The 128,756-nt window shown below is 44.5% G+C and overlaps 34 protein-coding genes across 34 annotated transcripts; 19 read left to right on the forward strand and 15 right to left on the reverse strand.

Moving 5' to 3' along the window:
- Window positions 1-1,688: 1,688 nt before the first annotated feature.
- AOL_s00004g1 (uncharacterized protein) lies at window positions 1,689-3,449 on the reverse strand (the record flags this gene model as incomplete). The annotated part of the gene is made up of 1 exon (XM_011118651.1): window positions 1,689-3,449. One exon carries the CDS (start codon window positions 3,447-3,449, stop codon window positions 1,689-1,691), a length of 1,761 nt encoding a protein of 586 aa, XP_011116953.1.
- A 467-nt stretch (window positions 3,450-3,916) lies between these two features.
- On the forward strand, window positions 3,917-4,789 carry AOL_s00004g2 (uncharacterized protein; the record flags this gene model as incomplete). Its single annotated transcript, XM_011118652.1, has 1 exon — window positions 3,917-4,789. The coding sequence occupies one exon, from the start codon at window positions 3,917-3,919 to the stop codon at window positions 4,787-4,789; it is 873 nt and encodes a 290-aa protein (XP_011116954.1).
- Window positions 4,790-5,481: 692 nt separating this feature from the next.
- Window positions 5,482-6,220, reverse strand: AOL_s00004g3 (uncharacterized protein; the record flags this gene model as incomplete). The annotated part of the gene is made up of 2 exons (XM_011118653.1): window positions 5,482-6,006; window positions 6,065-6,220. 2 exons carry the CDS (start codon window positions 6,218-6,220, stop codon window positions 5,482-5,484), a joined length of 681 nt encoding a protein of 226 aa, XP_011116955.1.
- Window positions 6,221-7,742: 1,522 nt separating this feature from the next.
- On the forward strand, window positions 7,743-9,668 carry AOL_s00004g4 (uncharacterized protein; the record flags this gene model as incomplete). Its single annotated transcript, XM_011118654.1, has 2 exons — window positions 7,743-7,900; window positions 7,964-9,668. The coding sequence occupies 2 exons, from the start codon at window positions 7,743-7,745 to the stop codon at window positions 9,666-9,668; spliced, it is 1,863 nt and encodes a 620-aa protein (XP_011116956.1).
- A 791-nt stretch (window positions 9,669-10,459) lies between these two features.
- On the forward strand, window positions 10,460-12,390 carry AOL_s00004g5 (uncharacterized protein; the record flags this gene model as incomplete). Its single annotated transcript, XM_011118655.1, has 6 exons — window positions 10,460-10,556; window positions 10,634-11,086; window positions 11,149-11,229; window positions 11,328-12,084; window positions 12,201-12,246; window positions 12,328-12,390. The coding sequence occupies 6 exons, from the start codon at window positions 10,460-10,462 to the stop codon at window positions 12,388-12,390; spliced, it is 1,497 nt and encodes a 498-aa protein (XP_011116957.1).
- An 886-nt stretch (window positions 12,391-13,276) lies between these two features.
- On the reverse strand, window positions 13,277-13,741 carry AOL_s00004g6 (uncharacterized protein; the record flags this gene model as incomplete). The annotated part of the gene is made up of 1 exon (XM_011118656.1): window positions 13,277-13,741. The coding sequence occupies one exon, from the start codon at window positions 13,739-13,741 to the stop codon at window positions 13,277-13,279; it is 465 nt and encodes a 154-aa protein (XP_011116958.1).
- Window positions 13,742-14,825: 1,084 nt separating this feature from the next.
- On the forward strand, window positions 14,826-16,853 carry AOL_s00004g7 (uncharacterized protein; the record flags this gene model as incomplete). Its single annotated transcript, XM_011118657.1, has 1 exon — window positions 14,826-16,853. One exon carries the CDS (start codon window positions 14,826-14,828, stop codon window positions 16,851-16,853), a length of 2,028 nt encoding a protein of 675 aa, XP_011116959.1.
- Window positions 16,854-17,950: 1,097 nt separating this feature from the next.
- On the reverse strand, window positions 17,951-19,881 carry AOL_s00004g8 (uncharacterized protein; the record flags this gene model as incomplete). The annotated part of the gene is made up of 4 exons (XM_011118658.1): window positions 17,951-18,891; window positions 18,951-19,082; window positions 19,151-19,676; window positions 19,744-19,881. The coding sequence occupies 4 exons, from the start codon at window positions 19,879-19,881 to the stop codon at window positions 17,951-17,953; spliced, it is 1,737 nt and encodes a 578-aa protein (XP_011116960.1).
- A 1,225-nt stretch (window positions 19,882-21,106) lies between these two features.
- On the forward strand, window positions 21,107-23,405 carry AOL_s00004g9 (uncharacterized protein; the record flags this gene model as incomplete). Its single annotated transcript, XM_011118659.1, has 5 exons — window positions 21,107-21,235; window positions 21,306-21,837; window positions 21,955-22,180; window positions 22,241-22,698; window positions 22,774-23,405. 5 exons carry the CDS (start codon window positions 21,107-21,109, stop codon window positions 23,403-23,405), a joined length of 1,977 nt encoding a protein of 658 aa, XP_011116961.1.
- Window positions 23,406-24,525: 1,120 nt separating this feature from the next.
- Window positions 24,526-25,931, reverse strand: AOL_s00004g10 (uncharacterized protein; the record flags this gene model as incomplete). The annotated part of the gene is made up of 3 exons (XM_011118660.1): window positions 24,526-25,009; window positions 25,096-25,759; window positions 25,838-25,931. The coding sequence occupies 3 exons, from the start codon at window positions 25,929-25,931 to the stop codon at window positions 24,526-24,528; spliced, it is 1,242 nt and encodes a 413-aa protein (XP_011116962.1).
- Window positions 25,932-30,502: 4,571 nt separating this feature from the next.
- On the forward strand, window positions 30,503-32,349 carry AOL_s00004g11 (uncharacterized protein; the record flags this gene model as incomplete). The annotated part of the gene is made up of 4 exons (XM_011118661.1): window positions 30,503-30,704; window positions 30,760-31,076; window positions 31,147-31,298; window positions 31,374-32,349. 4 exons carry the CDS (start codon window positions 30,503-30,505, stop codon window positions 32,347-32,349), a joined length of 1,647 nt encoding a protein of 548 aa, XP_011116963.1.
- A 255-nt stretch (window positions 32,350-32,604) lies between these two features.
- Window positions 32,605-33,973, reverse strand: AOL_s00004g12 (uncharacterized protein; the record flags this gene model as incomplete). Its single annotated transcript, XM_011118662.1, has 4 exons — window positions 32,605-33,013; window positions 33,081-33,293; window positions 33,361-33,442; window positions 33,520-33,973. 4 exons carry the CDS (start codon window positions 33,971-33,973, stop codon window positions 32,605-32,607), a joined length of 1,158 nt encoding a protein of 385 aa, XP_011116964.1.
- A 1,179-nt stretch (window positions 33,974-35,152) lies between these two features.
- Window positions 35,153-43,085, reverse strand: AOL_s00004g13 (uncharacterized protein; the record flags this gene model as incomplete). Its single annotated transcript, XM_011118663.1, has 19 exons — window positions 35,153-36,022; window positions 36,086-36,388; window positions 36,469-36,573; window positions 36,638-36,762; window positions 36,824-37,114; window positions 37,173-37,281; window positions 37,349-37,428; window positions 37,507-37,888; window positions 37,989-38,559; window positions 38,630-38,825; window positions 38,882-39,101; window positions 39,169-39,267; window positions 39,332-39,475; window positions 39,533-39,957; window positions 40,032-40,199; window positions 40,294-40,802; window positions 40,860-41,182; window positions 41,262-41,410; window positions 41,489-43,085. The coding sequence occupies 19 exons, from the start codon at window positions 43,083-43,085 to the stop codon at window positions 35,153-35,155; spliced, it is 6,666 nt and encodes a 2,221-aa protein (XP_011116965.1).
- Window positions 43,086-44,231: 1,146 nt separating this feature from the next.
- Window positions 44,232-45,374, reverse strand: AOL_s00004g14 (uncharacterized protein; the record flags this gene model as incomplete). Its single annotated transcript, XM_011118664.1, has 4 exons — window positions 44,232-44,450; window positions 44,504-44,687; window positions 44,743-44,881; window positions 45,020-45,374. 4 exons carry the CDS (start codon window positions 45,372-45,374, stop codon window positions 44,232-44,234), a joined length of 897 nt encoding a protein of 298 aa, XP_011116966.1.
- Window positions 45,375-46,632: 1,258 nt separating this feature from the next.
- Window positions 46,633-47,445, reverse strand: AOL_s00004g15 (uncharacterized protein; the record flags this gene model as incomplete). Its single annotated transcript, XM_011118665.1, has 4 exons — window positions 46,633-46,733; window positions 46,814-46,941; window positions 47,011-47,172; window positions 47,246-47,445. 4 exons carry the CDS (start codon window positions 47,443-47,445, stop codon window positions 46,633-46,635), a joined length of 591 nt encoding a protein of 196 aa, XP_011116967.1.
- Window positions 47,446-49,478: 2,033 nt separating this feature from the next.
- AOL_s00004g16 (uncharacterized protein) lies at window positions 49,479-55,252 on the forward strand (the record flags this gene model as incomplete). The annotated part of the gene is made up of 11 exons (XM_011118666.1): window positions 49,479-49,549; window positions 49,753-49,808; window positions 49,911-50,119; window positions 50,193-50,304; window positions 50,369-50,448; window positions 50,536-51,114; window positions 51,209-51,309; window positions 53,286-53,957; window positions 54,016-54,292; window positions 54,358-54,795; window positions 54,845-55,252. 11 exons carry the CDS (start codon window positions 49,479-49,481, stop codon window positions 55,250-55,252), a joined length of 3,003 nt encoding a protein of 1,000 aa, XP_011116968.1.
- Window positions 55,253-56,405: 1,153 nt separating this feature from the next.
- On the forward strand, window positions 56,406-57,543 carry AOL_s00004g17 (uncharacterized protein; the record flags this gene model as incomplete). The annotated part of the gene is made up of 2 exons (XM_011118667.1): window positions 56,406-56,948; window positions 57,148-57,543. The coding sequence occupies 2 exons, from the start codon at window positions 56,406-56,408 to the stop codon at window positions 57,541-57,543; spliced, it is 939 nt and encodes a 312-aa protein (XP_011116969.1).
- Window positions 57,544-58,938: 1,395 nt separating this feature from the next.
- Window positions 58,939-60,891, forward strand: AOL_s00004g18 (uncharacterized protein; the record flags this gene model as incomplete). Its single annotated transcript, XM_011118668.1, has 3 exons — window positions 58,939-59,048; window positions 59,118-59,178; window positions 59,245-60,891. 3 exons carry the CDS (start codon window positions 58,939-58,941, stop codon window positions 60,889-60,891), a joined length of 1,818 nt encoding a protein of 605 aa, XP_011116970.1.
- A 1,661-nt stretch (window positions 60,892-62,552) lies between these two features.
- Window positions 62,553-63,335, forward strand: AOL_s00004g19 (uncharacterized protein; the record flags this gene model as incomplete). Its single annotated transcript, XM_011118669.1, has 4 exons — window positions 62,553-62,660; window positions 62,710-62,750; window positions 62,854-63,020; window positions 63,088-63,335. The coding sequence occupies 4 exons, from the start codon at window positions 62,553-62,555 to the stop codon at window positions 63,333-63,335; spliced, it is 564 nt and encodes a 187-aa protein (XP_011116971.1).
- Window positions 63,336-63,550: 215 nt separating this feature from the next.
- On the forward strand, window positions 63,551-64,355 carry AOL_s00004g20 (uncharacterized protein; the record flags this gene model as incomplete). Its single annotated transcript, XM_011118670.1, has 3 exons — window positions 63,551-63,917; window positions 63,983-64,104; window positions 64,188-64,355. 3 exons carry the CDS (start codon window positions 63,551-63,553, stop codon window positions 64,353-64,355), a joined length of 657 nt encoding a protein of 218 aa, XP_011116972.1.
- A 2,002-nt stretch (window positions 64,356-66,357) lies between these two features.
- On the forward strand, window positions 66,358-67,509 carry AOL_s00004g21 (uncharacterized protein; the record flags this gene model as incomplete). Its single annotated transcript, XM_011118671.1, has 2 exons — window positions 66,358-67,368; window positions 67,426-67,509. The coding sequence occupies 2 exons, from the start codon at window positions 66,358-66,360 to the stop codon at window positions 67,507-67,509; spliced, it is 1,095 nt and encodes a 364-aa protein (XP_011116973.1).
- A 1,663-nt stretch (window positions 67,510-69,172) lies between these two features.
- Window positions 69,173-70,932, reverse strand: AOL_s00004g22 (uncharacterized protein; the record flags this gene model as incomplete). Its single annotated transcript, XM_011118672.1, has 5 exons — window positions 69,173-69,381; window positions 69,443-69,915; window positions 69,968-70,352; window positions 70,410-70,446; window positions 70,516-70,932. 5 exons carry the CDS (start codon window positions 70,930-70,932, stop codon window positions 69,173-69,175), a joined length of 1,521 nt encoding a protein of 506 aa, XP_011116974.1.
- A 1,927-nt stretch (window positions 70,933-72,859) lies between these two features.
- On the forward strand, window positions 72,860-74,972 carry AOL_s00004g23 (uncharacterized protein; the record flags this gene model as incomplete). Its single annotated transcript, XM_011118673.1, has 3 exons — window positions 72,860-73,036; window positions 73,135-73,529; window positions 73,610-74,972. 3 exons carry the CDS (start codon window positions 72,860-72,862, stop codon window positions 74,970-74,972), a joined length of 1,935 nt encoding a protein of 644 aa, XP_011116975.1.
- Window positions 74,973-76,943: 1,971 nt separating this feature from the next.
- Window positions 76,944-79,775, forward strand: AOL_s00004g24 (uncharacterized protein; the record flags this gene model as incomplete). Its single annotated transcript, XM_011118674.1, has 1 exon — window positions 76,944-79,775. The coding sequence occupies one exon, from the start codon at window positions 76,944-76,946 to the stop codon at window positions 79,773-79,775; it is 2,832 nt and encodes a 943-aa protein (XP_011116976.1).
- A 1,394-nt stretch (window positions 79,776-81,169) lies between these two features.
- On the forward strand, window positions 81,170-81,906 carry AOL_s00004g25 (uncharacterized protein; the record flags this gene model as incomplete). Its single annotated transcript, XM_011118675.1, has 2 exons — window positions 81,170-81,549; window positions 81,648-81,906. 2 exons carry the CDS (start codon window positions 81,170-81,172, stop codon window positions 81,904-81,906), a joined length of 639 nt encoding a protein of 212 aa, XP_011116977.1.
- Window positions 81,907-82,517: 611 nt separating this feature from the next.
- On the reverse strand, window positions 82,518-83,765 carry AOL_s00004g26 (uncharacterized protein; the record flags this gene model as incomplete). Its single annotated transcript, XM_011118676.1, has 2 exons — window positions 82,518-83,304; window positions 83,383-83,765. The coding sequence occupies 2 exons, from the start codon at window positions 83,763-83,765 to the stop codon at window positions 82,518-82,520; spliced, it is 1,170 nt and encodes a 389-aa protein (XP_011116978.1).
- A 1,031-nt stretch (window positions 83,766-84,796) lies between these two features.
- On the reverse strand, window positions 84,797-87,966 carry AOL_s00004g27 (uncharacterized protein; the record flags this gene model as incomplete). The annotated part of the gene is made up of 2 exons (XM_011118677.1): window positions 84,797-85,480; window positions 85,549-87,966. 2 exons carry the CDS (start codon window positions 87,964-87,966, stop codon window positions 84,797-84,799), a joined length of 3,102 nt encoding a protein of 1,033 aa, XP_011116979.1.
- Window positions 87,967-91,169: 3,203 nt separating this feature from the next.
- On the forward strand, window positions 91,170-95,943 carry AOL_s00004g28 (uncharacterized protein; the record flags this gene model as incomplete). The annotated part of the gene is made up of 10 exons (XM_011118678.1): window positions 91,170-91,469; window positions 91,555-91,627; window positions 91,717-91,836; window positions 91,916-92,019; window positions 92,116-92,286; window positions 92,359-92,430; window positions 92,504-92,557; window positions 92,646-93,977; window positions 94,083-95,243; window positions 95,299-95,943. The coding sequence occupies 10 exons, from the start codon at window positions 91,170-91,172 to the stop codon at window positions 95,941-95,943; spliced, it is 4,032 nt and encodes a 1,343-aa protein (XP_011116980.1).
- Window positions 95,944-99,417: 3,474 nt separating this feature from the next.
- On the forward strand, window positions 99,418-100,410 carry AOL_s00004g29 (uncharacterized protein; the record flags this gene model as incomplete). The annotated part of the gene is made up of 1 exon (XM_011118679.1): window positions 99,418-100,410. One exon carries the CDS (start codon window positions 99,418-99,420, stop codon window positions 100,408-100,410), a length of 993 nt encoding a protein of 330 aa, XP_011116981.1.
- Window positions 100,411-100,774: 364 nt separating this feature from the next.
- AOL_s00004g30 (uncharacterized protein) lies at window positions 100,775-103,374 on the reverse strand (the record flags this gene model as incomplete). The annotated part of the gene is made up of 3 exons (XM_011118680.1): window positions 100,775-101,648; window positions 101,706-102,772; window positions 102,832-103,374. The coding sequence occupies 3 exons, from the start codon at window positions 103,372-103,374 to the stop codon at window positions 100,775-100,777; spliced, it is 2,484 nt and encodes an 827-aa protein (XP_011116982.1).
- A 1,989-nt stretch (window positions 103,375-105,363) lies between these two features.
- On the reverse strand, window positions 105,364-106,516 carry AOL_s00004g31 (uncharacterized protein; the record flags this gene model as incomplete). Its single annotated transcript, XM_011118681.1, has 2 exons — window positions 105,364-106,417; window positions 106,485-106,516. 2 exons carry the CDS (start codon window positions 106,514-106,516, stop codon window positions 105,364-105,366), a joined length of 1,086 nt encoding a protein of 361 aa, XP_011116983.1.
- A 6,938-nt stretch (window positions 106,517-113,454) lies between these two features.
- Window positions 113,455-116,213, forward strand: AOL_s00004g32 (uncharacterized protein; the record flags this gene model as incomplete). Its single annotated transcript, XM_011118682.1, has 2 exons — window positions 113,455-113,802; window positions 113,892-116,213. The coding sequence occupies 2 exons, from the start codon at window positions 113,455-113,457 to the stop codon at window positions 116,211-116,213; spliced, it is 2,670 nt and encodes an 889-aa protein (XP_011116984.1).
- Window positions 116,214-117,022: 809 nt separating this feature from the next.
- On the reverse strand, window positions 117,023-118,043 carry AOL_s00004g33 (uncharacterized protein; the record flags this gene model as incomplete). The annotated part of the gene is made up of 2 exons (XM_011118683.1): window positions 117,023-117,319; window positions 117,393-118,043. The coding sequence occupies 2 exons, from the start codon at window positions 118,041-118,043 to the stop codon at window positions 117,023-117,025; spliced, it is 948 nt and encodes a 315-aa protein (XP_011116985.1).
- A 6,686-nt stretch (window positions 118,044-124,729) lies between these two features.
- AOL_s00004g34 (uncharacterized protein) lies at window positions 124,730-127,670 on the forward strand (the record flags this gene model as incomplete). Its single annotated transcript, XM_011118684.1, has 4 exons — window positions 124,730-124,969; window positions 125,154-125,378; window positions 125,450-126,063; window positions 126,140-127,670. The coding sequence occupies 4 exons, from the start codon at window positions 124,730-124,732 to the stop codon at window positions 127,668-127,670; spliced, it is 2,610 nt and encodes an 869-aa protein (XP_011116986.1).
- Between the last annotated feature and the right edge of the window lie 1,086 nt (window positions 127,671-128,756).

Raw genomic sequence — 128,756 nt, forward strand, 5'->3', positions numbered from 1 at the left:
AAATATATTATATATATTAAAATAATTATAAAATTTCAATATAAACAATATAATATTTATAATTTTATTAGAAAATATATTTTTAAAAATTTTTATAAATATTTATTTTTGTTTATTTTTTTAGTTTTATTATATTAACTTATTTTTAATTACTTTTTTAAATATTGCAAATAATTAATTCTAAATTCTTATATTTAATAATATATTAATTTATATAGTCTATTTTATTACCAATTAAATCCAAATTTCTTCTAAATTTAATATTATTTGTCTAATTATTGAATAAACTTTTTTTAATTTAATTAATAATAATTTTATAATTTAAAATAATAAAATTAAAATTTTATTATTATTTTAAATAATTTTATTTTTTTTGCTAATAGGTCTTAAAATATTAACATTATTATTAACTATATTATACTAATTTTACTTTATGTTACAAATAATTTTATTATTGAATTTAATAATATATTACTTATTAGTATAATTTAAAAAGTCTTTTTTTTATTTTAAAAAATAACAATTTAATTTATTAATATAATATAAAAAATTAATATATTATGAGTTTATATTATGATATTAAAAACTTTAATAACTAATATTATATTTTATAATTATAAAAGTAATAATAATAATAATAATAATAAAAATAAAGAAAATAAAAAAAATAAAAAATAAAATAAAAATAAAGATAAAAATAAAAATAAAAATAATAAGAATAAAGCACATTAAGTATATTATTATAATTATAAAAGATAAGTTTATCGAAAGTAATGTTGTTATGCTAAATAGTGTTTTTTTGTGTTTAATTTTTTTTTTTTTTGTAGTTATATTTTTTTTGTGATTTTTCGAAATTTGAAATTATTGTAATATAATAGAATAATACTATTTTAAAATGTATATTATTGGATATTATTATGTAGAAAATATAAGAAAATTAAAGGTTTAGTAATGATTTTTGATGGGATGTTTGATTCTGAAAACTGCGGCAAAACTAGGTGTGCGCGTAAACTAGGTGGAATACGTTATACATAATATATTTATAATTATAATTTTAACAAAGATACTTTTTAATATTTTGAGAATAATATTTTTTATAAAAATAATAATGACATATGTATTTAATAATTATTTTAAAATACAATTGAGGTGGTAATGATTCTTCGTTATTAAATAATTTAAAAAGAATAAAAATATTAAAAAAACCTACTTTTTAAAGTATTTCTTTAAAAATTTTTCGTTTTTAAAATAAAACAAAATATTTATGATATTAACTACAATATTTATTAATATTTATCAATATATAAATTTATTAATAATCAATACAAAATAAAACTTTCCATTAAATTATATATAAAAATTCATCAATAATAATAATAAATTCAAAAGTTAAAATAACCATATTAATTAAAAAATAAAGTAGAAAATAAATTATAATTTAAATTTTATATTACAAACAAAACAAACAAAAATCTTTTTATATAGATTACTACTTCTGATTTAACTTCAAAATTAAGGTTAAAATTGAAAATTACTATTTTAAAAAATTTAAACAAGTAAAATCAGTAACCAAAATCAATGTCCTTTTTTATGCCAAGACCACAACTCGCTTATATGGCGTTGAGCGAAATGGGTGTCCCATTTCGCCAACTCATACCTCGTAGAATTCAACACGTCCAAGTAGATACTTAGGCACGAGTTGTTATTCCAGCCCGTAAGACCGTGTCTTGCAAACTTGTAGTAGTTATATATGCGTACATTAATGGCTCACGGAAATGTAACAGGCGGCACATACAAGACGAAGTAATGATAGTATCTGCTGACAATCTTGCCTTTTCCAGTTTTTCCGATATGATCGCCAACTCCTCAGTATCTCCGCGAGCTTGCAAACACTCGACCAAACCGTGTAATGCCCATATATTATCCCGATGCTGCGAGCAACGCTGTAGCTTTCCGCAAATTCCTAGATCCTCGCGATAGACCTGCTCAGCTTCTGTGGTATGGCCCTGTTCGAGCAACAATGCACCCAGCGCATGGCGTGGGGGGTGCATCCAAGCCCAAGGTTCGCAATAGTTCAAGTTTTCATCAATTTCGACGGCTTTACGCAAATGCGCGAATGCTTCATCATAATCACCTTTACGGTATGCAATTTCACCGTCAAGCATTAGTTCGGCAATGGCAAGGATGTCCATGGCGGTATTGTTGAGCAGGCGGCGTCCTGGCGGAACCCGGCTACGTGTTTCGTGGAACAGGATACGCTCTCGCTCCGCCTCTGAAGTCTTCTTCAAGGCAGCATAAGCTACACCTCTTGCGTAATGATGCATTACTGTGCTGACTAGAAAGAGGTGCGGGTCATCGGGAGCTGGCGTGTCGATGATATCCTTCCACTTCCCGAACCGCACTGGCATATGTATTGCCATAGCGTAATAACCCTCGGCCCGCATAACCATTTCCGGACGGTCAGGGACTGTGAGAATATCGCGACTGACGATTCTCTTCATCTTTTCTGCCGCGGCCCTGGCAGGCTCATATTGCCCAAGAAACATACAAGTATACATCATCAGATGGATATGGTGACAGCGTGCGGTGACGTAGAAATTCACGGATCCGGCCCACTGGGAATACATATCGTCGGCCTTGATGGCTGCCTCGCTAGCCAGCTTGGCCTTCTCGTACTCACCGCAGAGAAGGTAAATATGGCCGGGCATATGGTTCATATGCCCAGCATCTGGGCATAGTGTTCTTAGCCTGTCTGCGGACTGCATCGCGCGTTCTGGCATGTGGGACATTTCGAGCAAATGAATATGAAGATGAATAATGGCCGGATGTGGAGTAGTGCCAGCCCTCTCTGCGTCGTCAATTGATTTCTCACAAATTTCCAAAGCTTCGATCGTATCTGCGCCGGCCGCGACCTCTCCGGTCTTCATATCCCAGAGACGACGTGGTGTGCGGGTGATCAGGGCTTCGACAAAGAGAGCTGCCACGTCCAGGTTTTCCGGGAAGTCCTTGTGCACCTCTCGCATCGCTTTCATATAATTGATCTCGCAGCGATCGTAGTCAGCCGGTAGGGCGGGTGGCTGTAATTCGAAACGCTTGGCTAGTGCTGCGATGAGGCGGTTCTCAGTTGGTGTCGCGCGAGCGGCAAGCGCGTTTGCCTGCGCGAGGTGTGAGTGGGCGAGGGCGACCGCCATTGCCGCTTCCAGCTCACCCATTTCACACCAAAGGAGATTGTAGAATGGTCCTGACGCATAAGCGATGCCCCAGTGCGCCATGACACATTTGGGGTCAGCCTCGAGTGCATTTTGGAAACACACCATTCCCTCTTCATGGTTGAAGCCAAAGCACCAGTTGAGGCCATGATTGAACCACTGTTGTGCTTCCTCTGATCCCGTGGAAATTTCTCGGGTATAGTCCCCAAGGTTGAAAGGGTAGTTATTGCTTCCGGCCATAATGCCTTTGATGAAAATAGAAATGATATGACTGAAGCAGAGGAAGTGCCCCTAATATATACACGAAGATGGCTTCTGATCTATGGTCTCTTTGCCTTGTTTATGAGCAATTGACTTTATTCCTAGATCTAGACATTAGCGTTTGATCGTTCTTCGTAATCCTCAAGAGTTGGCCTCCATTCTTAAGTTTATGATATCACGATTGGGTAATATGATTGTAATTGCTTTGAATTCCGCGATAGAAATACCTTCGTATGCCAGGGCTAATACTGACGTCAAGGTAGCATTCCTTATGTCAAAATTTTATATCCCCATTTAGGATTAATTACGTCTACGAAGCGGATTTGCTCCAGACGCTTGGCCAAACTCCTTACTTAATGCCCCATCCTCGCACGATTGGTATCAACTTCTCATCCTTCTCACTATATCAAAATTTTTGAAGCTTTTACCTACACATGCAACCCAGTATGGCTCAACTTTATAGCAACCACCTCACGGCCGCGGCAGCGATCGGCGACCTTGCCGAAATCCGATATCTCATCGACCAGGGTGCTGAGATCAGCGCACGGGGAGATGACGAAGTTACTCCGCTGATAGGCGCAGCCATGGCAGGCAACGGAGACGTAGTAACATTACTACTGGACGAAGGTGCCAATGTCAGGATTCGGGACGTACACGGCCAAACGGTTATTAAGTTAGCTCTCGACCATGGTCAGAGTCATATCGCGCAAGCTTTAGCTGACCGTTATCCCGACATGGTCATCACGGACCCACGACTGCCCAAAGGAGAAGCCTGGCTACGTGCGCAGTTTCGCTCCATCACAGATCATGTAAAAGACGACTCAAGCAAGCCTAATACTGCTTTGGTGGAGCGATTGATTAGCGGCAACCTCGGGCCAGTCGAAAACCGGAATGCCTCCGATGTTTATTGGGAGCATATTGGCTTATGCCTTATTGGAAACCGGCCGCTTGACATCGAGCGGAACTATTCCAAAACATTGCGACAGTGCCGCATGGGTACTTTCAATCGATTTTTCGAAGGTCACAACGGCATTCGACAATCAATAGAACTGCTGCACAGCAAGCTACCAACAACGCAGTATGACATAGTCGAGACTGTGGTCAGGCAGACCAACATAACGGATGGTTGGGTGACGGAGCGTTGGGGCTATTACGACCCGGAAAATCAAATTCAGGTCACCGACGGTATCGATACCTTCCTTATCGAAAATAGCAAGATTGTGGTTAAGTGGGCGAACTACACCGTCGAAGACAAATTGGACGACCCTCAGTCCGTATATGAGAAAATTGGGTTCAGACCCTCGTCCCATGATAGTTAAATTTATTGTCGTTGACAAATGCAACATTAGAGGAAGGAAAAATTGCGTTCTAGCTTGTCAAATTGTATAATGATATTCCCCAAAGAGATCCTGAAATCCGAATATATCTTATGAGTATTATTTATTTCTTCCAAAATGTTCTAGCGCGTCATTGTCGGATGTTGAACAACCTTATTTAATATTATAGGTGGAGACAACTGTTCGGAAAAGAGATTGGTTTCTATAGTGTTAAATCTTCCCTGAAATAGCGTTTCCTACTCAGCTACAATAATAATGTCGCTTCTGGGTATCGCCCAGATTCAATGTTTCAATGTTTAAAAACGAAAATATATACAGATATATTGGCTGAAGATAGATCTAAATACCTTTGTGTTTAATTGTGAGGGCTTTTTTATTGGTCTGAGAATTTGGTAAATTAGTTACATTGGAAACTGCGTTAGGGTGTGGGTATTATATATAGGCCAGCTTATGGACAAGTTCATAGGTTAGTTTACGGAGTCTGCGGGTTAAAATATGACCTAAAGTTAGTAGGTATATGATTTAAATATTCAAATATTCTAGCCCATTATTAAATACTTAATTTATAACAGTCAGTACTAATTCCACCTGATTCATATTTCAGATTCATTCAATCGCTATACAAGAATATTTTCAATATATCTCACAACATCTAGCATGCCCCAGCTACGTAATTAAAATTTCTCTGTCATCCACCATTTCAACTCTGCCGAGCCATTCTGAACCAAATCTCCATCGCAATCAGCGCTGCCCCACGATCGGACTCTCCAGACACCATTGTATGAGCGTTTGTACTTCGCCAAGGAATCTCTGATTAGGTCGTAGATGTCTGAATTGCCAATTCGCACCTGCCAAGCGTTGTGGTATACGCCAAAGAGGCATTGCGTCGTGCCAGATTTCCGACTGCTGAGGAGGGCGCGGTATTTGCCCGGTGTGATAGACTTCCAGCCAATGGCCCAGTAGCCTTTGTTGGTTCGTGCCCATTCTTGGATAGCCATGCATCGACCGGTTGTAGGTGCATGAGGGCCAGTGTCACCGACGAAAGAGCTGTGACGACACTTGTCCTGATTGGTGGACCTCTTCTTCCACTTGGGGGCGTAACGACCGATATTTTCAGGCTTAGTTTGGCGCTTCTCGAGATCAGTTTCATCATCGTCTTCGTCTTCGTCTTCGCCATCGAGGAATCCAGCATCAACCCACTAAAAGGTGTTAGTTTGCGTGATGATGATATATAAGAACGCGGTTAACATGACTTACAATCTCATAGGTATTACCGTCAGAAGCTGTGAAGTTCTGCGGGATCAAATGGGAGGAATCAATAGACACTGGTGCATCATCGGTATTTGGGGAGGGAATCGCAAGAACTCCTGTCATAACGACAGAGGTCGCGATGAGAGTGGTAAAAAAGCGCATCTTGCCCAACTATGAATACTGCACTAGAAGAGGAAGAAGAACTAGAAGAAACTTTGATGCTTTCCAATTAACAGACTCCCTTCATGAAAATGGCGATTGTGCTGGCTTATATACCCATATCCCGTACATCGAGTTGGAGTTCATACTGCAGAATATCAGTCCACTCTCAGTGCCCCTGGGCGATTGGACTAGGTATACGATAGCAGCGGCTCTTAAAGCAATTTTGTATACGAGCTTTGGCCATGGATCATCGATCGACGGCAGAAGCTAACGACTATAAAATAGGCTTAAATCGCAAAAATTTGCAGCTCGGCCTCGTATTCCTCTCTAGGCAGAATTTCACAAGCGCCAAGGACGGCTCTTTTTGATCTTGTATACTCTGGGCGGAACTTGGCTATATATTATACCTTGAAGCACCTATTGCTGCTTATATAGCTTATGATCGTATAGTTGTGTTGTATTTTATGCGAGGTCAACGATTAGAATCGCAGCGGTCGCATCTGGCCGGCAGAGCGGAGGGTCGTTGCAACGTTGGAGCTATTTTTCAGGTCCGTAGGACATATCCTGACCACATCAGCTCCATTCAGAGATAATACATCGCGGTAGATGGTCGGATTGTGTCAATGTGGGCCCGGTTTGCAGTAGTACGTTGAGACCACGAGCATATTAATGTCTACCTGCGTGTTAAAGTTAGGCCAAGAATCGGCTACCATGTATTCTGACAACTGCAACCCGGTATGCATGGGCTTTGTAGACTAGCCTTATTTGGTCGTTTTCGAGTGCGGAGTCGCCGAGTTATCCTTTATTTATAACATCTAAAGATTTGAATGTCTTGAGGTGGACATGGCATGGGGGTTTTGAAGCGCTGCATCAATATTGCAATTCCCTCGATCGTTTTACGAGAATCGAATCACAGTCGCAATACATCGTGAATCCCGTCCTAAATTTGTTAGCCTTGACTTCAACATCAAATCAGTCCTTTGATTGATGCAAATTATTGAAAATATTATAAATGAATATTTTCGTGGTGTGAAATATACAGTGTATACCACGAAATTATCGCTCAGACCGAGCTAAGACTAAGACAATTGGATTGTTCCGCATTGTTAGCTATTGGTCCCACACAAGAATGGTGAAAATCCGACCTCACCTGGTATTTCCAACACATCGCCGAAACCGTCCAACTAGACTAGCACATAAAACATTCTCTTCGAATTCAGTCTAACCAGACGTCCCGCTTTAGCTAATTATACAAGAACTATACTACAGTTGTGACTAAAATAAATTAATAGTACAGTGTGATGTCATCGAGGATCATGAACCCCGCCCCTCATCCCTCAAACTGGCTCTACCATCCACCGTAATATATGGCTGAGTTGAATGATAGAAAAAGCAGGACGATGCCACCGGCCACCCACGGGCTCATGACCACACCTATTTGCACTACTCCGCTTTTCCCAGGTTGCTCATCACTCTACTTGACAGTTGCATCCTCGAAAGTTAACGATAAGTATCAACCGACATGGACGAATCGGATTATGAAATAGTTGACGTTGAGACTGGGTCAGGCGATGAAGTCTTGGAGAGCCTTAATCTCCCGACAACCAAAAACAAAAATAGGCCTCATGTGGCTTGGCAAGGGAACGAAAATAATCTCATCGGTATAGTGGATATGGGAAGGTTAGTCCGTACCACAGTAGTTGTACAATCGTATAGTGTGCTAATACTACTGACTCTTTGTAGTAATGGAATCCGTTTCTCAGTCACAGATTTATCCGCTCCTCGGGCGCGAATTCTTCCAACCGTTCTGGTTTACAGATCCGGGATATCTCTCTACAGCTCCCAATTTGATCCGGATTCTGGAGACCAGATTCCAATTCCGGATCACATAATTGAAGCAGTCTGTGCCCTTCTCAATCGGTTCCTCATAGTATGCCGGGAAGTTGGCGTCGACAAAAAGAACATCCACGTTGTTGCAACAGAGGCAACACGCGCCGCCCTTAACACAGCACAGTTCTTGAAGGCAGTCAAGGAAGCTACAGGCTTGGACATTGAGTTGTTACCTAAACATGAGGAAGGCGAAATCGGGGCCTTGGGTATCGCGAGCGGCTTTTGGAATATGGAAGGCCTTGTCATGGACTTGGGAGGTGGTAGTACACAACTCACGTGGATGGTGAGCCAGGGCGGTAACATCAGAATAAGTCCGCGTGGAAGTTTCAGTTTCCCTTATGGTGCAGCAGCACTTACGAAAAGGCTCCATGACTTACGCAAACATAAGAGTGTGGATGAAGGGGATGAGGCTGTTAAAATGTTTCGAAAGGAAATGATCGAGAACTTCCGTTCCGCCTATGGCAATTTACAAATCCCGGAAATATTGGTGGAAAGGGCACAAAGAGAAGGAGGTTTCAACATCTACTTGTCAGGAGGCGGATTCCGGGGGTGGGGTTATTTGCTCCTGTATCTCAATCAAACTCATGGCAGGCATTACCCCATATCGATCATCAACGGGTACACCGCCGGGAGCGATCAATTCAAAGACACTCAAACCCTTAAGTCTGTCGCTCACGCAGCCAAAAACATTTTCCGAGTCTCAGATCGTCGAAGGGCCCAAGTCCCGGCTGTAGCATTCTTGATAAATGTACTTGCTGAGGCTATTCCTCATGGGATTAAGGAAGCACATTTCTGTCAGGGAGGGGTCCGTGAGGGTTATTTATTTAAGCAATTGCCTCCATCTATCAGGTCACAGTCACCTCTGGAAGTCGCCACTAGTACCTTTGCGCCTTGTTCACATGAGCAGATCCAAACTCTACTCAAATTTGCGATCCCAGCCCCTTCAAGGAATCAAACGAGAAAGTTCCCCGAACAATTCTGCGAACACGTCATCAACTCATTTGTAAACGTCATATATGCCCATATGTTCATGTCGAAAGAGACAGCTAGCGCGACGGCTCTCTACTCAACTAGCGTAGGATTGATGTCTGCGGCGCACGGAGTGTCACATCAAGACCGTGCTCGACTTGCATTAATGCTCGAGTCGAGGTATAGAGGCGAACTTCCTCCTCGGGAATTAGAGTTCCGCGATTCGCTACGGAATTTGATTACTCCTGAGGAAGTTTGGTGGGCGGGTTACCTGGGAAGAGTTGGATACTTAATCACACGATTATATCCAGCTGGGGAAATTAATGAGGCTAAGCCAAGGGTGGTCTTTTCAGCAGACTGGTCATCGGCTTTGGGCAAAACTAAGGATAAGAACGGGTTGGTGCTCACCATATCGATTCAGAAGAAGAAGGATGACCCGGCAAAACTGAAACAGGCTCTCAAGGAGCATGTTAACATTATTCAAAATGTTGGGAAGAAAAAGAATTGGACCGGCGATGATCCATGGGGAATGAAAGTGAAGGTGGATATTATCGAAGAAGGAATCTTGCAAAATGATTTTGTTGATTGATCGACGAAGCCTAATATCTGTATATAATCATCCCGCTTTACGACTATGCAACTGTGATTTTGACATTGGCGCGCGGTGGATATCATGGATTACAATAGGCTGACACCCGCTTTCGATGCGCATGTACATATGTATCAATGTATCGAAGTATTTTATCGATATTAATGTAAGCAAGACTGATGTTTGAGTAACATTTCGATCAAATTTAAATACAAAATATAATATTTTAACAATTTTAACAAGGCCCCAGCAGCCATATGTATCACAAGCAAAATAGTCAAGTTCAGCTTACAGATGATTGCCTGACTGAAAGGAAGGGTCTTATAGTCCTCCGCTTTTCCCAGCAAATTTTGCTGGGTGGGAGGTCCAAAGTCCCATACAAAAAAATGTGTTGTTTTTTCTCAGCAACATTGGCGTTCTCGGCGCTTGTTCTCTCGAATCCAGGCTTTTTACGAAGTATTTCAGTCGGTTTGCAACAGATCGTCCTGTGTTGTCGACAACACATAATATAACCGGAGTCCGCGGATTCTCTTGTGACGTCACGACGCAGAATGTTTTGTGTAACCGGCGGCGATACATTTTATTTTTTCCCGACAGAACCCGAATGGACCGGCATCCCGAATATTAGATACCCTCTCAATCTGGAACCGGACTGGCCCGACATTCGGAACAACCTTCCTTATTTTTATTTATTTTTTTATTTTTAGTTAATTGAATTGGTGGCCTTTTTTCAAAATACATTCTCCTGTATATTGTATATATTGTATTGATCTATACATGTATTTCTGCAAATGAGGGGAATAACGACCACCAACGCCGTCAGAACAATCCGATCGCGATCGCTTCATCATGCGAGGATCCCGCGACCGCTTCTCGCCCACGATCCAAGTACTTTACCTACACTCCACCACATTTCGATTTCTCACCATAAGCTATATAAGCATTCACTAATAGCACCCTTACAGCCAAGGAGCGAGTTGTCATTTTAGGATCGGGATGGGCAGGGTTTACAATTTCACGGCATCTGGACAAGAAGAAATTCCAAACAGTTGTTGTTTCCCCCCGATCTTATTTCGTATTTACACCCTTACTGGCGTCTACTGCTGTCGGAACTTTGGAATTTCGAAATACGCTCGAACCAGTCAGGGGGCGCAATGCCGGGGTCGAATACATACAAGGGTGGGCTGACGATGTCAGCTTCGATCGCAAAACCCTGACGATAGAGGCGCTGACCAGCCAGCCGGGAAGTGGGTCCCACGCGGACAAAGCTGGCGCTTCTGGTCAGGGTGAGTTGTTCGATATCAAATACGATAAATTGATCGTGGCTGTCGGCTGTTATAGCCAGACGTTTGGTACTAAAGGCGTCAGAGAAAATGCTCTCTTCCTGAAAGATGTCGGCGATGCAAGAAGAATTAGGAGTAGGATTCTTGAATGTTAGTTTACAATCTGCCTAGTTCGCCGCTTCTGCTGATGTTATTAGGCTTTGAAACGGCTTCGTTGCCCACAACTTCGGAAGAGCTAAGAAAGAATATTCTCAATTTCGCGATCGTTGGTGGTGGGCGTAAGTCTCGCAAACAGCACATCTACAAAATGTGTTGGCCCTTTGACAGGCTCCGACTACTTAGTAGGTAATTAACGTTATAACTGCTTCACGAATAGCCACTGGAGTCGAATTCGCTGCGGAGCTATTTGACCTATGCCATGAAGATCTTAGTCGACTGTATCCAACTTTGATACCGTATGTCAAGATTTCAATTTACGATGTCGCCCCAAAAATTCTCCCAATGTTCGACGCGAAGCTCGCAACATACGCATTGAATCTTTTCAAAAGAGATGGCATCAAAATTAAGACGGAGCACCACATCCAAGAGTTACGACCGGGCCTACCTGGCCCCCCGGGCGAAAATTTAAATACTGCTGGATGTTTTACCCTTACGACTCATCAAGAAGGCGATATTGGAGTGGGAATGTGTGTCTGGTCCACTGGCTTGATGATGAACCCTTTCGTTCAGAAGGCCTTGGACTCCGTCCACATATATCCGGAATCCTCAGCGATACCCAATCTGCCTGAAAATGCGCCAGATCTTCCGTCATCTCTCAAATGGTCTCTCAAGCGCCACTCTAAAACAGGTGGTTTAATGGTCGATGATCGCTTTCGAGTACAGCTCGTCGAGTCGAACTCAGCAACCGAAGCCACGGTAGTGGATGTCTTTGCTGTCGGAGACGTATCCGTCATGGAAAATTCACCTCTTCCTGCAACTGCTCAAGTCGCCAATCAAGAAGCTCGGTGGCTTGCAGAACACTTAAATACTGGAGATATTAACTCCCACCGTTTCTCTTTCCGGAACCTCGGAGTCATGACATACTTGGGCGGTATGAGAGCAATAATGCAAACAGGTGAACGTGAGATTAAAGGGTATGTTGGCGGCTTTTATTTGTCCTACTCAAATCAATTCCCTTCCCTATTTTGAATGAGAAAAGGAAGTTTCCTTCTCCTTCGTACAGTATATTCTGACCGAGAGTACTCGACAGGCGGACAGCATGGCTCATCTGGAGAGGAGCTTATCTCACGAAAACTGTGAGTTGGAGGAACAAACTTTTGATACCAATATATTGGGCAGTAAACTGGGTTTTCGGGAGGGATATATCGCGATTCTAGTCGAGTTGCCGACCGGAGGGTCGTTCAGACTCCTATGGTGTGAATGGAAGTTCGAGGAAGTGAAGTCCATCCTCACATGCCAAACTATCTGTTCAAGACCGGTAGTATAATAATTACAAATACTTCAATTGCGTATTCTTAGAAGACATCTTCCGCGTAGCGTGTGGAAATTTGATGTCTTTCAATGGTGAGAAACATATTATGTACAATAGATAGACCAAATTCATCTCTACAATGTTAACTATATTCTGTGAACAAGTTACCAAGATAATCTTCAATTTATTACGCATTACCTAACTTTGTATGAAGGACTAAAGAACCAGTCTTCGTAATATATAGTGGCGGTTCAGATTGCTCCCATCTCTATTTTAAGCCATCCGCACTGATCGTATGCCCTATCATAACCTTGATGATATGATATCATAAGTATTAAAAAGGGGCCGCTAATCAAAGTGCTGACAAAGATCAAGCCTGTTTTAATATCGAAAATTAGCAGTAGTAGGTGTACCTTAGTAAAGTGTCATAGCGCGCGTTTCTAATTAGATGTCCGAGTCGATATTTCCACCTTATGATGACCGTGGTGTCTCGGATTTGCCTCTAGAATATCTTACGAGTCCGTGACTTCTAAGTTCTCGATATGCGAGTTACATCACTTGCTGGATAGGGGGCGGATAGCGTGTAGTTGTAAAAATAGATATTAGGGTCGATATTTCGCCTTACGATGTAGACGTACGTGCTCCTCTTTTGCAATCCAAAATGAACCTGTACATCTTTCTATCACCTGAGACTCTATTGTAAATACGTTTTAGGCCTTGCAATTTGAGACTTGTATTCAATCGGAAAACGATTCGTCGTCATGTGACGTTGCTACAGACTGATGGGATTCGATCATATGATCACCAAATTCAAAGAGTTGTTGCTGGAAAAATGCACCCTCCTTTAACCCAGCTTACGGGAGTAGAGGCCAGAATCCCCGCAGTCTCCGACCGACCCGTCTAAATTCTTCTTGATTTAGATTGTGACGGGAGGAAACCTCGTTGAGTTTGTGATCTTTGCTGGGGTTAACCACTTCGCGCACTAAGTTATATTGAGGAGCTTTGCAAAGAACGGCCGCCATGCGATAGAACCCCCAACGGGAACTGTACTTTGCCAGCATGTAGGCGTAGACGGGGAAATGCTGAATAGTGAAAGGAGGTAGCTTGTGGACAGGGAATCCATCGTACCTCGCTCGGCTGATAGCAAAAAGAACGTCTGAAGTCTCGCTGAGTTTGTGCAGCTTACTTTTTGCGATACGGCGTTCTTGCAGTTCCTCGCGGATTCGGTCCCGATACCAGGATGGAGGAGACTGTTGCGCCAAACTAAGCACCCTAAACCACGGCTTTAAGATAGTGTCTAGATCTACCTTGAGGCGCATATCTATAGAATGTTTGTCTCGATAGCTTGAGGTTTATTCTGGAAGTCGCTTTCTGGTGTTTGCACTTGAGGTTGTATCACCAGGGAGATTATTCCAGAAAGAGGAAGCTCGAGCTGCAGCGCTGATATGGTCGGTGATCGGTAATGGCGTCAAGTCGGTTTTGAATTTTAAGTAATAGATGCGGTTGGAGTTATGACATGGATAGCACCTGGTATCGTAACTTTGTGTTCGTTATCATGATCTGGAAGTTTGTGGTAACTTGAGTGACACTGGCTGGTACTACTACGTCGACCACCTGTAAAAAAGGACAACCCAAACTTCAGGCACATTTAAGTCGCAGCTGATTGGCACATCCTTACTTCAGGCACGATATGCATGGTACTGCAAGCAAAGACCCATTTGTATCTACGGCTAGGTTGGTAGAGAGACCACAGATCGATAGAACTAGCATAATTCCCAGCAAGCTCTTAATATTCCTATATTCTGATTTATACTCAAAATCCCACCCTCTACGCTTTATCAGGTCGAAATTCACTACCATCGTTTTCAGTTTGGGGCATTTTCTACTCGGTCAAGATTCGAATCTCTTAATCCAAAGCCTAAGTATATGATACACGGAATCTGGTATTTCTCCCAAGATACAAACTGTTCAGACGTGTGACTACAAATCCAGGCATTTTATTCGTCAAAACTAAGCAGGGCGCTCCTACGTGTGAGAGTGCAAAAAAATTACCACTGCGAAAGCCTTTCCACTGAAATTTCTCTGAGCTTTTTATACACTAGGCATTTTTTACGACTTGTTCCTTACGCCAGAATCGTTCGAGGGGACCGGTAGGTCATTTCTAAATCAACGGATTGTTCATCTGCGAGAATCACATATAAATAAAAGTTGACCAACTGATGTTTACCCTATCAAGAATCAACAAGCAGACTCTCGACCTCAGCTTTTCAACTTTATCACATCATCTTCCAATCCGCTCAGATAGTGGATAGCAAAGTCAACGGCTACGAAGGAACCGTCTGTAAAGCCCCAAGACTATTTGAAGGATTCTAGATAGCCCACCACTCTAAAGACAAGCTTGCCATGACGGACCGCGGAGCTAGAGAGAATGGAAAGCCTACGATCATCGGAATATACGGTATACCCGGATCTGGAAAGTCATTCCTCTTAAAGCAACTCGAGAGAGAGCTTGGATCTCAGGATTTTGAGTTTTACGAGGGTTCGGAGGTGATTGCAAGTCTCGTCCCCGGAGGCCTCGATACCTTTAAGAAGATGCCCGAGCTACAAAAAGAACACTGGCGTCAACTTGCTATCGATAAAATTGGGAAGACGTGTGGTAGCAGCGGACGTGTTGGTATCGTTGCTGGACATTTTATGTTCTGGACTGAAGGAGAAGGAAAAGGGCGACCCGTTTATACAGACAACGATTTGAGGACCTTTTCCCACATAATATATCTAGATACCCCAGCAGATCTGACTTTCCAACAGCGGGCCAACGATAAAGGGCGCAGCCGTCCCCTTTGTTCCTTGGAACATTTACAAGATTGGAAAACGGAAGAAAAGATGCAACTACGCAGTCTCTGCTATCAACATGGAATTTTGTTTTCCATAGTCACGCCTACCTCGATGATGCTCAACAGAATACTGACCCTATTGCGTGATTTTGTGCAGCATAGCGAAGAGTTCAACTTATCTAGCGCTGAGCACCAATTAGACGAGCTGGTCATTACTAGCCCGGCAAAGCTACACACCATGTTAGTCTTGGATGCCGATCGAACAATGAGCTCAGAGGATAGCGGAAGGCTATTTTGGGACCTTCTTTCGAACGACCCACAAACGACGGATAAAGATTACCACTTGAAGACGTTGTTCAGCAGCCCCCTCGGCTATTCCTATACAGCATTTCGTCAAGCGACCCTACTCTATGAAGATTTCGCAGATGATTCAAAATTTGCAAAGCTTTGTGATGAGACTGCTGTGGCGATAGCTATGTATCCAGAGTTTGTGGCACTACTCCGACAGATTGCTGAGCATGATCACGTCGGTGCAGTGGTCATCACCTGCGGGCTCCGTCGAGTCTGGGAGACGATTCTGGACAGAGAGGGCCTCTCCGGAAAGATCAAAGTAATTGGTGGGGGCCGTACAGTTGACGGGATCGTCGTTACTGCTGCAGTTAAAGCCGCAATGGTTTCCCGTCTCAAGTACTACCACAACGTCCGCGTTTTAGCGTTTGGTGATAGCGTCTTAGATCTGCCGATGTTGTGCCAGGCAGACGAGGCGATTGTTGTGGTCGGTGACACCAAGACTAGAAGTAAGATTATGGACGGTGCGCTATTAGACGCCATCGAAAACGGAGGTCTGTCGGCTAGACAAGTTCTTCTTCCCAGCAATGTCTCAGCTCGGCTTAACACTACCATTCTACCCGCCCTCCAATTAACCAACCCCGGTTTCATCAACTCTGTTATACAGCAACGAAGCCGGGGCCTTCCAAGAATCTTTCATGCCACGAAAAGGAATGCAGCTAAGCAACTGATGACTCCCATGCGAGACGCTAGAGTCTCTGGTCCAGCCCTTCGGGAGGCCCATCGCCGCGCCGGATGGTACTTAGCAACAGAGTTTCTAACAGACTTTATCGGAGTGGAGGAGTATTCCATCCCTCATGTCCAAGGAAACGAAACGACTGGCTACCGACTCCGAAACGAGAAGTCAACTTTGATTGTGGCGTTAATGCGAGGCGGGGAACCGATGGCGCTTGGAGTCAACGATGCTTTCCCTTCCGCCATGTTTCTTCATGCAAAAAGTCCAGAGGATGTTAAATTGGTGCATGTATCACAAAAAAAGACGATCATACTTGTCGATTCGGTGATTAACAGTGGTAAAACTGTGGTTGATTTTGTTCGGCACATCCGCGATATAAATTCTTCGATTCAGATTACGGTAGTGGCCGGGGTCGTTCAGGCCCAATCTATCTCCGAGGGAAGCCTAGCCCAAGAAATCGATTCACGCCCAAATTTGGGTATTGTCGCTCTAAGGTTGTCTCAGAATAAGTTTACAGGCCGTGGCACGACTGATACCGGTAATCGTCTTTTCAATTCGACCCATATCCCTTAACTAATGCTCGAAAACAAAATTTCAAACTTTCTCATAAAAATCCTAGCATTTTCGGTTGCTCCTTGTTTTCTTTTCTTTTATTTCTGTGTAGTTTATTGTCGAAAATTTTGTTAACTTACCTCGAAGAGGTAAATTCGTATTCCACCCACATGGGACTTTAAGGCCATTACTGGATTGACGGAGGAATGTAATTTTATGGTTTGTTTGCGACCTCGGCATCAGTTCTCGGAATAGTTCTGATGACACGGTAGTCTTGTATGCACCATGACTCAAATTATTTCTAAACTTAAATCCATTTAATTTCCAGAAAATAAATTTGTAGTATGTGGTTTCCTTCAGTAGTTCGATTCAATCCAAGATGTTGTTCAGTTGAAGTACCACGTATAGATCTGTATGCTGCTTGATCTGACAAAAGTTTGGCTGGAAACTACTGTTACAAAGGCTTTCGTTGGCTTACGAAATGCAATGCAAATTAAGTGCGCAGGCCTCACTAGGATTCAAAGGCCCTTTGGACATGTCAGCACGATAAGCTATTCTAACGATTGGGCCGAGACTATCTAAATGATACGCTATATCTCGGGCTCTGCTGGCTAGTTCTTCTACCACACCACCAGGCACTCAAGTTCGAATTCACCGATAAAGGAAGACTTGACTACTGCAACACAATCTTTGACCTGTTGCTGTCACAAAATCCCCCCCACCGCCGGATTCGTAATCCCAGCCAAACTTGTGTAACATGCGAAGGAACTAAACCTGGCCTTGGGCGACGTTGCGTCTTCATGGGGATACAATATGCGCAATATTGTTTGTCACAGTTGAGTAAAGTGTATTTTATGATATGGGGCGCGAAGATATGAAATAGAGCTTAGTTTCTAAGATTTTTGATCTAAGTTATTCAATTCGATGGCAGAATTGAATAATCAATAATGAGGTAACCAGATTTATACGGATTGACTAGACTAGCTATATCTCAAATTTATTTAAACGTCGACAAACTCAAATAATAGCATCGGCAACCCGTATTGCTTTTCTCCGATTCCTGAAATTTGACCCTGTTGCCGCCTTGCTGATGGGTGAAGTTCCCTCTGGGCCTGTCTTCAGGCGTACCTGCAAGCAGTGCTAGGACAGTACCCGTGGTCACAAGCAAAGCTACACAAACCCGAGTACGAGTCATCTAAACCATTGGCGGGTAGGCCTGTTCTGCCAGTTTCAGGTGGCGGTTGGACCTGCGCTCCATAAGCCGAGCAGGTGCAAGGTCCTGATGGACAATATCCATAGCCACAGCAGAATTGACAAAGGCCAATGTAGTTATTCGAACCAGTTCCCGCGACGCAAACACCAGTTGGCCCTCCAGGATTAGAAGTTACAGTGACAGTAGTGTAGGTTGTAGAAGTAGTGGTTACGGTAGCAGTTTGAGTGGCTTGCCCCGAGCAACTTCTGGTGGTGGAAGTATTGCCACCAGTCGAAGAAGTGCTGCCACGAGTGGTGGCGCTGCTTCGGGCCGTCGTTGTAGTGGAGGTCGGGCTGCTACCACCTCCCGGAAGAGAGCCGACGTATACGTTAAAGTTATATACGGTGCAGCTATTCTTAATTTCCAAGCCTCCTGTACCGCCCATGATGACCTGACCGCCTCGTTCTAACGAGAATCTCTGTGTCCCAATGCCCATGGTAACGTTTGAGGTCAAGACACCAGCAGGAACGTTAATTCTGACCACAGAATTGCTGCCGCTCTGAACAACGAGGGTCGCTGGGGCCATGAGAAGAGTAGTTACATAGACATTGTCGTAGAGCATATCTGCACCGTTCGGTCGGCCTAGAGTATCCGATGTGCAAGTTGCAGCTTTCGGATGCGGTCGGTACCAATAAACCAGAGAATCTTCAGATACCGAAGGAGCGCTCAACCCAGCCTTATATGCCTCGATGTAAGCTTTGGTAATGATGCGCCAACCATCGTGGGGCATTCCATCCGCCCATTTTGCGGATCCGTCATCAGTGTGATTTGGCTCCCAGGGTCCAATATAGTGAGATTCTCCGTAATCTATATGCGTCTTAGGGCTCAACAATTTGGCAGGCTAGAACTATAAATATTCCACTGACCGTTCCAAGTAATAATCTCAATCAACGCTGGCTTCAGCTGTAGGACCTGCTTCCATCGCTCCGTAATCAAATCTTCGCAGACAAAGACCCAGTTCTTTGAGTTAAAATGGGTCGAAAACCAGGGTGAAACGGCTACTTCGAGTTAGGTATTCCCTCGTAGCATCAGACGGGTATCAGGCACGTTGGATTTTAGCACTTACGCATCATATATGGCTTCCCGGCCAAGTTTGCGATGAATTTATCGTCCCATATTGTTGTCATTGGCAAAGGGGCGATGCTATTGCCACCATATGTTGGCCAAGCTAACCAAGAAAACGCGCCGTCGACATCAGTCCTACCAGTGACGCCGGCCGGATCTTGAAACATGGGCATCGCTGCGACCTTATGGGAAACTCCGTTTTTCACTTGCTGCCAGTTGAAACTATCGCCAACGAAAGTACTAACAATAGCTCCTCCATCATACAAGGCTTGTGCCGGGTGATCCGCATATAGGCGGACATAGTCAGTGATCATTCCTACATGGCCATTATTCCAATATGCAAAATCAAACGAGATGAAAACTTTGAACCCGACTTGTTTGGCAGCTTCATAGGCGTTGGCCAATTGAGTTGGAGTGTAGGAGTCAATGCTGGCACAATTGAGCGCAAAACCATCGATACCGGTGTCTTTAGCTAGTTCCATGTCCCATTTCCAATCATCGACTGTATAAAATTCCACAATCCCCACCTGTTATAATTAGGGAGAAATATCAGCGACGAGTCAGAAAAATCGACAAAGGCATATGGTAACGTACCATGAAATGCGCGTAGACATATTTAGTAGACTCCCTTTTTTCCAATCCGTACTCTTTAGGGGCCGCGAGAGACGGTGCGAAGAGCGCTGCTGCTACGCTGAGCAGATACACGTTCCGGATAGTTTTCCAGATCATCATAAATTGATTCGTTGATATCAGTAGATCTAATGTGCAATTCTGACTTGAGGGATTCTGTGGTTCTGAGCTGATGAGTGAGAAGAGATATCCTGAAGCCATCGGCTCTATCGGTATCCTTTTATAGAAAAGAAAAAGGGACTGTGGAGCCATTCAAAAAGCTAGCTGACACCCCGAGAGTGTTCAGTCCGCCACAATGATTGTTGTCAATAGTCTGATAATCCCAAATTAGTTACTGTTAATTGACGCGAGAGTCTATATACATGTGAAGTTCTAGTCGAAATTAGCTTTTGCAGGATATTTATTTAGCCGGGTAGAACTATGACAGGCAAATTTTGGAGCTCTACCGAGTGCTCCGCTTGTTTTCAGTCAAGCGACTGGTATATTGTGGGGTCGTTGGTGCGCGGTGCACACGCCGCCGAGCAGGAACGTACAAGCGAACTAAAGACGGGACGAAAAATTCAAGCGAAAAGAAAGAACGGGGTAATTTAAGTTCATACTTCCGAAATGCCGAAGAAACTTTGTTTCTGAATGCCCTAACTAGTCCCAAACGGAAGAAACATGTTTTATAACGCCAGAGTTCTATACCAGGGCCCGGATCAAAGTTAAAAGTTCAGACGGTCCGATCCGTTTCAAATTGATTGGCGTGAACAATGGCACGAGGTGTTATAAGGTTTACCCCGGAAAATCGCTAACTCCTTCCCTTCAAGAAGCTGCAGGTACAATATTAGGCGTCTCACAATCAGGAATGAAAATGCATGCGAAAGCACGAGCATAACTAGGTAGATACGCATTTGTGGTAAATACCGCTAAACCTTTAAAAAGCACCGGAACGGAAAAAACTGGCGAGGAATAACAGCGGAATTGTCGCCGCGCGCATTTTCTTGTCGGAGGACTTCCACTAACCGGCTAAGCCTGGGGAAATATGTAAAATTGTAAGCAGACCTCGTCTTTAGTTCTCCGATTTTGAGTCTAGATTTTCACAAGATTGCCCACGTCTGGTTCCCTGAACATAATGTTGAATCCGTCGTATCCTTTGCACATTCTACAGTACACACGATATGCAGCTATCTTCAGATGAATTATAAATACTCAGCTTGTGTCCTGACTTAGCATCCCAATCGACAATTCCATTTGACTCACACTCTCCGTCATCAATATTTTCTATTCTATAGTTAGCTTGATTATTTTGTTCTATAGCCTAGTACTACATCTTCCAACCTCAAATATGAGAATTGCGAGCTATTTGCTTCTCGCAGCTGCCACTATTGGCAATCTGGTAGGGGCGGTTCCTGCGACGGATATCCAGCTTGAGAAACGGCAAACTACGGATCGCCTAGTCTTCGCCCATTTCATGGTTCGTTGCTCCCACTCCCAGTGCAGTGCAGTAATCAAGGGAGTGCTCAAACTAAATCATTCGGACATAGATCGGTATTGTCAGCAACAGAGGCTCTCCAGCAGACTTTGATGATGATATGAAACGTGCAAAAGCTCTGGGAATTGATGCGTTCGCTCTCAATATCGGTGTTGACCCTTATACTGATGCGCAGCTGAACCTGGCCTACCAATCCGCCGCCAACAATGGCATGAAGGTCTTTATATCTTTTGATTTCAATTGGTATCATACCAACCAGGCCGTTGAGGTTGCGAACAAAATCAAACAGTATATGAACCTTCCGGCGCAATTATACGTTGAGAATAAAGTATTTGTGTCGTCCTTCGCTGGCGATGGCCTGGATGTCCCAGCACTCCGAGCAAATGTCGGAAAGGAAATTTTCTTCGCTCCAAACTTCCACCCGGAAATGGGAACAAACTTTGGTACTATCGATGGGGCTCTGAACTGGATGGCATGGCCGAATAATGGCGATAATAAAGCACCTACTGCAGGACGCCATGTGTCGGTCCAAGAAGGGGACCAGGCCTATATTCGTGCTCTCGCAGGGAAACCATATATCGCACGTGAGTAAATTTCCTTTGCTTAGTAGCTCTGTAGACCTGCGTACCGGATTTTGGGTCGCCGGGGCCACGGTAGTCGCAGCATATGAAATGATATAGAAAATTAACTTTATTTATTAGCTGTTTCTCCCTGGTTCTTCTGCCATTTTGGACCGGAAGTTCCTTACAGCAAGAACTGGGTTTTCCCCTCAGATCTCTTATGGTACGATAGATGGGTCGAAATCTTGACTCTAGGGCCCCGTTTCATTGAAGTCGTTACTTGGAATGACTATGGTGAGGCCCATTACATTGGTCCTCTCAGCTCTTCTCATACAGACGATGGCTCATCCAAATACGTGAACGATTTGTAAGCAAGGCCTCGTAGATCATACTACCGTCGTCACATGATTTCTAATAAAGATAACAGGCCGCACGGAGGCTGGATGGACATGGCTAAGCCGTTTATCGCTGCCTATAAAGCCGGGGCTACATCCGTCGACAGCTTCATCCAGGATGAGCAGGTTGTCTATTGGTACCGACCAACACCTCGGGCCCTAAATTGCGACGCTACGGACACCTGTATGGTAACGGCTGACAATAGCAGCGGGAATTATTTCATGGGTCGACCCAATGGATGGGAAACCATGGAAGACTCAGTTTTCGTTGTCTCGCTGCTCAAATCTCCTGCTACCCTGATTGTCAATTCAGGTAACAATCAAAAGGTGTTCAATGCGCCAGCCGGAACCAGTTCATATACTGTCCCGATGGGCGTGGGAGCACAAAGCTTTTTGCTTGCCAGAAACAATCAAGTGGTTTTCGCTGGAACAAGTAGTAAGGACATAATTGACACTTGTGTATGCGGGATCTATAATTTCAATCCATACGGTAAGCAAAGAGCATTAACTTCCGGAGGGTCCAAAGCTAGAGTCAAACATTCATGATGAACTAACCGCTTTTTAGTTGGCGCTATTCCACCCCTTCCGTACGATTCCCTGAAACCTCCAAGCTTGGGTAACTTTGTCAATGGTCTCAAAGTCCAAACTTGTCAAGCGGTACCATCCCTCGCTAGTACAACCCGGCCGCCACCAACTTTGCCAGCCACATTCACAACACCCTCAACTTCTTCCCGGGCTACGACCACAGGGAGTCCTACATCTCGTACGACTACTAGTACTACTAGCACTCCTACATATTCTTCTACAACTATAGGAGGAAGCGTTTGTGATATCATAACCACTACGACAACAATTACCACCGTCCAGACAAGCACCCGAACAGTTACGGTGACGGGAACTAGTCGTACTACTACAATGGCAACGACAACCACAAGCGCCTCAAACCCACAAGGAACGACCTGCACTGCTGGTATGGGTTCTGGAAACTACGCCGGGCTCTGTAGCTTCTGCTGCTCTTACGGCTATTGTCCCCCTGGACCATGCACTTGTTCCGCTTGGGGCGTACCTCCTCAAGCACCTCCAGCATCTGACTACGATGGAAAGCCAGCCCCTGGACTAGATAATTCTTATCTTGGACTTTGTAGCTTTGCTTGTAGCCACAGCTATTGCCCTTCAACTGCTTGTGCGAGAGTCTAGGTACAGGTGTTTATGCGGCGTGGATATGAAATGGGGTTTATATACTATAGTTCGAACTACAGTCAACCAAAACCCACTGATTGGAGTATTAATAGCTTTTGCGTTTTACTTGAATGAGAGCTGCCTTATCACCAATACTTCCATCCCCGCGAGGTTTGAGAATATCGATGTGCAGACGAGAACCTCGCACATACAAAATAGACTAAATTTTCTTTTATAGCCAATGAATATAAACCCATTTTGACTCTTCACGTACTTTCCTGAACCCGTATAATGGTGAATATTGTGAGCCCAGGCATGAAGTTTCAAAGTTCAAAATTTTACCTAGAGAGGCCAATTATCAGTCGCAAGATATAAGTATGCGTTACATTGATGGCCCCATAGAGCTTTCAATTTATTAAATGTCCGGCTAGGGCGGCTTTTTCATTACTTCTAATCTTGCGTCGATAGATCAATGCTAATAAAGCCATCTCCACACACTAACCGTCCGATCTAAAAAGTGTTTATTACCAGAGTAACCGTGTATATGGTGTGCTGATACTATTACAAGGTGATTAGAACTCGAAATCAGGGTGCGAACTCAACTTCAAATCGCTTTATTCTATTCCATCGAGACTACTATAGCGGCTAATGGTCATGTTATAACGCATAAATTTCAAATATAACTACCGCCACCTTGTTAGAATCTTATTACATCCGCACTAAATCGCTTGAAAAAATATAAACGGCTAGCCCGGGACTAGCCTAAGCCAATATCGGAAAGGGGAGAGAGTCATAGCCTCCAATGCTATCCGTACTATTGCTATCGTTCTCTACTTCAGGCGGTTCAAGAGTTAACCACCGTGCCCAAGGAACGGGGATATTCGATTTTGCCATCCGATCCCGCAAGCCTTGAAGAAATGGTGACAAACCACCGCCCACCATTAAAATAAGGTGTTCTAGGGCATGCAGTGCATCTCGGGCACCAAGAAGCATAGTGTGGCCGCTTGATGAGTGCGGGACACATACTAATACATCTAGAAGTGCATCGCCCAAACGAAATAATTTCAATTCCTTCAAGAAACATAACAGTTATTTATATGAAAGTGTCTTAGAGCCATTAGGAGCCAATAAAATCATGTTATGTACTCACCATTCCATAACCATGGACTTTGATAGCCCCTGGGGAGAATTTGTTAAACGTGGAAAGTGTCTCCTTGGCGATTTGAGCCGGCAGAAGAGAGGAAAACGCAGGGTCCTCGGAATTGCAAGACACTGGGAAGTGCGACACTGTATATTGCCATAGCAGGGTCCGAATCCATTGCCTCGTTACGGCTATATCAACTTGCTGTGATTCCCTTAAATCACTATCATCTTTTTCAGTACACAGATCTCGCTGGGCAGTGGACATTTCGTCTCGATGATATCCGAGACATGAGCCACAACCTTTGCCCGAGCGCCCGTAAAGCGATCTTGCAAATTCGCCATCGAGGTTAACAAACAACTGTGTCAAGCTAACAAATGCTGAAAGGAGCTTTCGATCTTGAGTCTCATCATTCGGTACTTCGGGTAAATATTCTATCGGCTGTAGCATCATGGGTGTGTCATTCTGGATACAATAGGTTCTATGGGCCGAATTGTGTTGTTAGCAAACCGTCATATTTGGGACGGCGCGACTACGCAAAAGCCTAGATCTACGAGTTTGACTTACCGTTCTGAGATGAAAAGTATCCAGAAGATCCGTATCTTTAGCTGGTTTTCATGGGAATATGTGGGAAGATAGCTCTCCGACTCGTGCATGCGAAGGCCGAAGGCGCAGCCAATAGCTTCCCGCAGGAGCGAACCCGCAGATCGTATCTTCTCTGCATTCGCGTAGAATATATGTAAGAAAAATGATGTTAGAAGCGAAGGTATGGAGACTATCTCTCTGTATTCAAAAAGCTGTCGCAATCTGTGCACTTCCTCTATAAACTGCGAAGAAGTTACTCCTCCATCAATCTCTTGGGTATCATGTTCCGGCAACCTCATCTGGGCTATCGTAGCAGCGCAAAGTGACGCAGCAAGAGCGTATGACTCGTAGTCTGCCTCATGAATAAGTAACTTGTGTATAAGTTCATCGCAGTCGACTACGGGCCAAACAGAATACAAGCGCTCTTTGAAGATATCTAGATATTTGATGTAATCTTCGTGTGTGATTTCTGCGTGTTGGGGCGGAATAGTCTCAGGTGACGAATTCCCCGGCGAATTCTCGTCGGCACTTGCACTTGTGAGCATTGCAGAATACAGGTCTTCTTGAATTTGCTTAATCTTTTCACTGGTGGAAACTCGAGGCCCCTTCGGGCCTCGTTTTCGCTGGACCCTGAGGAATGTGCAGGCTAGAATTCAGTCCAGGTAGGTAACTAGGTTAGCATCCTAGAATCTCAGGATCTCTTCTAATATTAATCACGGCTTACCTAAGGAGCGTTTTTGGCACTCCTGGCAAGGCTTGCCGCCGTTACACCGAACTCTCCTGATGGCGCAACCATCGCAGCGCCACGATGACCGCATGGCTATCTTCGTATATATATATATAGGCTACGGAGTATAAGCTGTTACAAGTCGCTGGTACCGATAAGTATAAACCTCCCTTAAACAAAAAGCTATCAAGAAAGGTTATGGTATACGAGGGGTGGTTGTTACTGACTAACAGATTCCGATATAGATGTATGGGATGTTGGGAAAGTTCAATCAGCCAACTGAAGGCATGGATGGGACTACAGCAATTTCAACATGCGCTAAATGCCACAATCTGGGGTTATGCGGGGTTTCTGTGAATTTCTAAGATCGGGCCATAGCAGCAGCAGGTGCTGTACCTTGCGGCGGGGGAAGTCAGGGGCCTGAAACATTAATCCATCGGGTCTGCGAGGAACGTGCGTTTTTACATAGTGAATAGAATCAGACGGACCAGGCAGCTCGACCCGGCTGAAAAACCTGGGCTGCGGCGTGCCTGTTCAACGCTCTGCGCAGGACGACATGTTGACGGCCTTCCAATTCTTATGTTTGCTCGCCGGCCACTTTTTTAAAAATTTTCTTCGACATCGAGATATCTCCAAAAATGATTGATTCAGATGAGGACTTTGATCTAATGACTGTACAGATTGTTTGAGACTGCCCCTAAAACCAAACAGTGATCATCTCACGTCCGTGCCTATTATATTATTGTGTGTACTTAAGTAGTTTTAGAAAATTGATGCCTGAGCGTTAAGCTAAGAAACAAAAATTAATTGGCCTCAGAAGTATCTCAGGCATCTCTGATCGTAGAGTTCTGCGACGTAGGATTCTCCGGAACATTAAGCAAACGTAACCTCAATTTAGTGTTTGCACTGTGTAAATGCATGCATATACGCGTGAAACGGGGTGAAGGAGCACACCCAATATTTCTTCTACATATATACCTAGTTACACTAATTTTCTCTTATCCAAAAGCAGCAATTCTGGAAATGGTTCAAAAAGAGAGTCACCTAGCCCTAGAGCTAGAAGGTTACTGATGCGAACGCGCGCTAAGCGGAGACCGACTCCTTTTTATGCTACCTAACCCAGATTGTATCTTTTTAGTCGATGTCGGGCTGACCAGCTGATATATATACAGCATCAATATTTTTCAACTTTTCTGTACTCGGCTGAGCTCGGCACTGTCAATAACAAATATCAAGCTAGGGATCTTGCTGCAGTGCTAGTGCTGAAGCGAAATCTTTACCATGCGAGGTAGCAAGTTGCTAGTTGTGAAAAGTCACCGTCAGATGGAATGCTCGGAAAATCGTGTTGCTCGGTTCCCGGTGGCCAGGTCGGCTCCGATGCTTCCGCTCGCGGCTGTTCGGAAGCTGTGCAATTGAGGTAACGTTATAACGTATATAACGGAACTCGATTAATATTAATGCCGACAAATCGAAAGTCGCATGAACCCTTCCAACAAAGCAAAGCGGAAAGTGCTCTCGATCAGCTGAAGTTTATGACTAATCCGCAATTAACCTTGAATTATACACAGCCATAATGCCATTACATGTAAACAGCATGAAGGCCGGTATCAGAATCGTCGTCGAACAACTCAAAGCGACCGTCCTGCCCAACTATAGCGGTCAATCACCTCAAAGCCACTTGAATTCGGCACGCCGTTAGGCGGGCACTCCGTGATACCAAGGGGTATAATCGCTCCCTCCGGGACAAGGACGGGACTCCGCTAAGTATCCAGACATGTCCGTGACACGACGTCTTAAACGATGCCAGCGAAATATCAACATGACGGCTTGGAGTGGCCCAACCTTTAGCCACGGCTAACCCTGTCCTTTCGTGGTGTGGCTTGACAATGGGCACGACGAAAGTCCCTAATACCAAAGTAATACCGACTAGGAACTGCACTTACAAGCTTCAGGATGGGAAGAGTGTAACCAGTATGTACGTATGCCGAGCCAATTAGCAGAGGCAGATCTGAGACCGTTATCCCTTTCGAAACAGATATCTAGATATGAGGGATCAAACGATGACGAATTCGCATGTAATGGGCCACGATTTGTTGGTACTCAGCATGGTAATTCCAATATTGTAAGGCTTTTCAAATTTCGATAACCAGTGGTTATCAAATGAATGAAACCTCAGGATGAGAGAGAATACACCAAACTGCAACCGGCGAGTAACTAATTAGCCACTTGATATCCATGAAAATGACAACTAATTCCACCATCCATACCTAATATTAGATGCAAGAGTAGTTGAGTTCTGCAGTAGCTATAAACTCTGGTTGGAAGACATTTACAGGAAGTAATGGTACCTCCTGAAAGTCCAACGGGCTTCTCTGGATCCCCAGTCCTGCGTATTGAAGAAGTATCAGAGGGCCCTTGAAATATTTCGCATTATCGAGAAAATGCTACTGGTTAAGGAACTATGGCGGATCCATGCCATCGAGCTTGGAGGAAGTAGCTTGCTGTCAATCAATCAACCGGAAATATTACGCCCGTTTTTCGATGGGCCTAACAAGCATCGGGATCCGGAACGGCCTGTTGCAACGTTGGTCGGATCGAAGATTATTGGAGCCTAATAGGTTGTATTATGCCCAATAAACCTCGAAATAGATTCATAAAATTCGTGACAGTGAAACCTGCCATGTGGGTGGTCATTCAAATCAATTCCGAAGTTCTGTCGGTGTATTTCTTCGCCAAAGCGTGCAGGATTTGTGAACAATCTCTCATTCCATGGATCCAGGTAATATATCGATATATCTTGTCCACCCCGAATGAGGTACTTTCTCCTCTTTCACAAGTTGTTAATTCATATCCAGCATCGCCACGGTCGAAGGTACTTTCTTTTCTGAGAGTTAGTCCATGAGGGCAAGAGGCTACCTTGCTGTAGGGATAATACCTGCTCCACCAGCTGCCTAGAGCCCATCTAGGCAGTTGTGGTTATTGTCCTGAGATACTGTATAGAGCCTTAATGTAATGGAAGCTTTATAACCTCGACCATAACAGAATTCTAGAAGAGTAACCATACATTCAGTCACCCGAGGACCGTGGGTCGACAAACTCATTACTATCGAAGAGTATTGAAGTTAACTGGTTGTGTCGTTGATGACCGCGATTCCGGGGTTTGATAAAACGCCATGTCCGACGGGGTATTGGCCATCGATTTCATCCAAGATTTGAGCCCTGCTTCCTAGGTGCTGAGTGTCCAGGTCTCCATACCACCAAACTGTGCCTCAGCTTTTTTTTTTTTTTTTTTTTTTTTTTTTCCGCCGCGACGGTGGCTGCGAACCCATTTGGGGTAAATCAACTTATATCATAGGAGAGATGAAAGAAGTTTGTAGAGATCCCAAGATCCCTTTTACCTTCTACCACCCAATATAATATCCTATGGTAGGGAAGTTTCGATTGATGGCGAATATCAATGCCCGTCATCAATTCGCCGTCGAATCCAACCCATCCATACCGAATTGGACGATCCGTAAGGACTGTAGACTAGTATTCCTCACCTCGAATAATCGAATCCGTTGGAGCAGTCGGCTTGGTTTCGCGGCTGTATGAACATGAACCCATTGGTAAAACATGTTAAGAGACGGATGCATCGATGCAAGAACTGCGACTGCAAAGCCAAAGCGGCCAATGCGGGATGAATGAAATATGTGGATATGTAATTTCATTTCACAGGCGTGACCTAACTTCGCGAGAATATCTAGTTCTATAGGATAAATACGGGTACATATCCAAATCATGAGTGGTGTAGGTCAATGATTCTTGGCAATATCAGCAGTCCCTTCAATTAAATTGTAGAATGATTGGAAGAAGATAACCGGGTATCCATCTATATCTGATGTTGTATGTTGCAATCCGGGCGCCTCGCTCGGGATCTTCAAACAAAGCCACGCGAGAAATTTTGGCGAGAAATTTCAACGGAGAAGTTTTGCAACCACAATTTCGAGTCCAGCCAGCCGTTTATCATGCACGTGGAACTTTATGGCACTTCCCACATCGTCGAAGTCCACTACAGTAATCGAAATTACACTACAAAAGCTGGATGAAATAATTTTCAACCATACTTGAACCTGTCACTACGACGCTTGGACCTCCCCAACGCTAACGGTCTCAGTATCAAGTCAATGATTAATTATTACAGCATTAATATTAAGTGGATGTTGTACTATAGCACCAATGCAATATTTTATTATAATATGGTGGGCGGTAGGGTTGGCAAAAATTATTCGCTTAAACTTATGATCTGTTCCCGTCATATGTGAGATCAAGATAGGTTGCCCGTGAATCAAACACCTAGTCAGTGCGGTTCGCCTGCCGCAGACTGGTTTGCTATCTTCGAAGCTATCTTAGTTTCTATGCAGTTTTTCGATGTAGTTTTCCTAAACATCAGGGGGGATTGTGGCACGACATCTCTAGCCATCTCCATCCTCAAGCAATTTTTTAGACTTCCAGATGTAGAAGTAAAAAAGGAATAATCAAAGACAAGGTTATAAAAGGGCGAGTGTTTCCTACGTGATCTGTTCCGATAAACATCTATCTTGCATTATATTGATATATTAGTCTAGGACTGTTATGAGAATTGGATCTCTTTAATCTCCACGAAGCTCTTTTCTATCCCCGATGTCAGCCAAAGATAAAGACATAAGGACTAGGGGAAATGTTCTGGACAATTTAGTCAGGAATGTCCCCGACTTTGCTGGGATTTCGCAGGAGGCCCAGGATGCAACAATTGAGGAAAAGTCAATGGGGGTGTGGCATTGTATTAAGACGCACCCGCAGGCCGTTTTTTTCTCCATGGTTCTATCCACTTGTCTGATCATGGGTAGGACTAGGCTAGTTCAAGCTTTTGTTAGCCCCGCTAACTTTTCTTCTCGTAGAGGGGTATGATACCGCACTCACAGGAAATTTTTTCGGCCTACCTCAATTCCGGAAACGCTTCGGAAAGAAATTGGATAATGGGGACTACCAATTAACCTCATCTTGGATGTCGGGTTTGCAAAATGGCACTCAGGTCGGGCAGATCTTGGGTCTTATGATTGCAGGTGTTGTTGCAGAACGATATGGCTATAAGAAAACTCTTCTTGGTGCCTTGGTATTGATGATTGGCTTCATCTTCATCCTATTCTTCGCCCAAAATATCGCTATGCTATTTATCGGTGGTATGGCCTGTGGTATCCCATGGGGCATGTTTCAGGTCAGTATATCTACAACGATAAAGTCAGTATGATTATCTAACCTCGAATTCTCATGAACCATGGCTCTAGACCCTGACAACCACCTACGCTGCAGATGTTGCACCCATTCCGCTTCGACCTGTACTCACCACATATGTGAATATGTGTTGGGTTATAGGGCAATTTATCAGCACAGGATCTCTTCGTGGCCTTTTGCATCGGACTGATGATTGGGCATGGAGGTAGGCGCTGCAGCACACGCTACTATCGATATTAATACCTTTTTTAGCAGAAACGCTAACTTCGCTTTAAACTAGAATTCCGTACGCTATTCAGTGGATCTACCCACCAATTATCATTGTCGGTGTCATCTTCGCTCCTGAAAGCCCTAGCTGGTTAGTGCGTAAAGGCCGCCATGATGAGGCTTGTAAGTCTCTGAAACGCCTTGCGTCTGGCCTTTCGGACGAGCACGTTCAAAAAACCCTCTCCATGACTGTCCATGTCAACGAACTCGAAAAGCACCTCCAAGAAGGTACATCCTACTTTGATTGTTTGAAAGGCGCCAATCTCCGGCGCACAGAGATCGCTTGCGTCGTGTGGATGACCCAGGTTCTTTGTGGTATTTGGTTTGGTGGAAATGTCATTTACTTTTTGGAGCAAGCCGGATTCGATACCAAAAAGTCATTTGATTTCGGCGTGGGGCTGAACGGCGTCGCTCTCGCAGGTACTATCGGTGCGTGGTTTGCGACTCGTTGGTTTGGTCGACGTACTTTGTACTTGACGGGCCTTACTGTTATGTTTACTATCTTGGTTATCATCGGGTTCCTGGGCATTCCGACTTCAAAACCAGCTTATGGTTGGGCGTCAGGGGCTCTCATGATGCTTTTCGTTATAACCTACGATTTGACCGTTGGCCCAGTGTGCTACTGCTTGGTTTCAGAAATCCCATCCACTCGTCTGAGAATCAAAACAGTTGTGCTAGCCAGAAACGCTTACAATATCACTAGTATAGGGGCTAACTTCCTGAACCCGCCTATTTTAAACCCTACGGCGTGGAATCTTCGAGGGAAAGGAGGCTTTGTATGGTGTGGATTCTGTTTTCTCTGCCTTGTTTGGTCTTATTTCCGTCTTCCAGAACCCAGAGGTCTGTCCCCAGCAGAACTTGACCTGCTCTTCGAAGAGGGCGTTAGTGCAAGGAAATTCCATGATGTTCATGTTAACCCTTTCCAAACGGACTCACTGGAAAAATCTTTAAACCAAGCTATTCCGATTGACTCAAAGAGTCCCAAATAGCTCGAGAAAATCATATACCTAATTATTCATTCCTACTATTTTTGTCTTTGGAATGCAGCTAGAAACTTTTGAACCTTTTGTTAAATATATATTTTGAACATTTTATTTTGCTCCAAAGCCGCTTCAATATCTTCAATCTAGCTACTCAAACATACAAAATTGCGAGAGTCAAAACTTTCAAAGGCGGTCGCAGCACCCGGGCATCAAGTTGGAGCTTTTTACTAGCTAGCTAGCTAGGACAAATGCTGCCACTGCTTACTCTTCTGGTTCTGCATCATCAAGCTCAGCGACAGCCACTCGCCTCTCAACCTTCCCATCAATGTCGCACTTGCGCTGCTTGTTATACTTCGATGCGCCCTCGTCATAATTATCATCAACGTCATATCCTGGATCACCATATACTGGCTCGGGCTCTGGCTCCTTGACATCAACGGGTTTGCTAGGAGGTGTAGTTGTCGGTGGGGGTGGGGGTGGCGTTGTCGTTGTTGTCTTAGGTGTAGTCGTCGTCGTTAATGGTCTTGGGGAGTTTGGATTCGCTGGGTTTGTTGGCCTTGGTGGTGGCAGCGTTGGCCTTGGTGGTGGTGGCTTCGGCGAGGTCTTTGGTGGTGAAGGAGGAGTTGGATAGATAACCTGGAAAGGAATGCAGGCTCCGAATGGACCATTCCTACAGATCACAGCATGCTTGTTAGAATGAGTCGAATCTATAATACTTCATATGTATTAATACGTACTTCGCAAAGTTTTCACAGCGCAATACGCAGACGTTCTTATAAGCCCCATACGTGGCTGAACATTTTATATTCTTGGGAATAGGGACCTTAAATCCGTGATCCCAACCATTTCCCTTATAGTTGACGCTGTGATCGCCATTGATATCCGGCCTTCCGATATTAGCCATCCATGGTCCGAATTTTGTTCCCGTGCCGGTTTCATCGTATCGGCATCTAGATATTGTTACGAGTAAGTACCTATGAAAGTGGAATTTGCAGGGATTCGAGATCCGGTACGAACCTAAAGGGGCCAGCGCCATCATCATTGACCTGATAATAAACGAACTCCAACCAGCCGCCAGGAGTAACCTTCAAGATCCTGTCTAAGGTTGTTGAAGTGGTATTGTCATAATAGAATACTCTTGAGCATGATGCTATATGATGTACAGTATAAGCTTACTTTTATTTGCGGCTGCGAGAATTGCACCCTTAGTATCGTGAAGGGTGTTGGAATCGACCGGCCTCTCGTAAAAGTGTATCATTCTATGTTTCCACGCAAGATGGTGATGTTCACCATAAGGTGTGAAGTGCTGTGGTTGTTTTTTCCAGTAGTGCGTGATTCTATTCATACTGCTTCCGCAACCTGTTTCTAGGTACTTGCGGGGTTGATTCTTGTACGGAGATTCCCATGATGATGGAATCACGGGGCTCGAGAAAGCAGACACATCCATCTGATAGGGGATTGGGTCAGCCTTGCCATTTCTTGCAAGACCGTGATCGAAATGAAGGCCATCGGAGAAATGAACACCATATTTTGGGTAATCACCGCTGCATCTGTACACACGCAAGTGGGCAGACACCTCTGGAATAACCAACAAGCCTGCGAGACCTGTAGTAAGGAGCGTGAAATGCATATTGCAAAAATCGATGAATGTAGATACGACGAAAAAGGATAGTCAATTTAAAAGAGTGTGATATGGATATGAAGACGATTTAGCTCCAATATCGCCAGGCTTGTTGCGAAGGCAAAGTTGTGATATTGAAAGAAAGCATTATTGGAAGGAGATGTTTTATAAATTTATAGACATCATTATAGACATTACACTGTCCTCTTGATGATTGAGATATCGATGGCAACACACAAATTAAGGTTCACTACTGGGCATTCTCGCATCATGGGAATCGCAGTTCCATAGGGAACTTGAATTGTAATTCCCGTTAAACGGTCAAAATATGCACGTGGCGAATGCATAAAGCCTACGCTGTAGCCGGACAGGTATGTATACGCCTCTGAGGTGAATCTCAATGCGGGGCCAAGCCACTTACAACTGCAATGACATATAGCAGAATAGATAAATATGTCCTTTTGTTACATGGTTTAAATATCTAGAAGTTTTCCGACCGCAGTGTAAGCAAGATAATATAGAAAGCCTCTTAAACCTTCCGTAAACAGAAGTTTGATGCTCTTATCTAATAGTAGAGAATTAAAATGCCATGTTACGTAGGTATGGGTATGGCACGCCAAGAGTAGGTTACTCGGGAATATGTCGAGGTGTTAACCTCGATCCAGAACGAGCAAGCGAGCACAAGCTTGCCCCAGTTCTATCGACAACCTTGTACCGACTAGTGAACCACCACCTTTTTCGGCTTTCTGTGGGTTAGCGCATTGGCGCGATTTGGCTGTAGCCTCCATAACCTACTATCTGGCTTCTGTTTACCCAAAGTGTTATAGAGCTATGGCGCCATGCTAATGGCACCTGAAATAACCGAGATCAGAGTGGGGAATTTTGGATGGTCTTTTGCTATCAGCATCCCATTCTCTCAGTTCATGGAATATCGCCAGTTAACGACGCAACCAACTAGGATTTCGTTGGGTTGAATTTGCGAGTGCTGGTATTATAACCTGATCAAGCCTATAATGCACGTAACGTTATAACTACATTGTCCCAGAGCCGACATGGTCGATATTGGTTGTATCCCCTTAAACGGCGACTGCTAACTGTTCTTCGGATTATTTCTGCCGATCCTGGCTCATAAAAATGCAAAACAAAAGAAAAAACTAGGATAAATATTTATTTTCTTTCCAAATCCAATCAAATTTGCTGCTTTAGGGCTTGGATCCACCCGCCCAAGTCCGATTGGGTTGCTGAAATGGTTTGTGCCAGGCCTTCGGTCTTGCGTATGATTTTTACCAGCTGCACTACAATCGATTTTTTTTGAGAGTCCGATCCTAAAGCTGACATCTCGATCGACTTTTCAATGACCGCTAACTGTTCGTCGTAATCATTGACGAGCTCATATCCACTCAGCACCTTTTCCATGACCTCCATTGAGCTGTTCCTTCGGCTAACATTCTCTAAACCCGCCGTTATCGTCCGGAGTTGGGACCTGATTTTCATCATCATATCAAAAAATACAAATGCCACCATTCTGAAACATTTTTGTGATAGTGTGCTTTTAGCGCCCGGAAACTCCGGCGAGTCCAAGATCTTAGTAATGCGTTTGTGTGTTGGATTCTGGTCAACATAGCGTGCGTTGCGCAAAGCAATGCCGCAGATTCGCCAATTTCGTTGAATAAGAGTCACTGCCTTGACCTGTAACTGCAGCTTCTCAGCCGTCTTGGTATCGGCTTCTTCTATCGCTTTGAAGTCATCGATACTTTGATCATCTACCGTTCCCTCAGTCCCCGAAGATGATTCAACGTTTGTATTCTTTGGTACTTGGAATTGCATCGTTGGCAATGAAGACAACATCTTCGGTTGCTGGAGCTTCTGGTTCAAGGGGCTGTATACGATAGGGTCTACCTCGCTTTGTACAACGTTGATGTTTTTCAGAATCCAGCCAAAGAACTGGTGATCATGTTTCGGTCTACTCATGACAGCATGGCGGGTCAGGGCGCTCGCAGATGGTAACCCTCCGCGCACTACCCAGAAATTTTCCTTGCCGGCTTGAGTGTAGAATGTCTTTAAAAAGATGTACGTTAGCTTGTATACCTAGCTAGTCCCCTTGGTCTTGGGAAACCATACCCGGATGAATTCTCTAGCACCCGTTATTGCGGTCGGTGTCTTTGAGTTAAGCATAGCGATGATAGATCCCGCTTCGATTCTGCGATACATGGCATATTTGTACCACAAGGGTTTCTGAGAGGACCGAACTTTCTCGGAAATAACGTTGTAGATGTCGACAATGTCGTATAATACATTATTGGCAGCTGCAGTAATTTCGGGGTTGATTTCTTTGTTTCCGTTCGTATTTAACGCGGGATGATGCTGTAGATACTCGAGCTGGGATTTCTTGAGCACGAGATTGTTGGTCGATCCCAGATACAACTTGATAAGGGTTTAGAGATATTCCATCAATTGGTAAACCTTAAAGTTAACAGTATAGCAGGAGGCATTAAGACACTCACCACAATTGCTACCACACGATCTAATCTATTGAGAAAAAGGTGAGCATCTTTGAATTCAGTAAAATTGGTAAGGTTCCGTTTAAAATTTTTCGCGAAGGCTTTCATCTTTCGATCAATGATTCTTAGCTTTATGTCAACTTTGATATTTTTACAAGGCTGATTAACTTACTGCCGATATGGTTCTCGATCGATCCCAAAGACAGTTCTCTAGCCTATCGAGAAGTTGCATCGTATAGCGACCATTCAACTCTATTCTCAAGAGATAGCTCCACCAAAGTTCCTTCTCATGGCTACCTAGCAGAATAAGTCAGCATCTGCACTAATTTTGTGAAACAGATGCAGCAAAAGTACTCACGGCGAAAGTTTGACGAAACAATCTTTTCCCAACAGTTTATAAGATTCCAGAAATCAATCTTTTCTGCACCAGGAAGGCTCATGTTGCGTATCATAGCCTTGAGTCTCCACTCGAATTTGTCTAGGCACCCAAGAATCGTGCTTGCTTCCCTCTGGAGATATTTATCAGTGTCGACTATGTTCTTCAGAGCACTTGATTTTATCCCCACAAGGTACAATCTTGTAAAAGGAGACTGTAGCAGATCCGAAGTGACAGTAACACACTCAAAAACCCGCTTCCACCATAAGTGGCCTAAGAAGTCTCTGTTAATGAAACCACAGCGGAAATAATGCTTTTTTGATGCTCCCACCTTGTCTTTTGATGGTATCCCATTGAGTTTGGTCCGTATCCCACCCTAAGGCTCCATTGCGGGAAAGGTACTCGTAATGCGATGTCAATAATGCCATCGACCACGAGATCTAAGGCCGCAGTTAGTAAAAAAGTTCTCAGCTCAACGTAGAATTCAGGATTGAGATCGTGAGATACATTCAGAGTCCTAATCATCTCACTTTCTCCTAAAACTGCTTTATGTAGTCCATGAGTACAATCTTGATGATAGCAGTACCCTATCACCAGACCCGTGTAAGATTAGCTGCAAGATAAAAATAAGAACTGAGAAATGTCTAGCTTTAGTTGTTACTAACCCCGGATGACAAAATGCTGGCACGCCGAGCTCCTCCAGTATTCCTTCTCTAGTTGGAGGGTACACTCCTTATACCCTTTTGCTATCCATTCGCGAAGAACTCGGAGAATACGGTCAATTAGCTCATCGCTAGTGACTTTCTGCGCTCTATAACCGTCACCTTCATATATGGGAGAAGATCTAGGTATGTTATATCCGTCTGAGCTATTGCCGGGAATCACCTCGAAAAAAAGTAATATGATGCTGTCATCAACTAAAACCCGGCTCCTGTGCATATCCAAAAGCCTATATGCACATTGTCTAATTATATGCATCATCAAAAATCCATTGTTCAAAGAGTACGATGGGTACTTCTTTCCGTTTAATGCGAGCACTTTGAGGATCTATGTTGCGCGTTATCAGCCCTGTGTCTAAACCATAAATATGAAAGTAACCATATACGTATATTAACATATTCGATTAATTGAAAGGGGAACTGCATACCATGAGGCCCTCTAAAGTACGGGCATCTCGTGAAACCCCACCAGGAACCCCTGAAGATGCGTCAAGTGAACCGAATATATCTTGGCTCAAGGCTTCTGAAAGCTCTTGAAATAGCTTTAAAGATTGTTGATATGCTACTAGATTTTGGCTAGCCAATTTTCTTTTAAATGGTCCTGATTTAATATTGCCTTTTTGGAGCGAGTCCTGCAGTGAGTCTGAAAGCTCGTAAAACAAGACCCTCTCAACGAACCTTCCGCCATTGGTCGTGAAAAATTCGGTGTCGCGGGCTGCTGTTGATGTAATCCGGTTCAAAAGATCCCCTACCTCCTCCCATTTACCTTCTGCGTAAGCGAGCTCAATAGCTTCTTCTAGACGGCATTGCGATATCAGTAATTTGCTTAATTCTCCATGAAATTTGAATTGCTTGTAGAGTTGCTCATGCTCCTGACTGCTCAAAAGTGATATTGCCATCCTCCTGAGATCATTTGAAGCGCTTTCCGATGAAAATATGGACAATGCGATAATCCTGGAGTTTTGGTGATAGAGTTTTGAATCTATCTCCTTCTGGTGCCTGAGATGATTTATTTATATTAGTAAACCTCTCAACCGTGAAAAGGTGCGGAATAAAAGCTGATTCAGACTTCTTCAGGTATTGTATCAAATCTTTGACTCGATCTAACTTCCGATAACCTTTAACCACAAGTTCATGCAGACCCAGATCCTTGTAAAGCTCCGTCGCTCTCAGCACCAGACCAGCCTGCATGAAATAATCGGCCGCACGGCGGCCATAGTTCTGGTTTGCATATTCTTGGATCCTCGACAATTCTTCACACAGTTCTAATCAAAGTTAGCTTAAACTTTTGAATACGAACTCAAACAGACAAGACTCCTACCACCAGCCAACTTATAATCCCTAATACTCTCATAGCACTTTAATGCTTTGTCGTTTCTGTTACATTTGCGGAATAAACGAGCTGCTTCGATGTAATGCTCTCTTGCAACTTTGAAGGAGTTTGGGTCGGAGATGACATCACGGCCATTCCTTTCTTCTATCAAAGCTTTGCACATATCTGCAAGAATGACATTACCCGCCCTTTTATAGCAGTACATCGCCTACCAATCGATCTTGTCGTTAAATAGCTACCACAATAGAGCTCATGAGTATAAATCATAGTCCTACCTGCTCGTACATCCTTTGGTTGACAAACTCATCGCCCTTTTCCTTCCACTCGTCTGGTTGCGACTGCCCATGTCGGATTTCGTCCAAACGAGTTTGAAGCTTCAATCGTAAAATTTAGTATGTAAATTCAAACTATAGTGCAATTCTTGTAAATTAAACTTACAGTGGGATCATCCGATGTCACCAAATCGACAACAGGATCTCCGGAACCATTTCCCCACATTTCTTGTAGTGGCTGTACCGCAGTCACATCGCTTTCGATTATATAAAGCACTTCCCTAGATCGCGTAATAGCAACATATAGATTCTATTAACTGTATTAGTGGCTGTTGGTCTAAGTTTATGTTGAGATTTTCAATTATACCTTTAGTTCGATGCATAATTCTGGGTACCTAGCGTCATCAAGATGTGCACCAGTCGTCTGAGAGTTCGACAAAGCTCTGAATGCCGTAGTACAAAACGAGCCACTGAAGAAATCGAACAAGAAGACGTCCTGGAACTCCATCCCTTTGGACTCTAGTATTGTTAGAATCAGAACCTTATCACCCATAGTGCCCATGAGCGTATCTTTTGCTTCCTCATCTCGAACTATCAGCACTTGCTCCGCGCCAAATTCCGATATTGTCGCGTTGCTCTCTCCTTCCCGAGGAGTGAATATCTCCGAAGTGAACCCACTGAAGATAATGGGTGCCGGACCATCAAAATCTCCAAGTTCGGGAGAGAATTTGTCGATGGCATAGGGAAAGGCGGTAGATAGGTTATCAACCACCTTCGCTGCCAGTTTTAGAACTATTTGTGACGAATATTAGCTAACGTACATCACTAGGGTCGGTGACACCCTAGGAATATTGAACTCGGCTTACTCCCATTATGGGTGCGATAGTTCTTGCTTAAAGTGAATCGATTTAGTTTTGCCAAATCCTTTTGGTTGGCTAACATTCCGAGGCGTTCATACTTTCGGAAAAAAACGCTCTGTAAATCCTGGAAGCGGAAGCACGAGTCCCTTGATATACACTGAGCAGTGTCGCCCGCTATACCAACTTCAGCATTCATAACGGACCATGGGATAATCTTCAAGCTCATTTTGGATAAAAAATCGGTTATATGGATGGAGTTACTACGCACCAAAAGCGAAGGCCTTAGTATCGTTCACCAAGTCTAGGAGCAATTCAATCTCCGCCAGCCTCTGATCTTGTACCTCGTCTACGAAAACCTCTGTTATCTGCGATCGAAGTCGAGATGAGAGCTTCTCATCTTGCGCCAACAGTCTCTGTATTTTCGACGTTCGATCCAAATCGTCCCACTCGCCGAAAGACGTTTTCCTTTTTTCATAGATTTCGTAAAGCACATAAACAGCCTCCCGTTCTTTACCTTGATGGAAGTTGGGTGCAGCTCTACGTGAAAGGCTTTGGTACTCCTCTTTTGATAAAGGTAGATAGTTCGACGCGGATGAATTCACTTTGATCACTCCGATGATTTCTGAAAACACCCCATCCGCAGACAGGCCTCTCTTTGCAGATGATGGAAAGCTCGGCCAGTAGGATCTCTTAAACTTTCCGAAATCGACCCGCCGATTAGCGACTTCTAGCCGCGATTCCTCCGAAGTGGAGGAAAAAACATTCCGTTGCGCAAATCTATTTTATCAGCAGATACGTACGGTTTTACAGGCATCCGAAATTTACTAGACTTACTTTAGGCTCTGTTCCAACATTGTAGCAAAAGAATCATATGTGCAAACCATCGGCCAGCTCTTATTATCAACATCAATCAAGCCAGTGGTGCCCATTTCTTCGTCGTCAATAATCCTAGAAAAGTCGCCTGCTTCCGTAATCCCGCTTTGAACGGCAAATCTCATGCAATGACTATTAATCAAACGGTTTACGTATTGTCGGATTTTCCCCGCCAGAACTGGTGAGCGTGTAAGAAATATTTGCCGAACTTCTTTACTATCATTCGTCAAGCGGTCGCGGATGTACGTTGACAATAGTCTAAAGACAAGGCAGGTTGTTTTACCCTAGTTTGAAATGCACCATAATATTAGCTTTGAATGGGGGCTGGGGGGGAAATAAAGGTAGATATTTTAAGAATCGTACCGTTCCACTTCTCCCAAGTATGCAGACAGACGAATCGAAGTAATTAATGATAGACTCTTCTTCAGGCGAAACTACAAAAGGAACTTCTGCCTGATGGCCACCCTGCAGTATCATCTCAGCAACTCTTTTGGTAAGACAATATTGTTTACCTAACCAAAAAAATGATAGGATTGTTAGCTTATTCAGAAAATTAAATCCCTTTCCCTCGAAGTCTCTTATTTAGTTACCTGTGCAAAAGATTTTGTGAAGTATCAATGCGTCGGCGGGCGGTAGTGCTTTCGAGGGAGACGATCCAAACAGAACTGCATTATTCACCTCAAGCCCAACCGCATTTTCCCCTGTGAAAGTTTGCGGAATCAAGCTGCCTGGCCGTGCAGAATTTGGAATACGTATCGTAGCAGCCTGTTTATATTCTTTGGTATAAGTGCGCTGAGCTTTACGGGCATCGGACTCCACCTTCTTCACGTCATTCTTTGAACCTATCCGAATAACCTTGACAATTTGGATCCACTCCCCGGAGTTTTCCTCAGTCCTTCCGACTCCCCTCTCCCAAATAACATAGCCGTCAACACTCCACCGCGCAGCACGAAGTACAGGCTCGAATTTCCCTTGCGATTTACCCTTTGAGACTGATAGATCCGGGTCAGACTCCCACATTCCGTCTGCTAGCTTCTGTAACGTTGTCAAGATTTTTGATAGAGTTCCATCGACCCGAGAACTTTTCAAATCACGCATTGCAGCGTCTGAAAGGTATATAGGAAAGACGCCCAATTGCGTCTTAATATCGGGGAGCCCCCGTTGGGACTCTGAACTGTAAATATTTTCATTTCCCGTCCTGATGATTCCGGAGAGGCGTGCTTGGCATGTTGAACATGGAAAGCTCGAAATAATCAAGCGTATATGACCTCTATACCGCTCCAGTAATGCTCGTATCGTGTGTCCTGCGGTTGTGATGTTATATGGAATTGCTATTCTAGCTGAATTCAAAAGTTCTTGCTCGTCTTCATTCAAGTGTATTGGAACCTCTCCGACTGCCGCCACTCGCACTCTTGACTCTATGTTTCGCACCTGCGTCTCTAAATTCTCCTGAAGCCCTTCAATTTTTTCCCAGACCAGCACTATGTCATCGATGCCTGAGCCGTGCGAAGCAATACAATCTTTGACCAACTCCGCCAATCGACCCCCAAAGAGTCTTAAGCTTCCGTCTCTGAAAACTTGCCGGACCAGCGAGTCTTTTGCCAATAACTCCGTGAGAAGGGCTGCGCCCGCCGTTCCCGAAACGATTTTTTCAATGATACGCACCCTACGCGGCATATCCAAGATTTTGGAAACAAGATCGCGTAAAGTAACGAGGGAGACGGTGGCTATCCCTGCGAGAGAGACGTATAGGTCTAGTACGCAAAGGATGAAATCATGATACCCTGATGAACCAATGTCGAATATCGCGGCTGGCTCGTCAGCAAGTACCAAAATAAGATGCTTTGTAAACGCAGCTGGAATCCTGATCAGCTTGTTGGCAGTGGCATATCCTATTCCGCCAACCGAGTTGGCAAGTTGTGTATTTTGCGGAAGAAGATTTTTCCTTAGACATCTCAGAAAATGAGATAGCCTGGGTAGCATTTCGTCGGGGCTAGCGATGAAGGCTGATCGAAAATTATGGTTTCGAGAGGACCTTTCAAGAAGGGCAATAATAGGTCCGTCGTCGTCGACAAGAATCCGGTATACTCTCTCATATTCGCAGGGCTCAGGCTCCTTCTTTGAGATGATAATGTCCTGGAGAACTAGTTTGTTGGACGTAGGCAGCGGTATAGCCCTGTAATCCATAGTAGTGGAAACCTGGAATAATTTCCAACCGATATTGTAAGCTTCAGAAAGTCGTCTGCCGTTCAGATTAGGGTTAATTAGATGCCCTTGGAGAAAGCCTTCTAATAGGTGTTGTGAAAAAGGTCTATCAACCCCGACCTCAGAAAGGGTTCACGAGAAGTTTCGTTAAGCAAAGTTTGCTGTTATAGTATTTAAAATCAGTCTTGTATCCTATAATATAACGGCTTAAGGTCAGCGATCAACATAAATGCAAATTAAAAGACAAAATTATCGACAGGACAAAATACCAACAATTCTGGGGAGATCAAAGGGACAGGAATGGACGCGTTACCAAGACAAATCCCCAGAAAATCCTCAGCCCTCTGCCGTCACTTACATTATTATTTCCAGTTACATAGTGAGGCACAGTTGTGCCTCGCGGTCCTCGAATGTTCAGGCATTATATGTCAGGTGACAAGCTACTGAGAGGTCTCGCTGCAGGAAAGTGGTACGGCTAGAAGATTAAAAGTGAGGCAAACCGCCTAACGAATCAAAGGGTAGTGAATCACAGCAATTGCAGACGAGGCGATGACATTTCAAAGGTCCATGAACACGAGCCACAAACGATATTATTGTCCGACCTTTGATTCCTAATTCTGGGCTGTGTAATAGTACACCGAGTACTGTATTCGGTAAAGTATCTATTCTTGGTGGCCGGTCTATTCCAACTTCGGGATGGTTGCCAAGTAGCCCTCCCAAAGACGGCTAGCCCTTTCACTGATTCCAACAAACCAACCCTTACAACACCGTAAACCACACTTAAACCACAACATACCATTGAGCTGCCATCATTGCTTCAGGTTACTCGAGAGGCAATCCCAGCCAACATAATTATAGACTCTTCTAATCCTAATCCTAAATAAAATGCACAGACGCAAACTCAATCTGGCCTACTTTGGATTTTTTGATATATCGATATCCTCCATCCATAGTAAATTCATCACTCCAATTCAATGTAGTGGCAATGGAATCAAAATCCGACTCAAGAGGTTTTCGAACGACCCATTTGTTCACTAAAGCAAATGTAACTCGCTAAATCAAGGAAAGAACTGGCATGAATATGTAGATTTAAAAAAGATAGAAAGACCAATCCGGAAACTAGCCTCATTAGACTTTATGATAGTTGTATGAGAAGACCGGGAACCCAGCTCGAGTTTGATATTCGCAATAATCGACTTCGGGCCTATGCTGAAAGCGGCGTGATGGCCGCAGCCCGATGTGATTAGTCCTCGGATCAAAAATTGATACATAAAAACTTCTGAAGGTTAGAAAAGCCACAAAGGTTCCCAGTATAGCGCCACCAACAATGTCGTATGAATGATGTGACTACGATATATGTTAGCTCTTATATTATTAGCAAAGACATTTTATGACCTTACCATATCAGCCGAGATAGCCCCACCCATCAGGACAGCCAGGGTCAGTGGTGTTAAAAACAGAACCATTATGATGGGATTAACACGGTAATCCGAAAAGATTTTGAGCTTCGCATTGATGTAGAGTGATAAAAACACCGCGGCAGCAAATGAAGTCGCAACGTGACCACTCGGAAAGCTCTCTAAGCTAGTTTTTATTAGTATCCAAGCAGCGTAGCCGAATGAAGGTCGTGCAAACTCACGCCCAATTTATTTTTTCTTGGTCCCCCGTGCAAATGGTCCACTTGTACCAAGTTCCGTCGAATCCAACTCCAGGGCCGTCCGGTTGCGGTTTGCAAATCTCAAACCAGCTAGGTCGATACCCTCCAGCCAAGGTTTTAACTATTATTTGAACAAAGCAGCTTTAAAAGTGAGCTAGGGTCGGACAAAAGCAAGGGGCTGCGCAGACTCACCACATGATAACGCTGTTTACCGCCCCAAGCATTCCTCTAGCAAAAATTATAAAGCTTCGGCTCGTACAAATCTCAAGAACCGAGATAAACAAGGCCGGTATTCCAACATCAAGGCCTGCACTCGTCCAGAATGTGATGATTTGCTTTCGATATGGGTGGCCAAATGCTTCCATCTGAGGAGATGTGCTTTCTCCAGGAAGCAAACGAAAATACCTCGCCTTTCCACCGACATCTGGAACGTATTTATCGATCATCAGAGCGACAATACCAATCATGAGAATAGTGGCCCAGTCTAGTCCAAACTCTCGCACGAAATCTGCGATCTTTGACATCAGACCACTTTGTCTCTTTTCGGGGCGCTCAGCTCCGTGGTGATTGGATGTCGGTAAGATCTCGTCCCCGGAACCCGTTCGATGTCTCATTGTCGGTTTCCTCTCAGATTTCGATACCAAGTATACGTAGGCTAGCTATACGTCGGATCAGATCGTGGTCGCGAATTGCCAAGATGGATATTCACTAGAACTCGAAACACCGAAAAAACTAGGCAATTTCGGCATGCGTTTTTACGCTAGTTGTAAGATTAAATCGAATCGACCCAAGTATATAGTACCCTGCAAGTGATATGGTATAAAAGTTGACGAGATAGCTTAGCTCTGGTGAGGTTAACGTTAATTAACTTCGAGGTTGGTGGATGCAACGCGATCTTTCCACGCTTTGTCAACTGCGCAGTCTCGTAACCAGACTTGTGTGTTGCGATACCAATTTTTCAACTGCGAAAGAATCCAATGAATTAGAAATTACTAGGAAAACACTCTCGTCAAGAAAAAACATTTTGTGTTCGTGTAATACGATTCCTATGCTAATCTTATAAAGATATTTCCTCGACAAGTCCTGACTACGGTCTCTGCTCTTCTCTGCTTCCGTGGCCTTGTTGTGGCTGTCATTGATATTTCTTGTCAGTCTTGGCTGACGTTCGCTGACGTCTGCGTTGTGTGCTGGATGCACATATGTCGCGTGCCAGGAACAAGTTTACAACGTTTCGCACGTTAGCGATCTTATTGAATTATCCTTGCAAACCGTCAAAGGAGCTTGCCGTTGCATTGCATTGTGGCTTTGCTTCAGATCATGCGATAGCCTGCAGAGTTTTTACTCTTCGTTCGGAAACGATCAACTATCACGATCAACTGCCATCCTCCGATGCCCAACTGCCGTGCAGCTCTGGAGCGTGTCACAGGCCGTTACAAACCAAGGTTCAAATTCGCAGACAGCTGGCAGCCCAGCATATCAGTATAGGCCGGAGGGGACACCACAGACAACTCGCTTTAAACTCGTGGTCTCACAGCTAATATCTATGTGCGTATGTAAGCAAGTACCTACGCAATCATGTGGATTTCCCTAGACAAAGAGTTCATGCGGTAATACATATACGTATACCTATGTACCGGCATTTATATATACGTGCAGATTGGCACTCACGATTGATGCTCAGTTGATAATCTAATTGTAAAAGAGAATACAAATTTTACACTCGAGCATGATATAACCAATCACTACACTAACTGCTGATACTGCACAGGTTTTCGCGCACAAAGACTCGCCACCCTGTTCAACTATGGTATCCAGATCAAATATCGCAAAAGGATAATACTATATCACCCAAATGCGCAGAAACTACCGCTTTCAGATAGCTGGGACATTGACCCAAAACCTAGTATCATCCCACCGATACTTGGAATTGCTATCAATCTGAGATTGAATCCACTGGATGGCACTTTTATAATCTGGTTCCCAAACTTATTAGTCCCGAACTCTCCCAGGAATTACTGTATTCTCGCATCGCAATGCAAGAGATAAAGCTTACTATTAATGTCTTGAGTCCACGGGCTGTTCAATCCAGTAGCTCCGTTCCGATGGCCTGCCATCCATTTATCATATCCATAGTATTCCTGGCAATCCCAACGAGCGGCAACATCGGCGTATATATCCCAGCTATTGAGCAAGATTATTTGGTTAGTCGGAAGATCGATCTCGGACCAGAGATGGGAATTCTAGAATTACTTAAGTCTGGCGCCGTTGTTCCATTGGCTCTCAGATTGACCGATAAATCCTCCACGTCGACCACAGACCCTTAGCATACCCCAGTTCTGTTTGAATAGACCAAAGTTGGCTGCATCATACGACTTGTTATCGCCATAGGCATAGTTCGTTTCCATTCTCTCTCTACAATAAGATTAGGTGAAATCATGTAAGGCTTCAAATCGACATTTTGGAGAGATTTATAATCTACACTTACGTTTCAAGCATCGCTATAGCAATATCAAGGGTATTGCCTCCAGCTCCGAGGATAGCTTGTTTGCGAGCTCCTAGACCGGAAACAGTATAGCTACCGCGATCAGCTCGAGATTCAAGATTTGGCTCTTGATCAACACTGGATATTGGAGAAGCCATAGCTGCAGCACATGCTACGAGGACAAAGAAGGAAGAAGTTTTCATGGTAGAAAAACTATAAATAATTGAGTTGATAGGTAGCTAATAGAATGTCGAGGAATAGCCGAGATAGCTGGGCAAGTTTTACTGAGTTTTGCACTCTCCAAGGCAAATGCCATAAGTATTTGGCTTTCAGGTCTTAAGGAAAATGGGCTCTCTATATATAAAGATTTTCTCTCTGCTTCAGTGAATAAAGTTATAGAAGTCTGTCGAGGTAGATTACAACTCGAGGAGCACAAAGACGACCACACACGATAGATCGCTTTCCCCCCATCATCGTACGATATCGTCATCTCACGGTACTCGGGCCGCATTGAGGCTCATATTGCAGCGAGAAATGTATATGTTTTGTGCAATTCGCAGGACTCTAGGCCTGTAAGGTAGACAAAATTACTAACTTCGTCCCAAGGTCTGGAGAATATTAGACCATGGAAGTCTATCTCCTTCCGTTCGAAACGGTGTTTCCATAGATATCTCCATCGAGATCATTTCCAAACACAGCAATGTCAACGATGTGCCTGGTAAGGAAGCTATGATTCGATTTGAAGTCCCTAATGGAGCCTCTAGAATATTATCCGTATATTGATCTCTGTTAGGGACAGGGGGAAAAAACCAAAGAGGTGTCGGCAAACTGATCGATGGTGTCTCGGATATATATGGGCCGCGGATTGTATTGATTTTGGACCCACACTTTCGCGTGGTAAATTAAACGAAAGCCTAGAAACCTTCTAGTTATATACGTTATCTAGTAGTTCTATTGCATATTCATCTGAACTTCCCCGCACTGCATGCACTACCCCCCCGCATCGTCCGATAGTGTTATGGAACGACACCTTCCGAGCGAGCTTGATGATATTAGGCGTCGGTGTTAGTGCCCGCACCCTTTGCGTTTACCTTTAGCTCTCCCTTTTTATCCGTTTATCGGTTGTATTTCACGGGCGCACTTAAATTTAATTAAACTAGTTGAAAATTGTCCGCACAGGGATGAGCAAAATTCCAAGCGAACGACGCCTGGATTCGGCTATATCCAAGGAGTTCCATTCTCGTTTGAATTTTTGCGCGACTAGGGGAACATGCTAAAATAGTGTGCCTTTAAAGCGGGGTGGTTGTCTAATCTTGGCTTTCTTAGCTACGAGATTATAAGTGATCCCTGCCGGCCTATAACATGGAACAGACGGGAAATATTGTATAACTAGTTCCCTGCCAAATACCGGAGTAGATCGCACCGACAGCAAAGTTAACCGGATTGAAGAATAATAGAAGACCACGGTCGGAACATAATAATATCTGCACATGCACAGATACTGCAGATATACTCAAGGTATACAAAGCACGTGCGCGTGCACGTAGGGCGATGCCGTAGCCAATGACATCTTTTGCGGCAAAATCAAGACGAAGTTATGCATATATGTACGATCTTACAACAGGCAACCCTAGCTAACGGAATATTCTCCTCTGAGCCTGTTTGGACTTCTTACTGCTATCACTAGCTCTCTTTTCCCGGGGAAAGCATGCCCGCCGCTGTTTGCAGCGTTAGTAATTATGGCAGCTTAGTATTTGGAGTTTAGATTGATCCATGTTGGCAACCTGAATAAACAACAGAGTTAACGTCGACGATGCATGCAAAATTTAAAATTGTATGTAGCCAGCGAGAAAATGAGGGTCACCATTCAATCCTTCGGACGGAGTATACATATAGCTCCTATTAGTTTCATTGATTGACTGGCATGTTCTAATTTAAAAGGAACCGCGGACCGCCGCTACCGGCAACATCGTGGTCGGATCCATAGCTTTCTCCGATTTCCGCCTTCAAGGGCCGCAGCGCTGAAGTATTTCGCCGACGATAACACGGTACATATAATATAAGGATTTTGGCTAAGAGACTGGATTGCACGGTCGCGCAACCCTCGGACATATCAAAATCCCTAAATCTGCTATATAACCCTATATAATGCCTCTCTGACAAAGGTTCGAAAGACCTAAATTATAAAACTTTAAATACAAGAAATCTCAACCAGCTCGTTAGTCATATCTCGAACATGAAAGCTTTCATTTTGGCATACATTGGCGCCATAGTAGCTGCACAGCAGACTGCATGGGGGCAGTGCGGGTAAGAATCAAGTTCTCAACAAGCCTATACTATACTAGTATAAGGTTCATAGCTAATATACCATGATGTCTCTTAAATGCAGAGGAAATAATTGGACTGGCCCTACTAGTTGTGTCTCTGGATACTATTGCTCGTGGGTTATTTATTCAAATCTACTTCCTATAACCGCCCCTCTAAAAAGCACATCAATCGCGATTTCATAGCTATAACAACGAATGGTATTCCCAGTGTACCCCAGGGTCCGCACAGGGCACTACGAGTAAGTCCTATCCCAGTTGGGACGAGTAATTGTAGATTTCTTAGGAAGGGAGGGCAATTGATGTCTTACGAGATACTAAACACGTGCCTTTCGAACCTTTAGCAACCTTGAGGACAACTACTACCACTACGACCACTTCTCGAGCGCCAACGACCACCTCTGGAAGTGGTAGTGGTGGCTATGTTACTAGGTCCGGAACTAAGTTTAATATCGACGGCAAAGTCGGCTGCTTCGCGGGGACAAATGCATATTGGCTATCCTTCACAACCAATAATGCGGATATCGATCAGGTTATGAGCCATCTACAAGCTGTGAGGCCCCCAAACCACATACTTTTGGGAACTTACAAGAATTTGACCACTGTAAATTTATATCTTGGACCAGTCGAAGTTGAAAGTCCTTCGTGTATGGGGCTTTAATGATGTAACCTCGCCGAGTGGGGTGTACTTTCAACTATTCTCCGGAAGTTCTCCTACAATCAATACCGGTTCTAATGGTGCGAAACCTTGACTGTTATTTTTTCAATCCCAAGTGCAGATAGGCTCACAACTTTGACGCAGGACTGCAAAGACTCGATGCGATAGTTGCTTCAGCAGAAAAGTATGGTATCAAACTCATCATCCCTTTCGTTAACTACTGGGTAAGCATTAAACAACCCTCTATACTGCTAAAGATGTTTCCTTTACCAAATCAGTGGTTCTGGTTTTGGCTAACTTGGTATATATAGGATGACTACGGTGGCATGAAAGTCTATGCAAACTACTACGGCGTTAGCAAAAATGCATTTTACACTGACTCAAGAGTCATTTCCCAATACAAGCAGTACATTAACGCTCTTGTATCTCGCTACCGAAACTCAAAGGCCATTTTTGCTTGGGAGCTTGCCAATGAACCCCGATGCAATGGGTGCCCAACATCCACTATTACTAACTGGGCCACATCGATCTCTCAATACATTAAATCTCTGGATTCTAACCATCTCATCACGCTTGGCGATGAGGGTTGGTTTAACGGGGGCGGAGACGGCTCCTATCCGTATTCGGGTGGCGAAGGCATTGACTTCGTCAAGAACCTAGCTATAAGCACTTTGGATTTTGGAACCGCGCATTTGTACCCTGGGCACTGGTCTAAGAGTGACTCTTGGGGTAATACATGGATCCAGGAGCACGCCTCTGCAGCGACGTCTGCAGGGAAGCCGTACATCTTAGAGGAATACGGTGTCACTAGCAACCGCGGTAGTGTATATGGAAGCTGGTATAACACCATCTTGGGATCGGAAACTGCTGGCGATATGTACTGGCAATTTGTACGTCAGGTCCCCAAAACAGATATAAAAAGCAGCCGCAATATCAATGCTTTGATCGAAAAAGCTAATCGGGTACAATTAAAAATCTATATAGGGCGAAACTTTATCTTCAGGTCAAACTCATAATGACGGTTTTACCGTATATTATAGCAGCAGCGAGTTTAACAGCCTTGTTGGCCCCCACGCTAACGCAATGTCAGTAAAATAACTACAGACCAGGGCAAAATACCCATCTGGGACAACTATTTATCTGTTCTTAGATCCTTGTTAGCAAATTTTAACAGTGCCAGACTAATGCTACCTAGAGTATTGGCGCGGTACCGCAAAATCTGGTGGACAAGGATATATATGTTACATCTAGAAACCTTCTGCATCTAGCAGATGAGCAACCTATAAGACTGCAAATAAATATAACCACTTATATAGTTATTGATGTCGGTGTTCATCAATATATTTCATGGATTCTATATACGGCTATATAATAGATTCCGCACATAGCCGGTTATTTACATAGACTGTCAGTGATAGACATAGACAGTTTTGATCTCGCTTGAAATTCACTGCTGGTTGTAGGCATGTAAATAATTCCGATGATGAATGTGCTGTATCTTTCCTCGACATATATAGTTCAGGTGATCCCAGAATTTATGCTGATTATATATAGAGTTCCCTCCATGTTTTTTCCAGATAAAAACCCTAGTCTGTTGAAGGCGAAAAATCGAAAACTCTTAGTTACATAGAAAATTTTGCTTTGGGATTGTGCATAAAAAACCTGTAGACGTTAGACTTCGTAGGAAGGTTTTTATAATATTACTTCCCATAATTATATAATACTAGATCCACATTCCCGTGCGCTGCTCGTATCAAGGTATACAAGGCTGTGCAATCCAAGCTCGGACTTATTTGACTGAAGAATACCTTTTTCATCGGTGGGAACCGAAATAACTATGCTTAATATTTGGGATGATTCTTATATTATGAATAAAACCAATGGTACCAATGAAATGCAACCGAGGCCGGCCATATGCGCTTAACACCACCTCGCAACCACAACCCCAAAATTTGCTGGTAAATTTCTTACTTCTTTAGGATAATTATAATTAATTCAAATTGCGACATATTCATACGATTTTTGTAATCCAATTCAGAAACGGATGTTCTATCTTCCATATATATAAGGTTAGGCCGTTAGATGTCTTTGTATATTCAAAAATCAACTGATTTTATTGGCCGTTGGCCGTTGGGTGATTCGCATCAACGCAAATTCGGTACCATGCGATATGTCCCAGCTTTTTCTTTTCTTTTTTTCTTTCTTCGTTTCGCTGGCTTGGGTGAAGGGGTAAGAAGCGATTGAATGGAAAGCTCGAGATCTTCAGCTCAGCCGCATTGCATAGAATATTCGCAAAGGAGCGGCGTACTGTCCCATTCACCCTTCAAAGCTCTACGGCGCTCGAAATATACCTAGATTCTTGTTGCAGTTGGCAGAATAAATTTTGGTCAATCCCGTATTTGCATTTATAAGTACGAGTGGAGCAGTATGCCACAGAGTGGCTCTCTTCAGCGTATTGATGGAGAACAGCGGCCTTATGATATATAATAACCGTCAACCCTTTGACGTCACCAACGCCCTATTTAATCAGAATCTTGATGTTTCTGGCGTCGGGACCCAGTTTACCTCTTTTGGGAGCAGCGGATTCAATTATATAATACCGAGAATGCGGACATCTTAGATCTCGCAACAGGATGGGGCCACAACCAGAATCTCGAATTTAGTTCTAGCATCGAAGAGATCGATATTAGTGCTGTGATCGATGTATTCCTCCACGAGTTTAGTAGGTGCAAGAGTGGGTGGCGGCGCAAACTCACTAGGTTCAAAACCTTGATCTCTATCTTGGCCCATATGGAAATTCTAGGTTTGGATATAATTATTCTGACGAGGAAAACGCGCTTGTACCCGATTTGCGGAAGATTGGCTGGTCAGAGAATGGTACTAAAGGAAATTGTTGCAACCCCTCCCAGGGGGGTTTCGGGGCAGCTCTGGCTCCGAGACTAGGTTTATATTATGAATATGATGCGGAGTTGGCCTTCAATTTGGAAATGGACAAACATTCAGGAACCAACTTCATTAATATATTCAGGGGCCTCGCTGACGATCCGCTAAATTATAATAGCCTCTGGAATATCGGACCAAACGGCGGGAGCTGGGAGGAGCAAGGTCAACAGCAGCAGGACGAGAGACAGCGCCCTGAGGTTGGATTGGACTCGATGTTAGAAGATCGAAACCGTGTAGGCGCTGCAGCTGAGCAAAAAGGTCAAGATTACATAGAAGGGCAAGCCATCTCCAAACACGAATCGGAGGATGAAGATGGAGGAGCACGGGGTGAAGGGCAGGGGTTCTTCCATCCTCCTCTAACGCTTATAGACGAGCATCGCCAATACGGGCAGCAAGATAATCTCGAAGAACAGCTGAGCATTACCATAGCTACTACATTTACTACTACCAACGCTACCACTACTACCACCGATCCTACTACCAGCGATACTAACATTACCACCGCAGACTTGGACACGGATGATGTTGAAACAGTTTACTCGGAGACATCAAGTTTTGCCACGTCGGAGAAGGAAAATTATATATCCGAACTAGCCGCAGTTCTTTTTCATGAAATTCGTGAACTATTAAGAAGCGATAATTCCGAGACCGCGATCTGGGAAAGGATCTCTATAGCCCTTCCCGAGCTATTAAAAGCGTTCGCCCTTAAAGTTGGTTATAAAGCCCCCAGTCAAATGCATCGTGACATTATGTTTTTCGTCCACAAGAATCGAGAGTTAGTTTACATTTTGTCAGTTGAAAATCAGGTGCTAGAAAACTAGAGAAGTCTAACAGAGGTCTATTGCTAGGAGTGTTGCGAAGTATTTTACGGAGAAGTACTCTCATGGCGATGCTGAGAGTGTCCCTAATACACAGGTTGTGGAGAACACGAACATGGACTTGGCTGCTAAAATGGATCTTTGGCATGAAAAATCCGAATACCCCCCTTCACACCCTCAACATGGACCCCTAGAGGACCAATTCGAAGAAAACACTTTTTGGGGGGACGCCGAGGACGAATATGAGAATGGTGGAGACAAAGCCCAGGGGACATGGATGGAAACAAGCAGAGCGCAGAAGAAAAAGGTGAGTATGGGAATGGAAGTGATGGTGGGGACCTTTACGATATTACGGAAGATGAAGAAACCAAGATGGGAAATACCGCTATTGATCGTGCAATTGTTTGTAGAGATTTTATCCTCAAAACCCCAGCATTTGAATGGCTCGTTGGAGTTTTACGGAGAGAAATTATTCTACTTACACCGGCGGAGCTGCCAAACTATATGGAAATTACGAAGAGGAGTGTTAGTGAATGTCTACCGTCATCTCATAGAATCAGCAAAAATAGATCCGCAGAGGCCTTCAACACGATCTTTTTGACAGGTTGGAAACCATTAATATTTGTCAATGAACAAGAATACGAACTCAAGCCCTCCGAAGCTATCGAAAGAGCTGTAATACTCACAGGGTCTACTGAGGATGTTCAAGCACTAACATGCGTGGATTATTTATGCCAGACCTGGCTGTCAACCGGCAAATATATCATCGAGCTAGTTAAGGATGTCATCGATGAATCTGAAATACTATATGTGTATGTTTCTTAAATGTACAAGACGGCTGCCTTTTTGATCTCACTAGTTGCCCCTAGGTACTCTTCCTGACAATACAGCTCTCATAGCGTATTTTCGGGAATCATCCGAGCTAGTAGTTGAGGCCGTCGGAACGAAAGATTCCGTAGCAGAAATCGGCCAACAACTAGCATGGCTTTGCACTGCCCTTAGCCCTTCCCCGCTTGAAACTGGGGTCGTTGCCTTTGTACCCCTGATCAAGAATTCACAATCTCTGAATTCCCGTGGGAGAGGAACCACAACCCCTCCTACAGATCCTAGAGGTCTGACGCATGCAAATTTAAATTTACCGACATTCTCTTTTCGATTACATTTTAGCGCTGAGGAAAGAGAGCAAAGCATCATTCCTCCTAATAGCCAGTATTGGCATAACATGTTCAAAAACCCAGTAATTATCAAAGGATACCCGATCCCATAAAAGCTTAATCTTAAAACAAAACTTAAAATTCCACTTAAAATAATAGCCGGTTTGGCTCAATCACACTATATACAGGCCTTTAATAAACATATCTTCATAAAAGGCTTCTCAACACTTCTCATTCCAACAAAAACAAATAATAACATAACTACCTAGCATTTATTATATAACAAGCACGGGAATTGTATTTCTTATCTTAAGAATATGATCTCACACGCTGATGGACTCAACATTTTAGAATTAAGAACATCTCGGCATATCCTTAATTAGTGTTCCAAGACTGATTACTATGCTAGTAAAAGTATATAGTAGCTAAAAATAAGACCCTTGCTAAATTTGGTTGTTAGGTGCCGCGGATACCGACTACAAAATTCGGCCTTCATATCTATCGCGAACATATGAGAAGTGCCTTCTCTACAGGGCACACATATATATCTAAGACACGCGACATTCGGGATGGTGCTCTATTTACTCTTGGTAGAAAAGACACTCCTTTTCATATATCTGGAAATATTTTAGAACGAAAAATACAACATATTCACACAAAGTTTGTAGTGCTATAGGATAATCAAGATAAAGCTAGTTTATCAATAGAACTAATGTCCTACTACATATTTTACATAGATCCTTAAAAAGTAATTGTACCAATGACTTTAGTTTCCAGTTTTATTATAAAGAGGAGAATATGCAGGAAACACCGGTAAAATATAAAGGATTTTCAGCCATACACATGCATCTCAATGAAAACAATCTCAAACAACATATATATCCAAAAAAGGACGGATACTTTTGCATTCGAGATTGTCTGGAAGAGTTTCACAACACTTTGGAGTACAAAGTGCTAGAACACCAGGATAAGATTGTTAAAAAGGAAAATTGCTTGAATGACGGAGAGCAGAGACAACTTGAAAGCTAGGACTCCAACCACCTAGCAGCAGGGCAAGATAATATTTGCTCTTGTGTAACAGAGATTCCAAAAGCTGGTGCGGGTTGGGTCGACCTCAGCCGAAGTATCCGGGCAGTCGTTTTATTTGGACGTGGATTTGGAGAAATCATAAAACCACTTGATCCGTTCTTCCCGTGTACTCGATGGGCAGCCTTACCGAAAGGGGAATATTATCTCGCCGCTACAGTTAGGGATCTAACGGAAATAATGGATGCGAACGGCGGCCAAGAAACAAATCCTATCAAGCTAACAGATGACATTGTTTGTCATAGTCCCGATGAACCCTTTGGAAAATGCGAATGTAAAGGCGAAGGGAAGTCAGAAAGGCACTCTCATTTCGCCCATACTCTACTTCCGTCAAAGCTATTTCGTACTCAACTTACAACTAACCCAGTTCAACTCTGCCACGGTGGCGCATTGATCTTCGGAAATGATGAGAAATCCAAGCAATATTTGGGGGATCTCGGTCATCCCGAAGTTAATGCACCCCTAACTTCGCCTGAATCAGAAACTTTGTCTAATGATGTCGACAGCGGTCTTGGGACAAGCCTAAGTCAGAGCTCTTTTTTCGATCCGAGGACCAAGCTGGGTACCGATCCATCATTTACGAATTCGAAGTCCCGGTCAGGAAGAAGACTGACATCAGCTCAGACTAGCGACGGCATAGGGATAGCCCAGGCTAGTCTGGTATTCAGGCGTGAAGAATATAACGTTGGAATAGTGTGCGCGCTTCCCAAAGAACACCTCGCAGTGCGTGCAATATTCAACCGCAAACATCAAAACTTGGTATACCCACCTGAAGACACAAACCATTATGCATTAGGTTGCATACATAACCATAATATTGTTTCCGCCTGTCTACCATCAGGGGAGTACGGTACATGTGCTGCCGCCGACGTCCTTATACACATGAAGAGGAGTTTTCCAAACCTAAATATTTGTCTCCTAGTTGGAATCGGGGGGTGGCGTTCCTTCTGAAAAAAACGATATACAACTCGGTGATGTTGTGGTTAGCCATCCGGAAGGGGATTCCACGGGTGTTATTCAATATGATTTTGGGAAGACCCTCAAGAACAACGAGTTTGTAAGGAAAGGATTCCTACAGTCTCCGCCGCGCTTCATAATTACTGGGATAAGCGACCTGGAATCGGACCCGAACAAAGCCCGTTACCCGCTTCAAGCATGTCTCGAGAGTATCGCAACTCGACATCCAGAGTACGGATATCCAGGATATCAGTTTGATCCACTTCTTGCGGCCAATGCCGAGCGTAATCGCTCTAGTTCAGGGGACGGACATAAAGAAGAAGAAATACCTAGAAACAACGCCCAAGTGTCCAAGCTATAACTTAGGACCCATCTAAAAGTTCATTATGGTTTGATTGCTTTCGGAAATCAAGTTATAAAAAGCGAGCAAGTTAGTGATAAATTAACATCGCAATACAGTATTCTTTGTTTTGAGATGGAGGCAGCCGGTATCATGAATGCATTCCCTTGTCTCGTCATCAGGGGAATTTGCGATTATTCAGATTCTCGGAAGAATGACATATGGCAAGAATACGCTGCCGCCACTGCCGCTGCATATGCCAAACTGCTTCTTTCCTACGTGAGGATTCCTAAGAACTCATGAAATTGACACAAGAAATAGTTAATCGTCAGAAGAGATATAGAAGTACCAAGACCGCACGAATAACCCTAAAAAAAAGACAACAAGCAAGTTATCAGATAATTTTCAATGGCAAAGAAGTCGAGGGTGGCAAGCTACATAGAAAACGGAGGCGCGCGGGTATAGGACAGAATTAACATTAAAGGGGGGAAAGTGCATACCAAGATGGGTTACAACATTATAGTTGGGTAACCGTCCACCCCCCGAACGTACATAGAACGCACGGAGACACTTACGATCCATGGCACCAGTTCCAGATCCGAAGAATTTCTTCATATAAACCCATGGGACTTCCTTACTGTCTTGAATGTCATGATTGGGTGGGTTTATTATTAGAAAGTATTTGTACATAGAAGTTCTTGAAATCCACGGGGTCGGATTTTCTACAACAAAAACTTGGTAAAATTCGTGCCATGGAAAGCCGTCCCGTCTTCGCCAAATTAAGCATACCAGTTGTTTTACGTTTAGCCGCAATGATCTATAAAATCCAACGGGGTAAAAAAGCCATCAATCAAAACCCCTGTTAGTTTTCGTAAACTTAACGGCGCAGTCTGCCTTGTACAGTTTCGGGAATAGGTTCGGGTAGCATCCATAGAACCGAATATGCCCTTGTTTGACGCTTAAGCTGACGAAGAACTCATTAAGCTGGATCCGTGTAGCCCAATGTTGGAATTTGTAGTTAGGATCAATATTCGCGAATTAACCGAGCCAGCTCACGAAAATCCAGGAGTCTTGGTTTAGTAGTACCATGGTAAATTTAAACGTACCATGGTGCGCACCTACCAAATGTATTAATTTTCGGTACAACGGAATGTCTTACCGGTTTCTACCTCATGATAACCTTCGATGATTCAGACCCCCAGAGTATATCTATATAGATACAAATCTGACCTTGATATTTTCTAGGCACAGAGTTTGTATAAATGCTGCGGATGACTTTTATTTCTGTTGCGCTTTCAAATCTGCCATACACTTGCCAGGCCTGTCTAGAATGCTTTTGATTTTAAAAACTTTGAAAGAAATTTTAAAATCTAGCTTTATATAACAAGAAAAGCTATAACAAATCTCCTTCTCAACATGAAGATGAGTAGTCTTCGAAAGCAGGTCTTTACACCTCTAGCAGTTTTGCTTCTATCGCAAGCTACTGGAACGCAAGCACAGGCGCAACCATGGGCACAATGTGGAGGGTATGTAACCCTCTTTGATTAAACTCGGAAGTTTCCTAATGGTCAGTGGGCCTAACCTTAAAATCTTAGACAAGGATGGACTGGCTCTACGACGTGTATCTCGGGGTGGACATGCGTATATTCGAATCCGGTAAGCTACCGCGCATATAACCATCGTACTAAATGATTCTAAGCGAAAGAATGTTCGTAAATCAAGTACTACTCTCAATGTCTTGAGGGATCAGGCGGACCCACAACCGCAAGCACAACTACTCGTACCACAACGCCACCGGGAGGCACGACTTCTCGCACCACGACTACAGCGGTCCAAACGACATCGTCCGCTTCCTCGTGGTCAGGAAATGGTATCGGGAACACTTTCAACAACCCTGTTCTGTGGAACGATCTCGCAGATCTCGAAGTCATTCGTGTCGGCGATGTATACTACTACTCTGCTAGTACCATGGCCTATTCACCTGGCGCGCCAGTTCTTCGATCCTATGACCTAGTAAACTGGGAATATATCGGCCATTCGGTTCCAACTTTAGACTGGTCGTCAAAATACAACCTTGCAAATGGAGAAAGGGCATATGTCAAGGGTATATGGGCCAGTCTCTTTGGATACAGAAAATCCACCGGAACGTTCTATTGGGGTGGATGTATTGAATTTGGGAAAACATACATGTATACCGCCACTAACCCCACTGGGCCATGGAGCAAGAAGTCAACAATAAACACTTGCTATTACGATGCAGGGTTATTGGTAGATGACGACGACACAATGTATGTGGCATATGGAAGTTCAACTATTAATGTTGCCAGATTGACATCCGACGGGCTCAGCCAGGCGGAAACAAGGGCTGTTTGGACTTCTCCCTCTAGCATTGGGTACATCGAAGGTGCCAGGTTTTATAAAGTAAACGGAAACTATATTATCTTCCTCACAAAGCCAGCCAACGAGCAATGGGTTCTCAAGTCGAGCAGTCCGTGGGGCCCTTATACTGAACGGCGGCTGTTGAAAGATATGGCTCCACCTGTATCTGGTGCAGGAATCCCACACCAAGGTAGCATGGTCTCGACCCCATCTGGGCAATGGTACTACATGGCATTCATCGACGCTTATCCCGGTGGAAGAATGCCAGTTCTGGCTCCAATCACATGGGGCAATGATGGCTACCCAACAGTTAATACTGTTAACGGGGGGTGGGGCTCTTCCTATCCATACCCAGTTACCAAGCGCCCACTCAAGGCTCCCTATGGGACAGACACCTTCGCTGGAACTTCCCTGGGACCTGAATGGGAATGGAATCACAACCCAGATACATCGAAGTACAATGTCAATAATGGCTTGACAATGTCTACCGCCACTGTGACATCGGACTTATACGCTGCCCGCAATACCCTAACACACAGAATACTAGGCCCAGTCTCTATTGGAACAATTGTACTTAACTACGGCAATATGAAGGACGGCGACCGAGCCGGCCTCGCAATGTTCCGTGACCAGTCAGCATGGATCGGAATTTCCAAGACTGGAACGGCAACTCGAATCTCGTTTGTGACTGGAATAAATATGGATTCTAACTGGAACACAGCATCTACGGGTTCGGAAGGAGCTGGGGCGGCGATATCCGGCACCAAAGTTTGGCTTCGAATTCGCGCCGACATTAGACCTGGGGGGACTAGAACAGCCACGTTTAGCTACTCCACCGATGGTTCTAGCTTCAGCAATCTCGACAGCGGATTGGTATTGAAAAATGACTGGCAGTACTTCATCGGATATCGATTTGGGATATTCAATTACGCCACCAAGAGCCTCGGGGGAAGTGTCAAAGTTGATGAGTTCTCGATGGTTTTAGCGTAAAAAGTAGTAAACAATCCATAATACTGTCATATACCGCTCTGAGTTTTCACGAAGTCCGGCGCGAGACAACTTGTAGGCTAGTAAATATCACCAAACATCGAACCCATATTCCGCTGTACTCTGTCATAATCCTCCAATTCTAATTCCTTTCTCTCTATTTCCATAAAATTATACTCTTCTGCTAGCATCGTCCCAAGTTAAGTACTCTCCAAATCAAAGTATTAGTCAGCCATTGGGACGCGAAGGGTCCCTATTCTTTCTTTCTTTCTTTCTTTCTTTCTTTCTTTTTTTTTTTTGAAGATTCAGGTCCGGTTGTTGGGCAAGTTAAAGCCGATCGACGGGGTTCCTTCGTTCCAATAATGTAATACTTCGATTTGCATGATTTCATATCCGTTTGGGCCGATGTAGAAGCCTATTCAGCCGGTAACACAAGATCTCCATGTGTTCCAACTTTACGAGCTTGACTTCTATATTAATCTTGCGAATTGGAGATGCGTCCACGTGGCCACCTCGTAACATTATAACCAGTGCGGGCTTTGCCCTCGGGCACTACCTTTATTGCAATTGCAACTTACAACTAAAACCAATTCCGCGTTGGTGAGCGTCCCTGAGACAAATAGACCAAAGGAGGAAGGCCACACTAACTAATATTAGCTAATATCCAGTATATCATTGTACATCTCCAAGATTCAAGTCGAACATGTCTTGCTAAACTATGTTCAAGAATCGTTGACATTTTAAGCTTTCGAAGCTTTTTCCGCACCCCGGTTACGTAACGCTTAGCTTGGCCATGGATCACGGCTGCACAGACACACTATGCTTTGTGGCCCCAAGACTCGCCAGTCTAAAATGGAGCCCCTCTTCGCTATTGAAGATCTTTAGATCGATTCATTGCATGATCGTAGAAAATAACGTTATCTAGAGAGATGTGCGTGCGTGTGATTGATCGATCGAAGGGACAGCTTTGTTCTAAGACCCGGTAGCCGACCCTCGAGCTATGAAGCAATAATCCGTCATTGACTCATGCTATGCCGAGTCAACTTGCAAACCTCTCAATACCATGTCAATCGAAATACTGAGAATATATAGTCCGTAGTTTAACGTGTCACATCAAATTTGCCTGATCAGCTGAGTGTCCGATATCAATGTCCATGAATTTCTCAGCGCTATAGCCCACAAGCTGTCGCATCCAGTCGGGATTCAATACTACATATTCCAATCAAACGGATCGAGTTTACCAATTAATCTGAAAGCTTCACAGCGGTCCATTCGATTCTTATATTACCACCAAGCTCCCCCGGATTTGTTCGTCAACCGACCAGAAGTCAGTATCGTAAATTTTTGTCAAAAATGCTACGAAAAATCAAACAATCGGAATATCTCCTCGCGGCTTTTGGTTTTACTCTGGCCGTGTGTGCTTCACAACAGTCTTGCAAATGTAGACCTTCAGACCCCTGTTGGCCAGCACCGAATGATTGGAACCAACTAAACGATACAGTAAACGGACATCTTATTCGAACCACGCCGCCAGGTATAGCTTGTTGTCTAGGAGAATTTTACAACAAAACAGCATGCGAGATGATCACATCAGTTTATCAATCTAGCGATTTAATCGCCAAAAACCCGTATATGATCGACTTTCCAGGGTACGCTGGTGACCCATGCCCCCAAACAACGATACACAATCAACGGGCACTACATGCAATGGAATCGGTTGGTATCCAGCCTACGTAATAAATGCTACCAACGTTGAAGCCGTTCAAGCTGGGGTTAGATTTTCAAGGAAGCATAACATCCGCCTAATAGTTAAATCAACAGGCCATGATTTCCTTGGGCGGTGAGAATGTCAGATTGGTATTGTAAGGAAAAGAGTGTTAGATCGTCTAACAAAATACATAGATCTACAGGAGCTCACGCATTGTCGATATTCGCCCACGGCTGACAAGAGGCACAATTCCACAGTGACTTTACGCCAGAAGGCTGTGCTGTTAGCATGAAAGGTCAGAACGCTGTTACCATATCGCCTGGGATGCAATGGCAAGATATGTACCGTTTTGCGGACGAGCCCAACAGTATCATAGTTGGAGGTGGTGCTAGTACCGTCGGTTGCATAGGTGGTTTCCTTCAAGGTATGATCCCCCCAAATATTCTGCGCCTTTATCCTACTGCATTGCGACTCAGAGTTATTAAATATAGGCGGAGGGCATTCCCCTCTAAGTTCTATTTATGGCCTAGCTGTGGACCAAGTACTCGAGATGAAAGTCGTATTACCCAGTGGCGAATACATTACAGCAAATGACTACCAAAACCAGGATATATACTGGGCTCTCGGAGGGGTACAGCCCCGAAACCCATCTCTACCCAACTGGAGACAGTTGTTCAGGCTAACTCAATACGAAAGGGAGGGCCAAGTACCTTCGGTGTTGTTACATCAGCTACCGTAAAATCATTCCCTTCACAGCCTTGGTACACGTAAACCGTTATCTTTAACCTGACTAAAATAGATACGCCAAGGGAAATCTTCCACGATGCGATCACTTATATGCATACCCAAGTCCCATGGCTCAACGACGGGGGGCTTATGGGCTACTAATTTGTCGTCAATATTACCGAAGTTGCGGGTGGTAGCAAGACACCTACATTTGCTGCTACATTATACATGCTCAATGGGACTGTGGAGAGATCCGGGAAACTTTTAGCACCAGTATTAACCCAGCTATCCATCAGGTACGGGAAAAATATCACACTTGTCGTCTTCAATCAAACATTTCCATCGTTTTACAAATATTTCAAAGACAACTTCGTAGACTACGCAGTTACATCAGGAGCGCCAATACTTGCCAGTCGATTGCTTACGCGCCGATCTCTAACTGATAACGTACCGCTCCTTCACGACACCCTTAAACTTAACTTCGAGACAACTGGGATATTGCAAGGTCACATTGTTGCCGGTCGAGGTGTGGCTCAGCATAAAAATGTTAGCATGGCGCTGAATCCCGCGTGGCGAGAAACATACTCGCATATCAGTACGTCAAAGGCACATAATACGTTCCTGGCGGCACAGATAGTCTTTTCTAATGATGACGAATAGTTGCGAGTACGGGCTTCGAGAACAATAGAACCGGTAGGGTAGAACAAATGGAAGTGGCAAGAGATGTATTGGAATATGCATGGCGACAGTTGTCCCCCAATAGCGGCACATATCTCAGCGAGGTGTGTTGATCCTTCCCCTTCAACTCAGTCTTAGCCCTCCGGAGCTTTTTAAGGAAGGCTAATTAACGTTAACTCCGTCTTAGACGTTTATCAACTCCAAGTTTTGGCAGTCGACATACTGGGGCGAGAATTACTCCAGGCTTTTCGCCATAAAAGCGAAACATGATCCCCACAACATGTTATACTGTGTTAACTGCGTAGGGAGTGAGCGACTTATCGAAGTAAATGGTACTCTATGTAATCTTTACTGATCGTATGATCAATTTTTTCAAAATTAATATATTTTAGCAAACTTATCGCAAACCTTAGACCTATAGGCTTAGATGTCAAAGGATTTTATGAATTCATCTGCATATATCATGCAGATATGCCAATGTGCATATCTAATGTGGCCTGTACCCTTTGATTATATTATATATAGCTGAAAAAGATTCCTTCCCGTTACAAATAAAAACGTTACACCCCGAAATCCTATTCCCGATTTTGAATCCAATTTTAATTCATGATATATAAGAATGAAGTCGATGCAAAGTATTAATGCTGCTGCATGTTGGGTTATAAATTCAGACTATACGTATACTTAAGTTTTCAACTCCATCCATAAATTTACCTGCATCTATAGATACGACATTCCATTTGATCTCTAGAATACGAGGGTTGAGACATACTCTCCAATATTTCCAAGGCGACGATGACATGACAGCCTTGAAGCTTATGGTTGCGCAAGATATATATGTGCGGCTGTGGGACAGTCCTCATGACAATTACGGGCTGGTAATCTGTTTAATGTGTTGCTGCTGTTGGATTATTGGCCCTGGTCGTACCGTTGGTAACAGGGCCGAGACTAGTCAAAGTTCGCAGGGCTCCCTTTTGCATCTCGCATCCCAACCACCAACAATAACCAATCGATGCAATCGTGAAATCCCGGCTGAGGTATATTAATAAAACGCCAAAGATAGGTTGCAAGACTCTCAAGAGGACACCTTCTCAGGTAGATTAGGGCCAAAGAAGAAGGTCAACGGCCCCACAAGCATTGGCCGTTCTTGTCACAACTTTGGAACTCTCTGGCCAAGGGTATGTCCGTTGAGTCCCTCTAGATCAGTGAAGTTTTTCTCGGATATGAAGAAGATAAATCATCGTGATACAACTTTAGTCTCACCTTCAGGCTTCGAAGCTCTCTTTTTGGCAGCATGACAAGCTTGAGCTGCTTCGGCTGAAATGCGTTAGTCTAGGGACCCATGCATCGAGGTCCCCACCCAAAGCTCTGGTCGCGTCCTGCGAGCTTGGTTTGACAGAAACAGGAGCCAAAATACGAGACAGGATCTCCTCCAGATGACGCGCATGAAGCGAGAAGCGGTCATCTTCATCGACCCATTCAATCTCCATTATATCAACGCGACGCTTTGAAGCATCATGGAAGGCACAGATACTGTACCGTTCAGTGACGACAATGGGACCATGTATACTCTCAAGGTCATCATCCTGCACGTTTTGATTTGATGAGTCGGCTCCTGAATTTCCGGGCTCGTGGGACCTGCGCTGGTCAAAAGCAACCTTTTTTGGGCACCCTGCATAAGACTATGCCAAACCGGGCATCGTTGACGTACTGTCCAAGGACATCTCATCACGTTGTGAACTGGCTTGCAGCTTCAGGCCCACAAAAAGCAACGCTGCCCGAAGACGAAGGGACGAAAAAGATATTTTTTTCCATGGCGTGTGCGCAAGATGCATTGGAGACCAGTTCTTGCTCGATGAGGCTTGGGTCACCCCAAAGCAACCTTCACCACCATGATGCGCTGGCACAGGCCTTTTCTAGTCTCACACCCATTCATTTCTCTTATAACAGAGCAACCGCCATCATAACGTGCCACATGGCAAGCTAGGAAGCCGACTTCTTCTGCTCGAAGACCAACCACCACATTGAGGGCATCTCTACGATTGGGCGTATCGCTGCCGTGCCTTTGTTTTGTCATACGAATTTCATTTGTTGCCTCACGACTTCCCGTTTAGCATCGTATCATCATTGCATTAAAGATTTCGAGTGGGTTCTCTTAGCCAGCTTGGAGTATTGGTTCAGATAGGCTTTTAAAAACCACTACGCCCTCCACGTCGCTCTGCATCAACATTCACTTCTTCGCTGCTTATCGGTATCGATAGCCTTCCTTATATTGCAAAAAATACATTTTTCTCTCCGCCCCTTGCAGATATCAATCGTTACTTTAGATTACAGGTGGTACACCCGTCAACGCCAAGATGGTGAACCTCAGTCGCTGTATCGCACAAGTTGGCTGTATCCTAGCTATCTGCCATCAAGCATCTGCAGCGCCAGCACCGCGTCGCACGGTCTGGGAGGTTGTAACCGTAACCTCTTGCCCAAATAATGCATGTGCTACCACTGCACCTTGCACAAGTACCTTAAGCCCTGTGACAAAAACTCTCACAACCACTGAATGTTCAACATCAGAGCCAGTCACGACGACATTCGAGTCAACATCTTCTTCTTTAACCTCAACATCCACCTCGTCGAGATACACAGCGCCACCAAGTGGCAATCCCTATCGAGACCGTAATTTCAATACTATCCATCACATCTATAATCTAACAATCTTCCCCAACCAAGTCCCCATCATCGCGTTCGGGGCATCCGCTGTTCCAGACGGTCTATTTGCAGATCATGCAAGTGGCAGAATATCTCCAGTTGGCAACTTCACAGATTTCGAAGACTCAATTGAATACTTCTTCGCTCTGCCTCCACTTCCAATCTCTAACAAGAACTCTGCCGCATTCACCCGCTTCGAACTCGCTCAATTCTCCTCAGAGTGCCCTGAAATCGCTTCCAGCACAGTGTATCTCTACGCAGAGGTAGTAAACGCCACCAGCCCAGATAATGGCAAACTAGTCTCGATCCTTAAACAAACAGGATTCTGGAGATTCAATGAACGGGGCGAAGTTGTCAACTACGACCTCGCCCTTATCGAAGTCGACCACTTCATTGAGGAGCTCACATCTACCGACTATAATGATCCAGCTGCGCAGCAAGAGCTGATTCATACCACTTGCAATGCCCAAGCTTTGAGGTGTAACGGTAAAAACGCACAGTACGACAGCATTGAACATTGCATCGAGAGTCTCTCCGCCAAGCCATTCGGTAGCTACACCAATGTCTGGAGTGACTCGGTTGTCTGCCGCTCCATCCATATCGTTTTGACCATCACTCGCCCTGATGCACATTGCCCACATGTAGGCCCAAGCGGTGGGATGAAGGTAAGCCAAGCACCTATCATCATTGGAAAGAAATCTTTACTAAACTCTTTTATTTAGTGTGTCGATTATGACTACAAAACACGCCAATTCGATGATGAACATTTATGGGGTCGAACCGACTTATTCCGTTGCATTGCTTAGAATCATTAAATATCACCTCGTTCCCAATCTTGAAACGACCTACTGACGACCCAAACTCTTACGACTCTCCTTATTCTCTCATCCAACCCCTAAATATTTCCTAAATCTATCAAAATATCGACCAAAAGCTTCATCTTTATATCAAAACGATCACCTAATGTTTATACAATCCTAATCCTGTCTAAAGACATACTCTGAAAAGATCTGTCTATTTACGCATCATTTAGGGCGATTTACATCCCGTCTACCTCTACTTTTTTCTTTGTTGTCTTTCATTCGCATCATCACTGCATTGCATATTATTTGGGGATTATTTCAATAGCGTCGAGCATACATATATTTCTGTATTCCTTAGACTTGGTTTCCGGAGCGGTGTTTTTTCTTTCTTTTTCATCTATTCTTGATACCTCAGTATATAACGGGTGGTTTAATTTTCGTTCAATTTAAATATCTTTTCATACCCTTCACCAAGAATCTCGATACCCTTCATGCAATTACATGTGCGCACCCAAAATGTACCTGTCCATAGACCATCAACCTCCCATTTTAACCGCCCGTCGGAATCTTAGTCATTTCCCGGGGGCTGATCCCAACATACAAGCCATTCGCCATCTTGCATGCATATGCCGTGAGGAAATATTTGGTGTCACCTCTTAACGGGTTCGCTCTATCGGATGACCCTAATAAGCCGCCTCAGTAATTGCCTGAGATTAATTAATTATATTAGATTACCGCTATCTTTGCTCGCTATATGTATGGATAACGAGGCCTTATGATACCAAAGTACATATATAATAACATGTGCAGGTAAACGGTCCTAGCTCCTGCAGGGTCAATTATCATCCGCATGCCCGCCATTAGGCTCCCCGTCACGGCCTTCTAGAAATCATGTTCTCGATGTGAGTTTTTTTGATCTGAACTTGTACCAACTGGTGCCAGGTAGATTTTATATGAAGTTTCCCTCCAAAAGATGGATTTCAGAATATTATATACAAATACATTGTAATACGTCTTTCCTTTTTTTTTTGGAAATGAAAGAAGGTCCTTCGCAGGACAGCATGGGTATTTTCTAACCCAGTAAGCAAGAAGTAAAAAAGGAAGAAGAAATAAGGGACAAATGCCCATCGCTAAAAATGAGGTATAAAGGATTTTGGTTTTATAAAACCAGTCTGTGAGTGCAAAGAGGCAGAATAGTAGGGGGAATAAAAGCATAGACGGCCGTGATGGTGCTAGACAAATGCACCATCAAGCTTGAGGGTATCGTAAGAAATGAAAGGATAATAATAAATTTCGAGAAGACGAATTCCTGAATTCGGGGAAAGCAGTCCAGAAGGTGGAAAGAGAAAAGAGAAAAAAACTCGATAAAGAAGCAGGAGTCGCTAAGATAATGACGAAGTTATAAGGTTTAACCAAATTCTGTGCTAGGATTTCTTGTCGAGAAGGGGGAAAAAAGGCAATAGCAAACGAAAGGAGCGGGAGACGCATATGGCAGTCTAGGTTGATCAAATAGCTGGTGAAGGAAGGAACCAAGAAGGAACGGTCAATCTATGGAAAACTTTTCCAAGTAAAAGCATTCATCGCTGAATGACGTTTTTTGTTTCTTTCTAGACGCCTGTGGCATCTTATTATGGTGCAGGTAGAGTATTTCAAACAGAGAAATGGTTTATATGAACGAAGGTGCTCTTTGGATTGAATCGAGTCTAGGATTCCATCTCGGGTCAGACCTCGATTCTGGTCTGTATTCTGATGGCGAGTGTTCGCTAGTTTTTAATGATTTTGAATCGCTGTCGGAGCCAATGTAGGTTATCTCGTAGTCGTGGCCATAGTTACCATCACCTCTAAACGGCCGAGAGTAGTGGGTAAATTGCGGGTCTAGAGGTGGAAAGCCCAGATTAGTATGTTGAGTATGAATGAAACTAAAATAACGTCTTACCATCGTCGTCTTCAATAATAGTAGCTTCAAGATCTGTCTTCGTGTTTGTGGTCACAGACACGGAAGTCGTAACAGTAAGCTCTACTGCTCCATCTTTCCCAATAACCTCGCGCTTTCCACCTTTCCCACTCCCGGCAGTACCCTCAGCAGATCTCCCGGACCGACCGGACTGGTTCGTTCGGCTTCGGTTCGTGCCGGATCGGTCTGAGGAGTTGACAAAGAGCGCTTTAATCGCAGGAACGCATGATGCAATGATGCCAATATTGACTTCTAGTAAACTCCAGGTTCCAGATCCATTGATAGCATTGGTATATGTGACGTCGCCGTTCGTCGAGTTTGTGACTTCGCTGGCGAGAATGATTCGATTAATCGAGGCGATGCAAGCAAAGAGACCTAGGGAGAATATTCCAATGACCCCGAGCCTAGAGCGAACGGGGAGTTTGAGTTTCCAGATGATAGGGACAGGAAGAAGACTGAAGGATTGATTAGCGGGTATTATACCTAGGTGCAAGATATGTAACTTACAGTGTCATAACGTCGGTGATAATAATGAGGATACCACCAGCGATAAAACTAGCCGACCGGTCAATGCACTCAGCACCGATCGGGTCATTCCAGTAGGCAATAGGCTTGCACTGGAAGATGATAGTCCCCAAAGATACACTGACGCACGCAAGATTGACGAAGAAGAAAGCAATCACGGCGTTTCGGAATATCAGGTGTGCTCTAACAGCCGACGAGCGGGAAGGAACCAGAGACCAGTAGAATATCAACAAAGAATTCCTAACGAGGAACAAAGCGATGGGGTATAAGAGTTCGCAACCCCAAAGCCACTGAAGATAACCCTTGAACTCGTCGTATGTAAGATCCCATTGATGAAGGGTACCCTTGCCAACTCTCTCATCAGAACCTATACCCTATTAGCTTGTGTGCGTACGTATGTATGCGTCGGTTTTCGGCGTCTTACCCAAGGCGAAACAACCTCCAAGTAGTACAGATACGATCTATAATTCAATACAATTAGTACCGACTATCGATCTCGCTAAAGTCAGAAAGTGGCACAGGCTACTCACGATAGCCGGAATCATAGCCCAGTCCTCGGGGCGGATTTTCTTTGTCACAAACTGTCGGCTATACAACCGAACAAGTACAAATGCAACAGAAACAGCTGTCATAACAATATAGGTTGTAACGTTCTTAAAGCTAACATTGTCGTGCGGAACTTCTTTTAGAACGAGGCTTAAAGCCTGAAGTGCAAGAACCGGCCCGAATGCCATTCCACCTTGCGCTAATACCGGGCCTAGAAGTTCGGTCACGTTGACTGGCGAGTCCTTTGCAAGAAGAAGATCGACTGTTTCCGCCATTGTTGTATTATGATATGGCCCGAGTGCCTGCGCCAGGAACCCCAACTGAAGGAGACCATTATAATCCGTCTCCGATAAACCCAAAGGATAACCAGTTGGGTTACCGGTACGGTTTGCTGCGTTCATACTGCGTCGTGCTTCGATAGAGGCTTTTATGTATATAAATCGGGATTCAAAGTCGTCGGTCGACTGCTACCTTGTGACCTTCCAACAACTGCATGTGCTATAACCCTTTAGCGGACGGAAAGTTGCCAGAAGTTTGGTAAAAGAAATAAAAGAAGGTCAGGTGCAATGCAAATATCCAAGTAATGTCCCACCCTTTTGAATATATTTAATGAAACGAGAGACAAAGGTTACTCGGATATCAGGGAAAGGGAGGGCCGAGAGGGAGGGGGAAGAAAGAAAGAACGCGAACGGGAGGACATCAAGCAGGATACATCTTCAACGGTATTGTTTCACATAGGGCCATCAGGTATTTATAAGGTACCAACGGCTGCTACCTTCTGCAGAGTACATTAGCTGGTTCCAGATTGCCTCTTGCCCAAATTGCTGCTGAGAACCAGATGGGGGCGTACGACTCGACCCAGATATTCTGATAGCAGATTCGCGATTGGACAATAGCGGAGGCGCCGTGCCGGGATTGGACAGTACCCACAGCGGGTTGTGATTTTCTGCAGCCCTGCTGGATACGTCCGGGCTTCTGCTAGTGATCTTTTTCATTTTTAAATTCTTGTCAAATTTCGAAGACTAGACAATGGGCGAGCAAAACTGTCATGCGCGAGATCTGATTAGCGGAGCAGTGAGACCTGGTGCGAATGCGTTGAACTGTTGTCGTTCAACAGCAGCCAGTCATCGCGCCAAGGAGGCAGTCTGGGCTTAGCAAGGTGGGGCCAATCAGTTTAAGCGGGACCCGACAGTTGATGGCAGAGCTTTCTTTGGAATCGAGGTCGCAGTTTGTGCATATGGGTGGCTTAAAATGCTGGGATTTAACCTTTGGGACCTGCTGAATTCCATGCCTTTGCCTTCCTAACAGCCCTCTCATGATCCCTAGCTAGCTAGTGCCGCTCTAGATTCACCTATCCGAATCTTCAATTCCCTGCGTCGGTGGATGATTCGTCGACATCAATGTTAATACCAGAAACTTTCCCTTGAAATCACACCACTGTATCCTTACTGAAAGAAGGCATCGAGCTGATAAATGTGGCCTTCTTCTTCTTCTTCTCCTCCTGCTCTTTTTGTTCCTGCGCTCCCTAATGTTTGAATTTTCCTAAATTCTGCCGCCCATCGGCTATATATCTAGATGTACTAAGCATTTGATCAGCACGGCAGGATTTGAATCAGACCTGCCGAAAGATGGCGAGAGGCGAATGCCTATCCTAACCGCCGCTTAGAAGGATTCGCTATCGATTGGATCTGATTGAAGGAAATAAAGCTCTGTTATCACTGCACTGTTAGGAGTTCCTTTGAAGCTGTCGGTATTGCCGCATCCGTGAGCAAGGCAGCTTGAGCTATCGAGGATTCGAGACATAGCTCCGGCATAGCATCCTCGGGCGTGTACTACACAGCTGCTGCACAGCCTATTATAAACCTAATCCTTGCCAGCATTGAATCGTTTGTCGTGGCGGAACAAGCTCAGCTAGCTAGCTGGCTTCAGTCGCGCGAATCTTTTTTTGGCTGTCCATTCAGGCAGTCCTGAGATGATGAAATCGTGCATTCGAAAAGGTGACTGATAGTTAGGAGGTACCAATTGAGTTAGAGATGCGGTACCTGGAGAGTATTTTGAGGTTTGGTCGTGATGTCATGATCATTACTTGTATGCTGAGCTGGTTTAATGTTGCGGTGAATCTGATTGCAATGGGCTGTGTGTTGTGTGTTGTGGCTATTAACCTCACACAACACATTCAGCTTCAGGCATGAACCGGAGCTCCCACGACGCGTCTTCCCTTCCTCTCGCACACCTTTCGTACCTAGCTCTAAGCTCCCGACCCAGCTTTGTTACCACACGTTTTATATCACCGCCACTATATCGCACGGCCCAAATAATCGCTCAAGCATGGATGCTATTGATGATTTCCAGACCAATCGGAAGAAGGGGAAGGCTCCAGAACGGCTCTCGATCTCAGAGGTTCAAATTCATGAACGAAAGAGACGTCGAATGTCCTCTCCGAAGAGCACGTCAACCGGAATATTCCCCGTCGACGTCTGGCATATGATTGCCGATTTCATTCCCGTGAGTTTCCCTCTTCTTTGCGGTTTAACTGGCTTAGAGGTTATTTATGGGCTGGTTGGTAGAACCATAAGAGGCTAAATGTATCTTCGCTGGAGTAGTCTCAAGACACTCAGACGCTGAGTGTTCTAACAAGGGTTTCGAAAACGCTTTACAAAACCCTTAGTGCAAGGCTTTATCGAGACTTGATTGTTGCCGCTCCATCTAATCGAAATTTCCCAGGGTGTATCAAAGTTCTGGATAGATATGTCTCGATATCCCAACGCGATTCGCTGCGGACAAATATTCCAAATCCAGGCCCAGGTCCTATATCTGCTCTCTTGAGCATTGCTACAACCATCCCCGAAAACACTGACCAAAACTTGGTGCCTTACTGTGCACGATACGTGAAGCGTTTGCTCGTGGGGTGGAGCAATCCTGGTCCAGAACGTCTTCCCATATTAACAGCATGCTTAGAACAGGCATTCGAGAATCTCACTGAGCTTGAGGTTTTGATGTAAGTATATGCATGCATATAATATTCCATGGTTATTTTCAAGTATTCTTGCCACAGTTGCTGATGCTGGACCTTTACAGATGGCTTGATAACCATATTTCATTTACGGGCACGATCGGCCAACGTCTAGCAAAGCTGAACCTAAAAGCATTTGCCTTCAATTTCTCTTGCCCACGGGGCCCTTCTTCGTTATCAAGTATTAAGAATTTGGTGTATTTAGATATCTTTCGGACTTACGACGGAAGTGGAATTAGGGACCTGCTCTGGCAGTCGAAAGACACGCTGAAAACTCTGATATACGAAGAAGGTGTTATCCCAGACTCTGATCAAGTCGATTCTCTGAAAGACCTTCTTCATGATGGTGAAGTCATCAGGTTGCCAAACCTTACCACTCTTTGTCTTAAGATAAATCGGCTCACTTTGCCTGAAGCCCGGTGCCTTCTCTCCAACATCAATTTCCCCCGTCTCACATATTTTGAATTTTCAACTTTTAAGAGGAATTTGCTTGCGGGCCAAGAAGATGAAGAACCATTCACCCACCAAGCTCTATTCGAAGCCCTATTCGAAGCGTACGGCTCGAACGTTCAGTCTGAGCGTCTTATGCTAAAAACATTCCGATTCCGATCCCAACTTCCTGTGTACCCAGACCGGTATTTCCTAGGGCTTCTTGGATCATTCTCAACACTGGAAACATTTATCTTTGAAGAAACTGGTGATAACAAAGGGGATGCAGGCAAAGAAGATGTAGATGGATTGCTTTCGGCATTATCCAGCCACAAAAACCTCGAGTGGCTATCTATTCACATCCCGTACTATACAGAAAAACGATGGCAATTCTCCCTCGATCACTTTACCAGATTACGCGATTGTTTCCCGGGACTAAAGCATCTGGCTTGCTCCTATGAACCTAAAAAGTCCACATCAAGGATGGGGCGCCCTATCTCGCTCGCGGAGCTCTATGATATGGAACCAGAAATGAAAGAACAACCAACTTTCAGCGTTCTCCCAACTATGACGAACCTCCTTTCCTACGCCATGCCAGGCATCCGTCAGACCAACGGATGGATGAGTATTTCCGGCGGAGCACGGTTGGGTGTAATACTCCACGAAATCATGCCGGAATTCCTTCGACAGCTGACAATCGGCGAAGGAAAGAGACCAGAAATACGGCGCTGGGAGGATAGATACAAACTATCAGTGTTAACGCTAGGGAGCATATCCTTCGAAATTAAGTCGGGATCCCCTGATGAGATGAAGGACGAGTATGAAGAGGTGTTCAAGTCTGCGGACGGGACTTTAGAACACATTTATGTTAGACGGATTCCTCCAGGACGGTTGTATGATGGGGATTATCCAACCGTAAATTCCATGAAGGCTGTCGAGTGGAGGGTCCGAAACTACAATGGGACGAGAGGGGACTGGCTCCAAGGAATTAAGCTGTAGATATTGACTAGCTATAGTTACCCTACCCACCTCATCATCACATGAAGTACATTACTATGTTGCAATATAGTGTAATAGAATATTCGTAATAATAATAACTATTCCCTCGAATCTCAAAACTAACAGATGTATGGATGTATGGAATATATAATAACAATAAGTACTTAAGAGGTATGTAAGTGCCTAAATATATGTATTATAGTAATAGTAGGCATAGCTAAGGTGGTCAAGATCGAGCCAAAGCCTTCGTCCAACATCCCGGAATCACATAAAAGCTTTAATTGGCAATTTCTGAATCGGGAAATGTTACACAGACAAACAATTTCTATAAGAACCCTCCCTTCAGTGGAATGCAGATCAAAATTAGTATCAGCCTCCTAAGGGAGGTATGTGTAAAGATGTAAAATGAAAATCTAGAAAATAGAGTGAATTATGAATGTAGCTTTTATAGTTTAGCATAAAATTATTAGTGGTTGTTTTAAGTACTAGTATCTGGAAGACTGCAAGTATACTTAGTAGCTTAGCTTAGGAACAGAATGGGCCACCCAATGGCAAATAAGAGGGCCAGGGTTAATTACTTAGGCACGTTGCAAGTAGTTAACCGACATGCGACATTTGAGTCATGCGTTTTTGCATATGCAGAAGATTGCTGGCTTCTCGCCTTTCCTTTCCCAGCTAGCAGCTTAAAGCTCCGCGAATTTGAATGTTGAATCAACTGCGAATAAACTGACGCAGACATTAATATTGGTACCAACAAGTGGCCACCGCGTAAGTATGTAACGTATGTTGGCTGCATTAATTGCTGACAGACAAATGCATCCCTCCCCCGCTTAAGCCCCCAAGAACTTAACACAAAGCATGCCTGGACCTTGAAAACGATGAGCCTTCTTTCCTCGTCATTTTTTCGTTCTTTAAAAAATACATCAGCGGAACCCCGTCAGCTGGAGTACTCGTAATTACGAGCAAAGCAGAGCGTTTTTTTTTTTTTTGACCTTTGTTACTCGAGGACCGCTATATACGTACTTATATATATACTAGTATATCATATCGATTGATTGAAAGCCGTGTCTGCAACTTTTGGCCTTGCAAGCTCGCCTGGATCCTTCTCGATCAAACTAGACTCCCGCATAATATCCCCGTCAGCCCGACCATTAGGCACTGCACATGTAACGGATCAATACACGGTTTCCCTATATATCCAACCCCACCCAGTACACGATCAAAGGCTTGAGGGTAAGGACGTCAACTTCCATCATTAATATTCTAATTAAACCTATCGATTGCAATATTGGAGGAATCAAATCTCGGAAAACAAGGCGGCAAGGGTGTTTGCAGAGGAGCACAACAAGGCTAAACTGAAGTTTCCCTCATTGCATTCCGATCTAGCACGCAACTGAAAACCAGTTCGTTAGCAAACTGCAGCCGCGCCGCTGTGCTGCCAGGCTTCGATTATTCGGAAATCCTCGAATCGAAGGTGCCATAGCATCAAAGTGTCAAGTGATAGATACTTAGAAAACTACTTCTTCTGGTCAATACCCTATTTCTTTCAAGTTCTTCTTTTATCTCTTTCTCTTTCTTCTTCTTCCTTGATATTTTACCCACGGTCATAAGGGTAAGCCAACTTCGCAACACATTGTGTCTTGTGTCATTTTGAAGTCCCTTAGAACATCTCGACTTCAGCGGAGAGCGAAGTGCCTTTAAATTTGTTTACCTGGCTTGCCCACACTGTCACCGTACTTGCACTAACCTTCACGCACCTGGTCAGCTGGCTTCTGCCACTATTTCCCTGTCCAGAAGAGAACTACTTCTATCCGTCTGCTCTCCATCCAATCAGTCCTCATCAACGGCTTAAATTCATCCGCCTCCGTTCAATTCAGTAAACGGTCTTCGCTCCGCCAACATACTTTGGATACTTGAGTAGCTAGATATAGCTAACTCTACTTTTGAAGGGCTTTTATTGTCATCCCCATCATGGCGATGCTATCGGATCCTGACCAGCGAGGGGCGACTCTCAACCTCCTACGAGGACCTCCAGGTACTTCTTCATATGCCGGCAGCGAGGCTTCAGTAGAAACTGCAACCGCTAGTTTTGCTACCGATTCAACTATCGGCGACTACTTCCGAGAATCTTCTACTTTTTCTCAATTCAATTCGTCATCTCCAATTCATGCTCAAGTTCCAAGAGAACCAGGGAACACTCTCCCATCAAATCCTTCTACAAATACACCCCTCCCTCTTCTTCAGATGACGGGAGGTGATACTCTCATCTTCATAAGTCCACCACCATCTACTATCACTCCAGATATAGCTTCCAGGAGATTTGGACGATCTAATACACCGTTGAGAGTCCGTTCGGATACACTTCTCTCTACAGGGTCCCAGGTCTTCGTTCAGCTACTCAGTCCTTCCATGCAAAATCGTCATATCACCCGTCTAGTCAAGCAAAAAAAAATATTTCTAAATGATGGCAAGCTACCCCTTGGCGTTCAATATGTCCTTGACCTGACACCCGAGGACGAAGGAGAGAAGGCTGTCGAATGGCAAGAAAAACTTTGGTGTCCCGATGTTGTCCTTCGATGGAAATCCAACCTAGTCGACTATTTTGAGGTCCCACCAGTCACAAATGAAGATATGATAGCCAGGAACCTAGAAGAATTCCGTCAGAAGGCATGGGGAGACAAAATGCCAGCAATCGAAGGAGAAGATGGTTCTCCAACGCAGCCATTAATCCCTCCTCCTCCACCACCCAAAAAGGAATGTCTCCCGGAGCCATACTCCTTCGGACGTCATGTTTTAGCATTGGAGCGTTTGATTCACATTATCCATGGTAGCGATCCTCTCGTCCAGACAACCGTAGATTGGTATACTCTCCACTGCCTTTCTGTGGCTTTCGGAACTACAGATGCGACTAGAGATTACGTCGCTCGATGGATTTTCTCGAACTCTCTCATGATCGAAACACACCCAGCTTTCATCATCAGAATAGCTGCGGAAGCCGGATTGGCTACTATTGCCTCTGACGCCTTTGCAGCAGCTGCCATGCGTGCTTCATTCGATCCAGAAGAAACGGCACAAGTCCCTGGAGCAACAGAAGCAGCTATTTCCCTTCTCACTCGGGCACAAAATGAGCTCAAGAATATTTTGAGCATGGACTGGATCGATCAGTATCTTCCTCCAACCTCAGAAGCTGATAAAAGCTTCTTTGAAACCTTCCGGTTGTCTTTAAGAAGCTATATATCCAGACGTATGAAACAGTTGGGCAATCTAGAGCTTGTTGGTATAACTGATGGGGAGCTCGAAGACAGAGCTGTTCAAAGGATTACATGGGTGAATTTAGGTGAAACGAGCCTTGCTAGCGATAACTCAAGCTTAGCGCCTTCAACCGTCGACACGCCGGCCCGATTCGACCTGGAACAGGCAATCCGTAATTGGGGTCAATGGGAAGCATCTGGCGAAGGAGCTAGCCATGAAGTTGACGACCTATGGAGGGATGTCAAATCAGGAGCTCCCCACTATCCAATACCATCCGTCACTCAACAAACCTCAACGCAAGAAAGCGGAATCCACCTTGGAGTCATGAGCTATGAGGATGATGCAACCAGCGAGGTCATTAGCAATAACGGAACGGAACTTGCAAGCCAAGATGATGACGTCAAAAGCATTAGCAGCACTCACACCATCAACATAGCCATGGGTGCCCTTAAGACTGAAAACGATAACTCCATCTTCCACGATTCCTCTCAAACTTTAGTTGAACCTCAAGCCTCTGTCGACCCTTTCCAAACTGGTCCCTCCAACTATGATGCAGCACCAATTGCTTCAACTCAACCCTTACGGGACATCCTCGATGTCCAATCACAATCAACTATCGGAATCAAAACGGAAGATAAAGATGAGAAGTTTTATCAGTCAGGTTATCTGACTCCACCAATAGCAATCAAGCCAATCATCAAAACCTCCACCCCACTGACCCCCCTCCAAAGCTCCGATGCAGAGACCCCACTATGGCTCCAGGAGCAACTGATCACCCTGAACAAGCAGAATAGCCCTGCCCACTTCTGGGCAGTCATGCACCACCCATCCCATGACATCAATAGGCCTGCAGAACCCCGTATCCGCTGCGCGGACTGCCCAGACATGTTATACTTCCCAGGTCCCGGTGCGACATTAGAAAACTTTCGAGTACACCTTCGCAATATCAAACACTTGAGTAGGGTCGAAGCACGAAAACACCACGAAAATGCATATGCACAACTCTCCGACTACGGAACAGAGCCTTATAGAAAAACCGGTTCGTTCGAACAATCAAAAGTCGAAATTGAGATCCCATTCAGTCTCCTCAATATCATTCGACTCTGTGAAACATATATTAAGAGTAAATGTGCAGAGATGGCCGCCCGCAACATTGTCTTCGAACCCATTATTCTCGAAGAGCAACTTGCCTGTTTGGAGGATCCAGAAAGAGCATTTATGCCGGTTTGGTCTGGCGGCGAAGCTGTGGGTGGCACTAAGGGTGTACCGCATCGTGGTATTTCAGACCAATCGGCAAACGATGATATGAGCGTCAATGTTAGCACCGTCGGCGTCGGAAGCGTCTGTACAGCTTCTACATTTTCGACCACAGGCAGTTATGTTGATATCGAGACACCTAGTGCTAGTAGCAGCGGCAGTGTCATCAGTTTATCCGAGAGCGGTGATGACGATGACGCGGCTATGTCTGCTCCGGGTGAAGGAGACGATTGGGTTATGTCTGATGGTGATGATGAGGATTTCGAAGTTGACGATGATGTTTATTTCTCTTAAGCTCTTTTCAGTCCCTTGCCAGAGAACGAGGTCGTCTCCTCTTAAGGATCTTTAACTATCAACTATTCATTTTTTCGTCTTTTGTAGTCGGTATACGTGGCGGCGGCGTCGAGGAGTGGAGCTTTACGAATGGGAAGGACATATGTTGTTTTTCTTCCTTAGTAAACAAATCGGTCGATACGAAAAACAGAATATGGTTCCTTCTGCCCTCTTTTTTATTATCATAATTTCTCCAATAAGATTTCAGAAGTTTCTTTTCCGCCATGCTTCCCTATTCTTCCTTTCCTTTTTTGTCTGCCATATTTCACATAACTCCATTATTTTCGGTGTGCTATTCCTCTGAATATTTCGAATTTCGAATCTCGTATCCTTTAGTTCATCTCGGTCGTTCGTAACCGCTAAGGTACATGAAAACTTTGACTGTTCTCCAATAAAAGTATTGTTCGAGTCTACAGATCGAGCAAGGTCCCGTAACTAATTAAATTCCTTGGAACAAACCTAACTCGAGGCTCAAGCTTATAAGAATTGGTTCCGAAACATCTCTCCAAACGTTCAAGGCTCCTTCTAAAACCCCAACTGTTGCAAAATGATTAAAGCAACACAATTCCAGCCGATCAACGTCCGTGCCCTCGAACAAATGTAACCTTTCGGCCTCCCACATTTTAGCTTCCTCACGAAATCGTAATATCTAGCCCCGATATATTGCTTTTCAGCCAATATACAGTAGTAGCCGAAGGAGAACACTGAAAGCAAACATTAGAGCGGGAGGGGCCGCGCTAAATCATTTGATTATAGCTCCAATACCATGGATTTAGCCAACCACACCCAGTAGATCCACGGAATGTCAATATGCTTTTTCGTCCGGGGTTTTATATCTAGTGTATCTACTGTATCATAACCCACATTTACCGTTCCAAGGATTCTCGTAAATAGTGCCTGCATAGACGCACATACCTCTACCGATCGCCGAGGGCCGAAAATATATTGAACTCTATCTCTCGAGTGGCTTTAAAGGCAAAAGTGTAAGAGTTAGTAGTTGGGATGAATACTAAGAATAGATGATACACACGATTCCGCTGGCTAAACTTTCAACCTCGGTATTTGCAGGTACTATCATTTGTAAATTAATAATGGACCGAGCCGAGCTAGATGATGCACAGGTCTAGATAGTTATGGGGCTAGTGGGGGTTGTGCTTCAAGTCTTGATTGAGAATAAAATAAATACCGTCAGTCCACCCATGTATGATATCTACCACTATCTTCAAATTTCAAAGCTTTTCACCCTAGCAAGCAAGCAAGATATCCTAAATCATCTTTTCAATTCTTAAGGCCGGTCCTTTCTTTTCTATATACACACATTCAGACCAAAATTTAAAGTACTATCATCTCAAAAAATGTACCTCCCAACTATCCTTCTCCTTCTCTCAGCTACAGCCCCCCTCACAACCTCCCACCCCACCCTCCTCATCCCACGGCAATCCCGTACAACCCGCAACGATCTTCAAAATGGATCCGCCTGCAAACCATTCACTTTAATCTTCGCCCGTGGCACCACCGAAGTCGGAAATCTTGGGACCGTGGTGGGACCACCTCTCATCAGCGCATTAGGACGTGTACTCCCCGGAGGAGCAAATTCCTTAGCTGTACAAGGTGTCAACTACCCCGCTAATGTTGCCGGGTTTGCTGTGGGAGGAGATAGAGCTGGGTCGAGAGATATGGCGGCGTTGGTCAGTGGGGTTTGTGAGGGAAGTAAAATTATTTTGGCCGGATATAGGTAATTTTCTCCACAGGCCCATTTATTTTATTTGTTTAAGGTACACAATTCTAACATTGATTTTTTTCCCTTTCTTTTTTTCTTTTAAAAAAACATAGCCAAGGTGCACAGTTAGTCCACAATGCCATTCCTCAGCTTCCACAAGCTGCAGCGAATAAGATAGCTGCGGTCGTTATGTTTGGGGATCCAAAGAATGGAGATGCTCTTGGAAAAGGAGCAGATGCCAAGTCAAAAACCTTTTGCAATGCGGGAGACTTGATTTGTCGTGGACAAGCAGTGATTTTAGCGCCTCATTTGACTTATGGATCTGATACGGGCGATGCGGCGAGGTTTGTAGCAGGCTTGTCTGGGAGGTAGACCACTTTCGCTCTGCAGCTATCTACAGTCTTTGGGGTTCGAATACGCGTAGACACAGATATATACATATATGACGGAGCTACAAGTATAGGTATCTAAATTAGGTCCTATTTCGTGGCCTGAGAAGCGCTCTCGAATTGATAGCTAGAATATCCAAATATCGAACTGACGACAAGGGATGTAAGTCATGAGCTCATGAGGAGGCTGTGATATATTCATACTAAAAACATAAAATTTATATAATTGTGTATTCTAACAAATAGATAGACTGAGCGATGTAACTAAATCCTCCAGATTCAGTTATTTAAATGTCTCGCCCTCAAAACCAATAACCCAAACTATCATTCAAAAATGAGTCCTGATAATCAAGATATGTATCGATCGCATCGATCGGAAGTTTTGAATAAAAGAAAGAGAGAAAAAAGAGAAAAAATTAACCATGCAAGAGTAGAGAATGCCCTGTAAAGATTTAAACTCCAAGAATTCAAGAGGAAAAAAAAACCCCCTTTCGCCAACCTTCCTACCAAGCACGAACTCAAGAAAAATCATCCAAGTAAAGATATTACACATCAAAATACAAACCACCCTCCAAATGCATTAAGGATCATAAATTAATCCCTTCCCGCAACCTGCATTTGCACATTCTCTTGCTCACTCTGCTCATACGACGGCGGTAAATCATCCGGGTCATGCTCATCAACAACTTGTCTCCTCTGCTCGAATGCCGCTGGGTGGTTATTATGATGATTCGGTGGCGGCTGCTGATGTTGTGGTGGAGGAGGAGGAGGAGGGGGCTGGTTTGAATAACTCGCCGAAGTACTTCCATCTCCAGGTCTAAACACTGCCGGTCCTCCCCTCTCCTTCTGTTCTTTATTCCCTCCCTGTCCGCCACCGCCACTTCCACTCCCACCGGTAGCGGTAGTAGGTCCCGAAAACCCTGTCATACCTCCTCTCTTCCTTGCCTCTTCCTCCTCGGCCCTCACCTCCTCCTCCGTCAAATTTCTCAGCCCGGGCACCTTCTCAAATCTAACATCCACACTTCCCGTTTTAGTTGTAACCTTCATAGTACTAAACTCCTCCCCTTCTCTCGGATTCCCTCTTAACGCAAGTACCTGCCTTTCCCTTGTATTCTGGTTCACAACATCTCTTACTACCACCGCATCACCAAGTTTGTATGACCCGTGGGTTATTGATAGTTCAATCGTACCACACCAATCGTCCGGGTATATGGCCTTTATGCTACCCGTCATTGTCGTATGTGACGAGTCTAGCATGAATGGGCCGAGGGAGGTGGAGATGGTGATATGTTGTGAGCCGGTATTTGTTTGGGTGGTCAATTTTCTGAATAGTTCGGTACTAGGGGTCGGGGAGGGTACGATATCTGCCTTTATCGAGCCTCTGTTTTAATTATGTATCGTTAGAAACCTACACGTCTTGGGTCTTAAGTATATGAGAACTAAAAGGGAAAATACTCACGACATAGTAGATATCGACACCGACTTCTTCAAATTGAACGAGTTCTTAATAGCCTGAGTCCAGACTTGGACCACAATCTCATCATCCTTCGGAAAAGCTGGTATCGTTGGTCTCGCACTCTCACTGCCGTTACTGCTACCGCCGCCGCCGCCGCCAAAAGGCGACCAAGCGGGAGCGGCATGGTGGCCAGGACACGGCGGTCCACCCCAAAATCCCATATTCATGGGCGGCACACTCCTCATAGCCGATTCAACGCTATTCCTCACATCTGCGACTATTTTACCCACATCGACGGGGATCTGAGAGTATGCATTATATTGGTTATGATAACCGTTGTTGTTGTTGTTCGAGTTCGTACTGTTGTTGTCTGACGGTGGGGGCATTTGGTCAATCTTTGATCTTCGATATATATATCTTCCGTGTATGTATTTTGAGTATGAATATAAGTTATGAGAGTTATTGAAGCTTCTTCAAAATCATCGGTCTTGATCGTTTCCAAAAAAAATCGTAATCACTAAACAGCTGCAAGGAGAGGGGGCTCTCGAACTTTATATCCCAAATCCACGGTGCAGAATACCTGCTAGGGCGGGGTTGGATGCTAGTCAGGCAACCACCCACCAAACGACGTGGAGCCCGCCGTACCGATTAGCCCCAAATTTGAACTCAGTTTTTCTTGAATGATAATAGCATGCATGAGGCTGACCCAAGGCCGACCGACCGACCGACCAATCTGACAAGCTATAGTCCTGTGGTGGAACTGGTAAACCACAACCGGGAGAACGCGTAAGCCTCGTGTTCCTTGCACGCTGCTTACGTCAATCACACATATACCAACGTTTTTTGCTTCGAGCTCAAGAAGGAGGCCTCGTCAGCGACTTCATAATGTCATTAAGGGAAGTAAATTATGGTGGTCCCAGGAAATTAAGAAAATATGGAGAACAAGTTGGTTTTGGAAGGCGGTTTCCAGATTGCTTCATCACAAATCACAACGTTGTGCTTTGATTTGGCTTCTCGGCCAAAACTTCAGCACATTCATAAATTCTTGCTTGATATACAAAGAAATGAAGGAAATAAGCAGAGAAGAAGAGAAAAAGGAAAACGATTCGCCCCGAATTAAACAAAGTTTGAAAATCGAAGGGAAGAAATAGAGTTGAGAAAAGAGGTCCCAAACGCACAGAAAAAAGCCCAAGAAACCCTTGCCGAAGGAAAGAAAGAGATAGCTCTAACAAATGGACCATAAAATAATGACAAAGGAAAATAAGGGGGGGAAAGCAATTCAAGATAATATCAAAGGCCAGAGAAATTTACATATATAATTAGGAAACCGAAATCATTAGGAATAAAAGGAAAGGCATGATAAGCAGAAGGGAAGAAGAGTAGGTCGAATTCAGAAGGAGAGGGGTATTCAGGGTTACTAATATCCAGCGTCACCAAGCTCTCGTGCCAAAACCCTGACGTTATCCACAAATCCTCTAACCAAGTCTTGGAAGCCATTGGGTTTTCTTTCCACAATTAGCCTCCCTTGTTCGCGCACCCTCCTCGCGTCAATTTCAATCTCTAGCTCATGTTCCTTTTTTGGACCCTGCGGTGGCCCGCCTCCTGCAGCCGCGGTGACCTGGGTCAAGTCCACACTAAAGCATAGGTGCTGATAACTTAAGCGATCCTTGTTCCTCTCACCGCCACCTTGGGGCACAAGTCTGTCAATATCACCCTTCCATGGCATTTCCATGTTGACACTGATACGCCAGTCAAAGGCCGTTCGTGGCGAGAATATGTTAAGATCGGCGATCCTAGCTTTTACGATCTTATTGAGAACTCTCCCTGTCTTTTGGTCGTGCGTAACTCGCAACTTAACCCGAGAGCGATGGGCGGGGACTCGCCTGACGCACATTGGGAGCTGCTCTTTCACTTCATCAGTTAATTCGTAAAATGAGTCACGTTCGCGTAAATGTTTGTATGTGAGCGGGATACGGGGGGTAGTGATAGCCGGATAATCTCCTCCCGATGGCTGTTGTGCTTGTACTTGTGCTTGTGCGGCCTGTCGCTGGGAGTCTGCAAAGGTGCGATTGAGAAATTCGTTCATTCGTTTGTGTTGGAGCTGTCAAGACATATTGCGTTAGTACAGAGCATTAGCAGTAGAAAAGCTTGGGAGTGACCAGAACTGACCTCGGTCATACTGCTCTTGAACGCGACTTTCAGGTTTGGGTCATCGGAGTCAAGAACCGTCTCAGTCTTCACAGGCAAATAGAGTCGTTGTCTCGTATTATGATCAACTAGGATGCCGATCTTCGCCTCGATTTCCAGTTGCGGCCTATCGGGGTCATCCAATTGGAATTCCTGATTGTCGACGACGTGAATAAAAAGAAAGTCGCAGATATGCTTTGTAAGCTCCTCGTATGGTTGTATATTTGTAATAGAAGGCTCCCAGGGCCCTAGGACGGTGGTCGCAGTCGATGTTTTAGCAGCATTAGGTGACGGTCCCTGCTGCTGCTGTTGCTGCTGTTGGGATTGGGGTGGCTGTTGCTGGGACATTTGAGTATTTTGTGCTTGCTGAGACGGGTTTTGCAATTGTGGTTGCAGTTGAGGTTGCGGTTGCACTACTGGATTCTGAGGATTGTGTGGTGGCTGGGGTGGTGGTGGTGGTGGTGGTGGTGGTGGTAGTGGTGCTGCTGCTGGTGGTGGTGCTGCTGCTGTTACTGCTGCTACTGCTAACGGAGTTAGAGGTTGCTGCTGGGACATTGCCGACGGGCCTGGTGGAGGTTGTCGCCTATTCTGAATGACAGGGCTGCTAGATGAACTTCTCGAGGCCTTTCGTGCAAAGATAGGTGGCTCATCATGACGTGGTCGTTTCCTTGAAGGGCCAATGGGTGATGCAGCTGACCCAGGTTGGGGAGGTTGGGCGTTGAGCGGAACTTGAATCTGGCCCGGTTGCGGACGTGCAGGTGTCGGAAAGGAATTCCTCTTTGCGGGTGGAGAAGGCTGTTGTTGGCCTTGCTGTGACGTTGGCGGTAGGGCTGCCATTTGGGTGCCGGGCTCCTCCTTAATAAGTGGCTTGCCTCCAGCATTCGATGAAGATTCCTCCATATTGGAAGGTGGTCCCATGTTTAGATGGCTAGAGGTGAGGCTTTGGTCTTCAGGAGCAAGATGTGGTGGAATTTCTGAGTCGAAGCCATTAACTTTCTTTTCTGTTTTCACCTGCCCTTCTTGTGCCCATTGTGGAGTTGTTTGCTCGCCATTTGGCGGCCTAGCGTCCGAATTTGAACGGCTATCGATATCCATCTTCTCGCTATACCCCATGGAAGGGAAACGTTGTGGCGATGGCGGGGGGTGTCGAGGCGAAGGTAGCCCCATTGTTTGCGAACCGTGTGTAGGCGTGGGCGGCTGGCTCCGCTGTCTCTGCCCTTGCTGCTGCGATTGGCTTGGAGGTTGTCCTTGTTGTTGTGGTGGTGGGAAGCCAGGGGGAGCCGGTGTTCCTGAATTCACCCTTTGACTGACAGGACTCTGGCTCAAAGAGTAGTTCTCGTTGGTTCTTCCAGCTACCCAGTCTTCTTTTTGTCCGCTGAGGCTTTCTTTCCGATCGTCTATGTACATTGGCACGCGAGTTTTCGGACTGACACTGAGATCCCTTTCACGTTCGCGTTCCCTATCAATCCTGTCTCTTTCACGTTGTTCAGTTTGCATTTCCTCAAGCTCCTTTTCACGTTGACGCTCCGCGAACATTCTTTCTCTGACCCTCCCATACCCTGCCCCGCTGCCCGGACTCATAGCAACCCCTCCCCCTCCTCCCCCTCCTCCATGAATCGGTGAGCCTGCCATCGAAGGTGGATTTGGTGTTGTCGGAGTATGTGCGTGTGGGTGTGATGGTGGAGGCGGTGGAGGCGGCGGTTTCCCTCTTTGCTGCTGCTGCGATTGCTGCGGATGCTGATGCTGGGGGGGTAGTGGATAGCCGGGACCTGGCGTTCCCATCGGTGACATTGAAGCAAATTGATTGCCGTATGGACTCCCATAAGACGTAGCACTGGTGGGTGTTAATTGTTGCCCACTTCCGGGGTGGTGGCCGCCAGGTGGTCCAGTGAATGGACTTCCTCCTCCAGACTGCGCGCTGAGGGGGTGTGGGGTATTGTAGGGACTCGGGCTCTGCACGTGGGGGCCGTATGGATGTTGACCTTGCGAGTTGCTTCTAGCCGAAGGCGAGGGAAACGGATATCCAACTTGAGAACCGCCGGAGCTCTTGCGATGGTGAAAAGGTGCACCGGGCTGAGGCGCATTAGCATTAGAGTGAGGTTGAAAGGGACTCTTGGGTGGTTGCAGCGGCGGCGGGGCAGGTCGGCCTTGTCCTGCGTTCCCATAGTGATGGGGTGGGGGAGGATGTTGCGGGTGCTGCTGTCCAGGGTATTGCTGCTGCTGCTGGTGATGGTAAAGATTGGAGGGGTTCATGTTTTGGGGCGGGGCATTTGGAGGCTGCTGGATGGGCGATTGCTGGCGATGATAAGGATGCGAAGGCGGCTGCGGAGGAAGAGGGGTATGAGGTTGATTCCGCGCGGCTCCACCGCCTGAGTCGTTCATGATACTGCGAAGATCCATCGTGACGCTTCCCGCGGTGGAGGAGGAGGCGCCAGGACTCGGCAAGAAGGAAGAAGCCGAAGGCGGCTGAACGAGGGGAGGGCCAGCGGCGGAGGTATTGCTAATACTAAGGAAGGTCGTAGTTGAAGGGGAAGGCAGAAAGGTTCTAGGTGGGAAGAGCGTCGAAGATGATAGAGACGACAATGGTGATGATGAAGATATCGAAGCGAAGGCCGAATCAACGTGATCGATATCCCTATCTGTGTCTATCGCCCCCACCGACTTGAAACTGAGCCTCCGAAGTAGGAAAATTTTCGCGGGCGATGAAGGAATGGATTGATATAAAAATTAAATTAAATTGTCAAGGAGAATAAAAAAAAAAAAAAAAAACNAAAAAAAAAAAAAAAAAGAGGTAGAGTTGTGGTCGGGTTAGTTATTATTGGAATGGTCAGAATCAGAACGTTGCTGAAACCAGAATCAGAATCAGGCAGAAAGTCCAAGGAGAAAGAGAAAGAGAACAGAAGCGAAAGGTCGGTATGGAGGCGTGGGATCCGCGCGGTGCGGTTAGGAAGTTGAAGCGAGATAGGCCTGGAGTTTGCAGATATGAAGTAAACCAGTGCAAGAAACTGTGGCATGCATCGAGAATTGAGGAGAAGACAATGTCGAAGTCGAGATCAAACCAATGGCTCTGATTCTGGCCGTGTCGTTGAGAATTTTCTTTTTTGTCTCCTGTCTCCTCCCCTTTCCCTTTCCCTCTCCCTTTCCCTTTCCCGGTCCTTTTTTCTTGTCGTGTATTAAGTTCTCTTTTCTCTCTTCCTTCTCTTCCTTTTCCCTTTCAGGAGAAGAGGGCGGCTTGTCGGAGGAGGGCGGCAACAACAGTAGCCTGACAGCGACGAGGTTGTAGTGAAGCTGACGGTGATAGTGTTTGATAGCGATGATGGTGGTGATGAGAATGATAGTTTTCAGCCATACATCCGGTCTGGAATGGAAAGAGAACGCGTGCGCGCCAGGGATCGAATCACAGCCGAGGGAAATGTGCAGGACGTTTTGAACGACGGTAACAAGGACTCTTCGGGGCTACTGATAGATATAACAATAGTACTTGGCCCGAGATAGAAGATACGGTCGATAAATTAATGATTTGTCGTAAACTAGAGGAGGGTGAGTATGTCGGTGATGATGACACTGATGTTGACGTTGATGATGGTTGGAGGCTGATGTTGACGTTGATGTTGATGTTGACGTTGACGTTGATGTTGAAGTTCAGAAGTCGAGTCCAAAACTCAAAAATTACCACAATTGCGATGTACTTCAATATTAATCCACTCGTTTGACATATGTCGATAGCAACGACGACGAATTCCAAGATTTAAAAATAAGGATCATGGGTATAGTATACTCCGCTGTATACATACATGCAAGTAATATAATGACCAATGTAAGTACCAAGTACTAGTATAAGGAGGAGAAGTACTTATAACAATACACAATTACCCCGTATATACCTATGTATATCGTAAATGAGGAGTAACTAGCTTTACTGTTCTAGAAACAACAGAGTAGCTATAGGCAGAAAAGTGCAAAGGCGGTAAAAGAGGTCAATCTCCTCCCATCATTAACTTCCAGGAAGAAGGGGGAGTCTAAATATATGTCAGTATATAAAAAATAAATAAAAATGTGGCCGCGGACTAGTTCATGGCTTTAAAGCTTTTCAGGCTAACAGTTTAGCAATTAGCAGTCAAAACCAATAGCCAACAATCTATATTATACCTATAATACAGTTTTTTGTCGATGCTTGAAATTGTCTTACGCTTACTATATATATATATGCACAGGTCTAGATTGGCTTACATCTATGCTGAGTTTTCCCAGAGTCTGTCATGTTGGATTCGATTCGAAGAACAGTCTAGATGAGCCCTATCTGCATCGATTCAATTATATTCTAGCTAGCCCCCGTTTTTCTTTGACAGCCCGCAAAAGTTTTGTGCATGACGCAGGTCCACCCACGAAAAAGATACCCACCTCCCGAATTCACTGGCGAGACCAATCGTGAGGAAGAAGGGCCCACATTACCCGAAAAACCCAGGCGGAACCAACCCCACTGGCATTCGCTGTTTCGGTGAGAAAGTTTCTGCTGAACTACTAATGAGGTGACCAGGCAGCAATCAGCACACGTTTCAGTTTCAACCAGCTATGTAGTTCCCATTATCTTAGTTGAGTGCAAAGCCTCGTTTAAAGAGCGTTTGTCAAGTCAAAGTTACGACAACCTCAGTTACTAGAATCAGAATGGGTCAATACCTTTGATATCGTGAAAAGTAGTGAGAATAAACAAATTTTACTGGTATCATGCGTAGGTAGGACGCGTCAGTACTTTGCCCACTCCAGGCGGGGCGAGGAAAGAAAAAAAAGTTCTTTCATGATGGCGGTGGCGGTGGAGCTCATCGATCGCGGTGGGTCTCTCGAAGTCCCAAAAGAAAGTTGGTTTTCTTTGTTCAAGACCCACTGACACCAAAAAATACCACACGTCACAACAAATGTACGTTCCAACAATGCCAGACCGGCCACCGGTCATCACGACCCAACATACATCCAGTAGACATAACGCGCCAGGTTCAATTAATTAGAAAGAAAAACAATGAAGAGACGAGACCTCTCTCATAATATCTATGAACACACTTGTTATTAGATATACCTTTTGAATCGTCACCAGGCGCGGCCTTTAAACCTCTTTTCGTTTCTTCTGTGACTCAATTAGCGTATACATCTCTATCATTCAACAGCTTGTGGTATACGCATATCAGCCCCTTGGGAATTTTATAGGCTTCATATATCATACTACCCCTCTCAACCGCAGAGTAATGCTCAGAGGCGGCCGAGCGCTCTGGACATGGACCTGAACAAACATCAACGGAAACATCCACCGAAATCTACTAGGTATGTTCATATAACTACAGTCTACCTTAAATATAACTCGGCATCTAGTATTATTTACCATCGATAGTATCATATCTAACTCTCATAATCCCTTGGAAACAAAAAGTGGTTCAGTATACCAAGTTCCCAATATTCCCTCCGACTCTTTCCCATTCACGGTTGGATCGGCCCAAGAACCTTTGCAGCCAAACCCAGGACCCTGTTTATTCAAAAACAGTATTCTTCCGAAATACAGCTTTAAATCTCTCCATAGACAGCCAATAGATCCCGAAGCTTTAGGAGTATCATCTATGGGGGCACTCAGGAGTAGAAAATGGAATGTCCAAGCTGAGCCCGTAGAGGCTGAAGAGGAGGAGGAGGCTGAAGGAGAGGAAGAGGAGGAGGAGGAGGAGGAGGAGGAGGAGGAGGAGGAAGAAGAAGGCAATGTACTCATGGGAGCTACTGGAAGATATAAACGTCAGGAATCAAAGAAAAGAGGTGTCTCCCGACCCCACGAGAACTATCCGATCACTGACTCCAACAGCCAGAAAACGGGTCTTAGGGTCATTACGAGACCAGACCAGCAGGGTCATTTTCAGCTTTTTAGAAAGGTTTCATCCACATATATTCCACTATTATCAGCCTCTAGAATTGAAAGAGGGACATACTACTAACTCTGCTCTCTCTTTCCATCAGTTGCTCGCCCCCTTTCAAGACGATAAAGATCCAAAGGGAAAAAATTCCAAACCATCAATTATGGATTCTAAAGGTCCGTTGATACTACTCACCCTCAATTTGTTAAGATAAAAACGCCTAGCCTTCTACGAATTCAACCAAATAACCTAAAACTCGTGTTAGGCAAAATCCCACCACTTCTCGATGAGAGAACAAAAGTTGGTAGTATGTTTGCACAGACAATAGCTCTCTCGTCCGCTGCCCACAGTTCTGGACCAGATGGAAAACCACTTTTCGATCACTGTACGCTTTCTTCGCCCCTCAAAGCCGAGCCGCCGGTAAAAGGATATCTTTTTCTAATATGTAGTAATACTCAAAACAGACAACATTAATGAAGCCAACGCCCGAATTTTGAATATGCTCAGTGGCTCGCCAGATCAACTAAGGCAAGCAAAGGAAACAATGAAAAATTGGGGCGACAACAGCGTAAGAAAAGATATTTCCTTAGATTCGGCCTCCAATGATCTAGGGAAATGAATCCCGTATTAAGTCTGATACTAACGAAGCAACCATCAAATATAGCGCCAAGTCTCATTAAACCTCAACAGAGCGCCTGATGCTCCACTCCTTCAGGGACGACATAGCCTTTGGGTCCAGCGTACTAATACATCAAGTGGGATGTTTCTACGGAGAGAAAGCCGAGAATATTGTCCTGAATGTGCGAGGTCAATCCCTGTCCCTGCAGCTCGGGAAGTAAGTCCTCTGATAACTTTACATCCATTGATTGACAATGAATATAAAGTAATTAAACAAACATCCTTTTAGACAGCAGGAAGATATCGTCTTTGCCCTCATTGGCGTGAAGTAACTGGGTCAGGGTATACAGAAACTACACACGTTAGCATTCCAAATCCAAAATTTAAAGCCCTAATCAGTACCCCTCGAAACTACTGACACCCCAGATCACTAGGCATTTGGCGGCTCTCAAAACTGCCCATTCTGTGGAAGAGCCCGTGGAACTCAGGTACGTAGATACAACCTTACCTACATCACCCCAACTATCATTATCAACATCCCCCTTTCTAACAGTTCCACTCTTTTCCGAGCCATAGTCGACACGACACTCAGACGCCTGTCCCTTCTACATGCCCATAGGCCCTAGCACAACTGCAGACGAATATGACGATGGCCTAGCCGGAGACGACGATTTCAAAAAGCTTAGGGCAGATCCTAAAGCCTTTGACGACCCTACGACTACAGCTACGATGCCAGCTCCTGCCCGAGCTGCCTCAGTGCCACCTGAGGGACTCAACCTAAACGTAGGAATTGTTGGCGACGACGGCTCCGAGTATTCAGATGAGGATGACAGCGGGCCCGATGATGATTATTGGAAAATGAAAGATGCACCGAAATCCGTCCCACCCCCACCACTACCACCAGGCCCAAAGGAGAAGAAGGGAGAGAAACCTAAAAAAGGAGTTGATAACAGAGCCGATAAAAAAGACGATAAAAAAGACGATAAAAAAGAAGATAAAAAGGACGATAAAAATGACGATAAAAAGGATGGTGGGGAAACTCCCACAGTGATTGTTGTCACTAATGGCGTAATGCCTCAGGGGCATCTTCGAGCACTCGATGCGGAAGACCAAGCCACCAATTCTCTACACTGTACCCAAGCCGCAAATGTCATAAAGCTAGCTAAGGGCTCAGCCGACCTCGAACAGAAATCTAAAGCACATTGCTTCACAGGCGTAAGAAATGTAACGAAGATATCCCCAGATGACCGCCAACGTATAGTCGACATTGAAGCTGCTGTTAAAGCCGCCAATATCCCGCGACCTTTCTGGGAGCCAAACACCTACATCAACGTCTCCACGAAAGATTTCTCAAAGGATACAGATGGCAGCCAAAGACTCCCGGACAATGTTCTTGAAAATGCAACTACAATACGGCCTACACTAGGTCAACCTGATCCTGCATATTCAAAAATAAATTACACCGGTCCTAGAAGAAAGCTTTTTAGAGGCAATGAAACATGGTTCTTGACTCGATTCGGCGGTAGCAGACTCACTTATGCTAACTGGATGGCTGGTACCGCTACTTTCGCTGATGTGCAAACGGCTGCGCCGATGGATACCACAGCTGCTACCCACCCTACGGAGTTTTATATTAAGGATACTTTGGAGGGCGTTAATTGGTATGGTGACACAGGGGTAATGACTCTTCCGGGTCCAAAGCCTCCGCTACCCCCACCAAAAGGCACACCGAAAGATAAAAATGGAAAGCCGATCATCAAAATTGATGGTAAATCTCACGAGGAGATAGGAAAGCTAGTCAGCAAGTATTTGCATCAAGTTGTACCGGCTGTAGGGACAAGAAGCAATGGATCAAAGAAGACCGATCCATCATTCTGCATAGCATGCAAGAAACAGACTACCAAGCTGGTAAGATAAATACCAATCACGAACCGAGAGGAGGAATTACGAAATCCTGTTTTCTATAACTCTTGCCGTCTCAAAGTAAATACTAATATCACCACGACTATATAGGGGGATGCTAGAAGACACCAGCATTACGGTAAGTGTTGGGCTAGCTGGCCCGGGCCAGGTGACAGCGGCGACGGCTCAGGACCTCCAGATGGTGGCGGCGGCTCAGGCCCCCCTGACGGTTCAGGCCCCCCGGATGGCAGTGGACCCCCTGACGGAGCCACTGGCAAAGGCACAAGGTCCACTCGTCCGGCTAGGAGTCCAGCGCTAGGCAGACCTTTGTGCTGTCTGCCCTCGACCCCAGATATGACCCGTAAGCGGAAACTATGGGAAAGTGTTCAAGGATACGTAACCGACAGTGAAGATGAAAGAGACTTCCTACCTACGGCTAAGAAGGAGCAATCAAAAACAAAAGATGACATAGGAACACCTCGCGACCCTAGCAAGTCTTTCAATCTAGGTGATGCGATGGATACTAAGATATTTACCGAAAAGAGGCAGAAGCGATCTTCGAAGAAGGCTAAACGGGATTATAAGTCGTCAGAATTTATTTCTTCGACCCCGACCCCCCCTCCAAATCCAAATTCACCCGTATCTACGGGCCGACCCGAGGGATCGGAATCGAAAAAGACAGAACCGGCGGAACAGGAATCTGAGGTAGAGGAGATTGAACACGTAGAATCCCCTCTTCCATGTCCCAGCTCCGAACCATCCCCTCAACCCTCCGGCCCAAGGAAACGAAAACAGCCATTAGCCACCGGTCTCCGCAGCACCGCTGCAGCACCACCAATTCTCCCTCAAAAGAACCTAGTCTCAACTCACACTTCTAGAGCAAAATCAAAACCCTTCATCCCTGCGAGCGCTACCAAAGCGACCACCGCCACCAAATTGATTGTTTCGAAGACTTCAACTTACAAATCACAGGATGGTCAAGATGTCACTCTTGAAGAACGCAAGTTTACTCGCAGGACCAAAGGAAAGACTCCCAAGGATTTTACAGAAGTAATTGAAAGTATTAGAGAGCCAGGTAAAGATTCAGCTCTTATACGACTATATAGGTTCCAAGAGGGCGAGGAGACTGGGCTTGAGAATTCTTCGAAGAAGAGGAAAATAGATGAAGAAACTCAAGAAGATATTCAAGCCGAAGATGGAAATGAGGTTGACGTAGTCTCAGAAGAAGGGCAAGACGAAGAAGATGAAAAAGAAGCGTCTTTGGGAGAAGAGGTAAGTTTCTAAGCCCATAGGAATCTTCTTATACCCGATACTGATGATTAAACAGCAACAGAGTGAATTGTCATTGGAGGAAAGCGAGAATGAGGCTCACGAGAAGGATGATAAAGAACATAACAATATGAAAGAGGAAAGGGAGGAAGGAGAGGAACAAGAAACAGAGGAGGAAAAGGCTCCTTCACCAAAAAAGAAACTACGAGCCCCACCACGCAAGAAGCCGGAACCTCCAAAGGAGGTGAAAACCCCGAGTCGCCGCAGCACTAGAGCGAAATCCGTCGGCGAAAAGGAAACGGAAAAAATAACGAGCAATAAAACACCTGCCAAACCGAAGACTAAGAAAAAGGTTACACTTGATACCCCAGTGACTGACGAGGTAAAACCTCCTAAAGTGTATAGAAAGACACCACGTGTGACAACAACGACAAAGAAATCCGCGAAGACTAAACAGAGAGAAATCGGAACCGAAACCGAGACACCTTCTAAGCCTCCAGCTAAGAAGGCCGTAGCCAAGGCCACTAAGGATACTGCTACCAAAACAACCAAAGAGCCTACTGTAGCTAAAAAGGTTGCAATTAAAACCCCAAGAAAGGCTGCAACAAAGGCCGCGGAGGCAAAGAAGGCCAAAGCTAACACTCCAGCGAAGACCACTGTAGCAAAGAAGGCGGGCGCTAGTAAGAGGGTTTCTAAAAAGTAAAGGATCTCCACAGTACAAGTTTAGAATGCAGTTAGGTGCCAACAAAATGAAACCTAAACGCTGCCATGTCAAAAGTCATATGGAGAGATCTAGAGAGGAAATATTGGGCTGTGGTACGTAGTTAAGGCTACACTATCACAACTAGGAAAGGAAAGAATCAAATACGACAATGAGAATTTATCAACGATATATCGATAATGTCTATAGCACTCGTGTCAGCAGTAATTTAAATGCAGAAATTATCCTTCAGCTCCAAAATTTGCAAAAAATCTACTGTGGTACTAGTGATATGTTGCATTTTGATACCGCAGTGTTGGAGAAGTTTCGCCAGGCCCGAATGCGAACGCGAATAAACTAGCCAAATATGCAAATACATCATGATCACTTATCAGAAACTGAACTATGATTCAGTAAGCTGAGTGGCGATAAAGCATCAGCCAGCTTTGCCACATCCAATATCCAAAAATTACCATCGAGCTCGAGGCTCTCTAGCCAATGCAAAGTAACAAAATAACAATGGCCGTTAGGCCTAGCTGGAACTCTTAAAAGCATATAAGGCCGACCCTGTGCAAATAGATACGCAGATATACTGCTCACATGCAAGTGCTCGACGGTCCTTTCCCTTAGCGATCAGTCCGATCCCCTCCCATCGAGAATGATAATGGTATGAACGACGGCGGGGACCCACAATTAATGGCATTACATTCCCCGCTGACATTAACCGCCCTCAAGGTTCAATAGATTAACTACGCGGAGCCAGACTTTCATTCAATCTTTACGAGACACTAAGCTGATAAACAGCCGGCAGTCAGCCAGCCAGCTCAGGCTATATACCGCCAAATTTAATACATATATACCCAGTCTCTCAACATAAGCGTAGTCTACAGGGTCATAAATATCGACCGGTTTCGTCAATCAACGCCATTAATGCGTGTGCTCACTGAATCCCAAAAGCTATAAGTGCCTTATACTTAAATCGACCATGCCTCGCTGTCGTAAGGTTCAAAATCGGACCATCCACGAATCTATAGCCGAACAAAAGTACCAAATATCCAAAGAACTCGAAATTCTCAAGCAACTCAGGGGAAATTCTTCAACATGGAGCTTAGAAAATGAAAAGGAGAGCGAAAGACTGAGTAAAGAAATTATAGAGCTGTCATGTCAGTCCGTTGTGCTGTATAATCAGTTTGTAGCATCGCCTGAGCGGTTGGGGAAGATGCGTATTTCATATCGAGAGTTATGTCAGATTTGGCTAGTCTGAATATAGACTTATATCTGGAGCGGATTCACCGATGCCGGCCTACGGCATATCCATATCGATAGAAATACAAGGGCCATATTGGCAAAATATTAAATTTAAGTAGAATGAACGGATCATATCGTCGCCTAGACTTGTATATGGGGCTTAAACTCACAAGTAGCCCATATCACAGCCCAATAATAGAAGTTCTTTATACATCTTCCAACTGAAAAAAGAAATCTTTAAATAAGGTTGTCTAAAAGATTAGCATCTTAGGAATTAAATCCTCAGGCTCATGACAGCTTTAATCTTCATGCATTTAACACGTCTAAGGATTAATCGACGTCACTCCCTTCTGCTCGAATCTCTAAACCTACCGGATCGGTGTACCAGGTCTAGCCATCAAAAATACAATGTAATCTCAGATTAATGTCTTATGTGCCCCGAAGATTGGGGCCAATATCAATTATGTGTATTAATCTCATTTACCAAAGTTAACGATGAATCCAGTCAACAGCCTGTCAGCCTTGATGTGCAACAAGACTAAAAACATCGAAGTATAGTACCCCGGTATTAATTCATATATATCGCTCATTAAAACCCATTTTCTATCGCCCAAAAAATCGCGTGCGGGTCCTCCAGCCCTATAGGCCGACCCCTCCGCGATGATTCCTAACTAGCACGTACAGTTCGCCTAACCTGTCCGTCCAGCCTAACCGTTAAGACAATCAATACTTACTTACCGACAATGCAATAAAGTCCAAAGCTATACATTAGGACACGCCGATAGTTCCTATTACAGTATAGTTTCCCCCAAAAACCGGCCGGATATGCACGCCAGAAAACTGCCATGATATTAGTCTATAGTTATCCACAATTACGAGCCCCATACTCATGACAACTTCCTAGCGGATCAGACTCGACTCTTGATAAATGATCGCAAAACTCGGTAAATCTACGCGGAGGAATTTGTGTTTATAATTGAGGAAACGATACTGAAACTCGGTTGTTGTTGGAGGGGAGGGGTGTAGTGGCGAACATGACCAGGGTCACCGCTGCTAGGCGATTGAAACATTCAATTCAGCGAGAAATACCACGCGGACATCGAGATTTGAGACCTCCTCGCGAGTGTCGACTCGAGGTCCAATTCGAGAATTTGAGACAGAGCGCGCAATTAGGTACCTATAAACAGGCACCTTGGGTAGATTCTCTGACTCCTAGCCAGAGCTGCGGAGTGAAGGACTTAAAAATACCTGAATCCTCCCGATCCCAGGACCTAGCTACCCGAGAAGTTATGAGACTAGCTAGCTCTGAGGGGTAGTCGGCGTATGCAAGTAATGCGAAAGGTTCGAACAAGTCAATTGATCAAAAAGAGAATGCACAGCCAAGCTTTGCGAGTCAACAACATTTGCAACATTTTGACTAACTGCATGATACATACGAACATTCGATATCACAGTGTCTATCCGATTCGATTTTCCAAAAAGCCCAAAAAGCCACAATCGTAGGCAGACCCCTAGGTTGCATCTTCTGGAGTATTCCCTGCAGCCACGGCTTTTCAGGCAGTGCGCCGCCAGAGTGCATAAAAACATGACAAGCAAGGCCGAAACGGACGTCAGAGAAAAGAAAAACCCTAATAGCCCAAACAAAAACTACACCAAGAGAGCACCGACCATCTTCATTTGTTCGGATCTACTCTTTCTTTGGTTTAGTGTCTATGTACGTCCATGTACACCCGATCCCGAATGGAGGAAGAATAGCATTAAATCGGGTATACCGAAGCGTACGAGCCAATGTCAATACAAGAGGATGATTGTCCTATGAATCTATCGACAAACCCACGCTAGCGCACGGAATGTTCTGCCACAGGTCCCAGCTGGAATTTTCCCACCATCCGAAAAGGCTGCAGGGTTTAAGTTGCCTATCCGCAGCAGCCAGACCAGCGTTTTGAGGGGGGTCTGAAACAGCGTGCTATTCGCACTGCACTGCCTGTCGCAGTTGGGCAGCTGCTGTATAGGGCCCGTCGACGTTGTGTAATTGTATTATTTTGCATGATCCGAAGCATGGCGTTCAAAGGTCTATATATCACTGGCCTTTGTTCCCATGTCTAGTCTGTAGATTTTAGCTCTAAATTAACTAGACTATAAGCTATCGAATACGCTCAGGATATCAGGATATATCACCGTCTCAATATAGTTTAATCGAATCGAAGGCACAAAAAGTTCATACAAAACATGGTTAGCTTCCTCTCTCTGCCTCGCCATATTCGCGATAAGATCTACGCTCAAGTCGTTCTATTCGATGAGCCAATCCTTACGCAGGAAGCCATCGATGACATTTGTGGTCGAAAATCACCAACAGCCCACAACTTCGCCACTCCCTCAACAGTCGGCCTTTCAATTTTCCGTGTGAACAGGCAAATCCACGAGGAGGCATCTTTTATTTTCTACACCCAGAATGTCTTCTCTATCAAGGTTGTCACGGAAGCCTATGAGTCCTATAACCAACGAAAACAATGCTTCAGGGCTCGATGGACCACTCCATGGGAAGATATTGCCTATGAGTTTACTGAAGAAGGTGGAATCGGTCACTTCTGCCCGGGCGATTATGGTGGAAACCTCGGAAATGAAATCCTTCAAAAGGATGTCAAAACCTACATCTATCCATCCATCCGATACCGCCACCTCCTTCGCAACGTTCGTATCGAGATCGTTGATACCTGTTTTATGGAATACTGCACTCAGCAAGTCCCAATAAAGAGACAATCATCTGTCGGAAAGAGGAAGACTCTATACACTCTTCTCAGAAAGCCCACTTTCAGAAAGACAAATCCTGGGAGGATTCCACTTAAAACAATCTTTATGCCTTTGGCATGCAGACTTCGATGTCTTCTTGCCGCTTGCAGCACTAATGTCAATATTGCCATTACTGTTTCCACTACTATGCTTGACAACTTCGATGAATTGAGCACTAGAGCTTACAAAGATCTTGTTGAGCTTGCGTCCCCATTCACTAAGGGATACAAAACCGGAAATGTCGACCTCCATATCCAGTACGAAGAGGATTACGAATTGGATCCGAAGTACGAAGGGTTAAAGACAAAGGTTTTGAAAACCTGCAATCGGGACGCTAAGATTGATGGACCGGAGGGACAGAAATTCGAGAATGTCGATGTTGAGTTAATGTTGCACTGGAGGTTGTTGAAGGGAAGATTGGTGATCCGTTGAAAAACGACGGCAAATTTAATGAACTCATGGCAAGCATTTATTGGAGTTTTTGTTTCTCTTTGGAAGCGTTTATTATGTATACATGTACTGCATCGGATGGCGCAAATTATGGCAATTTTGGGTTTGGGATAGGTTGGGGATATTAGATAGCATGCGTTACCAATTTATTACTACAATGTCTAATACGATAAATTCATCACTATTCAAATGAAATCTTTCTTATCTTGAGATCAAGCTCTTGATTTTGTAAGCCATTATGGATAATATGTATATGTGACGCCTGTCTTGCGTTAAAGAATGGCAAATGTATCGTACAGTGACTGGTAATGCTATATATTACACGGCTATCTACAGCTCCCCCAATTTACAACATAGCCCTCAGCCAACCCTTCTTGGGCTTCTTCTTCTTCTTCCCTTCCGACTTAACATCCATCTCCTCCGCTTCAAACAATCCAACCCCTAATTTCTGAGCCAAGCTCAGAACTCTAGACCCGACAGTCTGGCTGTCTCTCCTATTCTTTCCTTCTCTGCGGGTTACCGCGATCTTTTCAACCATTTCCCAGAGTTTCCCTTGCATTTCTATCTTCCCATCCGATCCGATCTTCGGACGCCATTCGGGATTTATTCTTGTCTTTCCATTCTTCACCTCAAGTATGTGATCACTTGTAAACTGAGTAAAGGCATTCTTCAAGCTTTGGCTGTTCACCGCCTCGAAGTAGCTAAGGTCGCCTTGGTGATAAAGCGTCTTTCCTAGCAGCTGCGATACATCCAAGAATCGCTTGGAATCCACCCAACCTTCATCCACCCCGTCTTTCCCTATGGGGGGTGTTATCCCCACTACGGCAACACCTGCAAGCCATACACCTTCGATGAATGGCCAGATCATAAAACAATAAAAGTCATAGTTTTCTCTGCCCCTCTCGCGTTCTCGTGGACTAAGCTCAACGTAGTCCACCTCATCCGGTGAGCTCTTGGAATGTACCACATTAATCACGTCGTCGGCCCCTAGCTCTCGGAGAGTTTTCCGAAGATTTGTGACGAGACCTTCCGTAGGAAAAACGAATTCATTTCGGAATAGACGAGAAATAAAGGAAACATGGTCGTAAAGTTGTTGCCAGCCGATACGTTGGTTCGCAGGGCCGCCGCCTTGTTTGATCTTTGTGTACATGGCCGCACATACCACGGCCTCTAGGATGAATAAGTGAATGACCATATTGCGGTAGAAGGAGAGTTGGAACCTAAACAAATGTTAGTTTTAGTGGACTACTTAAAAAGGATAGACTGGGATAGCTTACCGATCCACGGCATAATAGGTTTCCTCGGCAAGGTTATCGAGCTTGCCTACAAGATCCCCAATAACCTCGAGACCTTTCTCAACCACCGCCTCCGTTCCAACCCCACCGAAATGAGCCACCTTGGCACCTTTAGAAATGATCCGACACTTTAGCCATTCTATACGTCTGATAAGTTCGGTTTTTCCAACACCCCTTCCCCGCAGTGTCAGTAGCACTGTTCCTATTAGTGCCGTAGGCATCACGACGGAACAACTGTTGATGTCGCTAAGAACTTTATATCCTAGACTCCTAAGCAACCTCACACGTTGATCCTGTGTAAGGACAATTTCTTCCATTACGGCACCATCCTGTGGAGCCGCTAGAGTTGGTGGCACGGTTATGGTTCTCTCCATCTGCTTCAAAATAAAGTTGCGCAGACTCCAGGGCTCGTGGAACCTGACGTCGACTCTACCCATCTTGAGGGAGAGGACAGAGCTCGCGTTAAGAAAGTCGTAGAGATTTTCTTTCTTCTTTGGAACGCCCAGGAGCTCGTTAATGTAGCTCTCGGATTCAATGACTTTATCGTACTGTGTGGAAACAGGGACGATTAAACAATCCTTGACCCTCCCTGAGAGAATGCTGGATAGGATAAAATTCAGGATTCCAAATTTCGGAGGCAGCAGCTTTCCTGTGCGACTTCTGGTACCCTCAACGAAACATTCCATATTGTACCCTCTTCGAAGTAGTGTATCGACGTATCCCTGGACCATGGTTGGGTATAGTTTGTCGTCTCCCATCGATCTTCGAATATAAAATGCTCCAGCGTTTTGAAGGAATGAGCCAACGACCGGGAAGTTGAGGTTATCTCCAGCAATCACAGCCGGAAGGGCAATGCCTAGTCGATAGCAAATGACTTGTAACGAAACGTAGTCTATATGCGACCGATGGCAAGGAAGAAAGATCATTGACTGTTTCTCTTCGGCCGCTTTACGGGCGTACTTTGTGAGTGTGACGACTTCATCCATGGACACGTGAACTCCCTGGTGGTATGTTCGTGAGAGGACTTGAGATGCAAGCCAGTAGGCTGTCTATACCCGCCTGTCAGCCTATGCGAAAACAAAAGCTCCTGGTCCTGTGTTTAACATACTCGAATGAAGCTTTTGCTCTCCATCTTGCATATCATGCCATCGACCGTCCTGTCAGCAAGCTCTCGCAGCTGTCGCACTACTTCTTTCTGTCTCTTCTCTTTCTTGGCGCCGGGGAGAAAGCCTTGGCCGGCTTCATAATCAACAGTTTCCGTTGCTAGGTGTTGGATCTTGTTCTCGACAAGCTTGGACTCCAGAATCGCCTTCTTCATGTCGTCCGTGAACCCGTTGTAATATACCGGCTGGCCAATTGGGTTATCGTAAGCTCTCCATCCAGTGCCAGAGTACATCATCTGAATTTCGCGAAGAAATTCTATAGGGTGGTCTCTGAAATGCGAATGCTTTTGGGCAATATTGCGGGACATATCTGGTCCATCGGCCGTAACTTGGATGTTAGCAATGGCTGCTTCAGCTTCGGATTCGGGGATGACATCTTGAACGAGTGGAGTTTGAATTGGGTTTTCTTGGTTGAGGATGTCGATGTCCAGTCCAGAATCAGACCGGGAACTAGGCGGCCTCCGAGGAGATTTCTCCTTATCCTCCATTGTTGACGTCAGTAAGGTCTGGTAGATGAGTCTTTAACTCGCGATCGAACAGGTTGGTAGTTTGGATGAGCGGGTACTATCGAAAGGGGTTTGATGGTGAAGCCGGAGATATCCGTCGCAACCAGCACATCATCAGCTCGGCGGGAGTAGCAATTGATAGATAGACAGATGGCGGATAGAAGAAAAGGTCAAGTCACCATGATGACGCTTCAAGTTTAGATACTTGCTTGAATAGTAAATTCGACCTGCCTTGTCGAGCAAAGAGCATGAGTTCGGCCACTTTCCATTATGTGCGCTCGCTAACAAATAAACCGCGGTTAATCGTTTAACTGGGCGACTGCCGAAATTTGTTTTTGTTGGGGATCAAGATCGCAAGAAATTAAATTACCCTTGATATGAGCTCACGTGATCACGTCTTGGCGGTTTGTACGACATGAATCTTGTTACACGTACATAGCAGGTATGCATAGTATAACGTGCACAATCATGGTCCTCGAGCGCCTGGGTTCGAGGCTAACGAATCCCCAGATTTTTTTTTGAAATTTTATATTTGCATTTGCATTTGCATTTACATTTGCAACATCTGTACATACCTACAGCCAAATATATGTGTTATAGCGGATAATATTAATATTAGTATTGCATATATTGTATATGCACGGATTTTTTACCGTTTTCGAACTTTATAATTAATTATTTATATAAGAGACACCGTAGCTTATGATTTTTTTTATGACTAGCCTAGCCCTGCAGTGATATCATGATACATCACGATCGACATTGCATGCATTGCGCATCGACATAGCTTAGCTGATACGATACGCTTATATATATTTATACCAACAGAAATTAAATTAGGCGACTGACCAGAGTCCTTTAAAGCTTTGGCAAAAGTCCATGTAGATTTATAAATTTAGTTCCTAGACGTAGATTATGACGAGATTCTGTCCGTTTGTATGTACATACAATTGTCGGGCCCGCGGGGTTAACGTTCCTTGAGGCCCGTTCTCGAAAAGTAACTGGCATTAGACTCTTACACGCTGAATTGTCCAAAGGATGGATGGCCGGATGGATGCTCAAATATTGTGGTGAGCTGGAAGCGCGCATATTGATATTTAATGGTCATATGACACACAGGCATAATCCCATGGTTCACAGTATTCTATAATTGATAGTCGAGAGTATAATTGATAGTTTTTTCAGGATAAAATTAATGAAGTCGGTATTGATCTTAGCTAATTATAAAGAAACATTCGATGTTTGGAAGGTATCTCCTTAGGCTCTATTGTTTTTTTTTAGATGTAATCCAGTCTCCTAAGTTTGTACTAAGCAGCAGGCTTCTAAGCTAACATAATTTCATTTGATCCTTGGATCCTTCGAAAGATTCACTTTAACTGAATTACCGACCTCGCCCTAGCTAAGCTGACATGAGTAATCGACTTATGCATAGAACTATATACATATGGAGCTTTGGAGGTGCAGCTATACATAATCCACCAATTTGCAAAACGAAATTCGGAACCTCGCCCATTGCTATAAACTTATAAGCCGAACTCCTCAGCAGAGCCACGAAACTTTCCAAGACTCAAAGACGACATTAGCGACAATATATTAATAATAATATTGAAGCTGGCTAGATTCAATGGCCGTACATATTCCCGACATAGCAAAAGTAAGAGGCTTTCCGAAAAAAGAAAAAGAAAAGAAAAGAAATAAAGCGCTATCACAGGTTTCGTTCCCAGACATCTAAACGTCAAAAGGGGAGGTTTGCGGGTATGTACTTATATCGATAGGTATCGTATATCAGGGCCTTTCAATACCTACAAAAAAAGAAAAAAAGGAGAAGGTAACGAGGATATGGCGTAGGTGCTATGGAAGAGGAGAGAAGTCTCCATCTGACCGGTTGGAGAAGTATTGGACGAACCCCGCACAAGATCCGAAGGTATGCTAGATCTACTCTCGTATTCCTTAAATGATAACGACGTCGCGTCACTGATACCCTACATACTTACCATCTTCACGGATACCCGTCCAGACCTTTTGGTTATCAGCTTGCTCCGGCCTTACGGCACTCAATAGTTCCCTCGTATACGCGGCCGCTGAAAGTGCCGCATATTTGTGCCAGTCGTCGTTTTTGTGTGAATCTGAGTAGTCACAAATACCTCGAATTACCAAACACGGATATGTGTTCATTAATCCTGCGGCTTCCGTCTCAAAGCAAAGGATCTTCAGGTCCGGATCTCGAGCATACATTTCCCTCTCTTCGGTTCTTTCTATGAGCGAGTTAGAACTTCCAATCATGCCGTAGTGTACGCCAACGACGCGGTTTGTTAAGCGGGGCTGTTGGTTCCAATCTTCCAGTTTATCAGGATTGCAGTTATCGCAGTTTGACCCGCCTTCATGTTCGTAATCAGCCCGGTATAATCGATCCTGAGCCGGTCGTTTAAAGTCCTGCCGAGTCATTCGTTCGATATTTGCGGCGACTCTATCTGGTAAGCCCGGATCGTCATAACGTCTCCTGACCTCTTGTTGAGCTGCGCGGAGTACCCTTGGCGATGGGCTCAGAAAGCCGATTCTTTGGTCATAAGCCCTTCCCTCTATCCTGAGCCTCCGTACAAAGTCTAGTTGCACCACACCGCCAAGGGTTCCCCGTGGGGTACTAACAACGACATCCCCGAGTCGTACATCATTCTCTCTGGTTGGGGCGCCTTTCCCGATACCAACCATCAAAGTGAATCTTAACGCCGGAAACGATCGAATCATGTCTTTTGCGACAGAAGCTGCACAATTCGTACCGTATTCACCATCTGGCAGACACGTGATAACCACATTATGGCCATAAATCTTGCCAAATGCATATAGATTATCGTCGCGTTTTTTGGATGTTCCAGGGCCACTGAATACAAAATCCAACATTGTATGAGCGGCGGCGTACTCCTCCTTCAAGGCACATATCCAACCGATTGAATATCCATCCTCGCTAGGCTCCAGTAGGGTATTTTGGGATCCGGTAACCGGTTTGTTGGTTCCGGATGGCTGCGAGCTAGGTCGTCGATTCACTCTGAGTATAACAGGCTTTTAAAATTCAGAGAGATAATATTGAATCTTACCGGCCGTGGGTGGTTGGTATATTGGCGGACATTGTTTAAACCGGATTGACAAATATATATGTAAACCCCCGGGTGCGACAAAATTCCCAGTTGTCCTAATGAAATGGAAAAGCTATCCAATACTATATACTGTAAGAGCCAAGATTATCAACGATGGGCGATACTGCTTTACAATTAACGCAAGCTTAGTATTCATATAAATCAAGGGAAAAAAAACAAGATGGGTTTTAGAAGGAAGGTAGATTCGAGTATTCAGGTTATATTGTCCCAGCTATACGTATGCCTTTGGATTTAGTTCCCTAGTTAATCTGTGCAGCTGTGGCTGAAACTGTACAGTCCTTTTATAAATTTATATCGTCGTTGTACGTACAGATATATATTGCATACTATACGTATACTGGGAATTCACAAGGGATGAGGCTGTGGAAATATAGGACCACCAAACCTTCCATTTTGGGATGCATACTAGTATGCTAATATACGCACAGTAGCTATGCATTGCTTTGGATATCCACCGATACCGCGAATAGAAAGACTTAGATATTCTCTATTACATTAAAGTTCTGGTTTTATATAAATACCTGATTGGTGGAAGGTAATATTTTACATGCATATGCGCAAGTGAATGAATATACTTAAGCGCCCAAGCCTGGAATTAAAAGGACAATTTTAAAAGTATTAGCTTGGCCCCATGGCCCCAATGGCTTTTGATCCTTCAGAAGCGATTTTCGGCGATTATTTAATATGATACACTAATTAACAAACATCAAACGCGTTTTAGTATAAATCAGCGGCTTTCGGTCGGCTGTAGTCGTATCGATTGACCAAAATTTCTGCTCAACATTAATTTGTAAATAGAAGAGGGCCATGGCGCCACGGATAAGTTGCACATAGGCAGTGATTCTAGCAACTGCAAATTAGCGCTCGGAATCTATTTTGCGATACTGGGTAGACTAATATGGAGTGGGCACCGAATATCTGCCTAGGTATCCGGTTCATGGACCAGCTTATAGCTCAGTCTCGACACTAAACCAGCTTAGAGGTTACTATAAAAAAAGATACTCAATAATGCACGATTCGCATCATGGGCGCTTACTGAGGTAGCTTGATGCTCTGCGGCTCTATAGACCAATGTATTATATTAGTCGGCATGCATGTATCAGTTAACTTGTGTGCAGATAACTCGATGATAAAATAAACGCGCGCGAATTGCAGTCTACTCGATAAAATTAAATATAGCGTGCCAAAACGAAAAAAATAGTTTATATACTCAAATCGATTGTATACACTCAAATCGGCACCAGCCACAGCTATATACACTTAAATTTACACCAGCCACACAGTTTTCGAGCTTAACGCATCTACAATACCCATATTAAATCTAACTTAGAAAGCTTTTAAAACATCTATCTTCCTACTTGCCCACCCGCCTGCCTACCTATCTACTAGCCTATCTACTGGCCTGTTTACTAGCCTGCTTAGTAGCTTAGCTAACTATTCCAATAGCTATTCCAGTAACTATTCCAGTAGCTATTCCAGTAGCTGTCCCAATACCTGCCAATTAGTTAATGAAGTTAACTGCCGGCATGCGCATGCCTGCTAATGAACTGCTTGATAGTGAACTACCTGCTAGTGAACTACCTGCAAGTGAACCCCGCCTGCCCAGCATACGTTACATAATTATATATAATAAAAATGTATAAGTCTTAAAATTCTCTAAGTTAGATTTACTATAGATATTAAAGCCGAATATTGCGTGGCTAATGTAAATTTAAATATATATAACTATGGCTGGTGCCAATTTGAATATATACAATCGATTTGAATATATAAACAATTTTTTTCCGTTTTAGCCCGCCATATTAAAAAAGGATCCTCATATTCCTAATTTGTATACATGTACTAGTCTAGTTTCATTGTTACATGTGCGTACCTACATGTATTCGGCTATCTGCGAAGTCTGTTCCTAAGCTATAAGGTGTCTCCTCTTTCGCTTCGTATTAAATAACTAAGTAGTCTAGGGGTCACCCACCTGTCTCTTAGGTACTCAAATACTTAACTTGCTGGTAGTTAATCTTGGAACGAGTGTATGAGGTAGTTTTACAGGCGAATTTGAACTTGTGAAGACTCCCATGACAGATGGCCATATAGAAATCCAGGGATACCAAAGTACCTAGCTAGGTAATTGGCAAGTGCCGAGACTGTACATCACTATTCCTTGTGACATCATTAAATCAAAGCTATCAATCACCTTGTTGCAAGTTTACGTAAAGTTACCATTCAACAACACAGACTATAGTTGATATGAAGACCGAAAAGAGGGTCGTGGTACCCAAGAGAGGCCTTTGCTGCCGATAAAGGGTTGGGAATTGCATAGATCAAAAGTATAGGACGAAATAGACTATAGTCTGGTATTATGAGCCATGCAATTGCATGACCCGATTAACGCCTGCTGCTATGATTAGTCTATTAGAGTATAAAAACAGTCCGCTGGTAGAGCTATTAAGCCATCAGTGGTTCAAACATTTATATAGATTGTCAGAAAATTTAGACCGTATGCGAGATCTGGGGTTCCAGGCCCACCGATCTAGCTAGTTAGCCGACTAGGTTGGAACGTCTTTTCAATAGTTCTTGAAAAGCCCATCCGCCCGACCATCGACCTTATCGTCAAGTGACCGTATAGTAGTCACAATATGACATATATAGCTGCGCCCGCCATACTCTATTTCGACATATCCAACCAATATAAATCCAAGATCCACTTGTGCACACGTCCAACCCCTTCGGCGAGGGATATGGTGTAAATCAGACAAGTCTGACCCCTTAAAATAACTACCAATTAAGTCTGTTCGAAAAGATCTAGCAAATTCACCATTTTGCAACTTATATGCATTAAAATTTACAAATCCCGACGACAGAGACTCCATCCACACAAGTACGTAAGAAAAACACCCCCTTCCCACTTTGTACGACGTCAACATGTAAGGCGTTATGTGGCATAATACCTAGCTCCTAGAAATTATCTGGGGTACATACATATTTGTCCCTAAATCTTGACAAATCGCACCCCTCCTCCGTCTCGTATTCGGAAAAACGTTGTCACCAAAATAGTATGGGGTCACCAAAATCAAGCTGGGTAAGTACGATGACTGATACCGTTAAATTCCGAAGCTAACTATATTCTGGTCAATTGTGGAAAGCTGTCCGCCCGTTAATTGTGTAACATTCTGTTCATATTTTCCCATCAATCCCATGCGCCTGCAAACTTTCCAAGCCACAGCTCCCATTTAAACACGCGTCCCTCGTGTGGGATGTAATAATGATCACTGCCATCGATGCATCAAGAAAAAGGGACTAAGATTTTGCATTCGTCTAAATCCTTATTTTCGGAGTTACCCCGTCAATGCGGGTCCCAAGTATTCCAACGGTCTCAAAGCTTTTTCAATGATCATATGAGCCAGTGCGACGGTATTACTTAACAGATTACTTCGGGTGGTAAGCCCATTAAACACCGGACCCGCTCAAAACCCTAGTGCCTGAGTCAGGGAATCGTAAAAATATGGGGTAATAGTAATAATATATTTCAACATATTTGTTTTCATGCTCGATCTTGTGTGTGTGTGGTATTTGCGCAGTACAAAGGAGTTGTGTAAGCGGCTCGGGAAGAACCAGAAGGGAAGCCAGGGGCGATGTCGTGGTTTTTGAATTTCGGCGTTGCTAGAGAATCACGTAAAAATAACCTAACAAGCTTAAATGTCGGCGACTGGCTAAGCTTTTATGATTGAAACAGGAAAAAAAAAAAAAAAAAATGCTATTCCAAAATTTTCCGGCTAAGGGATCACGAAACTGGTAGTTCATGTCGGGAGGAGGGAAAAAAAATTTCGGGTTGGAAATTTAAAACCCCGTGGCCACAATGCCGGTCAGTTCACCACGCCCGTGGTTGAACGGTTGCACATCATTGGGTTCAAAATCGTCGAGATCGAAAAAAAAAAAAAAAAAATCTGGCTAGACGGGTTTTTGAACCTTGTAGACCCGCGAAACTAGCTCCCAGCGCCAGGTGCATGCCAGTCCAGAGTAATTTTTATATAACCCCAATGACAGGATCCGAGCCCGAGCGAGCATATTAATCGGGCTTTACGTACAAAGAATTAAGCCGTTATGCACGTAGCATTACGCAAGATCAGGGTATGCGAATGTGATCCAATATAAAAGGCATCGGGAACGGGGGATGGGATCGTCTTCGGAAGGATTTGGTCATGAATTCGAACGGGCTGGCGTCAAACTAAGCCTTTAGCTTAGCCCTTTCCACATTCTTGGGGTGTAAACGTTGGGCCTCTCTATTGGGTTAACTCGACGGGTCGGGGGAGTTTCCGTCGTCTCCTTGCTTATACATGTACCACTGACAGTTAATACAGATATCGTCATCATATCATGCTATATTCTGAGCAATTGCAGAAGGCCAAGGGGCAATCACGAGGGAGTTTATGTCTAATTTGGGTCCAGAAGAGTTCCGAACGAGATGCAGGTAGTGCGTGGCTCGAACGCTAGATCTCGATCGTGGACCGGACGCCTCATCCCCAGTATTTCGTTTAAGTTTTTTTTTATCGCCGGCCCAAAAGGCCATGGGTGTATTTGGACGTTCACAGCTGCGACGTGGTACAAAATATGCCCAAATTGGTATTGACGACACCCAATTATTTAGAGTCCACGAGATATATGTTGTTGTGATCGTTGACTGTGATTATCACCTCGCTCCTGCATTTGATTCATTCGGACGGTGAATATTTTCCGAAGGAGTGCTGGCGCATTGGTTTGGCCACGAAACAGATAATATTGAATCACAAAAATGCCCAGCCAGCGCTTAACAAACTTCCCAGGAAAAAAAAAAAAAAAAAGGCGATACCCGACATTTTTCTCCAATTCATTCTTCAGCAACAGAAGCAAAAGTCTAGGCCAACATGTGGATTCTGACTCTGGAACATGGAACGAGCGCCATGGGGATTCGGATCTTAAAAAAGAGTAGGACAACGAACGCCTATAAAAATGATCCCCGAAGGGTAGGTTTGCTCGTCATATGGTCGCATTTTTTTGGAAATCGTGGGAGCTCTTTAATTCTTAAGGAATCTCACCATACAGTAAGTATCGTAATCACGGCATTGTCAATTTAAATTTCGTTGATACGGCCGGGCTCATTCCTATGACCGATCCTTTGCTTGTTCCGGATAATTATGATGATGGCCGTCGTATAAGAAATATCCATGAGATATGGTGAATTGGGCGTGAGAATGAGACTCGAACTGTGTGAAAATGCATGCCTAAGCACTTGCATCCAGAGCGAGGGTGAGTGAGTGAGTGAGGCCTCCTATCTTTTCAGCCTCCAAGTTAGTCTGATATCAGATCTGATGCGCTCAAGCGTCTAAATCTCCATTCAGCCCTTTCAAGGCCTTAGGAACGAAAATTAAAGAAAATCGGAACTTAAGCGGCCTAACAGGACGATTATAGACATTTCTAATTTTCGACTGGTACCTTGTTCATCTTAGTATGGGTACGGAATCTCCCAATAACATAGCTAATCGGCTCATTGCCCTCTCTGGCCTAGTTTTGTATCAATCGGTGGGGCCAGCAGGCAAGCTTGCAGTCGGCGACCTCAGACACCCGCATCATCTTGAAAAAGCAAGTCCACACTCACACCACGACGGGGAACATCCTTTGGACCTGTCAAAAGGTAACAGGCTGGGGATGTCGTCGTAAAGAACGGGGGAAAAAAAAAAATTCAGACCAAATTGTTGAACACAAGCTTTTCTTGCATTGTCGTCAGGAGGGCCGCGGATATGTAGCAAGGCGCATCTATAACCGTCGTGTCTGGCCCTTTCTCATAGTTAGAGATGAAAAGAATACTTTATAATACTCCGATATCAAAAACCACATTATTCTCTAGTCACCCCTCCCGAGCAGTACTTCTTTACATGATATCTACTGAGTATATCTATCCTAAAAATAAAATAGCATATTTATCAATCGATATCTCCAAAAGTGTACAATACGATACAATACAATACAGTACAGTACGACGTTACGCCGAAGAAGGCCTTCCGATTAAATTTAAGTGATAAAAAGCGAAGACGCCGTTAACAAGTCCCCAAAACAGCAGCAGGCTACCAATACCAAGACCCCGCGCCTATGTACAAATCCATACAGTCCCGATAACCATCAAATACAAGTTTCGCTTGAGGCCTGATTCCTGTTGGTTTGAGATTTGGTACAGAGTTTACGTACACTGATAACGAGCCATCCCGCCTCCAAAAACGGAATCCGAAATCGAACATTACAGCAAGGCGAAGCAAAAGCAAAAGCCGGGTGAGCTAGGCCCTTCGCTTTGCCTATCTTTGCTCCACTAGCCTCCCCTGGCAAACATTAACACTCCCTCTTCTTCCCTTCGATATCCTTCCTCTCTTCTACGTCCTTTCGCCCCGTGCGAGCGAAAGGAGTTTTCCTAAGAACCTCTGCAATTCCTTTAATATCTGTGGCTCTCCCGCTGTCAAGAGCCGCCGATACTATTCATTTCTCCTCTGTTGGAGTGTTCTAGGCGTGTTTGAGGTTTAGTTCGCGGGCGCGGCGGCTGGAAATCGATCTTGACAATAGTGAGGAGGGGACATCAAATTACAACACCAACAACATCTCGAATTTAATATATTTCTGGCTGACCCCCAGCAAATCCGACAAAATTCCCGGCCTACTACTCTCAACGTTGGACCATAAACCAAAAGCCACCATTTCCTTACCTCCAATTTCAGACTCCGATAATACAATATTATATAAGACACGAAGTCTATCCGACTCACAACGGCGGCGGGTGTTACTGTTAAGACGTTCACGGTATCAATATCATTCCGGAAGGAAAGGATTGTTCGGTCGGTCTTTGTCAAGACATAACCTTCGAGCGACAGTATTACTATCTCGTAACGTCAATATGGCGCAGCGTTCGGCAAGAGCACGGTCGAAATTAGATAAGATTTCTAGTGGAGGAGTAGCAAAGTTCGGTCATGGGGGACTGGCCACACCGGCGACATCGACGGGTTCGCCCAGTCTATCTTCATTTTCGTCTAGATCATTTGGTCGCTCGTCTTCGAACCAGAAGTCCGTTTTCAGATCGTTTATAGATTCGAAGTCCGATAAGATTCGGGGCACATTGGCAGAGAAGATCAGTCCTGTTGCGACAAAACCGAAACTAGACCTTGAAGTCGAGTCCGCCCCGATTCTCAAGCGATGGGATGGTGGCGGACGGCCATGCATGTCATATACCGGGCTTAACAGACGGGTATGTATAACATAATTACATCTACGCATGTGAAATCTCGTTCATTCATTGTATGTATCGATGTATTGACACAGAGGATTTTATAACAGGACCCCGAACTCTGGTTCCCAGACGGAGATACCCTCGTGTACCTCTCCGACAAATTCTCAAAGTCCAAAGAAGACCAGCCCTTCAAACAGCCTTCGTTCAGAATCCGCTCTTCTGTTCTACGCGCTACAAATTCTCCCTTTCTCATTGGCTCTCTTTACGATTACGACGACCTCCCGCAGTCTCCCACAAGCATATCATCCTCACTAATGTCTGCAGAGCAAGACATCCAACCCGTCCCATCGAATGCAAGTCGAGACCTAGAAGGCATAGCGCATGAGTTGCATTTCCCAGCTCCTCGCTCAAATGACAGAGCCGCAATATATCGTCACCACGCCACGACTCGAAACTTTTTCGCCGTTTTATTCAACCGTTCATTAATTGGTACAAGTTTTGGTCAAACTCTGCTGGATCTTGCAGAGCGAATGGAATTATATATGCCCCCAGGACACGACAACATCGGAGATCTCGTACGATACCTAACCCGTAAGGAATTCGATGATGTAAGGAATATGCCAGATCTAGCTGCGGGGACCCTCATGTTTGCAGAAAAATATCGCTTGGCAGATTTATACCGCGAAAGCTTTGTCCACTGCGTAGGGATGACGAATCGATTGGAGCTCTTGAGCGACTACCAACAGATATCGCCCATAACTCGGACCTTAATCGACCGCGCAAGTCTTCATACCCAAGTTCGAGCCGAAAACTGTGACAACCTACTTGTCCACGGTCAATTCGCCTTCCCAGATATGTGGCCACACATGTCAGCGGGCTACCCACCAGCCAGGCACGCCTTTGACCGGTTCCAAAAGTTCCTTGCAAAACATTACCAAGGCCGATTTGGCTCGTGGCCACCAGGAGGGGAGAAATTTGGTCGTCTACTATACCAGCAGTTACAACGTGACTTCAACGCTCTGTATGATTTCCTCGTCGACAGGGATGTCGTATGGGAACCGGTTCCGCCACCATCTTCCTCCGCCTCCACGAGTTCGAGCGGTAGAAACACTGGTTCCCAAAGATTGATCAATCCTTACAAACCGGACTTCCGTGCCGACGACGCATCTCTCCAATTCACCGACATCATCATCTCCTTCGACCGCAACCGGAAGGAAAAATATCCCCACATCCCGCACCCCTACCCTCTCGTTCCAGATGTCAAAACCACCACTGCAATCCGCACAAATAAGCAAAGCAACTTCTTTGGAAAGCGCAATGCAAACACTGATAAGACAATCGAAAAGGAAAACGCCTTGGCTCTGATCCAAGCTACAAACCTTGACGCTTTGTATACATCTCCCAACAACAGTTTGGTTGCGGCATACCAACTCATGGAAAAATCCGACCGCACGATTGAGATTGATCCTCACGATGCAAGAAAGGGTAGATGGCTATTAATCTACGCAGTTCTCCAAACCCTCGCCACTATAACAGTCGATGCCCCTGGTCTAAAATACACAGAGAATGTAGACTATTTCCTCTGTGCACCCATAAAGGGCGCACTGCCATGGGATCAACAAACCCAATCCTCATCTCGTGGTGGTGAAGAAGAAGATTACTGCCAATATCGTGCTCACTGCTGGACAGTGCCTTACCAGTGGAACTCTCAAGCCTCGGCCAAATCTCTAGGAGACCTCCGTCCACAAGAGCACCAAATTCCCCGTCCACCATTGGCGGACGAAGATATATTCCCCGAAAGAGCTGAGTTGGCAGCCTCTCCAACACCCACAGACCACCACGACTATCTGGATGGCCGACCTCCAAAGCGCAGAACGCCGGTCACAAGTTACGCATCAAGTAGTTATGTCCCCATCAACCTCGGAAGAACTAGTCTGCAAAGTCGCACTAGCAGAACAAGTCTACATTCCACACATAGTCATCATACAACCTATCGTAGTGGTTTAGAAGATCTGGGAATGGGTCCCGGAATTCTCGAAAAAGAAGACTTTGATCCCGCTGCTTTCGAGTCCTTGAATGTTCTCGCGATGAACAACCCTTCGGGGACCATTCTTAGCAGCGTAACGCCTGCTATAGCCTCCAGCACAGCTGGTCCCTCCCAGACCATACCCGCAGTGGCTAACACCGTCAGGCACAATTCTGCTGTCTCATCAATTCCCAACGTCCAATACACGGAAGATGGGAGCAGCAGCGACGCAGACGATGAGGACGATGATGTGGAAATGGATGAAGAACACGATCCAGGCGTCTTTCTCGGCACTACCAATCCAAGGGGTAGCAATATCTCGAATATGACGAGGGGTAGTAGGGAAAGCGGTGCAGCAGGGATGTATGCTCCATGGGGCGGAGTAGATAGTACGAGGAGGTGAAGTTTCTGTATTCTCACCCACAATTTCCTTTCTCTTTTCTTTTACACTCAATCTATACCACCAAAAGTTCTCTCCCCTTTCTGCATTTTCATTTACTATCAAGCAACCAAACTCCAAACCTATCTCATTTGTTCCAAATTCCGAATTGCAGCCCGTTCACTGCCATTTTAGCAAGCACTTCTCTTTTCACATTTTTTTTTCTTATTTATTATATCCATCTAGGCAACTTATATCCAAGCTGTTGGCGTTTTCCTCCTCTTTTCCATTTTCCTTTCAAATATCAATCAATAACCCTGTCATAAAATATCCCCTTTGTTACTCTCACGCTTCCACAACTGTCTCCCGCATTAACCCCAATTATTCGCAAAGGACGAATAAGACGTTTGTACCTTTCACTTCGACTTTACTGCTGTATTCATATACCTCTTATCACCTGCTTTTCGTTGATCTTATATTGTCTTGTCTTTTGCATTTTCCATGCATCAGCGGCATTGCAATCGTTAGCTATAGTTTAGCGAAAACCAAAAACCTTTTGTATTTTATATTCATTTAACAACCGTTATCACCGTTACTTTGAAGCCTAAACCGATTTGCAAATGTAAAATATCTCTCCAGAGCCGTATATATTATTACGAGCGACACACTACAACGAGCATAGTCTATAAAATAACTAATGCGTAAAGGTAGATCAAGCTACCACATAGATAATAGGTAGTCGGTATAACTAATATCGCCAACCAAATGACCAAAATGTTCATAAAATCAAAGCAATAAAAATTCAAATCCAAATCCAGCAAAACGAAGGGCGTCTAGGCCTTTCTCGACTTCTTTCTCAAGCTCCCTTTCCCGCTACCAGGCGCATAGGCCTTTGATCCACCATCAGTCAACACAGCAGTCTCCATGCTGACCTCAGCTTCACCCTTTGATCTAGTCCTCGCGGGTGTCTCAGGAGTTTTAGTATCCGGAATAGCCTTCAAAGATTTCTTGGTTCTCTTCTTAGACTTTGACGAGCTCGAGGAGTCCCAGTAGTAGACCATCTGGGCTGTCAAAACCGCGTTTAGAATTGCGCCGCCGAGGTATCCCCAGAGGATTAATGGATCGTCAACCTAGAGCAACCAGCCATATCATTAATATTTAAAGGACAAAGCTTTTTATGGTGATTCTTCGTGTCGGACATACCTCTTGAAGAGTAGTGAACACTCTAGCCAAACTTCCCGCCAAAAAGTTGAACACGGCAAAAGCACTGAGCTGTCCGGTTCCACCTTCCTTCCAGACCGTATAGATCTGAGGAACCTTACTAGCCAACGAAATAGGAATCGTCGAAGCCTGTAAAACGGTCATAGCCTTCTCACTAACCACATCCCCTCCCAAAAGCGCGTACACTGCAGCTGCAAATCCAGCGATTAAAACACCTGCATACCCTCCTTTACCCGTGAAATGTAATATCAAAACGGCAATAACCAAGTTTTGTACCACGATCAAGGCGGTTTCACCGAACGTGCTGAATGGGAATCCATTTCTAAAATTGTACGCGATTGAGATGGCATAGGCTCCCGTTTCAAGTAATGTGGATAGGAGAGAGAGACCAGATGCCGAGTTTGAGTTTATGATTTTGAGAATCTGTGGGATTTTAACGATTGAGGAGGCAGCGATGATGCCGATGCCTAATCCTTTGGAGACACCGAGCTTGATGCAGGCGGTGTCGCTGATGTCGATGTTCTCGATCAGGGAAGTGTAGCAATGTGAACCGATGAGAGAGATACCCAGGTCTTTTATGGGAGCCGGGAGGGAGGCCGTTATAGGTTGAAGAAGGGGGCGGATGGTATCCATGATGGCTGGTGGATGGATCGTTGATGAGGTTGGAGTGAGTACAGGAAAGGATGTTAACTTCAGCAGAGTTAGCTTGTCGCGAGAACTGGCGGATTGTTGGATGATGATGACGTGGGGTTATCGCAACACATCAACACCTTTCCCGTTGCTGACTAATCCGTATTCCCTTATTCCCCCCTCGAGACTATACAATCATAAGATAACATAGAAGATGGAAGGAAGCCTTCATAAAACCCAAATATCCGGCTTCTCGTATGTCTTCCAGACCCTCATGGTCCTATATATCCATCCTCTCCTTTGCACCAAATAAAAATAAATCCGTTTGATCTCCTCTGACTGATTCGGTTGGGAGGGGTCACATTCGTCCAGCCTGTCCAGAAGGTCTTCGAAGTGGAGGTTGTAGATTTGCCATAACTCGTCTCCGGGGATCTTGAAGCAACGGGGCATGGTGTATCTTGAATATATACGTATAGCAAACAATGAGATTATATAGAAATGTCTCAAGTTTAATCTTAGAGATGAGTAACTATAATCAGAGATGGTGGGGCTTTAACTAGAGCTTGTGGGGGGAGGGTTTTGTAGGGAAAAAGAGGTTGAGAAGGCGGAAATTTCGAAACCTGATTAATTGATAGTTGATATCATGCATGCAGGCAACCGTCAACCTAAAACGCTAAAACAATTGTTAACAAGGTCAAGGGCGGGAGTAAACGAGATTTGATTCTAACTCCCTGAATACGTAATATTTACATACTGACATCGAAAGGGACCTTACGAAATTAATTTCAGAGCTTGTAGACTTCTTGCGTAACTATTACTTAGTCCATACACTTGAGTTCTTGACCTTGGTCAATTAAGTGTTATAAATTTCTATAGAGAACATATAGCCGATCAAACTCTAATCTAGATATCCCCGCTAACTAAAGCTAAAGCATCCGATACTCACTAGGTAACTAAGTAGTAAGCAGTCCCTATTCTTGGTAGGTTTATTAGCGTCGACTTTGCTTGCAAAAGATGAGAGGAAGTTTCGAAATTCACATGAAAACTTTTGAGACCTAATGAGATGTGGGTCACTCGACATTGAAATAAAAAGGGTCATGGGATTGCCAGAATCTTAAATTCTCGATGTCCCTTAAATCGAAATCCATGACCATGCAGTCTACGAAAACAACTTTAGTAGTCTTACGCTATAGCAAGCGATTAGTGTGCCGCGTTTGAGCAGATGACCCTAGTACATGGCCCTAGGCCCAGGACTCACGCCAAATCAGTACTATAAAGATGGTAAAGGTACAATATTCTCGAAGAAAAAAAGATAGGAGAAAGAAAGAAAGAGAAAAGAAAGTTATTTGCCTGGAACTACTATACACCATAGGAGGTGTGAGAAAATGCACATGCATATGACCTTTAATTTGAAGATGAACGAAGATAGACTCGAGGCCAGACTGGGATACGAGATGCAACACAGAACAGTGTTGGATGCTGACATAACCAAGCCATTTTAGCTGACATGATCTGCGACTCGATCATGGGTAAGCACTCAACAAGTATACATCTACTTAAGTGCTTAAGTAAGTATATATATAGCACTCTGGGAAGGAAGAAAACGTGGGGATGACGAAGCTTGGATGCCAGTCTGGCAGTTTTCTGGTATACAATAGGAGACACGTCCTTCGATTTCTTAAACTCTCATCGTAACAGTAAGTGGAACCCCCCCCTTAGAGCCTAGGCAAGGCTTCACAGCATATGTATACATATATGTACCTAATATATACATGTAACCTAGGTATGTATCTCTCCTAGTCTTATTCTAGAAAATTGCACTATCTCAGTTGGGAGTCGATAAAACCAAGGATCTTATGGAATCGTCCCGAGGAAGAATCAAGCGAAAAAAATCAAAGATCTTGGAATTCCATCAGAATGCTGCGGAGAACTTAAATCTTCATGTGGAAACCTCGGGCCTTTCGGAATAGACTGTACCGACGGCATCCCCAGAGGCATAGTGATCATGATATGAGGACAAGCCACTCTTCGATATATCGATAAGAAATACTCCTGGGAGGCACATAACATCTTTTGAATCCTCTAAACGGGCCACTTTTCCAATCCTGGTGTTTTCGAGAAGACTAGAAGGCTGACTATCCTATGGGAGGGAATCACCCCTTTCCCTTCGGCGTATCAGACCTTCTAATTGTTGTCATCACCTCCAAGGAGATTTCAGATCGTAACAAGTTAAGTGTCTCGTCATATAACACCAAACTCCCGGCTACGATGCCTATCCACCCTTCCACGTCATGATGTTTAAATCCCATCAGAGGTAACTCTGATAGGTTAAGCGCTCAATTCGGGTCGAGGTGTCTAGCTACATCGCAGCGAAAGGACCTCCTAGCCTTGACGGAACTAAGAGAGAGAGATATATTCACCCGGCCGGAAGAAAACACCTCTGAAGAAAAGAAGAAGAGGAACGATGAAAGAGAGAAAAAGAGAAATCTTTGTCCAGAAAATCATTTCTATCCTTTTGATCGGGGATTTATGAAATATTTATTCTTATTTACAGAATTTGGTGTGATATGCCGTTTGGAATTAATAGAGTATTTTCGGACTGCTAGAATGAAACTAGAAATATTTCTGTTTTCAAGTGGGCGGCTCGCATGGCTCTTCATCTCCATAGAGACTGTGCAGTTCAGTATTTCTGACATTTTGATTTTGTTCGAGAGCTTCGTACGCTTCCTTTCGAGAGAAGTTTCGGGTAGTGTTATTAGAAGATTGTTCGGATGGATGTTAATCGATTTTAGCACGGAGTAACCCCGTACTGGGTTTAAACGTTTGTATAGCAAGATATATTCGATAGTACTATAGCTATATTATTTCTCATACTATGTATCACAGGGAATCCAGAATATTGTGGTATTGCAAACGTTGCAAGCTTGAATCTCAAATGTAAACTATATAATGTATGTACATGATTATACTTGTCAGGTTTAATATTTATATTTGTACCATAATGTCCCTCATGCTCACCGGGAATCTTACATCATACTATTTAAATTTTAGAATAAACTAGTTGAGTTTGTCGAATCGACGTCAGTTAACGTTCTTATTCTGATATCTCTCGCACTATCAAACTGATCGGCATCCCCCGTCGACGCGTCGACGTCGGCCCCGGCCCCGATGATACTATCAGAGATATATATATGTATATATATATATTGATAAAGACATTTATAAATTTGCCACGCTTAAAACGTATAGCTTGTAAGGTATACCAGCACCAGTTATTATATATTCCTGGGCTAAATTAATAGTCTTTATTTGTCTTAAATTTCTCTGAATACCGAATATCTTGATTCTCGACCCGATATTCCGCATCCGTTCCACCAAATGTGATTTTTTTTCTCATCTGGGAGTCTTTTTTTATTTACATTTTATTTTGAGTTGAGGACCTTTACTTTGGGGTATTTTGTCATGCGTCCGGCGGTGCGTGGCGTTAGCTAAGGGCCTATTAACACCATACGTATGCATACTTGCCATTGCATCGTCATCACCACCGCCACGTAAGTTTAATCCACAGCCAACTATCCGCAGATTTGGGCTTCACAGTGTAAGGTTCATTCATTTCGGGCATTGGGTTTTATAACATTAAAACCCGGGCGTTGACGCTTATTCAGAGTTACCAATCTAGTTCCCCACTTTGCAACACCATCGATTTGTTCATACGTATTATACTTTTGCGGAGCCGAAGTGATGAGTGACGATTATGATGTATGTGTCCTGATCTCTCCCGGAATCGGTTTTTTGTTTTCATGGAAATATTATGGTCGTCTGAATTCAGCGGGTGTCACTAACCACGCCCAAATTTCATCTTCAATGGTGTATAGTTCCTTTTCAAAGGTATAACTGAATCTTGAGGGGAACCCGCCCTACCTCCCCAAGACCCCTTGTCCCGATCGGATGAAATCTCGATTTTATCTGATAGAAAAGTAGGGGTGCGCTTTTTAAGTCATCATGCTGAATATATCCCCTTTGCCTCGTCCTAGTTGTCTTGATTGGAGACTCCGGGGTTGGAAAATCCAATATTCTAAATCGTTTCGCCCGGAATGAATTCAACGCGGACTCAAAATCTACGATTGGTGTTGAATTTGCTACACGATCTTTACAGATCGATACGAGGACAATAAAGGTACAAATTTGGGACACAGCTGGCCAAGAGCGGTATCGTGCTATCACCGGAGCGTATTATCGAGGCGCCGTAGGGGCCCTTCTTGTTTATGACATCTCGAGGCGTGAAAGCTTTGAGGGTGTTAGTAGATGGTTGCAAGAAGTCAAAGATAGGGCTGACCCTAATATTTTGATGATGCTTGTGGGGAATAAAAGCGATTTAAAAGCGCGTCGAGAGGTTCCCACTGAAGAGGCAAAAGCATTCGCTGGTTAGTTCTCTTTGTGATCCCTAGATGTGGAAGAGCGGAGCGTATAACGAGGACGATATCTCTTACAGCTACGAATAAGTTGTCATTCATTGAGACTTCTGCTCTCGATGCATCGAACGTAGAACTTGCGTTTATAAACATTCTGACGGGTATAAATATCCTAATAATACCGCGAAGGCCTATGGTATCTACTGCTAACTAAGTTTATAGATGTATATCGAGTCGTTTTAAGTCGAGTAGATGGAGACAAGGACGATGTTGGAACTACCTCCAAGCAGCCTTTCTCACTTCCTCTATCAGATGAAAGTAATAGTGGTGGTGGTGATGGTGGTGGCAAATGCTGTTAGCGCTACATCAAGTAAACTTAACCTAGACTTAAGACTAGGTGTAGACCTGCATCATTAATTTGCAGGGTGCACTGGTGAGGAAATGGGTAACGTCTAGTTTGAAAGTTTATGTCTGAGTTCAGAAATTTTATCTTCTACACATGCAATTCCTGTTACTTTTTTTTGAGCATAAAGCCTGTATTTGCACATATATGGTGTCTCGTACCGAGGATCGGGCGACAATTGAAGTATTAGCTTGTATAGTACAATTGTATCCACCCCATCTCCAAATCTTGATCTGTTCATATGGCACTTTAGCTAGTTGATCACTTAATCTGATGAAAGGTATGTAGTGAGGTACTAACAGATGTAAAACGACCTCTAGCTCTCCGACCCCGGAACAATTTTCAAAATGGTGTTGATAAACGACGGCATCAGATAGAATAAAATAACCCCGAGATCATGTCTGCATGCATGTTGGCAACTGACTCTGTGAAAACAAGGGTTGGGCTAAGTCCTTCCTAGCTCCCCCGCACTTGCAGATTCAAAGCTTGCGAAAGTGCGGGACCAGACTACCCCAAACCAAGTTCCCACATCACCCCGCATGATAGAATATAAAGGGAACCCATGCTCATCGGAGGACAAGCAGACACACCTGGACTTTTTCCGAGCTTGTGTTAAGGAATTTCCAGATTCGATTTAATAGTGTTTGGGGGCGTTTGCATTTGCAAGGTAAAATTGGCGAGCTCTTCTCCGAAACCAAAATTCAGTAGTTGAACTAGAAAATTACCCTAGACCATCGGCGAATCTCAAGCTTTGGTACTCTAGATCTGTCCATATCATGTCTAGATACCTACTCGAGTACATGCAAAGGGGGAGGGAATATTGTGTAACAGAGCATCATGTCCGATTCCGATTCCGACAAATCGATCGAGTTTGTTTCGGGAACAGCGAAGGGACCCGAGTGGTTTATTCTGTTTGGAAGTTAAAAACTTTCCGCTGCATGACATATCTCAAGAATGTGCATGGGAACGGGAGATCTTGCCATAAGAATGTTTTCTTTAGCCTTTTCTTAGTAAATGCTGAGGTATTAGAGGCTGACGATACTTGGGTTTTCTTTTCCTTCCGTCTATAAAACGCCGCTAGTCAGCTCTCACTAGAAAGATGTCATGGATCATTCCCTGAACAGGAGCCTGCTCACTTGACCCATTCTTCGAGCTAGCTTCTCCATGTCTCAAGTCTTAAATTCATCTTTGTTTTCATCTCGATCCCCGCTGTACATACTTAAGAATACGTCGCATCCATTGTTCTAAAAGTAAAAATAAAGCGAGAAAAGCACCACGTGTGCACACTTCTTTAATTCTCTCCCTCCTGCCAGAAGCTGCCGTGGTTGACGTAGAAGAGTGGAGCAGAGGAGAATTTAATAGCGGAGTGGGCCCCTGGCGGTGAATAAGTTCAAATGGACAGGCAGGTATTAAGCCTTTTTCCCCAGACATTTTGACTTAGATAAAAAGACCCGCCAGTGCATTTCTTGACCTCGCCAAAAATCCAATTTAACATTTCCCAACAGTTTATTATCTTCTGATCTTCGGTCTTCTTTCAGGCTTTTATCTCTAGCATCTTGAATCTATTTTTTTTTTTTTTTTTTTTTTTTTTTATAAAGAAGGGAAATAACGGGTCCAACCGAAGCAAGCATATTATACGCACGCCCGAGACTAAGAATAAAGCTGTTCCTGGCATCTCAACAACATCGGACGAACCGCTGCAATTGCGCTCTCTCTCTGTTGCTGGGGAGAGCCCATCTCGTGCGACAACCGGCCGACGACCCAGAAGCTAGGATGCCCAACCGTTTCCTCGACTTCGTCTCCTTTTAACTAAACCTTCTCTTCATTTACCACTGTTATCTTGTTCTTCACCATCACCGGCTTCAATCAGAATCATGTCCTTTTTCCGGCAACAGCCTCTTATTCACCTCCCCGGCCTGCCCAGCTCCGGTACCTGCGGTCCAACACAAAAGAACTTCAACAAACCCTCATCTCCCTCGACGTCACCGCCATCATCAAAGTCAATCCTCAACCCTTTGCTCAACTTTGTAAAACACCCTGGCGATATTATCCGGGATTTCACAATCGACGAGGCAGGCAAGCAGAGGCTGGTTCTTCAAGCTCGCCTTAAGAATGTGAGTTGTCTCCCCTCCTTCATCTCTCGCGCTTTATCTCCCTCCATCCAGGTCGCCATGCTGTTTTCTCATGCAAGGAAAGCATGGGTGTCTTGGCATTACATGTGCATGGCGATGACGATGATGATGAACGTGGGTTCCCTCGGTTGATAATTGGTATCTGACCCACTTTTTATTTGCACAGGCAAAAATTCACTCCGACTGGATCGAAGCCGCTACGTTACTCGACGAGCTCGATGGAAACAACCGGTGGAAATCCGAGTCGGAATCCTCGGAATATGATGCCAACCAAGTTAAAGCTCGTCTCGACCAGTTGGAGGACGCCAGGATCAGTGGCGATATCGGAAGAATGTTGTTCCTCATTCGCACGACCCTTACTAGACACCTTGGTGGCATGGGAAATGTTGAGGTACGATATTAAAGTCATGCAGGACAACAAGATAAGGTTGCATTTTTGAGTTATACTGATATCAAAGGTAGCTTTACCGCCATTCCTACGCGGGAACCAAATACCTGATCGAATCGTACATCGAGACTGCCCTTGCAACCCTCGATGCGCTGGTCAATGCCCCCTCCATGGACCCACACCTCTCCCCTAGGAAAATTCTTGAATCTCTCGTCGCTACACGTCAGTCATTCGGACGAACAGCACTTCTACTCTCTGGTGGGGCGACATTTGGAATGAATCACATCGGCGTCCTAAAAGCTCTATGGGAAGCCGATCTTCTGCCACGAATCATCTCAGGTGCTTCGGCCGGCGCAATCGTTGCAGCTGTTCTGTGCGTCAGAACCGATAATGAAATCCCTCACACCCTCGAAAATTTCCCCTACGGTGAACTCGATGTATTTGACTATGCTCTCGAGCCGGAAGGTGTAATGGCGAGAGTCGGGAGGATGATCAAAATGGGCGCTTGGATGGATATTGCGAACCTGACAAGAGTGATGAGGAACTTGTTGGGAGATATCACATTCCAGGAAGCGTACAATCGCACGCGAAGGATATTGAACATCTGTGTCTCGCCAGCTAGTATCTACGAGCTGCCGCAACTGCTAAATTACTTGACCGCCCCGAATGTGCTAATTTGGTCTGCTGTGTGAGTACCCCCAACTCTTAGCTATTGTTTTCCTCCTCGAATGTCTTTTGGGCCAATTTTACTAACAAATATATAGGGCTGCCTCATGTTCACTTCCGTTACTGTTCACACCAGCCTCGGTTCTCGCGAAGAATCCTAAGACCGGCATTGCAGAACCTTGGAATGCGTCCCCTCAAAAATGGATCGACGGCTCTGTAGATAACGACTTACCAATGACGAGGCTCGCAGAGATGTTTAACGTCAACCATTTTATCGTCTCTCAAGTAAACCCACATGTGGTCCCATTCCTAGAAAAAGAACCAATTAAACCAATCAACCCACAAGGCAGCAATGGCTCCGGCGAGTCCGGCGGTTACGAAGCTTGGAAGTCAACATTTGTTTCTCTGGCTATGGGGGAGGCCCTTCACAGAATAAACCTCCTAACGGAAATGGGCATTTTCCCCACATCCCTAACCAAAGCAAAGTCAATACTGTCCCAGAAATATGCAGGCGATATTACCATCTTCCCAGAGGTACCGCTGGTTGATCTGCAGAAGCTGATCAAAAACCCCACCCCGGAATTTATGATCGAGGCCGGTCTAAGAGGAGAAAGAGCTACTTGGCCGAGATTAAGCAGAATCAAAAACTGCTGCGCGATCGAACTGGCTTTGGATAGATGTATTCACCAACTACGCACAAAAGTGGTTTTTAGCGGCTCTCAAGTCGACCTTCGACTCAACAACTTCAACGTCAGCAATGGCGAGAGAAATGAAGAGTCGCAGAATACATCGAATATATCGCGGAAACGGCCTATGACTGGCGACCCCGCTGAGCTTGCGAGTTTTGTACCACCGCCTCCAAGACCTGTGCTTCCCACAATATCGGTTGATGGGAATAGACTTAGTTATCCACCTGTCACCACGCGCGGTAGATCGCATAGCACAGGCCCACCACAGCTCCCTCAATTCTCCCCGTTAATAACTCGAAATTTAGCTCCTGGGAAAAGCTACTTCGAGAATCCGGTTCACGCCTCTCCAAACTCTTCTAGAACGCTGCACAACATGAATGCTGCGAAGATGGTGACCCCGAAGTCTCCAAAACCTCCCTCTATTCTACCTATCTCAAACAAAAATGGCGCCAATTTAAGCGTCGGCAGCCCATATATCACCAGGCAAACTACCGATGAAGGGATAGGCTTCGCGTTAAGGCGAACAGGCAGTCGGTACCGCCTAGTCCGCCAAACGCCGTCCTCTGAGCTCGACCCGGCAGACGCCGAAGACGAATCTGCTGCAATAGCGGGAAGCAGTGAAGATGAAGATGCCTTTCAACTTCCCGATCCCCTCGACGACCACGAAATCGTTGATCTAGACCGAACACCTACTTCGTCTTCGTCAAGTTCTATCAATCTAGTATTATCATCTGGCGAAACAAGTCAGACTAGTCAAACTACAAATCAACCGTTGTCACTTCAACGGCGACCATTTATCAGTAGGAGTACGACAGCGTTACCATTGTACCATACAAATACACATGCACACGCAACCAACCCCAACAGTGACGAGGCAAACTCGTCTAGACTAATGAACACCAGCAGCAACGATGACCCAAGACAGGATAATGAAAGTTGACTAGCTTTGGTTGATCTATCTTTCTTCTGAGACAATTTCTTTTCTTTATACGAATAGTTTTTAGCATATTGGTATTATTGGCGTTATTTATCTGTCTTTTACTTGGCGTTTCTATTGATGACGTTGGAGACGTTTCGGTATATATGTTACGATAGCGGGGGGTGCATGGCTGCATGGATAGCATAGTATAGTAGAACAGGTCTTTTATTGTGCAATAGAGATATGAGCGGGGCGATTAGAGGATGCATTTTAATATTCATAGACCTTGTATTTCCTTTTTTGCATTGCATATCCGGTTCTATACCCTTCTTTTTATTTCATGGAAATTATAAATAAACATATAATCAAGACCCCTAATATCCCGGCCCTTGAAATCTTCCTTGGGGGGCGGACTATGAAAGCAAAGATTCATCCAACCCGAACCTGGAGCCTGATGCTTGGATAGTCCGTATGACCGTCTGTCAAATCCGGCACTACCCAAAACCTTACTGGGTATTCGTATGCCACCGAATCATCCCTAGCCGATCCTTTCAAGAAAGTTTCTATCTCGTCTAAGGCGTCTGTTAAAACTTTTCTGATAGAAATATCAGAAGTAAGATCTAAGAAACCAGTGCTGGAATTGGTAGTGACAAAGTCCTTCTGGTGTTCCCGAAAAGTGAATGTGATTCTGTATAAACGGTAAATCTTTTTGAAGGTGGTGCTATTATTAATATGGTTTGGTGATAAACACGGGGGGAGGAATAATGGTTCGGAGAGGAAAGGATGAGACCCTGGAAGTGGGATATACGACTCAATAGAAGAAAGATTTTGTGGATTGGGATTTTCAACGGTAACTTCGAATGAATGTGGTATTTTGGTTATTGTTCGATTCGGATCATTAGTGGTGGGTGGGATGGTCATTGATGAAATGAGAAACATGATGCTTTTGCTATCGGCATTAGAAGATGAATAGTGATAGTGGTGGAGGAGTTTGTGGATTTGAAGCGAGGAGGAGGAGGAGGAGGAGGAGGAGGAGGAGGAGGAGGAGGAGGAGGAGGAGGAGGAGGAGGAGGAGGAGGAGGGAGGGGAGGTAGTTGGCCTACCGTT

Source organism: Orbilia oligospora, assembly GCF_000225545.1.
Source record: "Orbilia oligospora ATCC 24927 unplaced genomic scaffold scaffold00004, whole genome shotgun sequence".
Lineage (NCBI taxonomy): Eukaryota > Fungi > Ascomycota > Orbiliomycetes > Orbiliales > Orbiliaceae > Orbilia > Orbilia oligospora.